This window comes from Musa acuminata, chromosome BXJ2-2, assembly GCF_036884655.1.
Source record: "Musa acuminata AAA Group cultivar baxijiao chromosome BXJ2-2, Cavendish_Baxijiao_AAA, whole genome shotgun sequence".
Classification (NCBI taxonomy): Eukaryota; Viridiplantae; Streptophyta; class Magnoliopsida; order Zingiberales; family Musaceae; genus Musa; species Musa acuminata.
The window spans coordinates 18,737,842-18,858,878 of record NC_088339.1 but is presented as its reverse complement, the minus strand read 5'-3'; the positions used below and the strand labels follow the sequence as shown (position 1 = coordinate 18,858,878).

General features: G+C 38.2%; 11 protein-coding genes across 14 annotated transcripts; 3 read left to right on the top strand and 8 right to left on the bottom strand.

Annotated features, from left to right (window-relative positions):
* Positions 1-8,411: 8,411 nt before the first annotated feature.
* LOC135605209 (uncharacterized) lies at positions 8,412-16,012 on the bottom strand. Its single transcript, XM_065095013.1, has 4 exons — positions 15,533-16,012; positions 10,784-11,215; positions 10,373-10,673; positions 8,412-8,987 (listed from the first exon to the last, which is right to left on the bottom strand). The coding sequence occupies exons 1-4, from the start codon at positions 15,944-15,946 to the stop codon at positions 8,845-8,847; spliced, it is 1,290 nt and encodes a 429-aa protein (XP_064951085.1). The 5' UTR covers positions 15,947-16,012; the 3' UTR covers positions 8,412-8,844.
* A 1,185-nt stretch (positions 16,013-17,197) lies between these two features.
* On the bottom strand, positions 17,198-42,873 carry LOC135605208 (COP9 signalosome complex subunit 3-like). The gene is made up of 11 exons (XM_065095011.1): positions 42,648-42,873; positions 41,751-41,866; positions 41,384-41,630; positions 38,054-38,111; positions 37,888-37,977; positions 23,771-23,833; positions 21,103-21,192; positions 20,620-20,778; positions 20,418-20,539; positions 17,621-17,693; positions 17,198-17,553 (listed from the first exon to the last, which is right to left on the bottom strand). Exons 1-11 carry the CDS (start codon positions 42,845-42,847, stop codon positions 17,524-17,526), a joined length of 1,248 nt encoding a protein of 415 aa, XP_064951083.1. The 5' UTR covers positions 42,848-42,873; the 3' UTR covers positions 17,198-17,523.
* A 12,901-nt stretch (positions 42,874-55,774) lies between these two features.
* LOC135605207 (receptor-like serine/threonine-protein kinase SD1-8) lies at positions 55,775-64,610 on the top strand. 4 transcript variants are annotated; one of them, XM_065095007.1, is made up of 9 exons: positions 55,787-56,105; positions 57,836-59,017; positions 59,508-59,630; positions 60,732-60,824; positions 61,113-61,231; positions 61,307-61,517; positions 63,522-63,762; positions 63,852-64,002; positions 64,093-64,610. In XM_065095007.1, the coding sequence occupies exons 1-9, from the start codon at positions 55,919-55,921 to the stop codon at positions 64,378-64,380; spliced, it is 2,595 nt and encodes an 864-aa protein (XP_064951079.1). In that variant the 5' UTR covers positions 55,787-55,918; the 3' UTR covers positions 64,381-64,610. The 4 variants fall into 4 exon arrangements, with proteins under 4 accessions (XP_064951082.1, XP_064951079.1, XP_064951080.1 ...); XM_065095008.1 differs by lacking the exon at positions 55,787-56,105 and adding an exon at positions 56,817-56,871; XM_065095009.1 differs by lacking the exon at positions 55,787-56,105 and adding an exon at positions 56,878-57,678.
* Positions 64,611-66,800: 2,190 nt separating this feature from the next.
* LOC135605206 (PTI1-like tyrosine-protein kinase 3) lies at positions 66,801-76,149 on the top strand. Its single transcript, XM_065095006.1, has 9 exons — positions 66,801-67,034; positions 67,816-67,949; positions 69,383-69,633; positions 69,772-69,898; positions 70,020-70,293; positions 72,301-72,433; positions 75,456-75,542; positions 75,642-75,836; positions 75,947-76,149. Exons 2-8 carry the CDS (start codon positions 67,847-67,849, stop codon positions 75,795-75,797), a joined length of 1,131 nt encoding a protein of 376 aa, XP_064951078.1. The 5' UTR covers positions 66,801-67,034; positions 67,816-67,846; the 3' UTR covers positions 75,798-75,836; positions 75,947-76,149.
* A 2,838-nt stretch (positions 76,150-78,987) lies between these two features.
* LOC135605205 (fructokinase-1-like) lies at positions 78,988-80,872 on the bottom strand. Its single transcript, XM_065095005.1, has 4 exons — positions 80,319-80,872; positions 79,688-80,020; positions 79,485-79,601; positions 78,988-79,389 (listed from the first exon to the last, which is right to left on the bottom strand). Exons 1-4 carry the CDS (start codon positions 80,724-80,726, stop codon positions 79,261-79,263), a joined length of 987 nt encoding a protein of 328 aa, XP_064951077.1. The 5' UTR covers positions 80,727-80,872; the 3' UTR covers positions 78,988-79,260.
* Positions 80,873-83,129: 2,257 nt separating this feature from the next.
* On the top strand, positions 83,130-91,829 carry LOC135605204 (uncharacterized protein At3g49055-like). The gene is made up of 5 exons (XM_065095004.1): positions 83,130-84,544; positions 84,632-84,708; positions 88,089-88,200; positions 88,362-88,478; positions 91,272-91,829. Exons 1-5 carry the CDS (start codon positions 83,213-83,215, stop codon positions 91,617-91,619), a joined length of 1,986 nt encoding a protein of 661 aa, XP_064951076.1. The 5' UTR covers positions 83,130-83,212; the 3' UTR covers positions 91,620-91,829.
* Positions 91,830-94,764: 2,935 nt separating this feature from the next.
* Positions 94,765-97,011, bottom strand: LOC103974573 (uncharacterized). The gene is made up of 2 exons (XM_009389429.3): positions 96,838-97,011; positions 94,765-95,440 (listed from the first exon to the last, which is right to left on the bottom strand). The coding sequence occupies exons 1-2, from the start codon at positions 96,956-96,958 to the stop codon at positions 94,971-94,973; spliced, it is 591 nt and encodes a 196-aa protein (XP_009387704.2). The 5' UTR covers positions 96,959-97,011; the 3' UTR covers positions 94,765-94,970.
* Positions 97,012-97,602: 591 nt separating this feature from the next.
* LOC135605203 (28 kDa ribonucleoprotein, chloroplastic-like) lies at positions 97,603-100,943 on the bottom strand. Its single transcript, XM_065095003.1, has 4 exons — positions 100,341-100,943; positions 100,060-100,161; positions 98,251-98,529; positions 97,603-97,867 (listed from the first exon to the last, which is right to left on the bottom strand). The coding sequence occupies exons 1-4, from the start codon at positions 100,866-100,868 to the stop codon at positions 97,802-97,804; spliced, it is 975 nt and encodes a 324-aa protein (XP_064951075.1). The 5' UTR covers positions 100,869-100,943; the 3' UTR covers positions 97,603-97,801.
* Positions 100,944-101,918: 975 nt separating this feature from the next.
* LOC135605202 (BTB/POZ and TAZ domain-containing protein 2-like) lies at positions 101,919-104,315 on the bottom strand. The gene is made up of 5 exons (XM_065095002.1): positions 104,031-104,315; positions 103,797-103,930; positions 103,033-103,342; positions 102,631-102,956; positions 101,919-102,546 (listed from the first exon to the last, which is right to left on the bottom strand). Exons 1-5 carry the CDS (start codon positions 104,130-104,132, stop codon positions 102,384-102,386), a joined length of 1,035 nt encoding a protein of 344 aa, XP_064951074.1. The 5' UTR covers positions 104,133-104,315; the 3' UTR covers positions 101,919-102,383.
* Positions 104,316-105,606: 1,291 nt separating this feature from the next.
* On the bottom strand, positions 105,607-106,332 carry LOC135604785 (uncharacterized). The gene has a single exon (XM_065094437.1). It carries the CDS (start codon positions 106,330-106,332, stop codon positions 105,607-105,609), a length of 726 nt encoding a protein of 241 aa, XP_064950509.1.
* Positions 106,333-110,262: 3,930 nt separating this feature from the next.
* On the bottom strand, positions 110,263-113,616 carry LOC103974576 (ultraviolet-B receptor UVR8-like). Its single transcript, XM_065094564.1, has 5 exons — positions 113,232-113,616; positions 112,799-113,151; positions 112,330-112,731; positions 111,281-111,653; positions 110,263-110,505 (listed from the first exon to the last, which is right to left on the bottom strand). Exons 1-5 carry the CDS (start codon positions 113,583-113,585, stop codon positions 110,263-110,265), a joined length of 1,725 nt encoding a protein of 574 aa, XP_064950636.1. The 5' UTR covers positions 113,586-113,616.
* Between the last annotated feature and the right edge of the window lie 7,421 nt (positions 113,617-121,037).

Below are 121,037 nucleotides of genomic sequence, written 5' to 3'. Positions count from 1 at the left end.
TTGACTGTATTACATATGGATTCTACTATTATCAAAACGAGAAGCCAAGCCACCAAAAAGACATATGTTGGCATAAAAGGCTAAGTTTTCATACAGCTAATTCTATATAATAGGTTTTTTTTTTGGTTTACATATCTATCCTCTCAAAGTTTGGAAATAGCATCTTTCTCCTTGCAAATTTTGAAGTTATAGTTATATATATATATATATATATATATATATATATATATATATATATATATATATATATATATATATCCCTCAATTAACAAATATTTACATATATCCCTCAATTAACAAATATTTATAAAACTCAAGTTAATTACAATTAACTATGGTTACATTAGGTGGTTTGCGTTTAGAAATAGGCAAATAGATATAGTAGCCCTTACAATCATTATAAGTTTTATAGGATATTAATGTCATTTAGAACTTCAATTAATCATATAGATGAAGATTAACCACAATGACATCTATGTTTTCTGTTTTGGAAGGATATATGTATGGTAGACTCAAATTTAGAGGGATAAATAAGATAATAACGCCTTTTTTATTGTTGAACCTAAGGGATTGTTTACACAGTGGCTAAATTTATTGACAGAACATTGGATACACAGGTTGTCGACTAAAAATGCTTATATACTCATTGCAAAATAAGCAATCTTGAAGAAAGAATTACTTTGAATTAAATATGAGAATCCAAGTGTGATCAATTGATATACAATGTAATAGTTCTTGAAGCAATATCTGAATACCATATTTATGGAAGCCATGCTAATGAATTTAGCAACTAGTAGAAATGCAAATGTAACGTATTATTCACTAAATAACAACTTTTTAAGACACGGATGTTGTGTTCTCGCAGACAAGTAGGCTTTAAAAGTTGAAAAGTAACATAAATTTGAAAAGAGTTCTCGGTTCAAAAGAAAGGCTATACAAAAAGGGAAGTTCCAAGTTTAGTGTGATATCGAAAGTGTAAGAAAAGGGTAAAGAATCTGCTGGCAACAAAAAAAACATCTAATTCTTCTACCCAAGTGATCGAAAATGCTTCAAATGTTATGGTTTTAGGTATATTGTCTCAGATTGTCCAAATAGGAGGATTGCAATTTTGGTCGAAGATCATAATGATGGAGGAGAAGATGAAGCCGACGACGAACCAAAATATGATGAAGATGAGGAAGATGTTACTTATGCATACTATGGTTTGTCTATTGTATTGCAACATAGCTTACAAGTGTCTTATGTGGCCGATGATGAAATTTGGGTGCGAAAAAATATGTTTCACACTAAATGCACTTCTCTTGGCAAGGTGTGCTTGGTGATCATCAATAGTGGCAGCTTCGAGAACATGGTATCTTTAGAGATGGTGCAGAAGCTAAAGTTGGACACAATCCCTTATCCACATCCATACTAATTACTAATTATGTTGGTTGCAAAAAAGAAATGACATCAAGGTAACTAAAAGATGTTTAGTTTCATTTTCTATTGGCATGTATTATAAAGACGAAGTATGGTGTGATGTTGCTCGAATGGACGCTTATCATTTGCTGTTGGGAAAACCTTGGCATTATGATAGAAGGGTGTTGTATGACAGCTACAAACCTAATAAGGTAGCATACAGAATAAGTCCCAATGAGCATGAAGAACTTCAAAGGCAAGTTGATGAATTGGTGAAAAAGAGATTGATTCGGGAGAGCATGAGTCCTTGTGCAGTCCTAGCCTTGTTGGTGCCTAAGAAGGATGGATCTTGGAGAATATGTGCAGATAGTCACACCATCAACAAAATTACAGTAGACTATTGTTTTCCTATTCCAAGGTTAGATGATTTACTTGATCAATTGTGTGGTGCTTATATTTTCTCTAAAATTGATTTGAGGTGTGACTATTACGAAATAAGAATGAGGCCTAGAGATGAGTGGAAAACAATATTTAAAACTAGAGAATGCTTATATGAATGGTTGGTTATGTCATTTGGGCTATCTAATGCTCCTAGCACTTTCATGACATTTATGAATCACATACTTAAGCCATACATCGGAATATTTGTTGTAGTTTACTTTGACGATATATTGGTGTACATCAAGAGCAAAGAGGAGCATATGAATCATCTGAAAGAGATCTTTCTTATTTTGAGGCAGCAAATGTTATATGCTAATATAAAGAAGTATGATTTCTTTACTTATAATGTTGTGTTTTTGGGGTATATTGTTTCAAAAGATGAAACCATGATGGATCAAAGTAAGGTAGAAGCTATTCTCAATTGGCCAACACATGCTTCATTGCATGATGTGAGGAGTTTCCATGGCTTAACTTCCTTTTACAGAAGATTCATCAAGGGTTTCAGCTCTATTGTTGCTCCAATCAATGAATGCTTGGAATGTGATAAACTCAAATGGACTAATGAGGCTAATGATGCTTTTGATCTTTTAAAAAGAAAGGCGACCGAAGCTCCTATCTTAGTTCTACCAAATTTTGACAATGTGTTCAAGGTTGAATGTGACACCTCTAATGTGGGAATTGGTGCTGTTTTGAGTCAAGACGGAAAGCCCATTACAATTTTTTAGTGAAAAGCTAAATGATACGAGAAAGAAATATTCTACATATGATAAGGAGTTTTATACCATTTATCGAGCTTTATCTCATTGGAGTCAATATCTTCTTGCCAAGTCATTTGTCCTATATTCTGATCATGAGGCATTAAAGTTCATTAATCACCACCACAAGTTAAACAAGAGGTATGCAGCTTGGGTGGAGTTTTTGTAATTTTATAACTTTACAATCAAGCACAAATCTAGTGTTCAAAATGTAGTTGCTGACGCATTGAGCAGAAAACATTATTTATTATCAACAATGGAAGTCAAAGTGGTTGGATTCGAAATATTCAAAGATCTCTTGTTATGAGTATGATGTGGATTTCGGCTCAATATGGTAGAATTGCAAATCATGTTCCTTTCAATAATTTTTTATCTTTGATGGTTTACTTTTTCGAGCTAATGCTTTATATGTTCCATCTTATTCTTTGAGACAAGTAATTATAGTTGAAGCTCATGGTGGTGTTTTGGGTGGACATTTCGGTAGAGACACTAGCTCTTGTTCAATCAAACTTCTATTGGCCTAAGATGTTTAGAGATATAGAGAGATATGTCAAGCAATACCGAGTGTGTCATTTGACAAAAATAAGAAGTCAAAATTCTCGATTATACACTCCATTACCTGTGCCAAATGCTCAATGGGAGGATATGAGTCTTGATTTTATTTTGGGACTGCTAAGAACTCAAAGGAACAAGGATTTTATCATGGTTGTTGTTGATAGATTTTCAAAAATGTCTCACTTTGTTCCCTGCAATAAATCGAATGATGCATCTCATATTGCTGATTTGTATTTTAAGGAGATTGTTAAATTGCGTAATATTCCAAAAACTATGGTGTTTGATCAAGATTTAAAATTTCTTAATCATTTTTTAAGAACTCTTTGGAGAAAGTTGGGTACTTCTTTGAATTTCAGCAACTCGCATCATCCACAAACAGATGGGCAAACTGAGGTAATGAACAAAAGCTTGGGAAATTTACTTAGAAGCTATGTTGGCAAGAATATTAAGCAATGAGATCTTATTCTTCCACAAATTGAGTTTTTCTACAATCGTTCTATGCATCATAGTATGGGTAAGAATCCTTTCGAGGTTATTTATAGTGTTAATCCTATTGGTCATTTGGACTTCGTCCCTTATTCGATAACTAAGCAATTTAATAGAGATACTAACAAAAGAGTAAAGCAGATAAAGAAACTACACGAGAGTGTTAAATCAAATATAAAAAAGCAAAATGAGAGGTACATGGAAGCTGCCAACAAACACAAAAAACATATGGAGTTTAGTATTGGAGATTTGGTTTGGATTCATATAAGGAATGAGAGGTTTCTACCAGGTAAGTTTGGAAAATTGAAACCAAAGACTGATAGTTCATTCAAAGTGCTTAAGAGAATTGGTAAAAATGTTTATAAGATCGAGCTACCTGAAGATTACGGAGTGTCTCCAACATTTAATGTTGCTGATTTAAGTCATTTTCACAATCATGTTGACAAAACAAATAAGGACTTGAGGACAAATCTTTTTCAACCATGAGAGATTGACACGGGAGTGTCTAATTTGCTACAATTTGTTTATATGAACCTTATTGATGATATATTATTTTTTTTCAGCCAATAATATTGTCTTATAATCTTCAACTTAGCCCACTCAAATATGACAGCTTATCAGCATATTCTCTACACAAAGTCAAAGATGTTTAAAGGTGCTTTTCTTCATGACTAAGGAATGCATTAAAGGGGTTGGTGAGAAGCTATAAAACACTTAATTTCAAAATTCCCTAAGAAAGATTGTTTTATACAATAGTACTTATTTTAGTGTTTAGGACTTAGAAAGGACTTTAGAAATTGATGATATTTTGACATAGGCTCTCTTGTAGTACTCCCTTAAACTCTGTATCTTTTGGATGCGTCATTGAGTGGTGAATCTTTTGTTTTTCAGTTCTGTATCATTATTTATAATCCTTAGAGTAGTGAACTTTCTGTATCCCTTTGTTATTTTTACTTATGGTAAGCTATTTTTCGATCTTATTTAAGTTTTAGTGTAAATTTATATATTTTCTATTCAAAACACTCATTCCACCGAATAGAACTGTAATCTGAAATACTCATTCCAACAAATATAGTTAAATTATCGATTTTCTGTTAAAATTAGTATCAGACTTTTAAGTTCATTAGTAGGAATTGTTGGTTTGTCTAATTTACATACGTATGGAGATTTTATAATCTGATTTTGTACCGATCAATAGCTTGACATTTGACTAAAATGAGAGGTGATTGTGAAGTGCACAAAATGAGACGTATACACATATATTGATGGTTCCGAAATGACTTCTTTATAAATATAAAGATAAGACTATATATTAATTCTCCCCAAATCTCACATTGGTAAAATCCCCATTACTAAGTTCATCTTTTTTATTGATGGGTTTTTGCATTGGTTCTTATTGCTGCGATGGTTTTTTTTTTAAGGTTATAGTTAGTATTTTACTATTGACCTAAATATTTTTTATTGGATTAAAATAATTTATATACAACCTGTTTCTTGCAGAGAAACAAGGGATAGATAGGTTGGTTTGTTAGTGCTCATTTGCCTGCATGAGTTGTATATGTATTCTATTGATCTAGTAATTATTTTATATTTTTTAATTGATAATCACACAAAACACTACACCATCCTCTTTATATTTTACCACAATATTTTCATCAATCTTTTTGATTAAAATTTTCTATCTCATAAAATCCTAATTATTCTTATTAGATTAACGTTTTATGAGTTCTTTGCAACTTGAGGTTTGTTAGGATGGTAAGGTTTTATTTTTTTGTGTCATAAGTTGATTATGAATTCAAAGTATATAAAGGATCGGACATCTATGAATTAAAATTTATTTGTTTTATAAATATGACGATGGGAGTTAAGTTTCATCGTCGAGAGGAAAATAATCTAGATCACTGGCTAAGACCCCTAAATGATCGCTTAGTGATAAAAAAAAAGTAAAGCTGTAAAGATAACATGAAGGTTTGCCTAAAAAATAATTGTCCTTAAGAGAGTACGCAATAGTTTACTGATAGAACGCTGTAGCACCAAAGATGAACAAGATTACTTTAAAATCTTGATGATAGAGATAAGAAAAAATATTTTGAGAATATATTGGACGAAAATAAGAAATAATATTAGTATTAAGATTTTGGCGATGGAGATAAAGAAAAATATCCTATATACCTTAAAGTTTTGATTTATATCTTTTATTTGATTATTTTATATAATTAAGAATTTAAATTTTTCACCCAGAAATGATTATTGATTTCTTAGGCTTATATCTTATTGTTTATCTTTATATTACTCTTTTGGTATGAACATCTTATATATATATATATATATATATATATATTCCTGCGCTTACATCATAATCATGTGGTGCACTAAAAATCATGGACTTTTACGTGCAGATTCAAACAAATGAAAATGGCTGTTCCTCTCGCCAGTCTGTGGGATTGCACCGAGGAAAAGTGATCCAAGCACAGAGAGAGAGAGAGAGAGAGAGAGAGAGAGAGAGAGCGATGCAGTCCCCCACCTACCGACGCTCGCAAAAAGGGGGAGGAGCTCACGCGAGCCCACTGCACATGTCAAAAGTAGCTTCTTCGTCTTCGGCTCCTTTTCACAGTGGCTGGACTTACTACGCTGCAGCAGCGTCGACAGGTGGTCGGCTCTTTTTTGCTTTCCAACCGATGCCTGCCATCTTCTCGGCAAACATCGCAGTTGCCTATGCGTTGGGCGTCGCTGAAATGACGACTCCGCTCTCGTTGGTCATTCCACACTCGTCTCTATCATTCTTATTCTTGTGTTCGTGGAAGAAGCTTAATCCTACCCCGATCACCATGCTTCCATCTGTGAACGTTATTACTATGCGAAGCTTGGAATATTCGTAGATATGGGGATGCAGGATTGTGTTTGTGGGGGTGGGGGGGGGAAGAGGACCTTTGTATTAAGAACATAATCTAAAAATATTTAGTTAACCATTTGTCTATATTCAAAAGTCTCGAGATATATAAATTATTTATAATCAAATTTATTTTCTTCTTCTTCGAGCATACATATAGATCTCTTGAATTCATAATTCTCCAACTAATTTTTTCCTTCGAGAAACTATTTTCAGGTATGAATATAAAAATACCTGTGAATCCCAAAACCCAAAAAGATTCTCAGACTTTTGAGGGTAATTATGGTTCGAAGATTGTGAGGGGAGAGGAGACAATTCTGTGTGGAAAACCACTGTGGTCAGCGGGATCAAACTCACCTTCTTTTGGTTGTGTTATTGTTAGTGGAGATGGATCCGAAAGGCGTGTGTTGCAGGAATCAGATGTTCGAATGGAAGAACTCCGTGTTCCCATGGAAGGCGATCCACCTACCGACATCTACACGTAATTGGAATCGATCAGATTGCACCCATCCTTGCTAGTTTCCATGGCCTCTAACAGGAGGGATTCATCGATTGATGCAACACATTCATCGCGGAGTTAAAAGCCCTCCGTTTCCTGCATCTCCTTCCGTGAATCTTGAGCGAACACTTAAGCTTCAGTTTCACAAACAGCAGCAGTCACGATGACACGCTGCGCCAACATGACATGACGCACACCGACATACAGAGTAAAGAGCGAATAAGAAGACGACGACAGCTACAAAACATATGGACTCTCTCGGACCGCGATGCTTGATTCCCCACAAGAGCACCTCAGTGCTGAGGCGATTCCTAAGGCTCCATGGCGCCCGGGAAATGCTGCAGCAGCTCCATGTAGTAGCCTCCTCGACATGCTGCTCGAGCGAAGAGAGAGGGACCCATGGCGGCCAGTTAGGGAGGATAGGAGATATCGGAAGCTCTCTTTATAGCAGCAGGCGATGTTGCTGTGTGGTTTTTTGATAGGGTGTGTCGGAAGCACTCGCATGCACAGTGGGAGATGGAGATTCCGCTCTTCTCTAACTCCGCATGGCATGCAGAGTCGTGGCTTTGCGGTACAACACAGTCATGTGTGCTGAAAAGATAAAAGAAGAGGAAGAAGAAGAAGAAGAAGAAGAGGAGGTGAATGGGATCAAAGAAAAGATATGACACCCCCACCCCTCGGAAAGGTCCTTTTGGGTTGACCATGCCACCATGCTCGCTCATCGGCTTGGCTTCCAAAAAGCTAAAAGCTTCAACAACACATGATGCTTGCGATTCAAGCGACCTTCTAGTATCATTCATTTCGATATATGCATAGAGGTTTGAGTCTTAAAAATATGGAAATAATATCAAGTTTTTCTTTATTAACAAAGATGTTCAGATTTTTCATGTTTCTTTTATAAGGATATAAGAGAAGAAAACTCATCATGTTTGGTACTATAACTAAGCTAGTTGGTCATCAAATCCAATTCAACACCTAAATTAAGATTAATCGGATGATCAGAGTAGAAAACCCAATCAATTATGGACTATTTGAATCTTCAAAAAATAACCTTGAAAATTTATTTATTATCAAAACATTAGGGTTTTTCTAAAATTATTCAAGTATTTCTTATTATAAATATGGAAGAGAAAGGAAATCTATCATGCTCTCTCCCTATCTTTCTCTTATTCTCTATATTATAAAAATTATTTTTATTATTGTTTATGCACATGTGGTGTGTTTTGTTTCCATGACTCATGCAAATCAAGGCCCCAAGATGTTACCAAAATGCATCACAGCACAGATATAATCCATAGGTTGAGAGTAGATATGAGGCATTGACAAGAACAAGCAAGACCAGGATTTGATACTGTTCTGACATCAAATGGCAAGCACCAACAATAGATGAACAGAAAACCAATCCAACGTGTTATTTATTGAGGAAGTTTGCACAGAATGTAAAGTTATTACATGGGGAAAATAAAATAAATACAATGGAAATATAGGCCAAAACCAAAGTGTTTGTTGCATGGTAGCAGAAGTATTATGAGCACTTCAGTGTGCATGTACACAAGGGCAGGAAATCTTACAAAGGGCTTAGCTCTCCAAAAGAAGATATCGATATGCAGAATTAATGCACTCTGGATCTATACACGGTTCCAGATGTTTTGTATCGACGGTATGGCATGTACTTCCTTGAAATGTAGGCTCACAAAATCTAGGAAGTTTATATGAATTAACATGAATCACAAGGTTTATACATGCAAGATCATGACTCAAGCACTAATTCAGGGTATCCATAAATAGGGGGAAAATCTGGAGAAGCTGTCGACGAAAGGTCAACCGGAAGGAAAGACTATAGTTTCACCAAGCACAAAAAGCACAAGAGTCAGCTCAAAGGAGAAGAGTGTATTGAGCAATGCTCGATCAACTGTCCATCCAAAAATTGTAATGCCTCCGGGGTTTGATTGTAGATACATGACTGCACAAACAGTAACAAAGAACATAAGGATGCAACAAAAGAGAGAGGGAAATTCAATTTGTAAAAGTGACATAATCAACAGGCATATGATGACATGTTATGGGGGAAAAAAAATATCTATGCATGGGGGAGACCTTTGAGGTAGCTGAGACACGCACACGAAAACAAATTATATCTCAAAGGTGATAAAAATGGTTCTGCCAATAAAAAAAAAGAGCTCCTTGGTATATTCTTCACTTGCCATATTGAATTGTGGCTGAATATTCAACAATCTCAATTGCATTAGCTAGTTGAAACAATATGATAGACATTATTGATGTGAATCCTTATCAGCATCCAACCATAGATGATCCTGATCGTAAATCGTTTTTTTCAAATAAAATACTTAATCGATAAACCAAAAGACCTGATGAAGTATATGAAAAACTCACTTGCAAAGAGAAGAAAGACAGAAAAGAAAATCTTTTATGTTTGGAAACATCAGGGTATATGTCTGGAAATTCTAACCAGTGAGATTAAGCACATAATCTGAATGCATCTTATTTGAGCAGCTACAGCAAAATTCCAATGGTGTTCCTAAATCAAAACTGAGGAATATGCAGCACTTGTCAAGTTCTAATATATGCATGTCAACATCCACAGACCAAATCTTGATGCCTCACTTCTTATAACTGATGGATAAGCTAATTCCATTTTTGAGAAAAATTCATTGCCTGAGGATTAATCAACTAATGCATCTTCCTCTTGCAATACATCCCCTCTTTTCTAAAAATGGTTTTATTTTCAAGCACCATACAATTATTTCCACTGATTCTGGTGGCTTGTTCCAGAATTATAAGATCTTTAAATAAGTATCGAAGGAAGATATCAACTAGGTTGTATATTGTGGTAAAAATATCCTGTAAAATCCACAGCAATCTTATTTGAGAATGCTACACTTATGCAAATACACAACAAGTTTACTTGAGTTCTTCCAATTTCATCACTGAAAGGATGAAGATATAGTGCTTTATTATTCAAACCAGATGTACATATGATTTAATGTATTTTCATTTACATAATCTCTGCAAGATTGAAATATCTGCAACTGACATGAACAATTTGAACATTGAAACAACTATGTCGTACCCAGGACCAAGTTGTTTTACTGTATACATGTTTGGCTACTTCACTTAAAAGGTTTACAATAATCTGCAACAAACATAAAGAGGCTAAAAGCATGCTTATACTCTTAACTAAACCTTATTATGTTAGATCATTACTGCTTCAACTTTATATGTTAGTTATAGAGCATGAGCTTCCAACCAGGATATGTGAAACAAGACCAACTTAATCCAGAAGAAACCTCATAAAGCACAGGATCGACAAAGGTCAACTTTACTCACCAAGGGCTTGCCGCTTGTGATATGAGGACACAAAGGAAGATAACTGAGCATTATTGTGCAATGCCATATTCTCCAATGACTCCGAATCACTTTCTGAATAATCCATCAACGATGAACTTGCTGGAATAGCTTCCAAATTCCACGAGCTATTTGTAGATTGCATTTGAGGGTCGGCAGGACAGCATGCTACATATGCATGCCATCTACTGGCTAATGATGCAACACCTTGAGCCCTATGAGAAATTTTGGAAGCAGCATTTAAACAAAGAACTACAGCAATAACTTGGACAACCGATGACACCTGCATGCATGACAAATGAGAATTAAACTTTGTATCCTACAGATATTTTACAGAAAACATCTAGAACTTGTATATTTAACAGAAGGGACAGAGGTCACATCAACACTTACAGCTATATCACCAGCATTAGCGAAATTGATCTTTCCATTGTATCCAGTGGTCTGAAAAAGGGTGACAAACTGACTCGCTGTGACAAACAAGAAAAGCAAAAGGAGAAATATGCGAAACCTATGGCTGATTTTGGAAAGATAATAACGCAAGCGTACATGTTCCTCCAAACATATCAAAGCATCCACATCTCTTTCCAAAAGTTTACCATAGTCTTCAAAGTGAATAACTTGCAAATTACACACTAGATTGAACAACATACAAGCTGATAAAAGAATTATTGTCAAGTAAACCCATGACATGGTTGAAGCTAAGAAAACCACTATGGATCTCCATCTTGACTCATGGAAGATGTATATAAAGCGAACAATTTCACGAGCAGTCTTCACAATAAAGCAAGGCAATATCCACCAAAGAAGCAAACGGAAGAACTCCTGTCATTTGATGCGCAATAAATTCTCAGTGTAAGCCTAATAAAGTATTACTGCACAGCTTGAACATAAGATCGAGCCTGAGTTGTAACACGATCAGTTAAATGCTTATTCTAATCAAAGAAACATGAGAGACAATGTGCCATAAAAGATATTAGATACATCTGATAATTAATGATCTCAAAATAAAACAATTAACTAGAATCTGTTGGTAACATCTGAAACGGTGAATGTACTTTTAACATTTACTTCAACTTTCCCTACTAATGGCTTCTAAATTATTTTTAGTTTAAAAAATTATAAGTAAATTATTGTGTCAATAAAAACAGGTACAAAAAGCAACATTAAAATATCAATTAGATCAACACTGTCTCCAGATAATTGAATGGAATATTGGCACTGATGTCACAAACGGTCGTCGCGCACCCGCAACAACTCCGTTCAACGAATCGTTCGTCGCTCTCGTCTACATGTACAGCTGCTTGGCAACATGTTTTGGCTTGATTTTATGTTCTTTTGCTTGTAAAAATGTAAGTTTGAACAAGTTGCAGCACTATAGTGCGACCGCTCATCGAACCGAGCAAAACAGCCCAAAATGGCTCCGTTTTCACGTGCCACGGGCTGTTTTCTGCAGCCCGCTGCTGCAGTCAAAACGTCAGTCATCTCAGCCCCTTGGAACCACCCGGGTGGCACCATAGGGGATGGGGCTTCGGTATAGTGTCGGGCGTTGAACAATCTTTCGCAAGTTCGCACGTTACCTTGACGGGAACTTATTGTCGCGCCCGGCACCCGATGAGCAAATGTTTGTGGACTTGCAGCTGTTCGTTCAACCTTCTAAAGTCCTTGTTTTCCTCCTCTCCCTCTTTTCTCTTGTGCACGCAAGGTACTCGCTGAATTGCTTGTAAAGCTTCCCCTTTTCGCGAGATGTCGGGACTTGTCCGTTGCTTGTTCTTCGAACTAACCAACTTTCTCTTTTACAGGTCCTTCGGGACCTGCGAGAGGTTGCAAGTGGGCTGATCTTTGTGGACGCATATCGCAAGGGCTAAGCATGACTTAGGCAACGCAAGCTAAGTTCGCGTCTTTGCTACAATGGTGCCACGTGACTTAGGCAACGCAAGCTATGTTCGCGTCTTTGCCGCAAGGGTGCCTCACGAGTTAGGCAATTCTAGCTAAGTCCGTGACATTGTGGTATCAGAGCGAGCAAGCACTTCGAGCAAGCAGCGAAGGAACTTCGCAACTTCGCCATGGCAAAGCATCGTGGTAAATCAAGCAAGACGGGGCAAGCTGGACCCTTGCTCCAAGCAGCCGCAAGTGGGCTACAAGTGCACACTCGCTCTCATGCTGTTGGAGCCACTTAGGAGGAGCGCGACAGCGAACATGATGAGCGAGAAGTTGGCTGCTCTCCGCGAACTTAGCTTGTGTTGCCTAAGTCGCGCTTCGCCCTTGCAATTTGCGCCAGGTTGCAAGTGGGTTGATCTTTGCGGACGCAAATCGCAAGGGCGAAGTGCGACTTAGGCAACACAAGCTAAGTTCGCGTCTTTGCCGCAAGGGTGCCTCGCGACTTAGGCAACGCAAGCTAAGTTCACGTCTTTGCCGCAATGGTACCTCACGACTTAGGCAATTCCAGCTAAGTCCGTGACAAAAGGGAATAGGGTTTATGTTCCTCGAGTGGACAATATGAGGCGTGAACTCTTAAGAGAGTGTCACGATTCCGTTTGGATTGGACACCCAAGCATTCACAGAACCTTGGCTCTCGTGGAGGGGGTCTTCTATTGGCCGAAGATGGGGACTGATGTTGAGGAATATGTTCGAACGTGCCACACTTGCTAGCAAAACAAGGTGGAGCAACGAAAGCCGGTGGGACTTTTGGAGTCGTTGCCCATATCAAAAAGGTTGTGGGAGAGCATTTCCTTGGACTTCATATCAAGCTTGCCCGTAGTAGGGAGACTCGGATCGATACTCGTGGTGGTTGATCGATTCTCAAAGTATGCAACTTTTATTGCTGCTCCCCTACACTATTCGGCAGAGGAGGCGGCCAAGCTGATGATGAATGATGTGGTGAAGTATTGGGGAGTCCCGCACAATATCATCAGTGATCGAGACGCTCGGTTCCTGGGACGATTTTGGACCAAGCTATTCAAATTGTTGGGGTCCAAGTTATACTTCTCCACAAGCCTCCACCCCCAAACGGATGGCCAAATCGAAAGAATAAACTCGCTCCTAGAGCAATATCTTTGGCACTACGTGAGTGTCAACCAACGAGATTGGGTGAAGTTATTGGACATTGCCCAATTCTCCTACAACTTGCAGTGGAGCTCTGTGTCCAACAAGAGCCCCTTCTAGATCATTATAGGACAACAACCGTCAACTCCTCACACCATGGCAATCAAGTATACTGGGAGTAGTCCGTCAGCCAACCACTTTGCAAAGGAGTGGCACCGAAATGCAGATATTGCGCGGGCTTACTTGGAGAAGGCGGCAAAAAGGATGAAGAAGTGGGCAGACTTGGGAAGGCGACCGCAAGAGTTCAAGGTCGGTGATTTGGTGTTGGTAAAGCTCTAATCAGCATCACTTCAATTCTTTATGAACAAAGTACATAAAGGATTGGTGCACAAGTATGAAGGGCTCTTCCCAATTATCAGTAGGGTGGGCAACGTCTCCTACAAGTTGTAGCTGTCAGCGTGGTTCAAAATTCACAATTTTCTTTACGCCAGCAACCTAAAAGCCTATCACTCGGATCCGCAAGATGCTTCCCAAAGTGTTCCAACTTGGCTACCACCCACCAGAGTCTCCTACGAGAAGCGAGTTGAAATCATTTTAGCGGATCGCAAGATAAAGCTACCCATTGGAGTTGAGCAGACCGAGTACTTGGTGAAGTGACGAAAGCTTCCCCGAACCGAAGCCAATTGGGAGCCCGAAGATGCTCTACGACATGAAGAAATAATTATCAACAACTACCAACAAGCGTCGACAAGGGCGTCGACAGTTTAAGTGGGGGAGAATGCAACGAACGGTCATCGCACACCCGCAACAACTTTGTTTAACAAACCGTTCATCACTCTCGTCTACATGTATAGCTGCTTGGCAGCATGTTTTGGCTTGGTTTTATGTTCTTTTGTTTGTAAAAATGTAAGTTCAAACAAGTTGCAGCGCTACAGTGCGACCGCTCACCAAACCGAGCAAAATAGCCCAAAATGGCTCAGTTTTCGCATGCCACAGGCTGTTTTCTATATCCCGATGCTGCAGCCAAAACCTCAATCATCTCAACCCCTTGGAACCACCCGGGTGGCACCATAGGGGATGGGGCTTCGGTATAGTGTCGGGCGTTGAACAATCTTTCGCAAGTTCATACGTTACCTTGACGGGAACTTGTTGTCACGCCCGGCACCCGGTGAGCAGTTGTTTGTGGACTTGCAACTGTTCGTTCAACCTTCTAAAGTCCTTGTTTTCCTCCTCTCTCTCTTTTATCTTGTGCACGCAAGGTGCTCGCTAAATTTCTTGTAAAGCTTTCCCTTTTCGTGAGACGTCGGGACTTGTCCGTCGCTCGTTCTTCGAACTAATCAACTTACTCTTTTATAGGTCCTTCAGGACCTGCGAGAGGTTGCAAGTGGGCTGATCTTTGCAGACACATATCGCAAAGGCGAAGCGCAACTTAGGCAATGCAAGATAAGTTCGCGTCTTTGCCGCAAGGGTGCCTCACGACTTAAGTAATTCCAACTAAGTCCGTGACACTGACTACAAGTAATAGGAAAGAGCTCTGTTTCAGAAGACATACATTATCTCACAAATGATTATCTAATTCAGAAATCACTCCATCATTATAAGCACAAAAGGAAGAGATACGTTTACAGCCCACAACTTCTCGAATTACGTCTTGCAAAGGTTGTTCTTTATTTGGAGGTTAAAATAAACATATATCCTATCTGTTGAAGTAAAAATATTTTGTTGTACATAGAAAAACTTCTAAGCCGGTAGAAATATGCAGAAAGAAGCATCAGAATGCTTTTCCATAAATTATAGAAGCTTTTATGATATATCAGGCACATGAAGTTGGCTTTATCTGGAGAATTAATGGATCTTTATTTCTCAACCTAATATACGTTATAAAACTTATTATGAAGGGAGTAACTCCTGCTAATGCCTTCAAATAGAAAATTATAACCGCATGATTTAGTGACAGATTCCGTCCAATCGATGATAAATATAGCCATATAGGACCATGAGCATTGCACAATCGATAAATGTCGTAGCCAAAATAGAAAGAAGAGACGAGATGACTAATTCAAGAGCAAACGGGAGATTTTTGTACTCCCAACAGACCTGGATCTTGCAGACATACTCTTGCTGCAGCCTGTCGACTTGGCCATGGTGCTGATCCACGAACAGGAACCTCCGGACCCCGTACTTGAGGAGGTTCCGCGACACGGCAGCGAGCGACACGGCCGCCAGCGACGCCTCGGACACGAGCACACAGAGCTCGAACTGCTGTACCTCGTACTCGTCGCCGCGGGACTGAGAACACCGGGAGAGGCAGATGGCGGCGGAGGGGACGGCGACCCCGAGGAGAAGGAAGGCGGCGCAGGAGGCGGCGAGGCGGGCTCGGGAGGGGGAGTCGGGGAAGCCGAGCAGGGCGAGGAAGAGCTCGAGGCGGTTGAGGGCGACGTCCAGGTTCTTCTCGCCGTCAGAATCGCCCTCATCGTCCGTCACCAGCGGCGCCTTGGTCTCGGCCTCCATGGATGGCGGGATCGCGAGTGAGGGAGAAGCTAATCAACAGCGAAAACCGCCAACGGAGGTGCGGGGATTGTGGCGTTCTATGGCCATTGTTTCGAGGTCGCCGTGTCGACCCAATTGGTGGGTCCTCCTGTGGGCCCGGTGCCACCGGCCATGTTGGACAGCTGGGGCAAACGTGATGAGGTGTCGCACACAGTTGTCTGTGATCAGACAAAGGTCGTTATAGAGAATATATTTTTATATAATAAAAATAAATAACATATATATATATATATATATATATATAACATTAGCAGCAAAAATAATCCACTTATTGACGTAACGAAATAGTTGGACGCCTTGACATCTTAGCAAGACGTAAAAATCAATTATTTCTATTTTTTTATTAATGTGGATATGTAGGAAGTTTAATTTTCTCAAATAAAATATAAAACTATGATATCTTATTGGCAAACTCCCCAAATAAAACTTTTAATTAAAAAATATTCTCACGGAACTCCTCTTCTTGCGTGGAAAAGATCATTTCACTTTTGTCTCCATCAAACTCGTCATAGTTTGTCTCTATCCTACACCATCACCCTTGCCTTCTTGCACCATCTTGTCATTGCAAACACTCCCTTGTGCATCTCACCCACCTCTCTCACCCATGACACAGATGATCATTAGCCTCCGCTACCCTAACTCCCCTCCCCTTTATCCCATTAGACTTTGCATGTTTTACCTTTGTCATCTTTACTTACAACACAAGCGACCAAAGATAAAAACACAAGTAGAGGAGGTTACAATCAGAAAGATAAAGACAAGTATGACGAGTAAAGGAGAGAAGAAGTAGGATAACAAGAACCAATGATCATCTATGCCATGAGTGAGAATTGTGAAGACAAAATGTATAGATCCAATGAGATCTAACAAGGGTGACAATGCTTAGCAAAGATAATAACCGACAAAGAATATATTATTATTTAAAAAACACTATAAATTTTTTTAAAAATTGAGATGCTAATTGAAACTTTTTTCAAAAATAAGTTTTTTTTCAGAAATTCGCCCATATCTAATTTAGGACATAAGCAAAGCTTCTGTTGACCCTTTTTCAAATCTTGAAGCTCTTTGCATCAGACCGTCCTTCTGTTAATCATTTGTAAACCAATCTCTTGGGAGACGTCCTATAAACTTGGAACGATAAATATTAACATACAAAAGCCTGTGCGCTTTAAGAATCAACAAGCAGCATCTGTTTGGTGATGTATGAAATGAACATATATTTTTGTCTCTTTTTCAGAAAAATGCAAGACAAAGTAACGCAGGTTCTTCCAACTTGTGGAAAAAAAAAAGGAGATTTTTGTGGACTGAGAAGAAACACAAAAAATTGCCCATATTTGATGCAGGATAGACTGATGAGATGGCAATCTCAAAGCATTCTTTTCCCCTGTAGCTAGAATGATTTACTCGCTAATACAGCAAAGGAGACCTTCCTGTTCCAGTGGAGAGCTCGCTAGTTAGCTAGGCTAACTAAGTTTTCCCGAGAATGATGTGCTGCAATCCCCTTTCACAGGAATTTATGAGGAACTGAATAAAACTCATCAGTCTAATCTTGGTCGTTCTTTTCCAATCTGTATATCATTAAAAATCCGATCAGCAACCAGAGAGTTAAAAAGGGAATCGAATTATGAAACTCACCCTTGTCAAATGTGCAAGATCACATGAAATTTGCTCATCTAATGAACTCAGCTTCTTTGACAACTCCATCAATCTGCATTCAGGAAAAGGTGAGCAATGAAACACTAGATTTAACTTGTGTGCTTCAGGTATAAAAAGTTGGTGCTGATTGTGTAACACAGCAACATAATCTGTTTTAGTTTCAGCTCGTGAAATATCAACACCACAGATTATGAAGCACCGAAGGGAATCAATACCATCATGGACCCTCTCTATCTCCTAAATAGCTCTGTGCAAGGTGTTAAAGGCATATATAACTATAAAACATGGCAACCATGTTAAATCTCACTTACATTGTCAACCTGTGAAGCACTGCTACATGTCGTATTCAATAGAAAGATGCACAAGGGTTGATGCCTAACAAGGATAGCTATGGATTTTCACCTTTTCTTCCTACTGACTATAGAAAAACTGGTTCATTAGCCAAGCACTCCACTTGCTAGAGTTTACAAATTTAGTTGAGACACGGGCTATGTCAAGCAAGCACTTACCGTTGTCACAAGAAAAAATTTGGTTTGATAAAATCAAGTCATCACAGTATTCTTCTGCATATGTTCCATTCACAGCATATGAGATACTGAACTACCACAAAATCACACATGAGAGGATTTCTAATACATACCGGCAACTAAAAATCAGAAGACCAGATCAGTTATATATGGCATGTGGAACAGAGGAAGCACAAAAATTACTGTGAGACCATGTTTATTTACACTTTTGGCTATGGAAGATGTATCCACTGCATGCCGCAAAATAGTTGTAATCAGTGGCATGGAATACGAGTGGTACTAACCAGTCCGACCAAGTCCACCAATACCAACATATGGCTTAGTATCGGTACAAATACCATTCATTTTTTATCTTTTTCATTATTTTACTCAATGATACTAAACGATATAGGTCGGAAAATCACTCAGATTACTGAAACAAGTGTCAGACTCTGATTTAAATACTTGATGAGTGGTTTCTTCTCCCGTATTCTAATGTCAGGTGATCATTAATTTGTAGGACATTTCTTTTCCAAAGACCAATTTCAACTGAAATTGAAGAAAATCACAAGAAAAGCTACGAAAGTACAAGCAAGCTGATGCTAATGGCTTAATCCTAAGCCTTCAAATGATTTGACCTAACCTTACCCAAATATAGCTACATTAGGTTTAACAGTGAGATACTGCATGTCAACTCAAATACATTCTGATAGTGTCAATATCAACCACATAAAGTGGTCATCATATAAAAGAATATTTTATTTTCTTACAATATATATTATAAGCTTCAGGATTACCAAAAGCAATTTACAGATTAAACAGATAAATGTGTCATTTGTTGACTTCTCATAGGCAGATGAGAGAAATACCATAATAATTTCTCCTAATATGTTTTCCATTAGCAGGAAAAATGTAGCTTATTTTACCCAAACTCCCACCAAATTGTTGATTGCGAGATGTGTGCTATAGTTCAAATGCTATGAACATGAACTGAAGTCCTAAGTAGACACTGGAAACTAATAACAGCTACCAACATGTTGCATTCCAGATAGATCAACAATCTCACTGATGAGTGAGTGCTTAATCCTCTCAAATGATTAGTCATGAATATCAAAGGCTAACCAGAACTGACAAAAGTAATGATGCAGCCAACTCCAAAAATTTTAAACTTGAGGTGCAATAATGGATAATGAGCTGTTAGGACTCTAGCTAGGAGAGTCCTAATTGAGAGGGACATTCATGTAAAACCTACCTAAGCCGACCCCTATTAAAGAGGTGAAGAGGCCGGCTAGGGTTAGGAGGTTATTTCTTAGAGAAGAATAGGGAGTTGTAAAGGAATAGGAGTCTTGAGTAGGAGTCCTATTAGGAGTTGGTTAGAAGTAGGAGTCTTGAGTGAGAGTCCTATTAGGAATTGTTTAGAAGTAGGAGTCTTAAGTAAGAGTCCTATTAGGAGTTAGGGTTTAGAAGCCCTATAAATAGTCAGGTATTCCACCTCTTTTCATAAGCAATAGATGAATCTTTTCTACGGTCTTTGAGCAGCAACTTGGAGGGAGGAACCCCTATAGAGTTCCAAGGAGGCCGATCCCCTAAAGAGATCAACCCCAAGTTTAGAATCTGCAAGGGTTCTATCATGAGCCTGTCAACAGAGTTGTTTCACCCGCATATCCAATCCATGCAGGCACCAACTGGTGAGCTAAGATGATTTAACCTATTCATGTAGGTCTTAGGAATATGGTTTCTCATGGAAAAAGTAAGCTTGAAGTAAGACCAAACCTGCGATCAAAATAACAGAGAGAAGAGTAGAGGGACTGATGAGCATCACACTATTTGGAACAATCAAAACTTGAGGTACAATAAAGTGGTGAGTTATATTACAATGAGCCTGTAAGTTGATTCATTTGCATATGCAATCCATGCAGGCATTTTGCCCTGTTCATGTAGATCTTGGAAACTAAAAAGATTTCTCTTTGGTTCTCATGGCAAAAGTAAGCTTGAAGTAAGACCAAAATTGAAATCAAAATAATAGAGAGAAGAGTAGAGGGAATGATGAGCATCAGAGTATTTGGACCCAAAGTAAAAAAGGAGCAAAAGAGGAATTAAGGTACATATTGAAAACCATCATCTGTATCTCAGATCAAAGATTTATAATCATCACAGTTTAAGGTCTTGGAACATGTTTGCTACGTACAAAGGCCATGAACAAATAAGTAATGATCGTAAACATGGCAACGGAAAGAGTTCAAACATAAAGTCAAGAGTTCATCAAATACCTTTGGATTAAAGAATCGATAGGCTCTATCATACCACAAATTTTATATTGCTCAGGATCCTCATGGAAACTGACCATTCCATCCTTTTGGTTTATTGAAGCAGATATCTCTGCATCCTGAAACTGAAAAAACACACAACATTGCTGAGCAGTCACCAATATGCTTGTTATTTGTTACAGAATCAATTAATGCCCAAACATACCATCTGAAGTACATGCATCTCAGCATCATTTGGGGTCTTCAGTTGGGAAGCATTTGCTATGTCTTGCAGTGACAAAGTCAAGTAGGTCTGTGTCAGTCTTTGAATATTGCACTTGTAAAGAGAAGATAGAACTTGTTTCACTAATCCAACATTGCTGTCCTGCAAAATAAGATATATACGTCAAATTGAAGCAGAGATCACACTGGGAGAATTCATCTTATTATGAAAGCATTGCCAGTGTAAGTGGCCCATAACAGTGCATGTTGATGCTGGTAACAAAATAAAAAAAACCAATAAATCTTAAATCACATATGTAAAACACAGCAAAAGAAAAACTGAATTATAACAAGAAAGCTTCACGATCAGCATAGTGTATAACTAGATTACTAAATTATATACTGAGACTTGAGATGGTCAAGGTAGAAGGATTGTCTAACTCTATTAGCTAATGGTAGACAACATAGAAATAAATAAGATACTTACAGATTGAAATTTTTCTAGGTTTGTCTGGATGCAAGCCTCTAATTCAGAAAATGTCCCAGTAGCATAGCAATCAGCCAGATCAATATATGGCTGCCAAAAGAAAATCCACAAGTACTTAGGATTTACAAAATGTTGCTAAACTTAGATGCACTATAGCCATAGCAACGAGCTCACAAAATGCATTTCAGCATCATCCACGAGCATCGCCGAACATAATTATAGACAATATCAGAATATTAGTGCATGCATATGGACATAATAATCAAACAAGTATTTTAAAGCAAGGATTGTAATTTTGTACCATACTAAAGATTCGATCTCAGCTCAATACGGTACGATACGAGTATACCAAATAGTACGCTTTAGCATACCGCTCGATATATATATATATATATATATATATATATATATATATATATATATATATATATATATATATATATATATATATATATAAAAGAGAGGCAGCGTTGTCGAGTCATCTCGTTTCTTCTCCCCATCGAGGCTTCTTATCCCTACACGGATGAGAAGTCGCTGACAACGCCAAGGCCTCATCGCCTCAGACGAGGAGGAGGTGACATCTCATCTGCCGCGAGGGCGGGCGGCGACGGATCGGGATTGTTGAGGGAGAGCGGCGCCGGATCTCCAGGTTCTCCCTTTTCTTCGTCCTCTTCTTTATTCTCCCACAGTTAATACCGCCCAGTAGCGGGTCGTGACAGTCAAAATCGACCGTTATCGATCGATTTCAGGCGATAACGAGGCGCGATCTGCTGGTGGACTGGTATGTACCACCTGGTATGGGCGGTATCATTCGAAATTAAAATCCTTGCTTTAAAGTAAAACATATTGGAACCAATAAAATCAGACTCAAGAATGAAAGATCCCTTTAGAGCATGAAGTGTGAAGCACTCAACTCTGAAGAAAACTAAAGTGGCGTTCATTGACCATGCAACATTTCAAGTATTCTTCACAGCCAAGATGCATATAATGTAACTAGTGGGTCTGCAGAAGGTATGGAGAAACTAGTATCCAAGTAGGCAAGAACATAATCATAAATATTATCTGCAAAAAGGAAATCACAATCAAGCAACTTCAGGTTTTGCCAAAGAGCTTGACAGGATTGTAACAGCAGTTATGCTTCATATTTCACCACTAAATTCCAGTTTGAAAATGATCTTTGTGCTAGAAAGTAGTCAATTGGAAACAAAACAAATGGAAACTGGAGACATCCGTAACTTAATAAAGATGATCAGCCAAGAAGGTCCTCGTGAAGCTGCAAAAACAGCAGCAACCAAGCAATTCCATCGAGATATAACCAGCTACACTAACAGCAAAACACCCGAAATGCTGAATAAGAGTTGGCTAACATGTTCTATAGGAATGTACTAAACCAACACTATTTCACAAATGCGAATCAGCTACTATAACAACCGATGCAAATATGCACATATATTACCACATAACATTCAAAGATGAAAAGGAAAGCAGCAGTTAATTGAATTCTAAGTCCACATATCTATTTTTGAATAGATTTGAACTGTCTGTGAGCGATAATTGTTATCAGATCTAATAAACATAGATCTAAACTGATTTCAGTATGGGGCTAAATGCATTTCTGGTATCACCCAAAAGCACAAAGTGTGGACTAAAAACCATCTAAAAATGACTCATTACATCAGCAACTAGATTTGGTGTGAAATAAGGGTTCTCAAACTATTTTGGGCTACTATAAAAGAAGTAATTAGTTCAGAACCATCGGATTAGATAAACTATACAGAATAAGGAAGACTTAAAAGAAAGAGGTTTAAGTTATGGATAAGGAGAACTAATATAGTTTGCTTAGAGGAAACTGAGTGGGTGAGTGAAAAATCTAGGGAGTTGATACTATAAGCAAAGATGAAGCTTGGCAAGCATTAAGTATTATACTATTATTGTAGTAATGATTTTTAAAAATAGGTACAGGTAAATACATGAACGATAGAATTTTATTATTAAAATTTGTGCAAGGAGAAGAAATGTTGACTGTCATAAATTCTTATGCTCCACAAATAGGATTAGATGATTTAATCATAAGGAAATCTGAAAAAGATTAGATGGAACTATTCAAAGAATATCAATGAATGTAAAACTTTTCATTACAGGCAATATAAATGGCACATACAGAAAAAGATATGAACGATAAAACAGTGCATGGGGTAATGATTACTAGGAAAAGAACAAAGTTGGAGATATGTTTTCATATGTTTCCATCTTATGATCATATGTTTGTTTACTTGGTTCAAGATAAGAGATGAGAATTTTACTATATAAGTAGACATAATTGTAAGGCTTTTTTCCTTTTACTAGTTAACATAATGATATCTGATCATTCAAACACTTATATTCTGTGTAAAAAAGCTTCTGAGTTTCTACCACTTAGAACCTTTATTCATACTTTCCAAACTCAATAATCTGTTTTTTCAGTACCCTACTTGATCAGCAAGCTCAGAAAGTTATAGGTTCCAATAGAAACTTACTAGGTAACTTTAAGAATCCAAATTTGTTTACACATTAAAGATGTAAGACAATGAAATCCAAGAAATTGAAGTTGTAAGCAAGCAAAAAAAAAACTGTCGGAGTATAGTGAAACAAAAGGTTTAATTTTCTAGGTACCATAATTTATAAATACCTGAGTATGTCTCTTCAAATTCCTTTGAGCAGTTGAAGATGTATATTTTGGGAATGGTGGAACCTGACAAAGGTAATTTGAATTCAACTCAAGATCAACATGTTGACAGCTTTGATTAGGAACAAACAGATATCAGGCATGACATCTGTACGCATTTCAGCATCTTTTTTAATGTGTCAGAATTGACAGTGCAAAAGCACATTTGTGAGGAAAAATACTTTAATACAATTACAAAATTGAGCAAACAATTACACAAATTATTATCATTTTAAGAGTCTCTTTTTGAATGATACAAAACTTCATATTGTGTATTCTTGAACAACTTCAAAAACAACAAAAATCAGAGCACTTTGCTTTCTAGTGAAGATAATTTATCAACTTATGGTGTCCTTATGATTGCTACAGCCAATGGAAAACAAATTGACTTTATCAAACAAATATTATACACATCATTGATCTTATTCTTTATGTTCATTGAGTTCATGTGTACCAAAGGCAGTTATTTTGTTATATATGTTCTTCCAAGGTTCCTTGCACATATATTGATACAAAGTTGTCTTTAAGAAGCATATGGCCAGTAAACTTACTATTTGTTTATCAGTGATTTAAAAAGGCGCTCGGGCGAGGCGAGGCGAGGCGAGGCCCAAGCGCCTCGCTTCATTTCCAGGCGGCGCGCTTCAAAGAGGCACCGCCTAGGCGCTCGCCCGTGCCCAGGCACCGGGCGCTTCGGGCGAGCGCTTGGGTTAAACCAGGCGACCGAACCAGCGGTTTAGGTCTGATTCGATCTTCAGTGCTTTAGTTGGTTCAATCGAACAAACTAAAGCACCGATATCAGCGCGACTTCCCCAACCCTAACCCTGCTCGCCGTTCACGTTGCTCGCTGTCACTGTCGCCGCTCGCTTTTGCCGCTGCCACTGTTGCCGCTCGCCACTCTCACTGCCACTGCCGCTCATCGCTCCCGCTCCCGCAGCCGCTGCTCGCTGTTGTCGCTGCCTCTGTCGCTGCTCGCTGCTACCGTTGCCGCTGCCACTGTCGTCACTCGTCGTTGCCGCTACCGTTGTCGCTCCCGCTTTTCTCAGCACCCTCGGTCTTCCCTTACACTCTTCTCCTCTCTTTCGCTTCTCCTTTTTCGAAATCGAAAGTATACTATTAACAGTATACTATATACTGTTAACAATATACTGTTATACTGTATACTGTTAATTGTATACAGTATAACACTATTATTTTGATTTTAATACTATTAATTTTTATTTATTTGAAATTATTGTTAACTGTATATAGTATAGCAAGTGTACATTATGATTTTGTATCTTAGATTTTCTTAATTTAATAACATATTTTTATTTAAAATTTTAAATAATTATATTTATTAATTATATTATATATTTTTATATTTTAGCGCCTCACTTCGCTCGGGCGAGCGCCTAGCGCCTCGAGCGTTTTTAGACCGTGGCGCCTTTTGGCGCCTAATTGACACGGACTTAGTTGAATTTGCCTAAGTCGTGCGGCACCCTTGCGTGTCCGTCCGCAAAGGTCAGCCTCCCCGAAGCCTCCCATTGTCCCTTAGGACCAACAAAAGAGAGAACGGGTTAGAGAGAACGCCTCAATCGGGATCCACAAGCAAACATCTCCGAAAAACACTTCATAGACAATGCAAATTACAAACAGACTTTACAAGTTCTGAACAGTAGCACAACAAAGGGTAAAATGGTCCATTACAGACCGAGAATCTCTCACACATGTCCACATGACACAACCTTTATTTACAAGCCTAAAGAGGCCACCAACCCAACTAAAATGGGACTATTAAGCCTTCGGCCGCCCCTCTACATGCTTGTACAAGGCATGAACATGCCAAAAGACACGGACATACATAAGCATTACATCAAACACCCTGTTTCAAAGTTTGTCCGTGACATTCTCCCCCACTTATCCCTTCGACGTCCTCGTCGAAGCCTTTGTCGACACTGCAACTCCTCGCCTTTGTTGAGTCTTCAATCATCTGCTCCAGCTGCAATGCGCCTCCTGGCTCCCAGCTGCTCTCCGCTGCTGTTTTTGAGTAGTCGAACCTTTGATCCGCCATGCTGCTACAACTCACCAATGACTTTGACTCTGTTGTGGGGTTGGCTGAGTTGTGTTGATCCTTGTTGATTCCTACGGATCTGCCAGATGAAGGAAAAGGCCATCCTTACTGCGCCAGTCTCTCAAAGATTCCTCATGCTGCTTGACTGGTTGGATGCTTGTTGGAGCTTTAACGAGCATCGTCTCGCAAACTTCTGAAGTTTTGGGTCCTTCCTCCACAGAATCTGCTCATTGACTCTTCTTTCAGTTAGTTGTCACATCCAAGTGGGTTCGCATCACTTCCGCTTTCGATTGGCATTTCGTTGGGAAATGAAGCGGACAATCTACTCTCAGTAGCACTGATCACCGTTGGTGAGGATTTAACAACTATTGTCTTCCATTATCTTCGAAGGGTCTTTGAACTTGTGCAGAGCTCCTCTGCTGGATAGATAAGAGAATTGGGGTACTCGGTTTCGCCCATCCTCTTAAGAGTTGAGAAGGCAAAGGTTACTTGACTTCGCCCGCCTCCTCGAGGTTGTACTTCATGCATCGAGCTGGTTACTGGCCTTCGCCTGCTCTTTGCTCACACTTCTGAAGCACTTGAAGTGTTTGCACTCCTTGCGTTGAGTTAGCTACTGTGATTCACCTTTTCAATGCCATCGAACTTCTGGAATGCGGGAAGTTTTCACCCCAACTTGGAGTAATTCTCTGATAGATGAGGTCGCCTCTGGGATTGTACCGTCTTCTCCATCAACCCTGCCGCCTACTCCACTGAGTAGCAAAGGTACAGCACCGCGTACTGCTTGCTTCGTTCCTTGGTCGTGCACTCTTGCATGACCCGAAGTCCTTCACTTACGGCTATCTTGATGAGAAACTTGTTGACACCGGTCTTACGAAGTTCCTCGGCCTCTGCCCTTCAGCCTTGTCTCGGTACTTGGAGATTGCCTCTGCATGCTCCACCTCCTCGGCCCCTTTCACGACCAAATACTCTCCCTCCGTGAGAGCAAGGGATCAATAACTTTCACGGAAGTCCCGCCTCTGCGGTACCATGGCGCTGCCATGCCCATGGCCCTACTATCCGTCTCCTCGCATCTGCATCCCTTTTCTTCACGATCAGTAGATATGTCTCCGTGGCACTCCTCTGAGTCCACCTCCATTCTGACTGATGTTTAATTTTGGATAGCTAAGTCCCTCTGGACTCGTCGTCGCTTCCTCGCCCCTTTCGACCTCCTGCTTCAACACCTCTGTGTTCTCCCAGCAGTCTGTTTGGTCGATGGAAAGACAGACTGCAACTCCCATGCATGGCCTCTGCCATCGCATTATAGGGTTTGCACCGATTCTGTTCTCCTTAGCTTCCTTGGTAGCAACGTTCGCTTACTCGACCTTGTCCTCTGACTTGTCGGGCTCCCTTAAGCGAATATGAGCTCTGGAGCAGTCCAACTCTCCAGCTGCTTCGATCATACCTCTGCATGATCAAGTTCCTCCCATGGAACTCACTGGTACTTGCATTCGAACTTTTCCCTTAGTGGAACACAGCCCCCATATGCTGATGACCAAGGTTTTCATCCGATGCAAAATTCGATGCACGCCTGGAAGACCCGCCTCTGCGGTACCATGGCCTTCACTCCTTGAATCCATAGCCCTTCTTGCCGTCGTGTTGTTCATCGAAGTGGAGCTTCCAGTAGCTCCCGATCATACCTCCATATGATCCAGTCCCTCCCGGGACTATGTCGTGTGTGTCGCATTGCCACGAACTGTTCCACCACGATCCGTTGCACCATGTCACCTCCTGGTGACATCTCCATTGCATTCTGATCCTTGTGGAATAAACTCGAATTGTGAACCCTCCATGTGTGGCCTCTGCCAATACATCGCAGGGTCTCCTCCACCTTCGATTTTGTTCGCTCCTTTGGCAATCGACCTTCATCCACCCACTCTTGGGTCACACCTAGATGAAGCACCGCTCTAGGACAGTCCGTCGCCTAGTAGATCCTGAAGTCCACCGACTTCACTGTAATTTGTGCACCATTGTCTGGATCCTGGGCCTCTGCCCCTACCAGCACAATCTCCGCTGCGCACCGCTTCCTTCATAGCAACTCGAATGGCAACACTGTGGCATATTCTTCAAGAGTACCCGCCTCTGCGTCCTCTTGCCCCGTGCCAAGGCCTTCTGAACCCAACTTCGCCTCCGCAAATTGAGTCGCCTTAGTTCCTCCATCAAATGCTTCTCCGAGATAAGGTGCATGTGTCCCGAAGCTCCCTTCGTCTTTGGCACCATGCAAGATGAGTCCGCTCCGTCAGAATGAAGGACCCATGGAACAACATGATCCTACTATTGCCTCTGCAAGAGTTCATGTCCTTGACCTCTGTCTAAGGAAAGCACTGTGCCTCTGCTCCACGTTCCAACTTCTATGCTGGCTCCCTTCATGCGGCTTGGGTACTTCGCCAAGTTACACCCAAGTTGCTCCGCTCCTCGTTTTTGCATTGAGTCGATGGTGGCCCTCGTACCCACCATTCCACGGGTCAGCCCTCCCTTGAGTCCGATCTCCACATCGACTCCAAGTGTGCCTTCATTTAAGTTGCTTTAGGTCGCTCCCCCACTTGATCTCGCAATGCATCCACCAATGCATTCTCTCGAGCGAGATCATGCGACAACTCCTCGCCGCTTGCTCAGTCCATCGAGCTTCGTGGAGTTGTTGTTTGTTGAGGTACTCCTCCTCAACATGTGAGGTCCGTCTCACATGATTCTCCCTCTGGAGAGCCGGGACTTATCCCTCCTAGATAACTATCCCGTTGGAGCAACATCTCTCTTCGTTTCGGAGACCACCATCCCCTTGGACTACTCCGATCTGCTGAATAAACTGTGCACTATTCTGCCTCCTGCAAACGCACTTGCTAGATTGCGACTCCATGTCAATACAGCCCCCGCTGCACCCCTCAAGGCCTAGCAACATGCTGAACTCGTTGCACACTTTAGCCTCCGACGGACGTATCCTTCACATGCCGAAGAGAAAGTTTCAATGCTCCATGGCGCCGAGTTTCGGTCGCCTTGGGATGGCCACGAACATTCCGTCGTCCGCATACAAGCCCATGCATGAGTACCAAATTCTTCGAATTAGCAATTCCCCTCACCTCTGTGAGCTTTGCATAACTCTTTTGGTCGTTGAGCAACTCATTCCACCTTGCATGGTCTCATTCTTGCCAAGCGCCTCGCTTGCCTTGAGCACCATCAAGTATAGTTGTCAACGTTGAGCCGTAGCTCAAACTCATCCATCCCAACCTTTGTGCGCTCCAAATTCTTCCAAGCTTGCCTGTTCTCGTGGTGCCTCTTGCGCGAAGGGTTGGCCAATCCTCTGAATGCCAATCTCAGATGCCCGCTCCTCTGAGCGACTCTTTTCCCTACATCTCCATGCTCGTTTTCCCTCAAACGGTCGCGCGTGTGCTGACTGCCCTCAACGCAGCCCCGCTAGGTCCCCCACGTTTGCATGTCAAGTGTTTCTATGAGTGCTTGTCCCGCTCTGATACCATATGACACGGACTTAGTTGGATTTGCCTAAGTCGTGCGGCACCCTTGCGTGTCCGTCCGCAAAGGTCAGCCTCCCCGAAGCCTCTCATTATCCCTTAGGACCAACAAAAGAGAGAACGGGTTAGAGAGAACGCCTCAATCGGGATCCACAAGCAAACATCTCCGAAAAACACTTCATAGACAATGCAAATTACAAACAGACTTTACAAGTTCTGAACAGTAGCACAACAAAGGGTAAAATGGTCCATTACAGACCGAGAATCTCTCACACGTGTCCACATGACACAACCTTTATTTACAAGCCTAAAGAGGCCACCAACCCAACTAAAATGGGACTATTAAGCCTTCGGCCGCCCCTCTACATGCTTGTACAAGGCATGAACATGCCAAAAGACACGGACATACATAAGCATTACATCAAACACCCTGTTTCAAAGTTTATCCGTGACATAACGCTTTTTAAATCGCTGTTGTTTATACACCCACCTGACTATTTTGTGGGACCATACCCCTAGAATTACTAATCAATAAGCAAACTTTAACTAGGACATTTTTAGCAAGGACTTCAATTTCACCTAACCTGGTCTATACCGATAGGTATTTACCAGTCTGTCACGGACAAACTTCTAAACAAGGTGTTTGATGTAATGCTTATGTATGTCCGTGTCTTTTGGCATGTTCATGCCTTGTACAGAATGTAAAGGGGCGGCCGAAGGCTTAATAGTCCCATTTTAGTTGGGTTGGTGGCCTCTTTAGGCTTGTAAATAAAGATTGTGTCATGTGGACACGCTCGAGAGCTTTTCGGTCTGTAATGGACCATTTTACCCTTTGTTGTGCCACTGTTCAGAGCTTGTAAAGTCTGTTTGTAATTTGCTTTGTCTATGAAGTGTTTTTCGGACATGTTTGCTTGTGGATCCCGTTTGAGGCGTTCTCTTTAACCCGTTCTCTCTTTTGTTGGTCCTAAGGGACAATGGGAGGCTTCGGGGAGGCTGACCTTTGCGGACGGACGCGCAAGGGTGCCGCACGACTTAGGCAAAACCAGCTAAGTCCGTGTCATATGGTATCAGAGCGGGACAAGCACTCATAGAAACACTTGACATGCAAACGTGGGGGACCTAGCGGGACTGCGTTAAGGGCAGTCAGCAACGCGCGACCGTTTGAGGGAAAACGGGCATGGAGATGTAGGGAAAAGAGTCGCTCAGAGGAGCGGGCATCTGAAATTGGCATTCAGAGGATTGGCCAACCCTTCGCGCAAGAGGCACCACGAGAACAGGCAAGCTTGGAAAAATTTGGAGCGCACAAAGGTTGGGATGGCTGAGTTTGAGCTACGGCTCAACGTTGACAACTATACTTGATGGTGCTCTAGGCAAGCGAGGCGCTTGGCAAGAATGAGACCATGCAAGGTGGAATGAGTTGCGCAACGACCAAAAGAGTTATGCGAAGCTCACAGAGGTGAGGGGAATTGCTAACTCGAAGAATTTGGTACTCATGCATGGGCTTGTATGCGGACGACGGAATGTTCGTGGCCATCCCAAGGCGACCGAGACTCGGCACCATGGAGCATTGAAACTTTCTCTTTGGCAAGCGAAGGATACGTCCGTAGGAGGCTGAAGTGTGCAATGAGTTCAGCATGTTGCTAGGCCTTGAGGGGTGCAGTGGGGGCTGCATTGACGTGGAGTCGCAATCTAGCAAGTGCGTTTGCAAGAGGCAGAACAATGCACAGTTTGTTCAGCAGATCGGAGTAGTCCAAGGGGATGGTGGTCTCCGAAACGAAGAGAGATGTTGCTCAAATGGGATAGTTATCCAGGAGGGATAAGTCCCGGCTCTCCAGAGGGAGAATCATGTGCGACGGACTGCACATGTGGAGGAGGAGTACCTCAACAAAACAACAACTCCACGAAGCTCGATGGACTGAGCAAGCGGCGAGGAGTCGTCGCATGATCTCGCTTGAGAGAATGCATTGGTGGATGCATTGCGAGATCAAGTGGGGGAGCGACCCAAAGCAACTTAAATGAAGGCACACTTGGAGTCGATGTGGAGATCGGACTCAAGGGAGGGCTGACCCGTGGAATGGTGGGCACGAGGGCCACCATCGACTCAATGCAAAAACGAGGAGCGGAGCAACTTGGGTGTAACTTGGTGAAGTACCCAAGCCGCATGAAGGGAGCCAGCAGAGAAGTTGGAACATGGAGCAGAAGCACAGTGCTTTCCTTAGACAGAGGTCAAAGACATGAACTCTTGCAGAGGCAAGAGTAGGATCATGTTGTTCCATGGGTCCTTCATTCTGACGGAGCGGACTCATCTTGCATGGTGCCAAAGACGAAGGGAGCTTCTAGGCACATGCACCTTATCTCGGAGGAGCATTTGATGGAGGAACTAAGGCGACTCAATTTGCGGAGGCGAAGTTGGGTTCAGAAGGCCTTAGCACGGGGCAAGAGGACGCAGAGGCGGGTACTCTTGAAGAATATGCCACAGTGTTGCCATTCAAGTTGCCATGAAGGAAGCAGTGCGCAGTGGAGATTGTGCTGGTAGGGGCAGAGGCCCAGGATCCAGGCAATGGCGCACAAATTACAGCGAAGTCGGTGGACTTCGGGAGCTACTAGGCGACGGACTGTCCTAGAGCGGTGCTTCATCTAGGTGTGACCCAAGAGTGGGTGGATGAAGGTCGATTGCCAAAGGAGCGAACAAAATCGAAGGTCGAGGAGACCCTGCGATGTATTGGCAGAGGCCACACATGGAGGGTTCACAATTCGAGTTTATTCCACAAGGATCAGAATGCAATGGAGATGTCACCAGGAGGCGACATGGTGCAGCGGATCGTGGTGGAACAGTTCGTGGCAATGCGACACACACGACACAGTCCCGGGAGGGACTAGATCATATGGAGGTATGATCGGGAGCTACTGGGAGCTCCGCTTTGGTGAACAACACGACGGCAAGAAGGGCTATGGATTCAAGGAGTGAAGGCCATGGTACCGCAGAGGCGGGTCTTCCGGGCGTGCACCGAATTTTGCATCGGATGAAAACCTTGGTCATCAGCATATGGGGGCTGGGTTCCACCAAGGGAAAAGTTCGAATGCAAGTACCAGTGAGTCCCATGAGAGGGACTTGATCATGCAGAGGTATGATCGAAGCAGCTGGAGAGTTGGACTGCTCCAGAGCTCATATTCGCTTAAGGGAGCCCGACAAGTCAGAGGACAAGGTCGAGTAAGCGAACGTTGCTACCAAGGAAGCTAAGGAGAACAGAATCGGTGCAAACCCTACAATGTGATGGCAGAGGCCATGCATGGGAGTTGTAGTCTGTATTTCCATCGACCAAACAGACTGCTTGGAGAACACAGAGGTGTTGAAGCAGGAGGTCGAAAGGGGCGAGGAAGCGACGACAAGTCCAGAGGGACTTAGCTACCCAAAATCAAGCAATCAGTGAGAATGGAGGTGGACTCAGAGGAGTGTCACGAAGGCATATCTACTGATTGTGAAGAAAAGGGATGTAGATGCGAGACGACGGATAGTAGGGCCATGGGCATGGCAGCGCCATGGTACCGCAGAGGCGGGACTTCCGTCAAAGTCATTGATCCCTTGCTCTCACGGAGGGAGAGCGCTTGGTCGTGAAAGGGGCCGAGGAGGTGGAGCATGCAGAGGCAATCTCCAAGTACCGAGACAAGGCTGAAGGGCAGAGGCCAAGAAACTTCGTAAGACCGGTGTCAACAAGTTTCTCATCAAGATAGCCGTAAGTGAAGGACTTCGGGTCATGCAAGAGTGCACGACCAAGGAACGAAGCAGGCAGTACGTGGTGCTGTACCTTTGCTACTCAGTGGAGTAGGCGGCAGGGTTGATGGAGAAGACGGTACAATCCCAGAGGCGACCTCATCTATCAGAGAATTACTCCAAGTTGGGGTGAAAACTTCCTGCATTCCAGAAGTTCAATGGCATTGAGAAGGTGAATCATAGTATCTAACTCAACGCAAGGAGTGCAAACACTTCAAGTGCTTCAGAAGTGTGAGCAAAGAGCAGGCGAAGGCCAGTAACCAGCTCGATGCATGAAGTACAACCTCGAGGAGGCGGGCGAAGTCAAGTAACCTTTGCCTTCTCAACTCTTAAGAGAATGGGCGAAACCGAGTACCCCAGTTCTCTTATCTATCCAGCAGAGGAGCTCTGCACAAGTTCAAAGACCCTTCGAAGATAATGGAAGACAATAGTTGTCAAATCCTCACCAACGGTGATCAGTGCTACTGAGAGTAGATTGTTCGCTTCATTTCCCAACGAAATGCCAATCGAAAGCGGAAGTGATACGAACCTACTTGGATGTGACAACTAACTGAAAGAAGAGTCAATGAGCAGATTTTGTGGAGGAAGGACCCAAAACTTCAGAAGTTTGTGAGGCGATGCTCGTTAAAGCTCCAACAAGCATCCACCCAGTTCAAGCAGCATGTGGAAATTTTGAGAAACTGGCGCAGTAAGAATGGTCTTTTCCTTCATTTGGTGGATCCGCAGGAATCAACGAGGATCAACACAACTCAGCCAACCCCACACCAGAGTCAGAGTCATTGGCGAGTTGAAGCAGCATGGCGGATCAAAGGTTCGACTACTCAAAAACAGCAGCGGAGAGCAGCTGGGAGCCAGGAGGCGCATTGCAGCTGGAGCAGAAGATTGAAGACTTAGCAAAGGCGAAGAGTTGCAGTGTTCACAAAGGCTTCGACGAGGACGTCGAAGGGATAAGTGGGGGAGAATGTCACGGACAAACTTCTAAACAAGGTGTTTGATGTAATGCTTATGTATGTCCGTGTCTTTTGGCATGTTCATGCCTTGTACAGAATGTAAAGGGGCGGCCGAAGGCTTAATAGTCCCATTTTAGTTGGGTTGGTGGCCTCTTTAGGCTTGTAAATAAAGATTGTGTCATGTGGACACGCTCGAGAGCTTTTCGGTCTGTAATGGACCATTTTACCCTTTGTTGTGCCACTGTTCAGAGCTTGTAAAGTCTGTTTGTAATTTGCTTTGTCTATGAAGTGTTTTTCGGACATGTTTGCTTGTGGATCCCGTTTGAGGCGTTCTCTTTAACCCGTTCTCTCTTTTGTTGGTCCTAAGGGACAATGGGAGGCTTCGGGGAGGCTGACCTTTGCGGACGGACGCGCAAGGGTGCCGCACGACTTAGGCAAAACCAGCTAAGTCCGTGTCAAGTCGGGCATCAACTAGGATGTGGTCCACCTTCATTTGAACGGTCCGATCCTTTTCTTTTAAGCAACAGCTGCTCAGTTTTTGTGTTTTATCAAAGCAGCAACGGAGCTTTTAGGGCTCACGAGCAGCCCCCAGCCCTGCTGTTACCACCTACGTCACCCTCTTAGCTCCTCTCTCCATCGCCAGACCACCTCAGCCCACTGTCGTCAGACCAGTATTTTTCTTCCTGTTCCTCCCCTCCCCCTCCTCCATCTCCTCCTCTGCCTAGTATTCTCCTACATCCTTCTTCCCTCCCTTCCACCCCCACCAGTAAAATGGTACCATGGCACATGTGAGTGTACTGTGTCCTTAGTACACCGGCATGGATCAGGCCTGTATTGGTCCAGTCATGGACTGATATGGGTCCAATATCCAAAATTGCATTCTTTAATTTTTACTTTTTAGTATGAAAAGTACAGGATGCCCTTCCAAAAACTCCTAGTAGTTAAGAAACACATCATGTATCATAAAATTTAATATATACTATTGATATACACAGTAATAAAGTGTCATATTCATGGTATGAACTATGAAGGTTTCCATAAAGTCATAACCAAGTATACAGGATCTACAACCTAGTATCTCCAAGATTATATGACAGGAAATTTTACGTATATCGAGGTCCAAAGTCCAAACATTCCACAATTTAATGTACATCAAAAGTAGAAAACCTAACTCTGTAATTAATTCAAAATAATTCACAAATATTTAGGGATTAAACATCACTATGAATACAAAGCTACAAGTAGGTAAGACATTCAGTTGCTACATGTGGGCAAGCACAAAGCCAAGCACAATAAATATAAGAATTGCAAGTTGAATTGCATTGACCAGCTCATTATTTCAAGTTGCATACATTCAAAAATGAAATATATTTCTTTACAAATTTAAGCAGTTATATTTTGACAAATGTCAATAACTAAAACTAAAATGCCATGGGAAACATAAGCGTACAAGGAACCAAGCCAAATAAAATTAAGTGACAAACTAGCAATAAACAATATGTTGCAGTACAAGTGTTAGGAATCTTGGCCTCAGAAAGGGGTGGTTACAGTTTGACACATCAAGAAAAATGATAAATGAATCAACATTTAGACTTGTGAGTTGATCAAAATACTACTTAAGGAAAACAAATGGTTGAAAAACTGGAAAAAAAAAATCACATCAAACAATTAATAGATATCATCACACACTAATTGTTGTTAAGTCAAGCACTAACATTATTGGACACTGTAGCATCATAGAAGCTAGAAATCTTTTGGAGAAACATAAAACAAAATAATGTAAAAGAAAATCATTTTCTAAAGAAACATCTTATAATGAACACAATGAAGGTCTAGAAACCAATGACATCTGTCACAGCTGGAAGCCAGATGAACCATAGTGCGCAAAACAATACTTCCATAACATACTGGTAGAAGCCAGATATGCTGAATGATTTAACAATATAGCAAATAAAATTTTAAAATCCTGCGTAACTTACAATATAGCAAATAAAATTTCAAAATCCAGCATAACTTAACCTTCAACCTGGTAGCTGATTTCTTGGATGGTAACAAAAGAACCTTCAAAGATCAGTTCCTCGTCTTTCATGCTTCAAAATCACATACAAAAGTAACTATATATAGCCACATCTATTGAGTTCTGACTCTAAATTGTCAGAGTAACCTTAAGAGTTAAGACTCGTTTAAATTCAGCAGTGCCTTTTGCCACCATAGGCAAAATGAAGCAAAACATTGATATTTGTAATATGAACAATTAATCAGACTATGAGGAATACAAGAACTCACAGGACTTTAGTAAGCCTCTTCCCTCTCACATCCCTTCTAATTTTTAGGGCCCTAGCACTGTTGCTTGTCAACTATGAAAATTCTAAAGAATTCTGTGTCTCAATATTTCTTCATGGGTTGTCATATCTTGATAAAAAAACCAGTTGAGTATATGTTCTATCAGAAAGTTATGGTCCATATATGTAGCAGATTCATAACAGTTTGCACTGACCTAATGAAAAAATAAAATAGATATATCATAGCCTAATAACAATCTTAAAACAAATAAATATTGAAGAGAATCCAGATCTCCTATTACTTCATGTAACACAAATATTGACTGTTACAACCTAAAACCTTTTTATGAAGAAAATAATAAAAAACTAAAATGATGTAAATTTAGACACAAACGGAAACAAGACCACCAAACCATAATGCTCCAACCATCTGGAATAATATATATCTTTTCCTGTCATTAGGCTTTATACATGGCAATGTCATCGGATAACTCAAGCATTCAAATCTCTATCTGTAGTTTTAAATAAAGCCCTCTTAAGCCTCTTTTACTCTCCTCACACAACCAATTCTATGTGTCTCACATGATGATGTGATTATTTTAATCACTAAAATAACTATCAGAAAGCGGAATGAACTAGGCCTAATTATTTATGAATTAAAACATTTTATTTTTAATATTTTCTATCAACTCCATACATCAACGTCAACATTATACAAACTCTTTATACATGTTGCGTTCTAAACACCCAACACTCAAAAAGCATGGCCGACATAACAACTGTGTATATAAATTTAGAAATAGCTATAGTAGACCTCTTGTATTAAAAAGGTAACAGACTGCAAATTTGATTACAAATCACATGTCCGCATTCTATATTTACAAAATAATCAAATTCTCCAATGGATGAATCAAATCACTGAAAATAAAGTTTTCATCTCATCTGCTAAAACCAGCTAGGACTTCCTCTAAGAGAACAAAAAAATCATAGTTAATTTACGTTGATCAATTTTGCAAACACCCAAAATACCTTAGTATATCTGCTTTAACCATGCATACATCAGTAAAATAATTTTTCTTTTTATAGAAGCAAATTTCTTTTCGTTCCAGTTATACAAGTTTAGCTTTCATTTGTGATAGTATTTGTTTTAGAAATGTTATTCCACGGATGAGAACTCTATATGACATAAAGCAAAGAGAATGATGTAGAAACAGGAAAAAAAACTTTTTATATATCAGTTTCATGTACACAGTTGCAGAACAAAAATCACCATGCTTTAATATTCACTTCAACCACATGTAGTGGTTTCAGTTGCTTCCAGATACTATAACAGTTGAAAGACAAACCAAGTGATGGCCACCATGTACAAAACATATTCAACAGTATCCTAGTATAAACGTAAAAGATCTGCTAAAGATCAAAGCCATCTAGAAATCCCATGTTTAATCTAATATAAAAATATTTCGACAAACTCACTGAAACTTTCTACCACTGGCTCAGGAAAATCATGAAATACTACAAGCACACCTGTCCATTAAGGATAAGTGAAACCAGAATGTACTTTTTATATGCTTCAACAGCTATCACACTCAAAGCATCCATTGGTGCAGTAACAACCTGGTAAAAGAACATCACTCAGCAAAACTTGTGTAAAAGAAAATTTAATATCAAGTTATGTGTACCATCTACATACATTATGAAGACACCCCAAAGCTTTCCGAAAACGCTTTAATCCAATATTTATCATTCCCCTATTACAATATTAATTAAAATAGTCAAAAAATCACTTTTATAAATACTAAGAAATGAGGTTGCCGTTATGACAAATGGACTAGAAATTCTTTATCTATTATTCCAAAAAAAAAAGAATAGATTAATAAGGACATTATCCAGAGTAAACATTGGGTTGTTAACCTAGAGAGAGTCATCAGGGATTTGTGCGATCATTGTTTTTTAATTCAAGAACAATTAGGTGTTGCCTCAATAAAAGTAAAATAGAAAATCATCTAAGAGGACAAGGACAAGTTCAAAGAGAAGCTACAAACATTGTGATTAAGCATTGTTGGTTAATTAGGATCAACTAAAGGTACATGTTACATGATAAACCTTATTTTGGAATATTGTGATCTAGTTACTCACATGATAAACCTCCCTAAGTAGTGTATGTTATTTGCTGGTAAAGTTGTCTTAGTTGATAAGAGTATACGTGGAATTAATTACAAACTTGAGCTATATTACTTACATGATAGACCTCCCTTACATAATTACAACTTGAGCTATGTTACTTACATGATAGCTATGTTATTTATAAAAAAGCTGCAAATATTGTGATCTAGTCACTAACATGAAAGATCTTCCTGGTGTATGTTATTTGTTGATGATATTGTCTTAGTTGATGAGAGTCTAAATAAAATTAATTATAAACTTAAACTATAGAGGCAAGCCTTAGAAACTAAAGGTTTTAGATTAAGTAGAACTAAAACAAAATATATAAAATATAATTTTAGTGATTCTTGAAATAGCCAGGAGAATATAGTTAAATTAGATGGACAAGAAGTCTCTTTAAGTAAAAACATTAGGTGTCTTGAATTAATTATTCAACAAGATGAAGAGATCGACGAAGATATTATTCATAGAGTAAAAACAAGAAAGTTAAAATGGCAAGGGACATCATGAGTCTTATATGATCATTGAATAACTTTGAGATTAAAAAAAAAATAAGATAATTGTGAGACCAATAATGTTTTATGAATATGAGTGTTGGGAAGTTAAGAAACAACATATACAAAAATTTTATGTTGCTGAAATGAGAATGTCGAGATGAATATATGGTGTTACCAGGAAATATAAAAAAATATATATTTTTATTCGTGAACAACTAGGTATCACTTTGATAGAGGATATGATAAGAGAAAATCATTTAACAAGATATAAGCATATGCTTGATGACCTCCGAATACGATAGTCAAAAGAGGTAAAATGATTAATGCCAATATACGAGGAGAGGTAGAAAAAGATATAAAAATACTTTAATAAAAATTATAAATACATATTTAAGTACTCTAAACTTAAATAAACATATGGATTTTTATATATCTTAATGGTAGCAAAAGATCCATGTAGCCAACCCCAAATAATTAGGACTTACAACTTTGTTGTTGTTGTCAAGGTTTTTAATTTCGAATGATACCACTCGTACCGGGCAGTACGTACCAGTTTGCCAGCAAACCGGTATGCGGACCACTCGCTGTCGGACGATACCGTCGATTGGGGCTGTTTCCACCCCGTTACCACCCGAAATCGGTCGATGACGATCGAAGGAAGAAGAGGGAGAAGAAAAGGGAAAACCTGAAGATCCGACGCTACTCTCCCTCGACGATCCCGATCCGTTGCCACCCTCCATTGCAAAACGCCACAGATGATATGTCGTCTCCTCCTCGTCTGCGAGGCGTCATCAGCGACTTTTCCTCACCCGCATGGGGAGAAGAAACCTCAGCGACGTCGCCGAGGCTTCACAGGGAGAAGAGACCGAGCAGAGGAAACCGTTGAGACTTCGTGGGGAGAAGAAACCAAGTAGAAGAAACTGTTTCTTTTCCCCATGCAGGCAAAAGAAATGAGGCAATGTTGCCGAAGCATCAACGGCGACTTCTCGTGGGGAGAAGAAACCGCCGAGGCTTCGTGGAGAGAAGAAACCGAGCAGAAGAAACAAGGCAACGTCGCCTCTCCTTTTATTTTTGAATTTTTTTATTATATATGTGTATATATATATATGTGTGTGTGTGTGTGTGTGTATATATATATATATATATATATATATATATATTTGTGTGTGTGTGTGTGTGTGTGTGTTTGTGTGTGTGTGTATATATATTTGTGTATATATATATATATACCGAGCAATACACTTGGACATACCGCTCGGTATACTCGTACTGTATCGTACTGAGTTGAACTCGATACTCCGGTACGATACGAAATTACGAACCTAGTTGTTGTTGTAGTTGATTAGAATCAATAATGTAATGAAAGGTAGTGTAGCCCTAACAAGAATTAAAATAATAAAAAGAGATATAATTGGCCTTTGAATTACTAAAGTTATTGCATTACACAACCAAATGGCAAAGAACGTCTACGAAGCTGACCCTAAATAGTGGGGACATAATGACTCAATACTATTGTTGTATGACATGTCCATGCACCTAAATTAGAATAATGAGAAGGAAAATTCAGTATGGACTACTGTTAACTTGAAGAAATAATCTGAGGGCAGAAAACATCCAGAATAATCAGAAGCCAAATCTACCACTAATTTTCAAGTGTAGAACAACCTGACACACGTCAACAAATAACCTGTGGTAGTACCTAACAGTCTTTTGTAGGAGTGGAAACAGATCAAATATTGGAAAAACTGTATTTGCATCCACATTTAATAGTGGTTACAGATTGGGATATGGATATTAAAATGCTACTAAGTTCTGTATCCATAATTACACACATATGATACAAAGAAAATACATAGCAAACAGCTTAATTTTGGGGTTAAAATTTGAATAATTCATTAATAAATAATGAGGACATCATCTCAATTTTTTCATCAAATTCCTCAGATTAAAACCCAAAAAATTGGTTTACTGCTTATCATTGTTGTTCTGTATAATTCTGGGGTTTAAATTATAAAGCAAACATGAGAAGAATCAAGTTAATGATAAAAGGAGAATATATTATACAATGAAACCATCCTCGCATGACTTGTATCATTACACCATAGATAGGATGCTAACTAACTGTCAACATCTATTAATTTTAGACTGTGACATGGAGATCTGAAGTCATTTCCTCTAAATTAAACTTTCAGGCCATCATGTTCCTTATGAAATTAGTAAGTCAAACATGGATCCAGACTGCAATATGTAACTAACTGTCAGTAACCAGAACAAGTAGTTAAGCTTTATTCATTTTACTATCAGAACTTACTGAGAAACAAAGACATAGCCTATAAACACAAGTATTATATGGCACTGACCCATAATAGCAATAGAGGAAGTGGTCCCTCGGCTGATCAACCTCAAATATATCATCATCCAAAATACTTAGTCCAGCTTTATAGAACTTTGCTAGCAGACAGAGAAGAAGATAATCTGAATGTAAAGTTGTCAACTGCTCTGAGGAGGTCTGAAGTTTACGAATAGCTGTTCGCAAGGGAGTTATTCCCCGTATGGGAACTTGAAGTTGCATAACCTGATCCTTAAAACTCTTGCAAACAGAAATAACTGCATACAAAAAATAAATAGTGCATTAGACATATCTAACCATCTATAATGAAGAAAGCACCAAAACTAATAATAATATAACAATCAGCTGGCTGGCAATGAGACCATCACAAATCATACATTTTTCAGGTGCCAAACGTATCTGTTCTGCCGAGCATGAGTTAACAAATCCTACTATAAACGGAAGAAAATTTTCATCTTGCTCCCTTGAAATTGGCCTAGATGAGTATGCCTCCCTGTCAAGCCAAACATGACAAACAGTGAATATAAACTTTTTCATCAAGTGAAAGAGGATGTCAGCACTAGGAAAACTCAGGAAAGCTGAAAACGATGGGATACAAATGATTTGATTCAGTTGTCATAAATTGAAGCACCCATCTTATAAACTCTCAAACACAAAACTCAAGGTAGTACATTAGTCAATTTAAAACTAAACCACGACAGCAACTGAAAGAGTTAGCAAACTTAACCAACTAAATTACTATACAGTGTAACCCATCAACACTTGTCTCCCTTTTGAAACATCATCATGATCTAGCATTATCCATCCATCCATCAAAATCACTACAACCTTTTAAATTTTTTCATCTTCCACTTATATTGTTGAGCGCATCACAGCCTTTTCTCGCGGCATTGACATCCTTTGAGGCCCTTCCCACATCTTATACACTATGATAATCAAGATTTTTTTATGATAAAGAAGATCATTCTTTATTTTTTCTTTGAAGTGGGAGGATGCATTAACTCATGTATGAAATATAATGATAGAAGGAGAAATTCCTCGATCCAGTCTGTGTGCCCAATCGACTCATAATCCCATTAATTATCGCAATGGCAAGGCCCTTATAAACAAGTAAGAATTTACAGCAATGCTTCAAGATACACAACAGTGCTTTCCGCTTGACCAAACTGAGCCAAAAAAACATCTTAATCAGACGTGTAGCGCAACAACCAAACCAAACCAAACGGCAAGGCAAGAAACCGATGGAGAGGATTGGTGAGGCTCTCAGTGCTTACAACAGGAAGAGGTAACCGAGAGTGTGGGCGGAGGGGTCAAGTTGATGGAGGAACGGGCCGAGGCGGGCGGCCCGGGAGCGGAGTGCGCCCTCCGATTGCTTGAGGAGGGAATGGAGGTCGGCGACCTCCTCGTGGCTTCCCGACAGCGCCTGGATGTGCGCCACCACCGCCTCAACCGACTCCATCCGTACCTGCCCCATCGACAAAAAAATCCATCGCGAGAGAGAGCGCGCGTTACACTCTTACGGGACCGATTCATGAGACGGTCCGGTTCGAGTTGGGGAGATCACCAAACGTAGCACGTGTTTAGTGACCGGACTAAGCAGAGTCGGTCTCGAAACATAACTGCGAACCTAACTGACCTAACAAACCGGTCAAATTTGGTTTGGTCCCTTTTTTTCTATAAAATAATATATAATTATTATTGGGAAAAGTGAATAGTCGTAATTGAAGTTATATGATTTTTAGATTCGAAGAATTCATGATTAAGAATTCATCACTCGTTAACTTGAATATTAGAGAGATCTTGTTGAACATACCGCTAACATAATTATTGTATGATCTTATTATGTGATTTAACATTCTCGATATTACATCTATTTATGAAAGGATTAGATCTAAATCACTCTTCATGTCGAATAACTTGAATGCTAGAAGAATGTATCAAAAGAATCATATCGGACACTCTCACCTTAACAAAGTATGATCGGACTTAGGAGTCCATTCATAGCCCACACTTAAACTAGGCCAAAGAGTTACTAAGAGAATTAGGAGTCCATTCATAGGACTTTCCTTGGAGATTCATGAGCATCTTTTTGAAATAGATTAATGTCTCGAGTGTTAGGGTTAATAAGGGATCAATACATTATGATCAAAACACATTATGATCAAATCCTTAACAGCAAAAAAGAATAAGTCAGAAGATAAGATTTCCCAAACTATATGAGGAAATCTCTCTATTCTGTTGAGGAAAATCCTTCATTTTGTTGAGGGAAATCATTCCTCCTAAATTAAATTAATGTTCATTATAGTATCAGAGTAGTGAAATAAGTGAAGCTTCGCTCTTGCCGGCCCTTCGGCCAGCAGCGACCAACGCCGCTCAGAAAAGCTTCGCCCTCATCTTCCTCACCACAATAGTCTTCGTTGATCTGCCAACAGTCGGCGGACTTAAGAGGAACGAAAGGAATGCTTGTGCCCTCACAGCAACAGCAATCGCAGCATCGATCTGTTCTTGCTCTACTCACGACTCTCACTCGTAAACCATTCTTTGTATTGATCCAAGATTGGTATCCTTGACAGGAGCACCATCTTGCGAGGGGGCATGATAGAAAATAAGATTTTCTTATATAGTTGGGGAAATCTTATCTTCTATCATGCCCCCGCAAGATGGTGCTCCTGTAAGGATACCAATCTTGGATCAATGCAAAGAATGGTTTACGAGCGAGAGTCGTGAGTAGAGCAAGAGATTAGATAAGCGAACCCCAATTTGAAGTCCCATTCTCCTGGCCTCATAATAGGTCTCCAATGCATCTTTGACCAGCAAGTGCTCCGCCAGAACCTGGACAGCAGCTCCGTACACTTGTAACAAGTTCAGGGCACCTCGAGAGAGCTCAACCAATGTAGGCAGCAACCCGATCAAGATGTAGTCTACATCCCTACAGAAGCCCAAAACGCCCGCAAGCAAGCACGTAACCTCTCGTTGCATTCCCCCCAACGAGAACACTCCCATGAGCATCGTAAAAGCTTCCAATGCGTGTGGGAAGCTGTGTGAGGCCATCGCCTCCGAGAATCTAACTTCCCAGACGAGAGTCCAATTGAGAGTTCGTAGAGCGACAGCAACAACGGGGAAGAGGGCCGGGAGAGGGTCACCAGCATAGGAATCGATGGATTTCACATTGAGGAAGTTTGCCGACAGCATCGCCTTCGACGTCGACGTTGGAGTAGCAGGCTTGCCCATCGACCGACGAGAGGGAAGAGGCGAAGGAAGAGAGAGATAGGGGTAGTGGGAATCTTCGTGTGACAAAGGGAAATCCTTCCTTCTAATCTGTATAAATAGGAGAGGGACATGTTAATGTATTTAAGCATTTTCACTTCTTCAATAAAGCTTCTTCAATAAAACTTCTTCGATAATTGTTCTTATCTTCTATTATTTTCATCAGAAGAAACTAATAAAGGATGAGCGCTCTAATTGTTCATAGAGAGTTCAACCCCTTGAAAACATCCCACAATAATGTGTTCTTGTAAATCAATGAGAACTAACGAACTCTTGCAAGCACCATAATTGTTGAGTACTCTACCTATAAGGAGGGACAAATCTAAGTATTATTGTTGCCATCAAGATCATAAATATGTTACCGATGATTGTTATGACCTGAAAGCAACAAATGAAGGAGCTCTATCGAATGTTAAGTATTTGGATAGATTTCTCAGGCACTATTGAATATCGGGTGGACATAATAGTTGGTGGATCGACCTCAAGTGGAAATAGTAACACCAGCCACAAAACTTATGTAAGGGAGGCTTAAGCTAAATGACATCATCTAAATAGAGATCCAACAATCATTTTTACAAATGAGGAAACCAAACATCTTGACCCCAAGTATGACAACGCATTGGTTATGTCTCTTCGAATTGTCAATGCTCTAATTAAGAAGATCGACAATGACAAAAGCCTCAACATTTTACTCCCAATCAATAATAAGCAATTATAGAAGAAGCATATAAACTGTTAGATGTTGATTTTATCCACAAGGCTCATTAACTTTAATATATCACTAATGTAGTTTTTACTAAAAAATTAAAAAAATAGAGCATGTGTGTGATTACATTAATCATGACAAAGTTTATCCAAAAGATAGCTTTCCACTCCCAAATCAGACTAGTTGGTCAATTCTATATCTGGTCACAAATTATTGACCTACATTAATATATTTTTAGAATATAACCATAGAAAGATAGAATCAAAAGTGAGGGCTATATTGATATAAAATCATATCATTTAAACTCAAGAATGCTGGTGTAATCTATTAAAAAACAGTCAATAAAATACTCAAACATCAAGTAAGGCAGGTGCATGAAGGCATATATGACATGCTCATGAAAAGCCAAACCTCCAATACCTACTTAGTTGATTTAGAGACAACTTTCACTGTCATTAAGAAGCATTCGCTGGATCGATTGTAGTAGCTTTTGTCATTGGCCCAGAAAGATTCTTCATATTCATGGTCCAGAATATACCTCAACTAGAGAAAGTCAAAGATAATTCTAGACGTAAACCCTAGCCTAACAATCGACTAGAGAAAGTCAAGTCAACAAAATCTAGCAATCGACTAACAGAATAGCAACCATGAGTCAATTCCTCCTTAAAATAGGTAAAAAGTGTCTTCCTTTCTTTAAGACCTTGCAGTAGTCGAAAGAGTTTCGATTGACGGAATAATGTTCGGCCACCTCACGTAGTTTTAAGTTCTTAATTATCAATCTAAGTGATCCTATGAAAGGATAAGAAGAAAAGAGAAGGATCTAGTTCTTTTTACAGATTCATAGCGATTTTGAATTAAAGACGATGCCTTTGTAGATCAAGCAGAGATCTCTTTTCAAATGACATCAAAAGATACGTATCGTTAAATCAAATCTAATTATTTAATTTCAATCCTAACATAAAAGATTGTTTCTGTATTTCATATAGTATATTATAGATTTTATGCTAACAAGTTGATTTAGAGAAAACTTTCACTATCATTAAGAAGCATTCGCTGGATCCATTCTATTAGCTTTTGGCATTGGCTCAGAAAGATTCTTCGCATTCATGGTCCATCAATTGACTGAATAATGTTCGGCGACCTCACGTAGTTTTAAGTTCTTAACCTAACGAGGAACTATACCTCTACTTATCAGTACCTCCTCTAGTACTTGGAGGAATTTTTATCATTCAGATTTGGATCTTTCGATTCCCTGAGATAGATGAGATTGTTTCCTATCAATTTTAGTAATAAAATCTCTTTTTTTGAAAAAAAAATCCTTCAATTATGAGTTGTAATCCGAGCTCTATTACTTCAAATCACATTCTCAAAAAGATGTCGCACAACACTACTCCGACTTTAGGAAATTAATGTACGCCTTAATTCTAACCTTTATGAAACTTCGTCTATACTTTCAAGTGTATAATGCCATTGTAAAGTTTGACCATCTCCTATAGCAGGTACCATTTTTTTATCAATCCTAAACTTTCATGAGGTTCTAGTCATTTGCAAACTTTGGTTGTTAAGATGACATGCACCGAAAGCTAAAAAACCTAACGCAAACCCTAGATTCTTCATGTATATATATGGGTTAACCATAGCGAGAAAGGAGGCCAAACCATGGTCCCACAAATTTCCAAAGAAGAAACCTACAAACATACATTACAATTCGGTTTTAAAGATAATGACAATAAAGTTGAATATGAGGTTGTCTTCATTAGGACTATAGCTTAGCAGAAACCTCAAGTTATCAGCCTAGAGGTTTATAGTGAGTCTTAGTTAGTCATGAATCAGATTAATGATGATTACAAGGCCAGAGATTGCATTATGGCAAAAATACCTGATTAAGGCTAAGCAATTGATCTCTGACCTTGCATTCTCTCGTATTAAGCAAGTACTATAGAAAGAAAATAGAAAGGTGGATGCACTTTTAAAATTGACAGAGGGGTTCTCCCCACTTCTTCCTAAGACAATATGGAAACCTTATAGCAAAGAAGTATTAATATCAAGAAAGTCTCATCAACCACATTTGTTACTGTTAGGATCTAAGTCCTTAGAGGGATGAATTAGTACTTTTAAAAAAATTATGTTCTGTCAAAAAATTTCGTTTCGATTAAAAGTGTATCGAAAATATGTTTAATATAAAAAAGGTGTGAAGTGGAGTAAGCAGCCAAGTCAATAGACAATATATAAAAAAAAAAGCACAATAGAGATGATAAGGAAGAGATCACACCGGATTAGTGGTTCGATTATCGTGACCTACGTCCACTCTCGATTCCTCCTCGTTGAGGCTACCGACGTCCACTAATAGTCTTCCTTCAATAAGTGAAGACCAACCACGCTTTTATAACACTTTTTTCTTTTTACAGGCTTAGGAGACAATCCTAATAAGCCTCGTACCTCTCTTGAATTATCACAAAACTAGAAAATGAGGAGGACTCTTAGCACTTTTTCAACACTTTTACATCCCCAGATCTCAAGACTTTTGTTTATACTTTCGTGCTCTTTTATGCAGGAAAGAGTGGGGTATTTATAGGCCTCAATGACTTTAAAAATAGAGCCAAAAAGTATCTCATCCCTGATTTTCGGGGTACTGACAGTACCACCGCCATTATTGGATGGTACCACCGCTTGCAAACTGACATTTAGTGATACCACTACTCAGTCTGATGGTACTATCGCTTGACAGAGCCTCGAAGACTGGACTCTAGCGATACCACCACTTGACAGGGCAGTACCACCACCTAGCAGCATTAACTACCGGCCCAATTTAGCCCAATTTAGCATTAACCACCACTTGACAGGGCAGTGCCACCACTTGATGTGGTTCCAAGTGACTGAATGAGCCATCCAACCGACCCAATTTAGCCCAATTAAAGGCCTAGTTGTCCCCTAATTGAGTTGACATTGTTTCACCCTAATACCGACTCAATTGGACCTAAACTAACTTGATCTAAACAAATTATTACAAAGTATGAATCAAATATTGTTTGGCATATCATTGGTTCTTCCGACGCTTCGTTTGATCCTTCGACACATCGTCTTTTTCTTCGGCATATTGCTCAATCGGTATGTTGACTCCCACAACTTATGATCTCCTTGGCATAATATCCGATCATTCGGCCTGATGCCCGAACTCATAGCACGAAGTCCTTCTGCCGGCACATCAACTGATCCTCCGGCCTAACGTCCAATCTCTTAATATGTTCAACTCCGACCAACATCTGATTCCTCTTGCTTCAATCAATTTGCCTCTCCTTGATTGAAGCTAGTCATGTATCACTCAAAACACAGATCACAAACTCATTAATTGATTTCATCATCAAAATATGAGATTCAACAATCTCCCCCTTTTTTATGATGACAATTAATTGATGACGGAGTTTAAACTAAACTCCCCCTATCAATATGTCATATTGATAGAAACTTTGAATTCATAAAATCATGACTATTTCATCATTGCATGCATCATTATCATAAGTTAAAGTATTATATACATAATACTAAATCATTATGTATATTTTTTTAAATATAAAATCATCATTATATACATGATTCCAAATCATCATGGAATCAAAATATAAAAGTGCATTACATCCTACCATGTATGATCATCATCATACCTTCTCTCCTTTTGTCATCAACTAAAAGGAGAAATGCAACTAGCAAATTTTTTAGATATAATTTTAAATTATTATATTATAAACATAATTTTAAGTTTTTGAAACATCATTGCTTATATCATCATTTAAGCTAGCAAGTTTTTTAGATACGAAAGTTACCAAAATTTTTGCATCTTTTTGAAATGTGCAAACTAGCAAACTTTGCTTCTCTTTTGAGATGCGTAAGCTAGCAAGTTTGCTTTTCTTTGCGATATGCAAGATAGCAAGTTTTACTTCCTTTTGCAATGTGCAAGCAATCAAATTTAGCAACTTTTACATCGTTTTCGAACATGCAAGCTAGCAAATTTTATATCATTTTAGAACATATAACCTAGCAATTTTGCTTTTCTTTGCGATGTGTAATCTAGCAATCTTTCTTCTTGCAATTTACAAGATAGAAAATTTAGTAAGTTTTACGTCATTTTAGAGCATGCAAGCTAGCAAATTTTATCTCTCCCTTTGTCATTGTCAAAAAGAAGGGAATAATATAATTTTATAATTCTTTTCCCTTTACATTAATTTTCACATCTTGGTAAAGATAAATTTAAAATAAATATCATGAGGTATATAATTTATGAATAAATCATGACATGAAAGATATAATATCAAAGATCATTTGAATACCAAAAGACATAATTCATTTTGATAAATCTCTTCTTTCGTAAATAGCAAAAAGAAATATAAGAGAATAGAATGGTAAAATATCTTGATTCATACATAAGAAATCACATGATTCATATAGAAAATCTTCTATTAAATAAAATGCAAGAATCATACAAAAATAAAGAGTAAGAGATCTTGATTCATAAAAAAAATTCAAATTCTAATTCTAATGAGTCAAGAGAAAAATTATCATTCATTTAGATAATACTTCTCTTTAATAAATAATGAAAAGAAATCTTGGGAGATCAAAGATCTTGATTTATAAAAAAAATCTCAAGTATCAAGTTGATGATACGGATAAAACTTATTCAAATTTAATTTGTAAAATCATCAAAATTACTTTCTTAGTTCAAGAGATTCATAAAATAGATTCATCACTAAGAATCACTTGTTGAAAAACCGAAAAACTTTAGAGATATTTTCAAGAAAAATGCATTCTCCCCCCCTTTTTTTCCATTTAAGTGATTTGATTTCATACAAGCATGCCCAAGTTTTTTTACGCCAAATCAAAACATGCATCATTGTTTAAAACCGAAAAAGCTAATTTCATAATAAAGATCATCATGATCAATAAACCATAAATCATTAAAATCATCGTGCATAACTTCAAAATATAAACTCATTAAGCATGATTTCATTAAACATAAAGTATATTTAATTAAAATCATTTTATTTCTACTAGTGAGCTTTATGAAGTGTGTTGGATCTTCGTTCATAAGCTTTGAGCATCCATTATCAAAATTTTATTTTTGCTCCTAGCTTTCGATTTTAGAGATGTCTACAAGAATGGTGGGTTTGTTCTAGGTACCCATTTAGCTTTGGATCTCTTATGGTTTGATCTATCATTCTTAGCTTTTGGTATTAAGTAATTCATAGTTTCTTTAGGAACTCAAACCAACTTATGTGAACTAACTTTTTGAATGGACATTTATATGCAAAATCATGTTTACCACAAAAATTACATTTGTTTTTAAAGGAAACATGTAATGTAGGTCATTTAACGAAGATAGTGGGTTTTTGTTAAGTATTACTCACAAAGTCAATTCCTTCCTTTCTATAAACATGACTCTTATTGACAAGAATTATGTAGAAAGATTTGCTACCAATTTTTATTTTTTTAAATTATTGTAATAGCAAAATTTTCTTTTTGTATGAATCTAACTCTTTACATTTAGTGCAAGAGCATAACATACAATTATCATGCTCATTTTTAAATTTTTTAAATTCATTAGAAAGAGAAGCATGATCCTTTTTTAGTAATTTATAATTTTTATCAACCAATTTAAATTTATTAAATAAATCATGAAAAGCATCAAGCAATTTATTATAAGGTAAAAACATTTCGGTTGAGTCATTTACCTCATCGTCGAGAGCCATCAAAGCGAAGTTCCTCACTTCGTCTTCATCGGTTTGCTCCTCGTCTTCGGATGCACTCAATTTGTCCTAAGTCACCTTGAGTGTTTTCTTCTTCTTTCACAGTTTTTTTGATTTATTTAAGTTGTTGCATCATTTATAAGTTCATTTTTAGAATTAGTCTTTTTCATGAACTTTTTAAATTTTTTTGACTCCGGCGTAACTCCTACTGCATGTCTTACTTTCATCGTAGTTAATCCTGCACACTTATCTCAACATATGGATTAGATAACAAATGACAATTGACGTCATCATCAAAATCCGAGATTCAACAGTTTCAACTTTACGTAGGTGTCTTATCCTCCTGAAATATATGTGAGATATATTAGAGAAGATGATGTAGAGGATATTGATCCTCAGACCTACGAGGAGACTATTATGAGTATAGAATCCGGGAAGTGGCAAGAGGCCATGAATTCTGAGATGGATTCTATGTATTCTAACAAGGTTTGGAACCTAGTTGATGCACTAGAAGATATTATACTCATCGGTTGCAAGTAGATCTTCAAGAAGAAGATCAAAGTATATGGAAAGGTAAAGACCTATAAAGTAAGGCTAGTGGCTAAAAGGTATCGTCAAAATCAAGGTGTTGACTATGATAAAATCTTCTCACTCATTGCCATGCTAAAATCCATCCAAATTTTATTGCTATTGCAGCACACTATGATTATAAGATGTGGTAGATGAACATAAAAATTACTTTCCTCAATGGCAACATCAAGGAGGAGGTGTACATGATACAACCTGAGGGATTCGTGTCCAATGACTGCCTAGATAATTTATGTAGATTGCTTAGGTCTATTTAGGGACTGAAGCAAGCTTCCTGAAGTTGAAACATAAAATTTAATGAGGCAATCAGAACTTATGACTTCGTTAAGAATGAAGATGAGCCTTGTGTGTACAGGAAAGGTAAGTAAGAGCATTATCACCTTCTTAGTGTTATATATAGATAACATCCTGATCATTGGGAATGATGTAGGAATGCTATCCATAGTAAAAACTTGGTTATCTATACACTTCTACATAAAGGACTTAGGGGAAGCATCCTATATCTTGCAGATTCAAATCTATAGAGATAGATCTAAGAGGATGCTTGGCTTGTCCTAACTCAAGTACATAGACCTCATTGTCAAAATGTTTGACATGAAAAATTCTAAGAGATGTCTCATACCGATGAGGCATGGGATATCACTTTCTAAGAGTATGTCCCCAAAGACTCCTAAAGAAAGGGCAAACATAGATAGGATACTATATGCCTCAGTGATAGGGTCTATCATATATGTCATGCTATGTACCAAGTCTGATATAACGCATGCTCAAAGTGTCATGAGCAGGTATCAAGTGGATCCAAGCTTGGAGCACTAGAAAGGAATAAAATGTATCCTTAAATACTTGAGAATGGTTAAGAATTTTTTACTAATATATGGAGGCAATAGACTCAGGGTTGAATGCTACACAAACTCGAGTTTCAAATCCGATATTGATGATAGCAAATTTAATTTAGGGTATGAGTTCACCCTGAATGGAGGAGCAGTATGTTGGAAGAGTTCCAAGTAAGATACTACTGTTGATTCGATCATAATGGTGGAGTATGTTACTGTAGCAGAGGTAGCAAATGAGGGAGTCTGAATGAAGAAGTTCATCATATGTATGGGAGTCATGCTGGGCAGCAAGGAGTTGATTCCCTTATATTACAATAATAATGGGGTGATTGCTCAAATGAGGGAACCCGGGTCTCATCAGAAGTGTTCTGAGGAGGTTCCAGCTTATTAGAGAGATTGTGGCCCGAGAAGATATAGTAGTGGAAAGAGTTCCATCCGAAGATAACATTGCAGATCCACTAATAAAGCTATTATCTCATATTGTCTTTGAGCATCATAGGGATCTTATAAGAATTAGACACATAGGTGATTGGCTTTAGGTCAAGTGGGAGATTGCTAGTCATAGGTGCCCTGCATTCTTTCTGCTTATTATATTATTTAATATTTTATCACTTTATGTTGTCTGTTGCATGAATATATTGTAATGTCTATGGATCTATACAATGGGAATCGAATCATGATGAGATCACGATAATGAGATTGATTCACCTTTAACACAAACCCTAAATAATCTCGGTCATAGGTTACTTGAGAGAGACATCAAAATAACCAGACAGACATGTGTAATGTATGCTAATCATAGGTGTCACGCAAGCCAATCACGTGAGTGATGGCACGTGTGACTTGACACACAATCTTTTTTGCTTATTATATTTTGGCATTTACACTTTATATTGCTTGTTGCATATATATATATATATATATATATATATATATATATATATATATATATATATATATATATATATATAATCCCGGTCATAGGTTACTCGAGAGGGACATCGAGATAACCGTACGGAATGTCCCATGAATTCTTACTCGGACAAATCCCTAGCTAGGATCATTCGGATTGAGAGAAAAATAGTTCTTCGGGAGAATCCGACTAGAGCAAGACTCGATTAGAAATCGTATGGGTCTAACAGCACCATGCCCGGTATACGGTCTCTAGAATATTAGATGGATGAGAGACTATAGGTACACGGTAATTGAGGATAGATAGGTCTAATGGATTATATTCCCCTATATCGTCTGAGGACTACGGCGTAGTGTCCTAGTACGTCAACAATCAATGAGTCGAGTGAATTATTATGGAGATAATAATTCACTAAGACAGAAGGAGTTCTGACAGGTATGACTTACGGTCAACTCGATAATGGGCCTAGAGGGTCACACACATATGGTAGGCGTTGCGATGAGTAGAGGTTCGGATATGAGATATCCGTCGGAGCCCCTATCTTATTGGATATTTAAGAAGCCCCTGAATTATTGGATCCTATGGATAAGATCCAATAAGAGCCAATAAGAGATTATTGGATATAGATCCACTAATCTAAGAGGCTTGGATAGTTAGATGGAGATCTAGTACCCAATAGGGCAGGATCCATTATGGTTATGTTAATAGGGGACCTCTATAAATAGGAGGGAACCAAAGGCTTATAAGTTAGAGGTTTTTGGTTGTCACCTCCTATTCTCTTCTCTTCTTCTCTTCTTCAGATAGCATGCATAGAGATTTGAGTAGGATTCAAAGAACATCGTCGCAGTCCTATTGTGTGGATCATCGTTAGAGAGGAGGACCCTTGACCTCCTTCATCCTCTTCTATATATCTGCAGGGATTCAAGGATATATGATCTCCCTAGGTAACACAACTATCTCACGCGTGGTATTCAGTTTCACGGATTTTACGCACCAATCTTCGCACGACGACGAATACATTTTTAAAATTTTTAAAGATTTTTATTTTCTATTCTTTCGCTATGCATTCGATGTCGCCCTTAGATTTCCCTTATAGATCGTGCACCTCAAATCTTAAAAAAAAAAAAAAATCACAAATTGAACTATATTGAAAGGCCTAAATAAAAGGGTTATCAAAGCTAAAGAAACTTAGTCTAAAAGCTTCTTAGTACTCTTTGGAGTTATCGAATCACACGGAAGACATCTACGAGTGAATCAGCTCTTTATCTTGTTTATGAGACTAAGGTTAAATTTCTAGTCGATACAGTCCTCCCAACCATTCAAACCCACAAATACACTAATGAGGTGTCAAAAAGCTATAGACAAATCAACTTAGTCTTGTAGAAGACTGATGTCAGCAATCCAACTCATTTTTTAAAAACTCACACCAAATTAAATAAGTTTTTACTATATATATATATATATATATATATATATATATATATATATATATATATATATATATATATATATATATATGAGGAAATCCAACCAGGTATTTACTGACTCTTTCCACGGTGACTCGTGTTTCGGTAGCAAGCATCAACTTTGTCTTCTTTCGTAAGAGAAATTATGGACTCGTTGTGATCATCAAATCCGTTATTCGTAACGAATGAGACATCGGCGTTAATGTTACTAAATTTATTACGGTCAAATCTCACTCGAAAAATCAGAGAGAGATATCAAAAATTAAAGGAATTATGCATGAATCTTCATAGTTCCTTAAGAGGTCGGCAAGCTCGGTCTAGGCAATCAGCATCTTGACACTCTTCTGAAGTCAAAAGTTTTCAGGGTCATAGCATCCGAGACCTTGTGATGACCTATCAATTTTTTTATAAGCTATGCTAATCAACACCTTTTAAATCTATCAACAATCTTAAAGGATATTTATTATAATAAGATTCTGAATAATTTTGTATAGAAGACATTATAAGGCAGGTTTCAAGTTACTGGGAGAATGGAGAATCCAATGATCAAAAAAATATTAAGAAATCAGATTTCAAAATAATTTAAGGCTTCAAAAATCATCAGACTCTTTGACCACCGGCAGGGATGCAAACCTTCCCCACTGGTCAATCTTCCCACACTTTACCCTCGACCATGAGAATCATGTTTGCTCAATCTTTCCACACTTAGCCTTGACCGGAGACTGCTGACTAAGAGAGAAATTATTGGATGAACAGAGACCACAAACGTGTTCCGCGGGAATTCTTCATCAGTACCGCACCACGATTAACAGGTCGGTCGTCTTTCTAATGAGATATTGAATTCCCAAAGTGTGACATCGAGCGTCCTCCGATGTTCCCATTGCATGCATCTCCAGAGTGATGGAGATGGATTTTGACAGGTCGATAGTCTTTGCAATGAGATGTTGAATTCTCTTTAAGTGTGACGTTGAACGATCCGTCTCCAGCTCCAATATTACCACCATGAATCCAATCCACCATGCATCTGCTCAATCATGTCCTCCTCTTCCTTTATCTTCCCTTTCTTTCTCGTCTCCCTCCTCCTCCGCTGTTCTCTTTCCTCCACCACCACCGCCGATCCCTTCTGCAACAACGGCTACTGCACGACCAACGACACCCAAGAATCCAGCCGGAAGTACTTGCTCTCTGCCTCCCATGCGTCCGCTGCCAGTAGCTACTTCGGTATGATCATTAAGTTTCGAACACTTTATTATGATCGTTTCATGTCTCAGCCTTTAATGTTCTTATATCTTTTGCATATTACCCCTTAATTATCTTTTGTATTTTGCGCTCTATACTTTAAAAAAAATTATATTGATATTCTTATAATTATAAAAATAAAATATCTAGATCCATTTATTATAACATCATCAAAAACAAAAGATAAAAAAAGAATATCTAGATTCATTTATTATAACGTCAACGACATTGACGATGACAGAGGATAACACTATTAGGGGCCGAAGCTCTTGTCACTCGATCCACCGTCAATGCAATTGTTGAGCAATATCGCCCGACAACTATGTCAATAGCGGGGGGAGCGATAGGAACTCCAACCCCTAATGACATCGATTAACAACTATGTCAATAGTAGGGGAGTGATAGAAGCCCCTAGCGACATAAACATAGATATCGAACGATGCCATTTAGTGATTATGTTAGCAGGGGGATCGACAAGCGCTCCAATTGACGTCATTTTCTATCGTCAACTAGAATTAAAAATTATTTTTTATTATTTATTTTTTATGATATTAGTGTAAATAAATTTTTGATGTTTTATTTTTGAAATTATAGGGATGTCAGAATAATACTTTTAAATTTAGGGATCAAAACATTAAAGATAATTAATTATAAGGGTAATATGGATAATATAACGTGTAATTAGCGATAATTCAGGGGCGGCATATCATGACGATTCGAGAGACTAGAGTTCCTCTCACGGTTGAGCGTAAGTTTCTATCGCCTTTCCTCTTCTTCTCCTTCCCCGCGACTACGGCCGGCTCCATCTTCTACCCCCCCGTCCGTTTCCTTCAGTCCTACCACCGACGGAGTGGTGCAGCTTTCCCGTTGCCCAGCGTTGCAGCCCACTTGTTCGAGTGCGAGTTTCTCTCAACCCAACATTTATTCGAGCGGTCTCTTTGCCACCGATTGCAACAATTAGGGCTGAAGTTTCTTTTGTGTGGCTATACCATCACAAAAAAAATTGGATTTTGAGAACCTGCCCGTCAAAAAAAAGCTGTCCTCACTCCACCGCCCAAATATTTCGTTCCATCGATCCCCGTGCTATCCCAGCGTACACAATTTATCGATTTTTTCTTGTCTTGCTCGTACATCATATATGGGATAGACGTAAGTAATATCATTAGCATATGCATTAAGATTGAAGAGGGATCAAGTTGTACAAAAGAAGGATTCAAATCTTGATCTTGTGCCTTCGGGAAATCAATATAATAATACCATTGGTTAATAATACTTTAGAAAATGATGTCGGACCATTTGGTCCAATTTTAATCTTTGGCTGGACGAGTAAATACTACAGGCTGACCCGAAACCAGTCTACTGTTTACTCTCTCTGTTTTCCTCTCACCATCTTGCTGATTATTGGCCTTGTATGGCCCATCTTGTGATCTCACCACAATGTTGCATGCTCATGGTGATCAATGCTTGCCCTCTTGGATTCTTGTCCAAGGACAATGATCGGAGGTATTCCGACTCTTGGGAGGAACTCTAGTCCCTCGAACAACAACGTCTCATGGTAAGTCAGTACATTGCACTCCTTTCATGATCAAGCTGAGCATGTTCCTGAGATGGCAAATCTTGGTGTCCTAAAATCATTCAAAGTACATGAACATTCTAATGATTGTAGTGCATGTTACCGTATCCTAAAATCACTTTAAATCTGCTCACTGCAGGAGACACGATAGTTCCAGGTGAATATTTTTACGACGGGCAGAACCTGATCTCCGCAAATGGAAAATTCGAGCTTGGTTTCTTCAACCCTGGGGATGCAAGTAACGCTTATGTTGGGATTTGGTACCATAACATCACAGATAAGACAGCATTATGGGTCCTTAACAACCTTGCACCAGTCACCGTTTCTCCTGGATATCTTCACCTCACTGGTGATGGAAATTTAGAGCTATGCAATGCTTCTGACATGGTTATATGGTTTACGGGCACGCCCTATGGAAATAATACCATCGTGAGGCTTGCGGACTCGGGAAACTTTTTCCTGGAAGATCGTGATTCGAACACTACAGAGTTGCAAAGCTTTGACTATTTGACTGATACGTTGATACCAGGCATGAAGCTTGGATTGGATAAGGTAACCAACCATGCAACAAAGCTCATATCATGGCTGAATGCTACAGACCCCTATCCGGGTGCCTACTCCTGCACCATGGAAACTCGAGGCACACTACCGGAGATCATTATAACAAAGGGTCAATCCTTGAGAATTTTCCGGAGTGGCCCATGGAATGGACATGTGTTTAGTGGCATTCCACGGATGGGAAATATTAGCCAGCTGAAGTTTGCATTTTTATCAAACGAGCAAGAGGTCTACTTCTCATTTGATACCATAAACAACTCTGGTCTGTTTCGGGCTGTGATGGATTTCAGAGGAGTGTTTCAGCTGTTAGAATGGTCGGCCACAAGCAGTGGATGGACCTCCCTGTGGGCCGTGCCACAAGATCAGTGTGACTTTTATGCTTTCTGTGGAGCTAATGCTATTTGCACCGAAACCTCATCAGTTCTCTGCCGATGTCTGCAAGGATTTGTTCCAAAGTCTCCTGCGAATTGGTACCAGAATCATTTTTCTGATGGATGCGTGAGACAAGAGGCTTTGAGTTGTTCATCCGATGGGTTCTTACATTTGCGATCAGTGAAGCTACCTGATACTGTGAATGCTACTACAGATGGCAACATGACCCTCAACGAGTGTAGCGATTGGTGCTTGAAGAATTGTTCTTGCATGGCATATGCTGTCACTGCATGGAGTGGTTGTTTGACTTGGCGTGGTGATCTGATGGACCTTAGGAAGTTTAATCAAGGAGGGGATCAGCTTTATGTTCGGCTTTTGGCTTCCAACATAGGTAAGCATTCTTTTCCATCGGGGGAACCTCCGAAGGCCAAAGTATTCTCTGTTCTTCTTTCCTTCTTGTAGCAGATTGAGTGTCGAGTACTTTACTCTTCATGGGTTTCTACCCAAACGATGACCATATCCATAATGGATATAGAAGCTCAAACTCAAGCCATCTCTGTGGATTCATTTCTTAAGTATGCTTATTAGTCTTAGTACTTTGGATCAAGTGGGGTCCTTTTCTTTCTTCCTCTTCCTCCTCCATCTTTGTCTTCCTCTATTGCCTCGTCTTCTTTTTTTCTCTTTCTCCTTGTCCTTCCTCTTCTCCCTTCTTCCTCCTTTGTACTTACTGGTGTATCCTGTGTCGGTACATTAGCGGAAGGATGTACTACAACACCCGGCATGAAATTGGAATCCTCGATATGTAGAACTTATTTAGCAATCCAATTTTGTGCTGCATGAGTTACTTATGTTTTTTCTAATTTTCAAAGTATGCCGAACAGATTCTGCAATGGACAATCATGTTAAGAAGACTGTGTTGGTCATAACCATCCCAACAATGCTGAGCTTTCTTTTGCTGGCAAGTATATGTGTAGTTTTGTGGCGGAGAAGAGTAAGAAAACAAGGTATTTTTGCCGGTTCTTCATGCACTTCTATCTTTCTTCTTTACTAGATTGTGTAGTCTCGTGGTGGAGAAGGGTAAGAAAACAAGGCATGTTTTGCATATTCTTTATGCACTTCTATATTTTTTCTTTCCAAGATTCAACGTCCAACAGCTGTATATCTCTGAAGCAGTATAGATGTACTTTTAAGACTATGAGTAGCAGTATTATGGCCTCATTGTACAAGTTAATATCTTTGGATCTTTCTGAGTGAGCTATGGTAAGCGATTTCTGTTGCCCTCTGACATTTTTCGGATTGGTAGAGTCATTGTTAAAGTGTGCTCGTTTATGATGACTCCAAAAGTAACATAAACGATATGGCCAGAGGGACTTATAGATGGATACAAAATTATTTGTTGATGATAAGGTTTACATGTGCTGTGCCCTGTAGAAAGATGCCAAAAGTGTTAAGACATAGCTACAATGAGAGGCTAACATGAAGCACAATCAGAGATAAATATATGTTTTTGCTTGTAACCGAAGAGCTTGTCCGACAAGTATCATGAAACCTAAATTGTAGATATGGAAGTGAATCATATACCTTTATGTTGCTGTAATTGCTTCAAGTTTTCAATAGCTTTAACAGCATTGGTTATCAAACAACTCTTCTTTCATGGAACCGACAAAGGAAATGAGAAAGGACAGGACAGATGGTTCCATTATTTTCCTAAAATGATCTTTTATCTAGATTGATTTACTTTCATATACAATGTTTGTCTTGGATCAGTTCTTTGTGAGCCACTCGTTGACTTTTAATGTGAGTATTATTTGATACTTCCGTTAGATATTTCATTGATTGTGTTAATGATTTCCCATTTTGTCAATGTTTTCACATATGTTTAGAAAATACGTATATGAGGTTAATTTGATGTTCTTCACGGTTATGTTAGTTCGTGGTCCATCGTCAATTATGAGCATGATATCCATAATGATCCTTTAAGCAGCTTTGTAGCGATTATTACCAATTCCTGTTAGTCACATATCACATCAATTCATTGCTAATTTAGAATTTTAAATCATTTATTTGCCTGCAACAATCTCTGATAATCGATGATAATGCAACAGACACCATTATGATCAAGTCAAAGCAGCCACAGACTACGAAAGGACTTGCTTACTGGACTGGCATTCCTGCAAAACATGCGGATCAGAGAGCTGGTAGGCAGTCATTATTTAATGAGCACACATATTTAACAGAAACAATACTTGATCTGAAAAAGGATTGTAATTTGGATTACACCAGAACACTGTTCCGTTTCTTAATATGAAACTTTTGTGTCAGTAAATTTAGAATTCAGAATGCTATTCTTGCTCAATTTTCTTCTCTTTAACAAGACTAAGATATCAGAAGGTTGAATTTTTTTGAGTAAGCTTGTCAGGAATGAGATGCAAGTATAGCTAAAGAAAACACTTCAGAGTTTATTGATCTTTAAAAAAATTTTCAAGGTCCAATGAATATGATGGGGGTGCTGTCTTCATTTGATTTGTCTACCGTAAAGGCTGCAACTAATAACTTCTCAGTTGGAAACAAACTCGGAGAAGGTGGATTTGGCATTGTTTACAAGGTATCAATCTCAGTCTTACAAAATTCTTCTTGATGCTACATGAACAAAACAAGACTTAAATACAACAATTGACAGGGCGTGTTGCGAGATGGAAAATACATCGCTGTCAAAATGTTGTCAAGGTGCTCGTCACAAGGTCCTGATGAGTTCCGAAATCAGCTTTTACTAATTGCCAACTTGCAGCATAGGAATCTTGTTCGCCTACTTGGTTGTTGCATCGAAGGAGATGAGCGCATTCTGATCTTGGAGTATATGGAAAACAAGAGTTTGGATGCCTTCATATATGGTCAGTCTTACTCCAGTATCTTAGGAATTAGTATGGCCTAGTTTGTCGGATAATAGATGAACTCAATGATTAGTTTGAGAAATTGATTTCAATAATTCACTGCTACATCAAATTAGTTTCATTCAATATTTCACTGCTACATCAAATTAGTTTGAGAAATTGATTTCAATAATTTTCTATAGTATTATAAATGATGCAGAAGTTCCTTTTCCAAAGTTTTTATATTTATGAACCATAGGCACCTAAGGTAGCAAAAGCTGTAGAATTACTAAAACATCCACCATAGTAGATGACAATTTTTTATTAGCTGCTACAGAATTCCACAATGTAATGAACCTAAGGTATCCAATTTCACAACTCTTGTAAACATTTATCAAACTGACATCATGTCTTTAAATGTGTATAAAATGTATAAACATTTGTAATATAATTGCGAAAAAGAATGAGCTCTGTGCATGAGGCTGGGCCTAGGGGTGTCAATCAAACATCATCTCTACAAAAGTTTCTGCAATTTAATTGATTATTCAGTCTGGAATATACACATGTCCTTAATTTGACTAATTTAGATGAAAAGTTCCTGTAAGATTTGTAATAATATTATTTGGATTTTACACTTGTTTATATTTGCTTCTAGTTTTACAACAAAAAAATTTATAAAGCATGCATGTTGATGTAGGAAAACTCAAAGGTTGCTGAAGCTTAAGGAGATTGAGAATAGGATTGGTAAAAGTAAAGAATAAAAAGAGGATAAAACAAAGAGGAGGATACGAACAAACATGCTGAATTCATAGAAGAAACAATTCACAATAATGAAAACACAAGTAGCAAAAGTTCAGACACATATTGGTCATGATGACAGAGAAAGACATTGATGCCACCCTTCTTGAATATCTTTATTCCATCATGTGGTTGAACCACATGTTTCCAAAGCTTGGCCAACTCTCCAGTGGTTCTGATTTCTCAATGCTTATGTGGTTTTGGTGTGTAAGGGCAAGGGAAAGTATCCGATAGTAGGGTCTTAGGGCTTTAGTGCATATGTAATGGTAGGATATAAGAGGTAGGATAATTGGGAAAGTGAGGAGAAGATAGAGCTTAAATAGATGTTTCAGATTGCCTCTGAATCCCTCAAACTCATCTCAAGAAGAAGATTGTGGCATCATATCACTCACAGTGTTGTGGGAAAAAACGATTTCATTCATTCACTAGTCTTCCTAGCTGTAATTGCTTTCCCCTTTTCTTATACCCATTGGTACAAGTAGAAAAAGAAATTTACAAGATTATAATTAAAGAAAATTACAATCAACAATTACATCCCCTGAATCCCAATGTCACTGAGATAAGTTTTCATATATGTAGATTTTGTAATTAGCTTTGAACTTTGTTATAGGGATGAGATCCTTAATCAAGCTTTGTAAATTTGAATTTGTAATTATTAGATTTTGGCTTCCTTTTCTTTCTCCTCGAAGGCTTGAACAATGAAAATAAAGTAGATTATCATGTGGCAACTTATGATACTTACAAAAGCTCAATTTAGAGTACTAGGATTATTCTAAAAACAAGGTGGACTAGAATGATTACATGTTTAATTGAACTCCAATCCAAGTTAATTTGGCATTTCTTCTTTTCACACATAATATAGATTTGGAATGTGGCTCGATTTCCATCAAATGTGATATCATTTTTACTAATTTTGAATATATGGGAACTACTAGGAAAAGTGTGAGATTATGTGGATATAGGGCCTAGCACTACAGCTGTAGTTAAAATTGAACCGAAAAGGGACCCATTGAAGTTTTGGACATTTATAGGCTTTTAAAACTGTGATTAAAAACATGAAGTCAACAATATCATGATTGCAGTTTTATCTTATAATTCTGGCAGTCACTATTATTTTCTTGAAAGGTGGAATGTATTTATCAATTCTCTTATGTACACGGTCAACAAATTCCAATTGAGTTTCCTATTACTCTGATTATTTAACATAATTTTGAAGGATTGATGCAGATAAAACAAAGAGTGCACTGCTGGAGTGGAAAAAGCGTCTTCACATTATTATTGGGATTGCTCGAGGACTTCTATACCTGCATCATGACTCTTACTTGAGGGTTGTTCATCGAGATCTTAAACCAAGCAACATCCTTCTTGACAAGGACATGAATCCAAAAATATCCGACTTCGGGATAGCAAGAATTTTTGAAGGAGATGACATTGAAGAGAATAATACTACAAGACCAGTCGGAACACTGTAAGTTTCACACACCGATTGAAATGAACCAACAAATGCCAATGTATTGCCATCATGCAGTATGCTAATTTCTTAGATATCACATGCAGTGGATACATGGCGCCCGAGTACATAACGGAAGGAGTCTTTTCTTTCAAATCTGATGTTTTCAGCTTTGGTGTAATAGTGTTAGAAATCCTAAGTGGTAAGCGAAATAGAGTGCTTAATGTGGCAGATTCACGGCTAAACCTTTTAGGACATGTAAGTCTTGTAACGAGTGCCTTGGAACTCCCTAGTTTCGTGTTGTTGCTTCTGGTACGATAACTGATCTCAACATGCATGACCGTGCAGGCGTTCAAGTTATGGAAGGAAGACAGGACTCTAGAGATACTCGATGAAGCGCTCGATTCATGGACGCCTACATTGGAGATTTTGGAATGCATCCGAGTAGGTCTTTTGTGCGTGCAAGAAAACAGCGAAGACAGACCGACAATGGCAGAGGTTGTGATGATGCTAACTAATGAAGATCCGCAACTAACTTCACCAAAAGAGCCGATCACTTTAGTGGCAAGTTCTGAAGAAGAACGATCGTCCATTATTCAAATGAGTGTCATGGATGAAATTTGTTCTGATATGTAATCTTCTTTCTTCTCTTATGGAATCTGTCTTCATTGATCCATGCATGTTTGTTTTGCTGTGCACGGTGAATGAAATTCTTTTTAGTATAGTAGTCAAATTGCTTGTAGGGCTCTATAGGTTCAAGGATTTAAATATTGGTTCGATATTTAATTGGTATGGTAGTGATATATCAGATTATGTATGTATGACAAGAATTATTAATAGATTTGATGAGAGCCTTTATTCGATCACCCTTCATATAATAAGTCATCTCAAACTGTAGGTACAGTATGAGTGATGAAATTTTTTCATCAGACTTCATGAAGATCTTGTTTGAGAAAACTTATCGCATTTTCATATGTAGATGATGAAATCATATCATTGGAAGAAAAATAATTGGGATCTTACATTATTCACATGTTATGTGGGAGTGGATTTATTTTCTTATCATGCATTATAATATTTCAGCCCTTTTATATAAGTTTAAGAGAAAAAAATTCGAAAATTACAATTGTATTATAAAAAGTGTATAATGAGTTGAAGGATATTATATTTTTGACTTAATTCAAAAAATAATATTAATATTCTTGATTAATACTCTTTTATTTTTTTAGACACGAGTTTTTAAAATTGAAGTCAATATTTTCAATCTTCAATTCTTTGTCTTGAGTAGATATTATCACATAAGTTAGGATACATCGAGACTAACCTAAACTAATCAAAATTATTCAATAGATAAATTAAATTTCTCGTGGATATTATGAGTATATATAATATCAAAATTATTTATAGGCAGCTATGTGGATCTTTTGTCAGACAGTCAAAAAATTATATCATTAATTAAATTAAAATTATTTAAATGTATACTTATAATATTTATTAAATTAGTTTTAGGTTTATTTCAATCTCTTCTAACGCGGTCATAGGTTTATACACACATTTATATAAGGTTTCCAAAATAATTTGGATAGAAAAACCTGCTTAATTATTATAATCTAGGTGAAATATTTTGGGGTGGGTTAGAAGGATGAACTATCAGAGCAAAACAAAATTAGGAAATATATTTTGGCAATCAAGTATTATCATTATCATTGTTATCATGGAGATGTTCTGACTAGACAACCTAAATTAAGTACAAAAAATTTCTAGTTTCTTTAACTTTTATAATGTGTTTATGTGTATCTTTGCCCCCTAATAGAAATATTGTTTGCAGGCCTTTTTTTTTTTTTTTTTTTTTTTCTATAGGAGGGAATTATAGTGTTAAATTAAACCCTTATAAATTAATCTTAATTTACCCTCATAAGTCAATTTTAATTTTATTAACTAAATGGAGTGTTATAGTTTCAATTTCTCCCATCTTATATTATTTATAATCCAATATAATTGTTTTAAAATTTATTTTACATAAAAAGTATTATAAAAAATAAATATTATGATTAAGTATATATCTTTTTATAGATATAAAAAAGATCCATGTAATTAATCTCAAATAATTAGAAATTAAGTTTTTGTTATTATTCTTGTTATAATATAAAAAATATGATAAAAAGGTACAAAGAAAAATACAAATATCGAAGGGATCTAAAAAAATTTTAATTAATTTTTAAACTCCTTAAAAGAAATCCAAGAAATTATTCTCTCATTTTCATTTGAAGGTTTATAATAAGATTAGACCAGCTATAATATCTTACCATTAAACAATATTATGCTAGTGAGATATCAACGGACTGTGAATAATGGATAATTAAAATTTATCATTATTATTTTTCAAATCGTTCATATGTATTCATAGGATCCAATAGTGAATTGTATTAACGAAAGAAAATAAACAATGGTAATGGAAATGTAAGACAACAAAAATAATGAGAAAGGATTGATAGGAAGCACATATATTAAACCAAAAAGAAAAAACAACTAATAAATGACCCAAGAAACGAACAATCTAATATAAAATACATAAAATAAAAAGAGAATCCATCTCCTGTACTGCATCTGAGATTGCAACCCCCAATTTTCAATCTGGGCCGTCGGTTCCCGTGGGGTCCACTTTTCGGTCGAAACGGCGCTCCTCGGAATCGAGAAGGAAACGCTCTCGCATTACTTTCTGAACGGATTTCTCCAATTTCGCATCTCAGCCGTCGGTTCTCGTGGGGCCCGTCCTCCGCTGTAATAGCGCAACCGTCCGTTTTAAGCGTGTCGTATTTTTTTTGGATTACCGAGAGCACTCCAGTTTCAAATCTGGGCCGTCACGTCATTGTGGGCTCCAGCTCCATCGTAAACGACCTGACCGTCCGATTTAATGAGAAGAGAGAGACCGTCTCCGATGGTAAGTCTTCAAATGGAGCCCACCAGCTTCACATCTCGACCGTCAGTTCTACGAGCCCCATCTCCATCGAAACGGCGCAACCGTCCGCTCTAAATATGGACCGATCCTCACCGGGCTGGGGTAAAAGCAGAAAGGGAGGAGAAAGGAGAAAGGAGAGGGGGGAAAAGAGAGGTTAAGAAGAGGGAGCTCCCCAGGCTTCCGACGCGGTATCATTCGGCGCTTCCGCTCCTCCCTTCCTCTCTCCTCCCCTCTTTTCTCCTCCTCGTCCCCGTCTCCTTCCCCCACCCCCGAGAAACCCTATCCCTTGGGACGGAGACGGACTTCCTTTCCCGAGCTTTCTCGATTCCAGGTAAGATCCACTCTCTCTCTCTCCACCCATCAGTTCAATGCGTCAGGTCGCGACGATCCCGGCATGGGCCGGTCCCCCGTATTTGACCGGATTTTGTACTAAATTCTTTTTACGTTTCGTTGTCGAACACGTGACCGGCCGGGTCGATTTTGTGCTGACGTTTCGTTTCGGTCCTCCTCCTTGTCAAGGTCCCGAATTTTTCCGAAAGTTGATACCTTTTGCGGTTTACACTCGTTTGCGGTATGGTTTCTGAAAGTTAGTGGGGATCGTCATTCTTCTTTCGATTTCATATTGATTTGAGTCTCTCTCCTTGTTTTCCATCCGGTGTTGCGTCAGTTGTTGTGACTCTGTTGTTGGATGGATGCATATGTCACGATTGGTAGAGTGAAAAATGAGGCAATTTTGTTTTTCTTATGCAATATCCTCTCCTTGCTATTCACGTCACGATTTTCAGAGTTAATTTTTCTTATGCAACATCCTGTCTTTTCTTTTCAAAAAGAATTCGGTCGCTTTTTGGCGTGTGGGTATATATACACGCATGTAATTTGTTGTATTCTTGTTTGTGATATGACATGTTAATGCATCAGTTTCACTGATATTATTTGAATGCTGGATTACCTCATGCTATTTATTGGTTCTTTTGTAGCATAAGTGCTGGTTGCATTTCTTATTGTCAGCATATGCATGATCAGATGAAATTCTTATTGTCATCATATGCATGATCACTTATATAATACGCATTACCACTATCATTACTTGATTGTCTGTTATTTACATCAAGGTACATACACTACATAGAAGAGGCAGAGAAGATGGGTAAAATGCGGCGCTGGCTGTGCTGTTATCATCAGGTGGATGAGCCTTATCACGTCAGTGAGAATGAATACCGGAAGAGCCCAACAAATAATACAGATGGTATGTTGTTTGCACCACCATTTAAAGACCATTATTGTTTTTCATAGTATCGTATGCCTCATTATAATTGGACATTCCTATGTGTAGATTGTCTCGATTTGTTTAAGTAGCAAGTTGGAGGTTTCTGTTCCTTTTGGGATCCTTTTTTGGCTTGAATCTTCATTCCTCTGTATGTGATATATGTATTAGGATGACGTAGTAAATCATTCAGTTTTTACTGTAAAAGAAGCCATTTAATTTTAGAGGATGAAACAGAGAAATTACTCATGCTGTTCACATCAGTTTTAGTCAGTAAGCAATAGAAAATTTGCTTCTGCAACATAAAACAATAAATTTTTGTACATTAGAATAAGGAGATGGCTTTCATCTTCTCTTTTCCGAAGAAGAGAATTTATATGCAAGTCTCTTTCTTTCTGACCTACTCCCTATCCTAGAAACTGCAGCGAGTAGTTACTTTTTCTTGTCTAACTTGAACTCTCAAGTCTAATAAGGAAATAGGAACACATGTCTCCCATCTTTTGGTATGTGACAAATCCATTTACTTAACCTTTTATAATATGAGGTTTTAAATCTTATGGAACTCTTGCTATAGGAAAGAAAGTTCTATCTATTATGTGCATAAATAGATAGTCTAAGACATACAATATCACCAAAAGAGCAGCCTACTGACACTCCAAAACCCAGATAACTTAGACTTATTCTCTCTAGTGAGCTAGTCCTGAGCTCAATTGACTAGCTCGTATTCAATTCATGATATTGTTTAGACTCAATTTTGTATTTGCATAGCTGTGAGGCTTCTTGTTTTTTAATTAGTTGAAGATTTATCTTTGAATCATTATATAAGTTGCTACAAGTTAGGTGTACCATCTTGTTTCTGCTGCAGATGGATTTCTTCCCAAGGTGAATTACATAGTGATAACATCTGATTTTTCAGCCAAATAGGTGACGGCTTAAGTGAATCCTGATTGGTTCTGGCCAACATTCAAGACCGTGCTTGCAAAAGAATTTTGGGTTTAATAAGAATATTGTGATTGACATTATGCCTGTAGGGCCTTTGTTGATAATGAGTTACTGATGTTCCTTCTGGATTCATGCTATGGTATATATTTTAGAACTGCTGATCTTGTATTTGTAATCACTTCTTGGGGCATCTGGGACACAAATTTTGATTTTAATGATCACCCTTTTTTTAAAAAAAATAGTTTAGATAACCAATTTTATAGCCTTCCATCTACGGTGTTCTTTGTTTATCTCTCATTTATTTTTTGACTTATCTTTTTCTTTTTGGTTTTGATTGTAAATTAAGTCAAATGCAGGATTGCAGTACACTCTGTGAATCTGGTGCTGTCATAAACTTGGACCAGAGCTTTGATACTGTTTACCATGCTGCTTCTACTTTTTTATTATCTGAGGTTCCCTTTTAATCATTCCAGGACCACACAGAGGTTCAAAGTATTCCACTGCTCCCAAAAGTGAACCCCCAAAAACACCCCCTCCTATTGAGGTGCCTGCATTATCATTAGAGGAACTGAAAGAGAAGACTGATAATTTTGGTTCAAAGTCTCTAATTGGTGAAGGATCATATGGGAGGGTGTATTTTGCAGTTCTAGACAATGGGAAGCAGGTTGCTGTAAAGAAACTTGATGCTTCATCAGAAGAAAACTCTGAGGAATTTCTGACTCAGGTTTTTATTCATTCACCTAGTGGATCTCTTTCTGACTCACACCTTTAGAAAAGCTGGACTTGTAAGGTTGATTTTAGGCATCTGTTTAGTAACAATGATCAGTCAGATAAATAACTGCATATCTGTTTTCTTATTTAGGTTGCCACTGTATCAAGATTAAAGCATGCAAACTTTGTTGAAATGCTGGGGTATTGTGTGGAAGGAAATATGCGTATGATGGCCTATGAATTTGCAACCATGGGCTCTTTGCATGATGTTTTGCATGGTATGCAATTTGTCGGTTGCTTTGTCAACATTTCTTAATTCATTTTTGTTGGCTTCTTTACATTATCTGGCTAGTTCTTGTATATGACAGTCCCAGAATCCAATTTATTATATAACTGCAGGCAGAAAAGGAGTCCAAGGTGCACAACCTGGTCCAGTATTGGACTGGACGCAGCGAGTGAGAATTGCTGTTGATGCTGCAAAGGGGCTAGAATTTCTTCATGAGAAGGTTCAGCCTTCTGTAATACATCGTGATATCAGATCAAGTAATGTCCTTCTGTTCGAGGACTTTACAGCAAAAATTGCAGATTTTAACCTTTCAAATCAAGCTCCTGATATGGCTGCTCGTCTTCATTCCACAAGAGTCTTGGGAACTTTTGGTTATCATGCACCAGAGTAATTACACCATCTCAATATTATGCAGTTATTTATGGCTCATAACCGCAGTTCAAAAACTGGATTGCTCATTTTGATTGTCATTCTGCTTGTGGTTCTATAATAGTACTTGTGTCCAACTTATTAGGTATTTACTTTCTATCTAGTGAGGCTGTGGTGTTGCTTGTTAGCTGTTGTCTTCATATTAAGCATCTGAAGCTTGAGATGGGTTATGTTGGTAACGTATGGAAGGTTATGTTGGTAACTTCCTGTATATGTTGGTAACTTATGGAAGGTTAGCAGGTAGCAAAGTTCTGAACATGATGACAAGATTGAGGTGGGTTAAGGTGGAAAAGTTTCCTGTCATATTTGATTATTAAGTGTAGGGTTTGGAATTTGGAGGCTAGCTGTGCTTTTAGGGATGTAGATATGAACTACAGGATATGAAGTTTTGAACAAGAAGTATATTCTGTATGATGTGCGTAAAAGACATTGAGTTTTTGGTTAAAATTTTCCACATTAGTAAGGATAAGTTATCATGTTATCATGTTTTATATAAGGAGTCAAAGTCTGTTCAAGTTGCTCTCACATTTAGACAATAAGTATACATGCTCAAAATAAATGGTCTGCTGAAAAATAGTGGTGTTCCTGTACAAAATAATCTTTAACTTAAATACTTTAGAGTAAGATGAAAAATTGTGGATTCCTTTGCTCTATTTTCTACTGAGTGGATCTTTTCTCCAATTTTTTTCTTTTTGGAGTGTAAAGGAAGAACAGTAGTGTGTGTAGTGGCTAGTCACTTCCAAGTATTTTTCTTTTAAAGGTATCGTGTACTAGACTTTGTGTAATTATACTAGTTCTTGGTGAAAATCTGGATTTACTAGAAGTTTATATGCTACCTTATATGTTCTTGCTAACATATGAATATCACTTGTAGCCTACATGTTCATTTTACTAGAGTTTGTGTTATTATACTAGTCCTTGGTGAAAATCTGGATTTGCTAGAAGTTTATATGCTACCTTATTTGTTAATGCTAAAATATGAATATTGCTTGTAGCTTACATGCTCGTTTTATTTTCAATGCTTTGATGGATAAGTGGTCAAAACTTGCTACTTAAATTAATTGATTGGACAAAAGTAAGCTTAGAGGGCTATCATTTATCCACATGACACCATTGCAAGAAAAAATAAAAGAATTCAAAGATATTACTGAGTTCAAGAGGAAAATTTGATTGATTGCTTAAATCTGTTATGGATATTGGATATCTACTTGATCATCTTTGCTCAAGTTATTTTGGATGGTTACTGAATTGATAATATCAAGGGAGGATAGTTACAATATTATTTCTTAGATATGTAATCAGGTCTGGTATCTGAATAGGCTCTTGGAAAGATGTTTGAAAAGACAACCTTGATTTCTTATTTCCTATGTAATTGAAAGATGATTTACAGATAACGGATTATGCATCAGCATGATTACACAACATGATGCAGTATGATTAGACACTTTGGCTAGCATAGTGATTTCTCATGGGCTGCCATATCCTCATACTTTACCTTCTTTGCCCTCATTATGGAAAGGATGGGTTAGGAATTAAGTTTGGACTTTGGACATCAAAAGAAAGCCAGATTTGAAAGCATATACTATAGAAGTCCATTACTTGTCTTAGCTCTATGTAATTATCTGGCCGTAATACATTCTGGATGGAGTATCTAAAAATGTAGAAGGAAGATCCTCAAAAAGTTGAACTTTGTGGAAGTATTAAGCTAGCTTGTTATTTGTACTTCATTCATACTTTGCAATTGCCATATTACGTCCTGAACTATTTCTGCAAAAAATGATCCTTCAAGCTTTTTCAGATATTTCTCGGCAAATGCAATGAGTTTTACCTTTATTAGACATATCTAGAATGCAAAACATAGCCAATAATGTAACATGATATGGAAATTCAATTGCTTGATCAATATTGCAGTAAACTGCCTCATCTCTCATCTTCCATTAGAATGATCTGTATAATTTTACACAGGTATGCTATGACAGGCCAGCTGACACAGAAGAGTGATGTATATAGCTTTGGGGTTGTCCTTTTGGAGCTGCTGACAGGCAGGAAACCTGTGGATCATACGATGCCTAGAGGGCAGCAGAGTCTGGTTACCTGGGTAAGACTATGTATATGTATATAGTCTTATGTGATCTGTACAATTTTACTTAGTAGGTTATTGTTGATTGCGAGCATATATTTCGTTTATGGGTAGTCTTGTGCTGACGAGTAAGAAAGGGATCTTATTGTTTGGAGCCACTAGGTTATTATTGATTGAGTGCATACGTATATGATTATGTGATAGTCTTATGCTCAAGAGTACTTATTTTTTGGATTCACTATGTGAACCATCCACAACCCAACGGATTGTTAGCATTAAGGAGCAGGGGAGGTTATGTATAGAACTACTCTAAGCATTAAGGAGCAAGGGAGCTTAGTTTTAGTAAGCTATTCTCCTGGACTGGAAAGCTTACTTAGTTTATTTCCTATTCATTCTATCAGTGTTTTTGCATGATTGTCCTTGAATTATCTAGTGATATTGTCCTCAACATCAAGGTTGTAAATCTTGGTCTCCAAGTATGGTGCCAATGTACCGGACACTATACTGACCTGTACCTTCCTGCACCAGTTGAATAAGACGAAATTGATACCAAGTGGGTCCTTTGTGAGACTGGTGTATACCAGTTGATATGCACCATACCGACTGGCATTTTGAGACCTTGCTTAACATAGCTCAATAGTGTGAAGGATCCACGTAATCAATCTCCAACAATTAAGAACTATAACTAATAGTTGCGGGTGCATATACAAGAGAGACTACAAGTTAGACATGCTTGCATAGATATTGACAAATAGAAAAAGAAAATCATTGAACAGTTATACTTTTCAAAAAAGATTCCCTGTTTATCCATAATGACTAGTCAAATAAGACTCCTAACTTAAAGATACCTCAGAAAAAAATTGAATTGAGAATAGTTAGAATAGTTGTTTATTGTGAGCGCATATGAAGTTTCCTAATTTAGATATAACTTGTGAAAAATAATCTGTATTTATTTTCATTAAATCGAGTCAACATAAAGAGTAACTGACTCAAACCTGGATCTAACATGCCCAAGTCTAAACAAAAGTTCATCAGCTGATTCCATTTCCCTTAATTTTGTTCAAATGATCATTCAGTCGATGATCAACTTTCATTTTTTATTCATTAATAGAGGCATATGATTGATGATGTAAACCATCCTTATGATTTTATGTAATTGTAAGCTTGATTTTCTTCTTAGTGTTAAAACAAGGACACTATCTAGAGTAAAGCTAAGCAAACAATTTCAAAAGTTGATCGTACTCAGGAAGCAAACTGTTTTTTAAAAATGAAAATGTTACTTTGAAACCTTAAGAGTCTTTGAAAATTCATGTTTCTGAGTATTATATAAAAATGAAATAGAGAGCATTCATTCTTGTAGCACATGTATTTGCACAATGATGTACATGATCTATGGATATAAATTATCAAGTTGTTGTGAATCATACATGCTTAATTATGTATGTGTATGTATATTCCAATGCCATATAAGTAGTGTGAATAAATACATTATCCCCCATATAGGGATCTGTTGATGTCATGTCTTAATAACTGCACCTGGTGTCCAAAATGAACCAAGAACCAGTGATTTATACAAGATAAAAATCTTGGTATATCAAAGAAAAACTTGGATCATTTGTTGAAATATATTTGGAAAGAAATGATCATTTGTTCAAATATATGGCATGGGGCTTGTCCAAATGTCCATTTATTGAAATATATTTGGAAAGAAATGCATGAGTTTATATCCTACCTGATATCTAGTAGGTCACCATTAAGTTGTTAATCTTATCCATTTCGCACTGATTACATAATCGTTTTCCAGAAACTTGGTTATAGTTCATCCAAAAGTGATTTTCATGTGACAGTAAGCTTGCATATTTGATAAAAAGACTATTGAAAGCACTTTCCAATTGGTTATTGTTGAAATATGTGGCTTGGGGCTTGTCAAAATGATCATTTGTTGAAATATATTTAGAAACAAATGCATAAGTTTATTTCCTACCTGCTATCTGATAGGTCGCCATTAAGTTGTTAATCTTATCCATTTCGCATTTGTTTTCCAGAAACTTGATTATAGTTCTTGCTAAAGTGATTTTCATGTGACAATAGGCAGTTGGCTGCTTCGTATATTTGATAAAAGACTATTGCGAACACTTTCCCATTGCTTATTGTTGAAATATATGGCGTGGGCTTGTCAAAATGATCATTTGTTGAAATATATTTTGGAAAGAACTGCATGAGTTTATTTCCTACCTGCTATCTACTAGGTCACCATTAAGTTGTCAATCTTATCCATTTCACACTGATTATATCATAATATTTTTCAGAAACTTGGATATAGTTCACCCAAAAGTGATTTTCATGTGACAATAAGCAGTTGACTGCTTTGTATATTTGATAAAAGACTATTGCAGGCACTTCAGTGATACATTAATTGCAAACACTTTCCTGTTGCTCCTTCAGTGATACCTGCTATCTAGTAGGTCACCATTAGTGTAGATATCTTTCTGATGCTCCTTCAGTGATACATTAATTGCAAACACTTTCCTGTTGCTTAAACCATTCCTTCAAGAATGCTAGCTGTATATAGGACATGATAGTGTATATCTATCTGATGCTCCTTCAATTATTAACTTGTATAACTTAACAGTCAAGTTTGATCCTTATTGTGGGAATTTGGACATAATTGGCTGGCATCAGCGGAAACCGAGTATTTTTATTGGTTTTTTTCTTTGACAAGTTATTCATATGGATGGCATGTTCTGTATACATATTGCTTCTTCCCTGCTTCTTGGCAAGCAGGCCAATTCTCGTTTGTTGTTCTATGCTTTCTCTGCCACACAACCAGTGTTGCATTAGTGTTGGATGACCATATTGCTCAAGCTGTTTTGTTGTCTCATTGTTTTCTTGCACTAGTGAGTGTTGCTTTTGTTTGGAAGTGGTTGGACATTGAGGTTGTTTTATGCATGTGCTGGTACTGTCAAATGAAAGTCAAGCATCACTCTTTGATATCTAGATATGTCTCTAATGGTGTACTGTTTATTTTTCCGTATCATAGGCGACTCCAAGATTGAGCGAGGACAAAGTCAAACAATGCATAGATCCAAGATTGAAGGGAGATTATCCGCCAAAAGGGGTTGCAAAGGTCTGTATCACTCTTGTGAATAATGTGTCATTTGGCACAGAGGACTTTTGCACTAAAAGGTTCCATAATGATAAATTTAGATTTAATTTGTTCCTGCAGTTGGCAGCAGTGGCAGCTCTATGTGTGCAGTATGAAGCAGAGTTTAGGCCCAATATGAGTATTGTGGTGAAAGCTCTCTCTCCTCTTCTCATGAATAAGCAAGCTCCTGCTCCCCCACCTGTCGCTGCTCCTTCCCAATCTCCTCCTGATCCTTGAAGGATGGAATGATTACTGCAATTCGGCTTGTCTTTACTGGTATGTTTATCTACTGCAAGGGTACTAGTTTTGATATAATCCTTTCCTAGTCAGGAGACCTTAGCTTTGAGCAATGGAGGGTCTGCTTTACAGTCTGTTGCATTATGCAGGTCAATGTTCATCGACGCGGATTTGTGCTGTATATTTGTTCCATATTTCAGTTGTTGCATGATTTGCCAGATGGGCCACAAGACAATATGAGATGTCTAAGTATCATGAAAGCATGCTCATCATTTGCCCTGTATGTTTCAAGAGAAATATTTGTTTGATCCTAAGCCTCTAATATTCATAAATGTGCCTTCGGATATCAAAATGTAGTGCCCTAATGGTGATTGATGATTATGGTCTGTTGGTTTATGTACCCACATCCTACCAACAAACATCCACCGTTGCCATAATGGTCTCCATCATGCAGATTCCATATGAGACGAGGTTCTTCAGGAGAGTCCATCTGCACGCTACTTTAGTATCATGCCATAATGGTCTCCATCATTCAGTGTGCCCTTTGTCTAATAATTCTACTGTTTGAGCATTCTCATGGCATTCCTACCAATGTTCATTTGAAATGTTTACGACAGGCAACCATTTTGGGTTTTGAGGTTTTTGCAAGGGAAGATTCATTGTTCATCTTGCATCATTACACAATCTCATTCAAGTGTTCAGGTCATGCCTATATTTAATGAAATTGTTCCATAGGTTTGTTCAAAACCTGAAATTTTAGACTCATCAATCCCTGCATCCTCCTTTGTGTTATTAGAGATCTCTTGATACAGCTGAAACCTTCAGAAGATATAAACAAAGATTCTATGGCCTTAAGAACTTGATCAAGAGAAATATACTTTGTTGAAAGCACATTGTATTAGTGATGATGTTAGAGATCTCTTCTTGTTATTATATATAACATATTGTATTGAGATTTTAAATTTTGTAGAATAGAAAGGATAGCTTTCATCACACACACACATTAAAGACTAGGACTTGGGCCCTTTCAATATGTGACTCTTTACATATATATATATAAAGAGTCACATATTGAAAGGTCCCAAGTCCTAGTCTTTAATGGATATGACTATTCAAATATGACATCTCCTTCTCATTGATAAATAAGATTTAAGTAATTTATTAAATTTCACATGGGAATTAAAGGTTATGTGGTTAACACTACATTTAACATTTTCTTTTTTGAGGAAAGAAAAAGAATAAGCTTACATGTCCGATATAAAAAAAATATATTTTGGATTGGATTTGATCATCATTGAACGAGGAATGTCAATTAAATATACATGAAAAATAATTGTGGTTGAACTATAATTTTCCAAAAGTCCCTCGTGATAAAGATGAGAATATATAAAAGGATTATAGAAAATAATTTATTATTTCAAACAACTGTCTCTTGTAGCTCCAAATTTGTTTTGTATATGTATGTGATATTGGAAATTAAAACAATGACAACAATTGAAGTTATAATTAAAGATTCACAAAGACAATCTTTTCCTCCCAACATAAAATAATAATGATGGAATGATTATATTTTTCACTGTTGCCTCCTGTCAAATTGAAGCTTAATGCATGTTTTTTTCCCTTTTATTTGATAGTAGAATACATAGAAGATGGCAACAATCACTTTGGTAATACCAACCATGGAATCATGTTAGGCTGCTGATTTTGGTAGTTTAAGGAAGCCATTTCTTCTAAATAGCCAATTGAAGTTCCACTGAGAACAAGGAAAGTTTTCAGTTACATGAACTCAGTTTGGTGATTTCGCAAAAGGATTCACACTCCATTCTATTGAAGAGCTCATCTGATGAACAGCAAACATAAGAAGATGTCAAACTCTTATCTTTTTTTATTACCCTCACATACAATTTGTTCCATTTGTCTCTTCAGCTTGTTTGTGTATTGGAAGAGAGTATTACTGCTCCCTAAAAAACCACATTCCTCCCTCCCTCCCTCTATCTTCTCTAAAAGTTTCCTAGTTACAGTACAGTGCTGCAGACAAATTTTTAGATAGCCGCCTTCAGTCTTCCCTACCATGTCGGTTCTATAAGTTTTCTTCTGAGTTTAACTTTCTTTTGGTTTTTATTTCTGGACCGCAATTCTTAATTCAATATTATGTTAGCCACCAATATATGGAATTAATTTTGCATGATTCATGTTAACAAGTCAAAAATATCAAAATCTCAAAGGTAGCCAAATGATTTACTGTGAAAGTAATACAGAGAAAGAGACAAACTTTTTCATTTCTGCCTTCACATATATATATATATGCTCTTCTCAAACAGTGTATCAGAAAGTGAGAACTTGAATTCACTGTTGCCTTAGGAATCTAAAACTCGTATATGTCTTAACCTCCTTAAAAGCTCTGAAGATTAAAGGGCAAGTCTTGTAGAGGCATCCTAACTAGGCTGGAGCTAAAATGCATATGTTCTTGAAGGATTACATCCCAATAGCAAGACAATATGTTGAATGCATTATATATAAACGAACAATATATATGTAAACCAGAAGAACATGACGACTCGAACAAAAATAAGTGAGCTAGCACCGCATCTAAAGAACCTGTTAACTATTATAGATTAACGAACGATATATATGTAAACCAGAAGAACACGATGACTCGAACAAAAATGAGTGAGCTAGCACCGCATCTAAAGAACCTGTTAACTATTATAGATTAACGAACAATATATATGTAAACCAGAAGAACACGATGACTCGAACAAAAATGAGTGAGCTAGCACCGCATCTAAAGAACCTATTAACTATTATAGATTAACGAACAATATATATGTAAACCAGAAGAACACGATGACTCGAACAAAAATGAGTGAGCTAGCACCGTATCTAAAGAACATGTTAACTATGATCAAATTTCTTATTCAAAAAATCACGAAAAACATGATTTCTGTGAAGCAAACTTCTTTCAGAAAAATCAGCTCTTCATCTCCCATGAGTATTATGTATCTCAATTTCTCTGTCTCATTTATCTAATCAATGAAGTTTAACAGACTTCATTGTGTAAAATACATTGCACAGTACATTTCGTCTAATGATCCATAATATTTTCGATACGAGTAAAAGACGATAGTGCTTGGAATTGAAGCAATCCTTACTTGCTTGATCTGAGAAACCGGAGATTGAGGTCAAAATCTATAAGAAATCATTGGTTCAGTAGCATAAAAGCACAAAGCCTTTCTCACAAAGCATCAAACAAGATGTCTTTCAGTGTAGAGAACATAAACTACTGTTGGAGTTGGCAACTACAAGATCAGACCTTCATAGAGAGAAGAACTAGATTGGAATCATAAAAAGATGATCCAGAGTGCAACAGGAATTACTCTCCTAAACAGCCTCGTCGACTTGAAACAAAAAGTTGCAGCAAGCTTGTAAAACAGAGGAAGTGACAGAAATCTAAGAACATATACTATGCCTTCTCCAAGAACTCCATGACTTCTGATGGACTCGGCAACGAAGGGATTGCCCCTTTCTTGGTGGCTGTGATCGCACCGCATGCGTTAGCAAACCGCAGAACCTGCCTCAGTTTCTTCTCATCCTGCAATCCATCAAACAATTAATTACATGAGTGTATATCCATGTCTGCAATTGCAAACCAATTCAGAAGCAACAGGACTCCACATGTTTGCTCACCTGCAGGGCCGACTGGTCTTCGATGATTCCTTGCAGCAATGCGCCCACGAATGCATCCCCTGCCCCTGTCGTATCCACCTGCTTGACGGTGAAGGACCCGACGATCCCCCGGAAATCCTTATAGGAAAGCCAAGAGAAGTCAACACAAGATGAGCTCATTGGCATCAACAATGTGGAAGGAGGCGGTGAAGAGATGGCTATACCTTGGTGAAGTACTTGCATCCCTTGTCGCCAAGTGTCACAAGCAGGAGCTTGAGGCTTGGGCGCCACAGCCGCAAGGCCACTTCGTCTTCCACCGAGTCATGGCCGGTCAAGAACTCGAGCTCGGCGCCGCTGACCTTGACGATGTCGGCCTTGTCCCAGATGCTGAGGATCTGCTTGCGGGCCTCTTCGGGCGACGGCCATAGCGGCAGCCGGAGATTGGGGTCGTACGACAGCAGCGCCCCGGACTCTTTGGCCAACTCCATGGCCTTCAGATGCGCCGATCTGCACGGTTCCGCGATCAAGCTTATCGAGCCGTAGTGAAAGATTGCGCCCTGATGATACATGATCCAATAATCACAGTTTACTTGAATGATTGACGAAAAGGAACAGAAAAGACAGGAACAATCAGACATCATTCGAATGATTGACGGAACAAGAAAGGTTTAGGGTCGGCATTTGGATCCATAAGCTCGAATCTAGTCATAAAAGAGACATCTTTTTCTCGTTCATTAGAAGACGAATCAAGCGTTCAGATCTTGAAGTTGCATCAAAATGATTGCGAGATTCAACAGAGCAGAACAAGATTGGAACTTTCTTCGCCTATGAAGGAGGGGGGAAAGCGGTGCGCACGTTTCTGATGAGATCGACGTTGAGCTCGGCGGCGGTGAGCAGCATGTCGGCGCTGGGGTTGCGGTAGAACATGAACTCTCTCTCGCCGTCGGCCCGCAGCGTGACGAAGGCCAGGGCGGTGCGGGCGCCGGCGTCGAAGACGACGCCCGCGTCGGAGACGCCCTTCTCTCGGAGGATGGCTGCCAGCATGTGCCCGAACTCGTCGTCCCCGAGCTTGCTGACGAAGGCGGCCCGTCCCCCGAGCCGCGCCACGGCGATGGCCACGTTGGCCGGCGCGCCTCCGGGAGCCTTCAGGAACGCGCTCGCCTCCGCCAGCGACACCCCTGCCTCCGACGGCACGAAGTCAATGAGCATCTCGCCGAAGCTGACCACGAGCCCGCTGCCGGTGCCGCCGTTTCCTATGGCCATCCCTGCGATGGTAGAAGTAGCAACAGTAGCCAACAAAGACCACAGCAAAATAGCCTCTCCTACGCTGTGGAACACAATACACAGAATAGAAGCGAAGAGAAGAAATGAGAGGCGGATACATACAGAAAGAGAGAGAGAGAGAGAGAAACTTTGACCTGGCATTGTGGTAAACGTACACATAATCTACCATGCAAACGAATGATATAAATGATGGATTCTACATAGATTATATGTGCTTTTATCAAACAAAGATGAACATGATTACTATTCCTCGGATTAACTTCTATCTACCAAATGGAGTCAAATCTTCTTTGACTGCATCCTTTTCGTTTCTTCTCTTTTGAAAGAGACATACAGGTTATAGTTGCACTTAAAAGAGAAATTATTGTTGTTGTAGGAACAGCTGCCAATTCTGAAAAGGTGATGAATGGATGGTGTATAGCAAGGAATCAAAGTTGTCATTGACTGACTGCAACCTGGAAGTAGGATCCATAGAACGCAGACATGGCTGCTCATGGAGAGGTGGGATGCCACCACATTTGTGGCAATTACCAGGAAAGCTGGTCCGGTGATTCACATGGTCACAGGAATTGCTGGGATTTTGGCTTGAAGACAGCCTAAATTTTCTGCTGGAGATCCCACAATACTGTTTCGGAGCTTGACGACATGTCAACTGTGTGCATCAATGGGGTAGGAAGGCTGGAAGCAGCGACAGGGAAAGGAGATGCAAAGTGGTAGCAGAGTTTTGATGCCACTTTGTCTCTCTGTCAAATGCATTTGTCATGGAAAGAGGAAAGCAGCTATGCTGCCTACATCATTAGCCGCAAAGACTCTGTTTACTCTTAGCCTACAGCATGAGAAAGATACAGTGGCTGATCCTCTCCAAAGTTAGCCTACAGCAGCTGCATTGCAAAGTGCATAAACCGAGTGACAAAATCCTTGCAATTGCAGACACTGCAAAACCAAACAAGACCTTTGCATCTACGCCTGCTATCGAGGCAAAACCTATGCAGGCATTAGGCAGAACTTAAGATGCCTGGGATCAACACATGTTCTAGAGATCTCAAGCCAATGCCAAACTCAAACCAGTGATATTACTCTGATCCATCTTTGACTTGGAACAAAGTCATGCCTCCACTAATTTGGTCAGAACTTAGACTTGCTCTTCATGGTCAAGAAATCAAGCATCTCTGCCAAAACATCTCAGTAATAGTTAGCACATTATATAAGCAGTTTGCAATCAGAAATATAGATCGACTACATAGTGATGAATTATAAGTTTATAGTAGTGACGACAAAGTGATCCTTGGCTGGTGGGAGATGGGAAGCTGGTTATAGAACATTGGATAATGTTTGTACATAGTGATGAATTATAAGTTGCAAAGCAAGTAAGATGAAGACAAAACATCTTAAGGAGTGTGAGTTTAATGATTGTTAAGATGTTTATTATTGACAATGCCAATAGAAAACATCTTTCTTTTAGTAATTGATATTAACTAGCAATTCCAGATACAGGAAGTACAGCAAGCACTATGGTAAGGTAATGTTGCTTGCTCACCAGGGAGGTTCATCAAGGCACCTACACTTATCTACACTCATCATGCATTTAAGACCAATTATCTATCTACTGGGCTACAATACACTCCTTCCCATCATTTAGCTATGCATAAGCTAATATAATTAAAAGTTCATAATCTCATATGCTGATAATACATCGATTAGAGTTTGGATCGTATTGATCTGTACTAATGTATCGAGTATTGATATATCCATACATATTAAGATTTAAAAATATATTATAATTCTATCGTAAACTACGTGTATCAAATCATACAGAGTGATATAGATTCATTCTTGTTGAAGCAAAAAAAACTTATGGTAAGTAAAAATGTTACTATATTAATAAATACGTTATGAGATACAAAAGAAAAAGATAGAAGCGAGATTCTGATTACCCGATTTATTAGTGTAAGTTTTTTAGATTGATTTTACCTTTTTCGAGATGAAAAATTCACACCTAAGAAGACATAGATAATGTGACTCTAACGATCGATAATTAATGATATACTTCATCAAAATTAAATATGATTATTAGTGCTCCTAATAAGGGATTTATCCGTATATGATAAGATCGCATCCGTATAAATCTTCAAATTAATACTTTTAGTCTTCTATTAGATATTAGTTTTATGAAACCCCCAATTAACAAAAAACTAAATATGATTTTATCACTATCCAATCCGTCATTGATTGCCGGTCTGGACCGCACCGGATTTGTCCGGTTTTTTTTACCTTATAAGGAAATTGAACCGTCAATATCTTGTCCGGACCGGGTCCAATCTGTTCGTCCTCACGGGACCGCGTTTCGTCTTTCGCAGGTCCCTCGGCCCAAATAAATCTAATCAAGATGGGAAAACGGAGGTGAAGAGGCAAAGACCGGTCGGTGGACGACCCCTCGCTCTCTCTCTCGCCCTCTCCCTTTGGCGATGGCCGACGAAGATCCGAACGACGCCGTCCTCAGCGACGTCGAAGGCGACGATGACCCCATCCCCATCGTCCTCCCTTCCCCCTCCCCCTCCGCCTCTACCGTCCCTTCCCCCTCAGCCGCCACCATCGCCGCGGCGGAGCAGCGCGTCCGCGACCTCCTCGCCGAGCTCGAGAAGGAGCGCGGCGCCAGGAAGTCCGCTGAGGGCACCTTTAACCGCCTTAAGTCCTTGGCCCATGACGCCATCAGGCAGCGCGACGAGGCCCTTCGCGACAAGGAGGAGGCCGTCAGGCGGCGCGATGAGGCGATCCGCGATAAGGAGGAGGCCGCCCGATCCGCCGAACGGACCGTCGCCGAGCTGTCGGACGCCCTCCGCCTCAAGGACGAGGCCTCGAAGCAGAAGGACTCGCTGCGGTCGGAGATGGAGACCGCCGCCCAGATGCTGCTCTCCGGCATCGGTAAGATCTCGGGCAAGGTCAGCGGGTTTAAGAACTTCTCTGCCTCCGGTGGCCTCCCGACCTCCCAGAAGTACACCGGGCTGCCGGCCGTGGCTTACGGAGTCATCAAGCGGGCGAATGAGATCGCCGAGGAGCTCATGAAGCAGATTGATGCTTCCTCGAAGGCCAGGGACCAGGCGAGGGAACAGGTGGAGCAACGGAACTACGAGATTGCGATCGAGGTGTCGCAGCTGGAGGCTGCCATCGTGGGTCTTAGAGAAGAAGCCTCCAAGAAGACCTCAGAGATCGAATCCCTTGAAAAGATAGTTGCTGAGAGGGGATCAAGGATCTCAGAGATGGAGGATGAGATATCCAAATTGAGACAGCACGGTGACGATCGTGATGCCAAAATCAAGGGTTTGGAAACGAAATTGGAATCTCAGAGGCCATTGATCTTCGACCAGTTAAATTACACTTCGAAGGCCTACGGACAGATCCGAGAGATTCTCAAGTGTGTTGATAAGGATAACAACGATGTGTCTGAGTCTTCTGACTCTTTATTTATGTGGGAAGAGATGGATGTTGATGATAATTTGCGATCTTTGTTGGATGGAACTAAGTCTGTTTACGAACTGGCTAGTGTTGCAGCGGAGAAAGTAAGGGATTGGTTGGAGGACAGTAACAACAAAGTCAATGACTTGAATGAGAAGGTCATGGAGCTGCTAGCAGAGAAGCAGCACATTGGGACTTTGCTCAGAAGTGCATTGTCATCAAAGACAGATGAGGTGCTCCATGTGGCGGAGGAGGGTTTAAGAGAAGTAGGGATAGAATTGAGATTGGACCGTCATGATGAACATGATTCAAATAATAGTGGAGAAAATGAAGTGTATATCTTGGTAATCAAGTTACTGGAATTTTGTATTTGATATTTTCCTAACACTTCAAATATAATGTAAGATCTTTCTATATATGTTATCTTACAGGCGGATGCTTTGGGAACTACTGTCAAGGAGTCCCAGATCAAGATCATTGAGCTGCAGCATTTGGTGGAAGCGCTCAGGTGTCTATCTTGTTTCTTTTATTAAGCCTATAAGTCAAAATCTTTCAAGGAACAAGGAAATTAGAAACCATGAATATATATACTTGCCTGTTGAGGATTGAATACCTCCCATGTCAATAGCTTCCATGTGGACAGTATATCTCCTTAGGTTGACTGTCTATTTCAGATCTGCTAACTTGAATTTGCTTGCTTGTCTTGCTTGGTTGCTAATTTAAGTACTGATATCAAACAGATAGCTCGATATCGCCACAATACCATTCATTTGATTTTTTATTATTTTATTCAATAATATTGGATGACACACCTAGTATACCACTATCATAGCTGTTCGATAGGTTGTCAAACCAGTTGGACCACTAATTTAGCCTTGATCCTGTACAAGGTCTGATCAACTACAAGACAGACTTTATGATATCTGGTTTAGAGATGGCAATCTTAAAAAGAGTTGTTGAGTCCATAGGCTTACATTTTATCTTAGTTTTGCAGCTTCTTTAGTCTTTAAACATGTTGTTAATGCAGTTGAATGGGCATTCTTGACAAAACAAGCTTGAACAGCATAATAGCTCTTGTTTAGATTTTATTAGTTTTGACAAATTATATGAGATCTTAATTTTACTAGGTTTCTATATTTGAATAGGAGTTAAAGGTCAAGTAACTCGAGGCCAACCTCATATAAGGATGCCATATTCAAGGAGAAAGATTAAGATGAGTTTTTATACAAAAATCTTGTCTGTCCTAAAAGTATCTTCCAAAACTCCTTGTGCTTTAGTGTTTTGATGGGAAATCTCTGCATGAAGCATCTTCATTGGCTGTTTAATCCACTCATTGGCAGCACATAGAGATTTATTTCCTTAGTTACGATATTTTTGCTAGAATCAACTTGAAGGATGGGCATGCTGATAACCCCATATCTGACCAACACATCCATTTTTAGATGTTTTTAATCAACCATATTTAACATTAACATATATGTTCATTATTGGGTTTGAACTGCTGAAGCTGTGGTTGCTTTCTACTAGTAGATATCTGAACTTTACCCACACTTGAACGGTTGCTGAGATGTAAATATGCGTTTATAGTCATGTGGAGAAGCTGGAGATGCATACAGCTGTGCCAAGAATATTCAGCTGTTGTGATCTTTCAAGTGGTTTTAAGCAATGTTTTTAATTTCAAATAATACGTCCATACCGGGCGGTACGTATCGGTCCGATAGTAGATCGGTACACGGACCGCCCACTATCGGGAGGTACCGTCGATTGGGGACCGAGGGAGAAGAAAGAAGAGGAAGAAGGGGAAGAAAGATCATAGAGAAGAAGAGAAGAACCTGGAGATCAACGCCGCTCTCCCTCCTCGTCTGTTGGTGACTTCTCATCCGCACAGGAGAAGAATCTTTTAGGATCAGTATAGGTTCTTTCTTGCAGTTTCTTTTACTTTGGTTGTTGGTCATTTCCAATCCTGATTTTCTTTTTAAAGAGGTCATACATTAGTTGTTCCAAATAGAAATAATGTATGATACATGTCCATAAAATTTAAAGCTGCTTGTAAGAGTTTAAGAATGTTCTTGGAAGTTGACATTTTGTATCATAATAATACTGCTGAACTTGTTTTTGGAAGTGTTTACTATCCAAGAACAATGTTCCAAATATAAATAATGTATGATACATGGCCATAAAATTTAAAGCTGCTTGTAAAAGTTTACGAATGTTCTTGGAAGTTAACATTTTTGTGATTAACATGTTTATGGGGGTGATTATCTATTAGTTTAACATGGACTGATTTTGGTTTTCACATGATTGCCGCAAAATTAAGCAGTTTTAGTTGGGTTAATGCCCTATTATTTCTGTTTCAAACGTATGAAAAGGTTCAAGAAAATGAAAATTGAAGAATGCCACAGAATGTGAAAATGGGGTAATATTTTTAAGCATTCTGGGTCGTTTGAAAAAATAATACTCTAATTTCATTGCATCAACCTCCTTTTAGGTATTTCTTTTTGGGGTTTGGTCCATGTGGTTCTAGGCATGGGTCATGACAAATATAGTATCAGAGAAATAACTACCTATGATAGGTGGGTCACTTTAGGACCTATTGTGCATTCCTAGAATCTTTTGTTCCAACACCCAATAGTGATGTACATCATGTATGGTGGCTATATCATGGTGGTTATGTGCCTCTTGACATCTCCTGTAATCCTAGTAGTCCATGGGACTATCAAGTCTAATTAGACACTAGGGATCTTAAGTGTGGAAGTATCACTATCCAATTAGTCCCACAATGGGGGTGTGGACTATGTTTTGACTACTGTACACTATCAACCCAAAAGAAGCACTCCTGTTTTGACTATGTTTTAAAGTGCTCCTTTTGGAGGCTTGGTTTACATGGTTTCAGGTTCGAGGTATGACAAATACACTGCAATTTGATAGCCTTGTTCACTACTTCTGAATCTAAATAAAGTAAAAACAATTTAAGTAGTGAAGTGATAAAAAACCATAATTTCTTCAGATCAAGATTATTAAAAATCTTGTTAAACAAATTTATTGCCTCCGTGAGCTCAGTTCAAATGAAAGGCCTATAAAGAACTGATATGTAAATGCTAAATTCCAGCCGAAATGAAAGGCCCATAAAGAACTGATACGTAATTGCTAAACTCCTTTTGGAGGCTTGGTTTACATGGTTTCAGGTTCGAGGTATGACAAATACACTGCAATTTGATAGCCTTGTTCACTACTTCTGAATCTAAATAAAGTAAAAACAATTTAAGTAGTGAAGTGATAAAAAACCATAATTTCTTCAGATCAAGATTATTAAAAATCTTGTTAAACAAATTTATTGCCTCCGTGAGCTCAGTTCAAATGAAAGGCCTATAAAGAACTGATATGTAAATGCTAAATTCCAGCCGAAATGAAAGGCCCATAAAGAACTGATACGTAATTGCTAAACTCCAGCCCTAACTAGGCTTTTATAAATTCTGGTTTAAGAAAAACAATCTCAAAACTTCAAACCATAAGACGGATGCCTTAAATTTAATGAGTTTCTATGTTTAATAGATGTGAAAGACATTTGTGCAAGGAATATATTTTTTTTTTCAAAAAGACACTGTAAATAACTGATACATAATTGCTAAATTCCAGCCGTTACTAGGCTTTTACAAATTCTGGTTTGAGAAAAACAATCTCGAAACTTCATGCTATCAGATGTGAAAGACATTCATGTCAAGAATACTTTTTTTTTTTTTCAAAAAGACACCAGACATTGTGAAGTACTTGAAGATAAAAATAACCTGCTTGTAATTGTCCATACCTTTTGTGGTAAGACGGAAATTGTCTATGATTTGACTCCATCTAAATTTCTACATATTTGTGCATGTGTTTTTCTGGAGAAAGGGCAGAATGCAGTCTACTGAAATCCCGTTTGGATGCTCAAGCAAAAGAGATTTCCCAGCTGAAACATCATATAAAGCAGCTTGAGGAGAAGGAGCGGTCGGCGAATGAAAATGTGAAGTCTTTTATTCCTCTTATTACTTTAGTACTGTTGAACTCATTTGTTATTACTGATTACTTTATGATGCTCTTGATTCTTGTGATGTCTATCAAAATATTTAGTTTGACTACGTTCTTTTTCACACAAAACACTAAATGATAATACATTGCTAAAAGGTTGAGGGCCTCATGATGGACATTGCTGCAGCAGAAGAGGAAATTACAAGATGGAAATTGGCTGCAGAACAAGAAGCTGCAGCAGGCAGGGCTGTTGAACAGGAGTTTCAGTTACAGGTACATTAACAAAATATTTTATAGATATCTTTCTGTGTACTGTAGTTTTCTTTATATAACTTTTGTATTAAAATAGTAGAATATTTTGATACAATAACTAATATAGGATGTTACCTTGTAATTTACTTATGTTATCAACAATAATATAATGGTAAAGTAGGCAAATTTGAAATATGCTCAACTTACAAAGCAAAATGATATGACCTCTCCTATGCATAGTGGTGATTGACAATTGTAAAATATACATAAATCACAAGAATCACCCATGCATATCTTTTCCAAAATTTATATATACAAAATATACCCAACAGGTCGTTATCTATATCTGTGTTAGCATGGGGCCACATCTGCTCATCTTCTAACCCATCACATGGATGGATTACTAGTGTCGTAACTGCAAAATAGGTTCTACGATGAGTGTTGTTGTACTTGAGAAAACTTGACTTAATGTTTAATATTAGCATATCTTAATATTTTATAATTTTTTTCTCCACATTCTTCCTAATTATTTAGCATCTATCATTCTGAAACTATAACGGATATAAGCTCCCACGCCAGCCTGCCTGCATCCATGGACATGGCCTTTAACACAGAAATGTATGGGCCTTCACACATATGAGATAGTGATAGAGGTAGCAGGACTGATAATTATAGTTTATGAAACCCAGTTATGTCAAATCAGTAGGGTTCTAATTTTTATAAGGATGTCAGCAGCGGCAACCACAGTCAAATCAATCATGCTAATAAATGTTTCACTGAACAATTACCATCCTCAGTTTGTACAAACTTACATACGATAACCAAGTATAACTGGTGGAACCAGAAACATGGTGGCAGAGCCAGTAACAAGCTTATATGCTTTCAGGAGGCTGGCCTCTTATTCCCATTTTGGGTTATTTTAGTGCCACAATGGGCCATGATGTTTAACAGGGAGTTTGAAGGATATCCATATTAGAGAATTTTATTTTCAGGCATTGTGTTGTCATCCAACCAGAAGCCATGATGCAGAACTGAGTCTATATACAATGCTAAGACAGAGAGCTAGACGTAAATATTATAAGAACTCTTCTATGTTAAGAAGATCATAAAAATAGACCAACCGTGATATAATACAATTATTAGTCATGTGCCACATAATTTAGCAGAAAACTGACTTGTGGCTCCAACAAATCACCTCCTTTTCCCAGATATCATGTTTAAGATTTTTAATAACATGTCACATATGAGCCAGATGATAATTAGTTGATAATGTGATGATCTAAGTGACTGCATATGCTTCACAAATTCATAACATCAAAAAGGAAAAAGAAATGAGTTTTCATCATAAACCAATTAGAATCTGCAGTTTGATTGATTGTTGACTGCACATTGAATGGATCCCACTCCTTTTTTTATAAATTGATCAAAATGGGTTGTTAATGTGCACTTGTGATGAGTATAGATCTATTTGCAACCCTAGAAATTGGTGTTGTTTCTTTTTCTGAAACATGCCTTGATTTTAGCTATTATTTCTGACTCTGGATTTTAGCTTTTATTTTTGTTATCACAATAACAAAATAATTAAAATAAGTATTCAACTCCCTGTGCTTTCTTCCTTTTCAACATATCAACTGTTAATATGATAAGGTCAACAGTGACCGTTCCAATGGTGGTAGGCTTGATTCCAACTGTTGACCTGTACAACCGTGACAGGAAGTAAACCCTTTGACATTATATTCTAAGTTTTTTAGCATTTTCCTTTTTACTGTCTTAAAACCATGGTTTTAAAGATCAACTATTGCTCAAGTGACTGGTTTTTGTGAACTCACCAATTCAGAGTTTAGAATCAATTGCTCCCCAATTAATTTGGGTTGCAGACGGTTTTCTGTTCAGAGGATTAGTGTTTCATCTGTCTGTGTTACAATTTCTTTCCTTCTCTAGTTTGGTGATTTATCCCACAGGATTTGGGACAGGGGAAACCTGGACCTAGTGCTGCTCCATGTGCCTGACCTACATCTTCAAATGCCTGTTGGAGGCAATGAATTAGCAGAAGAGGATATTAGCATCGTTGTCTTAGGTCTATAGCTTTCTAGATTCTCCTCGTTTTTCTCCCCTAAAATTTTCATGTTGCTTTCTCTTTCAACTGTTTTGAGAATTTTACATTCCTGATATTCTTATGCTAATGCACCGATCTCCTTATCAAGATACCCCAAATCTGCCAATTTATAACCTGATGTTTGTCTTCTTGAATGGATGATACTAATCTTGACTTCTTAAAGCCTTCATAACATCTCTTTAGGAATATATTTCGCTCTCTTGGTCCATTATTCCATGCTGATAAGGACCTTATGATCATTCCTTTGGTTTTCTATGACATTCTGTAAAGACAATATGATGGCTGATCATAAGTATGAGCATCTTATGATGGAAACTTCTATGGACACTTGCTCCCCTGCCATGATTAGATGAGAATGGATAAGAGGCTTGTGGGATTGCCATGATAGGGTAAAAATGAAAATTACTTTAGCAAATTTTCTCACTCCTAGAACACCCATTTTACAAGGCTATATCCTTTGATAAGACACTAATGATCGACTTGAAATACACATCTCCATCATACTTCTATTTGTCATGGACCTGTGGTCCTGAACTTATGATGACAGTGTCAACTAATACATAACATGCTATCAATGAAAAATTAATTTCTGAAACTTTATAAACTGATGTGCATGTAGTTGTCGATCAGTCATCACCTTAAAAATTATACTGGCATTGACTTCTCATTTGCTTTAAATGTTCTAATTCCATATGCAGTTGTCAGCTCTTAGAAAGGAACTAGATGATGCACAACAAGCAGCTATAGAGTCAGAGAACAAGCTCAAGTTCAAAGAAGAGACTGCAGCAGCAGCAATGGCGGCAAGAGATGCTGCTGAGAAATCATTAAGGCTGGCCGACATAAGGTCCACGAGGCTGAGGGAGAGACTGGAGGAGTTAACCCGACAGCTCGAAGAATCTGACAACCAAGATGATCTCAGGAATAGGAACGGCTACCGTTATGTGTGCTGGCCATGGCAATGGCTGGGGCTGAATCTTGTAAGATACCACCAAACTGATGTACAGCAAGATAACAATGAGATGGAACTGTCAGAACCCCTCGTGTAGGATACGTTGCTGTTTCCATGAGCAGAAAGAAAGAACTCAATACTTGTAACAAGAGGGAGTGTGACACTCTGCATCGGTTGCTCATTCTAGTCCGTAGAACCAGGAATTCCTGTCGTGTCAGGTGCAGAAATCTTATAGAACTGTGTTTGTTCAGTGATTGAGAGTAAAATTTCTACCAAGGGCTATATATATGATTCATTTTGATCTCTAGGGCATCAATTCTGTGTACCCGTCGTGACTAAGTATCTACTACATTATTCTTATTATGGTGACTTAATAATAGGCATTATTTTGGTGAATCAAAAATGGATATCTTGCTAATTTCATGTAGTATTCATTTTGATTGATAATGAGGTTTAATTTTAGGTGAGGCGAGGTCCGAGTGCACTTCAATAAAATCTTGGCTAAGCGCTTTCTTGAACCTAAGCGTTGGGTGCCTTAGTTGAGTATCCGGATCAAATGAAGCAATCGAACCAGAATTACAAGTCTGGTTCGATTGAATAGTAGCTAGTTTGTTTGATTTGATTGAACTAACTAGCCTTTATCTTTAGTTGTACCTACAAAACCTAATCCTTGCACCCCTCATGTGACCCCCAGCCATCAATCCTAGCGTAACTTCTGCTTCTACCATCGATGCTTCCTCTGCCATTGCTTTTGTCGTTGAAGCACAAGACTAAGGCTTCCTTTGTCGCGGGTCTAACAGCTTAGTTTTTGTGCGTAGTTCCTTCCATCGTTGCGTTGCTACTTCTGTGTGTTCCATTGTCAAGGGAGAGGACTATAGCTTCCTCCACCACCGATGGACACCTTTGAAGCTTCTTCTGCCCACAATGTCATTGTCCACAACTTTCGTCGATGTTGTCATTCGTAGCTTCCCTCGCCACCATCATCATCATCCAAAAATTATTCTATCACCGTTGCCCTCTCCTTCCCCACTTTCCACTGTCGGTTACAATTTTCTCCCCCTTTGACTACTGTTAATAGTTCTTTTCTTCCCTTCTAACTACTGTTAACAGTAAATAATATACTATTAACAATATATTTTTAACTATTGTACAAAGTAATTTCTATTTAGATTGATAATATATTATCTAGATTTTAACACTATTAATATCTATTTGTTTAAAATTATTATTATGGTTTTAGGATTGATGACAAGTGTACAAAGTAATTCAGAAGATTCTTTAAAAAAATTAAAAAAAATATCCTACTTGAAGATATAATTATCTAAAGGATTATAAAAAGATCCTAACATAGTTATTTGCATTTTTTGTGATAAAACCATTAGATGTGGTATTTTTCGTGTAAAACATCTAGTAGGAAATTTCAAGAATACATTACTGCAAGAAGTATCTCCTTAATATAAAAGAAGAGCTATTAGCTTATATGACTGAAAAAAATAGAAAAAAAAAATAAATATTATGAGATTTATATATGTATCAAGGATCATAGAGTAAATAGAAGTAAAATTAAGATAAACAAATATAAGTGATGCTTATGATAAGAAATTAAGGGAAAGATCAATTCAATACATTACGTGCTTCTTCTATAAAGCTAGCTTCCTCTTAGTACTTATCGTTGAAATAATTTTAAGAAGATAATTAAAGCTATTGGAAGTTATAATGAGGGATTAAAACCTCTAAGTTATTATGAGATGTGAGTTCCATTGAAGAACTATGTAACCTTAAGTCTTATCAATTTTGTTATCCTTTATCTTATGTAAATTATTTGAAGCAAAAAAATAATACTTATATTTGACTCCATATGATACATTATATTAATTTAATATTAGAGAATATTGAAAAAAATTTTGAAATCAATAAGACTTAAAAAAAGACAATCTTTGTTAGATTTTTCTATAATCATACAAGAGCTTTGAATATTATAAGAGAATTTACAGGTAATAAAGAATTGGTGAAATATAATATTACTCGATTTGTTACTTTCTTCTTGATATTATAAAGCATATATCGTCAAAAATATAATCTGAGAAATATATTTACTTCGGAGAAATAAGTGATAAACAAATAAACAAAAAAAAGCAAAAAGCAAAAGGGTCAAGGATATCATCTTAATATCGTTTTTTTTGAAATCTTATAGTTTATATATTAAAGATAATGAGTCCTTTTGTTCAAGTCCTTTGGTTCGTAGATAATAAAAATAATTAGATATATTTATAAAGTTATGGATAGAGCAAAAGAGATGATTCAAATATCGGTTGATGGAAATAAAGAAAAGTATTAAAAAATATATACAATCATCGACGAAAGATATAAATATCATTCATCATCCATTACACGTAGAATTGGAACACCCAAAGTTTAATATAGAAGTTGTAAATGGGTTATATCAGTGCATTGTAAGATTGATTTTAATGAGCTGTAAGATAAGATCATACGTAAATTATTTTTATATAAGAATGTCGATGGTCTTTTTAGAATTCTAGTAATAGTTTGATCTAAAACAACTAAGTGTTGGAAAATTACAAATATGTATAAGATAAATGATGAAGAAAAAAATAAATACAAAAGCCTTAAGTTCATCTCTTATCATTACCAAAGAGAAGGATGAAGATTAACAAAAGGAAAATAAAAATGATTATATATTTGAAAATAACGATGTTAATTATAATGATGATTGAATTTGATACATATTGTTTTGAGTCTTTTAACAATTTTATTATTAGAAGATGGATAATATGACTTAGCACTCTAGATTTTTTAATTTAATATCATATTTTAATTTATATAATCATATTTATCAATTATATTTATATTATTTATATTTTAATATTTCATAACGTCTCACCTCACCTCACTCGGGTGAACACCTAACACTCACCTTGAGTATTTTAAGATCTTAGCACCTAATATTTTTTAAATCACTAATTGATAATATATCACATAATTAGAATGTTAGATTAATAGAGACATTTAAATTATGTTTATTATTGGTAACTTGATAAAATACTTAATGAATCAACAATAAACATTTTGCTTATCTCAATTATATTCATTTTGGTGTCCAGAGTACTACAATAAACAAACCTTTAATAAACCAAGTATTTTCCCTTGTGACAATAGGCTTCCAATAGGGGCATTTGGATCATTCAAAAGAAAATCTATCAGCAAAATTCTGTGATCAAATCTGGCCTTCATCATTTATCATTTTGTAAAATATATTATAGATGATCATGGCATCATAAAGTTTGAATGATTTGTCATCAGATATAGGTAAGACACCAAGGATGCAACAGTCCTTTTTCCTCTTCATTCTAAATACAGAACAGTGAATCCTGGTCACAGACATTATTTAATCACATGCTGGCATCTCTGAATTCTCATAAGTAGAACTTTATGGAGAAGTTGAGTTTTGATCTGTGTTCAGAGGAGAAAGCTGAGCAACTGGAACTTCATTTCGGGCAGTGAACTCGAACCATTGGCTCTCACGGTTGCAGGTTCCAATGCTCAAGCACAAGCATGGGTTTGTGATGAGAGTGTTTTCAGGATCAACATCCAAGCACAAGGCAGTGCCATCAGGTAGCTCATTGGAGATCTGTGCCTTGGATTTCGATGTTATGTCCCATGAAGAATCCGATTCGGAGCAAACGATTCCGAGCTTTGCTGGTTTGCCTGAGTCCACAGCTTGCAAACAGAAGTATGTACCCTTCACAACCAGAAACTTTTGAGGTGTGTAGTTCCAATCATCAGACTGGTTGCAGGGCCCTAGTCTCAAAGGGTCTGTTACAGACTTCCGAAGGACACAGGATCCGGTTGGTGGATGGAAAATAACATTGGAGGGCCGTCTCGATGCATAAACTTGACCTGCTAAGTTAAGAAAAACATTAAACATCCACCAATTTTCATTTAACTTGTGTATATAACACAATGTAGAAGTCATATGAGTTGTTTTCTGTAGGATTTCTTCAATTATTCCACTGAACTAGAAGTTCAAACAAAACCAGATCATATATTTAACATAGCGAGGGTTGTCTCAATTTGTTAACTTGACCTGCTAAGTTAAAACAAACATGAAACATCCATCAATTGTCATTTATCTTAAGTACAAAGAATATGATGAACTTGGTAGAACAATTTAGAAGTCATAAAGGTTGCTTACTATTAGGATTTCTTTAATTATTCTACTTGCCTAGAAGCTCACATAAAACATGGTGAGGGGTGTCTTGATTCATGGCCTGCCAAGTTAAAATAAACATGAAACATCCATCAGTTGTCATTTAACTTGAGTACAAAGAATATGATGAACCCGGGTAGCAGTCATAAGAGTTGCTTTCTCTAGGATTTCTTTGATTATTCTACTTTCCTAGAAGTTCAAACAAAATTAATCCATAAAGACGCCTTAACTTGACCTGCCAAGTTAAATAAACACAAAACATCTATCAATTGTTCTTTGACGTTTAAGCAAGTACAAAGAACATGATCAACCCAGGTAGAAAACCCTAGAACTGATAAAGGCTGCTTTCTGTAGGATGTCTTCAATTATTCTACTTAACATAGTGCCAAAACCTTCCATAAAACAGGCAGATGCAGCACGGTATCAAAAAGACAAAGTTACAATTGTAATATAATGCTCTACCAATTAGAGCAAAAATAAAAACTGAGTTCAGGAACTCTGCAATTTTTGCTAAAAGTGGGATCCAACTCTGCAATACACGAACTAATGAAGATATCTGTCTTAATCATTTATTAGATAGTACCATACTAGATGAACTTGATTTGGTGAAAGGTTAGCAACTTGGAGTTGGATCGAACTACGAATTATGCATACAATTCGAATCTAAACTTCGACAATTGTTGCACTACCATATCAATTCAATCAAGTGAATCTGAAGGGGGGTAAAACTCATAGAAGCTGGAAAAGAACATGAATATATGCAATAAGATTAACAGAGAATATGTTAGCGGTGTTGATGTACAACGCTGCCATTGCATCTTCTCCACCTACAATAAGTAGCTTATCAGTACCCATACAACACAGCAGGAAAATGAGAAACTCGTGATCTCCGACAGATCAAAACTAGAGCATCCAATGAAGAAAAACTAAATCAACACAACTCGATATTTGCCCACCGACTCAGGCCATAAACAACTAAATCTAGAGAAAAAGAAAAGGAACTAAAAGAGAAGCGCAAACACGACATCCACCACATGGCACTGATGAGCGAGGGCAAGTGAACGGGGGGGAAGTGTGGGAGGCCGACCTGTTGGGGAGGCGCCGGAGGCGAGAGGATCGAAAGGAAGGGCGGAGATGAGAGGAGGGCTACTGTGGAGCAAGAGATCGGAGCAGAGGAGCACCAGGGGCGGCACCAGACCCAGCTTCATCTCCGCTGCTCGGTCGATTCCGATCCCTCTAGTAGAAGGGTTTTTTCGTGGGCGGTTGTAAAAGGGACGACGGTCTCCCTTTAGGCACGTGCGGTGGAGGACGCGTGGGTTGACAAAACCGACCTGGCACGTGCTATGACGTGGCACCTCAGAAGCCAACGCAAAGTCGATAAATTCGTTCATCGATCGAAGTTTAAATCGCAACAATAAATAAAAAAATCTTACAATGAATCGATCGTCAACCATCTCTAGAAAATTATCTTATAATCTTACAAAATATCATACTATGATAAATCTTACACCAGTAGACATTTTAATAAAAAATAAACAACACATATTTCAGATAGTGTTGATAAAATTGTTCATTTACGATTTAAATGATGAAAAAGTTGGAACTCGCAAAAAAAATATTATAGCCCAATAAAAATATTGAATCTGAATCATGAAAATAGATTTACAATCTTGTAAAAATAAAATGAAGCACTGTTCTATTTCTTGTAGATGAATAGAAAAAAATACATTGAAACATACTTTCACACTTAATCCCAAATAATTTCTTACATATTATGAGAAATAGGAAAAAAATACACATACTATACCTGTATGTATTAAACTGCTCAAAATTACTTTAACTCAATCCAGCATAGAGTAACAACACATCGATAAGTGATATAATTGGCATTTAGAAATCCCCAAGTTAAAATAGCAGGGTAAAAGCAAAAGAAACAAACTCAGCACAAGCTACAAAAGGTAACCAAAAAAAAAGGAGAAAAAAAAAAGAAACAGCAGTATTTGATCTTGTCAACAATGTCTTATGACGAAGCAACTCTCAGCTTTTCCGTGTCAGAAGGCGGCACGCCGTGGCCTCTCCTCGGCAATGTTAACTCTTAACGCACGACCATCCAGACTCTGTAAACATCAAGAAAGCAAAAAATTATTGGATGCTCAAATTATGTAGCAGTATCAAATATCTAGTTTCTAATTCATCTAATTTTTTTGTTCCTACCATTAATTTAAGAGTTTAATCACAATCAGTTGCGAAAACCAAGTGGCAATTGATTCATCAAACTTATACCGGTTTCTACTTGATGCAATTGCACACAACAATGTTTCGATTAAAGTACCGTGTTATAATGTGTCATCCCATGTTATCAGGAAAAACAGAAATTAACAATCAACTCTACGTCCGAGATTTCATAATCAGACCATGCATTAGCCATTTTGCACACTTGGGGTCTACCTGGGAAGATTTAATATCAGCAAGTATAACTGGCTAAACTAAGTGAACTCACCTGTCCGTCAAGAGCAGCAATCGCATCATCCGTTTCGGCCTGTGATGCCATTTTCACAAAGCCAAAACCACGGGAGCGTCCAGTCTCTCTATCGTATATCACCCTTGCTTCTAACACTTTACCATGTTCACTAAATACTTGCTCCAGGCGGCCATCATCCACTTGCCAAGGCAAATTGCCAACGTAGACTCTCAAAGAAGGCCCGAATTCCCGTGTTCTTTCCACACGAGAACCTCTGGGTGCAGCCTTGTTTACAGTCAAGAGCCTGCCACTAACATCCTGTTTCCAAAGTAGAAAACAAACTATCAAAAATCTTACCATAACAAGAAAATAAACGATGCTACCCACACAGAAACAAGAATCACTTCATGCTAGCCGAAGCTTGAAAGAAAATTAGGAAGATCATTGGATATTAGTCAAAATCAAAATTCACCATACTGGAGCAAAGGGTAGGCAGGAACTTTTACTTCACAAGAAACACATATATTCCATACTCTTTAAATAAAATACAGAAATATATATACATATAGATATACACATATATAATTCTGAACCAATTTGTATGCAGTCGTGCCCAAACATTGAAAAGGCATGAGCAGCAGCAGCAGCATAAGCATGTTACAAGTTTAATAAATGAAAACATAAATAAGAAAACTAATGGAGTATTCAATACTAAAAAAGTCATATTCACTAGGTAGCTTAGATTGCAGGCCTAATATAACAATTTGAGAGTTGGAAAAGAATCAGAAATTAATTTGTTTTTAATGAGACTGATCCAAGTCAGCCAAAAAGTTATTGAACTGATACATCTTTTCTCCCTAACCTTGCTACGCTGTGGAGTTAAAGCTCAAATAAGTTTGGTTATTCCTCCTTATTGTGCCAAAGGATTAACAGTTTATAACAGTCCAGATAATCTGTGTTGACCTGAGTCAACACCATCCAACCAAATGCTGGTTGGCATTGTCTTAACCTCATCTGAATGTAGTCTCATCTTCCTGAGCATTTATTAACTAAATATATTTGGAACTCATCTTCCTGAGAGTTGGCAGAATGTCCCAGTGGGATTTTAATAGGATAACAAAGAAACAACATACCCCTTAACAAACAATATAAAAATAATCAATCACATTACTGCCAAGCTAAGACACATAGACAAACTGGAACACATGCCATACAAACAGGAAAAAAACACTTAAGACATGGATTACTTATACAGTTATAATCACTAAAAAGAAAACTGTAACAATGTTAAGTGGTTAATATCCACTATATTCTGCCATCGTTATTCACCTTAAGCATAAGCAAATTAAACCTCAATAAATTATTAGAGGTCAGCACAGAATTTCTTTCTGCACATTTCCAGTATTACATAATCCAAGTACTGGAAAAAGAAGTTGCCACGTGATTTCCTCCTTTTCCTTGAAAAGGTAAACGACGATGTTTTGGTTAGTCCTTAGGCAAAACTAAGATCAAGGAAAAAAGATACTAAACCAACTTTAGTGTAGACTTGACAAAATTCAACAAGTGAAACTATTGCACTAAATCGGACATCTTGCAGAGAAATAGACACCAAGGAAATATTTATTTCGATAGGGCTTCATACCTATCATAAGCGATCAAGCAAAATGAACATGATCAAATGGACATAATGAGGATAGATTAACACAAAAGCACCTAACAATATAGAATCAGAGCTATCTCAGTGATCCTAAAAGGACATCATTTTGAGTATGCATATAAAGACGATTTCTGCATACAGTAAGCAAGGAAGAACAAGCACCAGCTCGGTAATCACAAAAGAGAACATACATAACGATGGAACATCTCCACAGCTTTTTCTGCTTCTTCGACAGTGCTCATGGTCACGAATCCAAATCCACGACTCTGATCAGTCTCCCGATTGTAAATCACCTGCACATCCACAAGCATAATCCCATAATCGCAGAGAGCTTATTGCCATTATCGTAATCCAACACCAACATCAAAGCAAAGGAGTTAAAGAAACGAAAAAAAATCAGAAAAAAGAAAGAAAAAAAAAAACATTTGATTATAAGACCTAATTGAAGACCTCAAAAAGATAATTTATTTACCTCGGCGACCTCGACAACTCCAGCCTTATCGAAGAGCTGGGCCAGCTTCTCGCTGTCCATGTCGTAAGGGAGGTTCCCGACGAAGAGCTTGGCCTCCTCGGGCGGCTCGGAATAAGGCTCCTCCTCCTCCTCCCCCCCGACAAACCCGCCGTCCGCCTCGGCGGCTATCTCACCCTCCGCAGCCTGCTCCTCGTCTCCTTCCCACTCCTCGAGTCCTGACCCGGCTCCTTCCTCGGGCGCGGGCGCTTCCAAGTCAAAACCTCCGTCTTCGACCTCGTTCCCCTCCTCCTCTTCCTCCTCCTGGCGAGCCCAGTCCGAGGTCTGTGCCACAAACGGGAGCAAAGGAAGCTTCCTTCTGAACGAGAGCAACAAATGGGAGCGAGAAAGACGGGGGAAGCGGGGGAGCTTGGAGGTGCGAAGGGATGGGAGGAGAGGGAGAGCGGGCTTCGAAGAGAAGAGGGGGGTCGGGAGAGAGGGGAGAAGGCTCTCCGCCGTCGAAATGGGCTTGAAGGCCATGCCTGCCGCCATGGATCGGAGTGGGGCAGAAGAGATAGGGGAGGAGAGGAGAAGGAGAGAAGGGGGCGTGTGGGATTTTGGATATGAGGCGTAGATGGGGTGAACCGTAATACTTTGGTATTTTGCACAAACACTCTCACAATTAATGATATTGTAAACGGACTTCTTGTCAGAGACAGAAATACAAAAGTTAAATATAATTTAGTATAAAAATTAAACAAATTCAAATTTAAAATTAAAAGATTCTATATAAATCTAATAACTAATTTAATATGCAAGTGAAAATTTGTATTATATATCCCTCCAAAGTTACTTTGTTTTCTTCTATTTTCATATATATATATAAGACAGTAAACTATAGTTAGGCCCATTATTGACAACAGGGGGCTATTGAATTAAACTAAGCCCATTTCCAAAAGCCCAACCGATGGGCCCAATTTCAGTTTAGCCATTTAATTGACCTAAGTACTTAAATTGATCAAGGAATTGACAAATTGGCCAATTAATTGCCAAAGTTCGTCGATCTGATAATTATACAACGAATTTGAGCATGAACCTACCAATCACTCTATGAGACTACTAGAGCTCTTATAACAATTGTAAGATACATCAGATTAGATTAGATTTACTGCTTGTTTGGTTTGGTTAGGGAGTTGCTTGCATTAACCTGACATTGTTAACCTGGGTGAATGATAGTTGGTCGGATATGAACTACTCGGCTGCAAGAACAACTAGTAAATGCTTGATGACATCGATTCAGCATGCATTATTCCAAGTCGTAGTAGCTGAGAAAGCTGCTTATAATTGGAAGCTACTGTTCATCACCGTGCCATGAAACACGCCCGCTTGATTCAAGGAAGCCTATTCAGGAATGCCTCCCAAGCAAAAGCATTTGATTGATTGTTCAAGAAATTGACTTCAAACCGTTCGGATACAAGAAGCGAAAGTAATGCCATGACATGACACCCATTTATTTCCATGTTCTTAGGGAGTCTTGTTCTTACATGGAAGCAGAATCTGACACTGCTCAACAACTATGTCCTGATTCCAGGTAGCGCTTTCCGCTTAAGAGTAGCTTGCAAGCAGTAGCATTCTACTGTATATGACAGACATGAACTCGAAGATTTTGGAATAGAATAATGATATGGCAAAGCAGGAGGATGGTCGGGCTTCCATTTATCACGACACTCGGCTTTTGAACACTACTCTTTCTTTCAGTTGAGAATTCCACTATTTGTTTGCTGAAATATGATCTAAGATAACCAAGGAATGATCAGTTGGCTATGCGGAGGCCATTGTGCCATGCACTGTTATCTGAGTGAGATGAGAAATCATATTGGCTGAGAGTAATCTTAAAATCTATGGAAGTTTCTCTCTCTCTCATCATATACAAAGCTTGAACATATTTATGGTACTTTGGTAGAGTTAATCTACCACAGCAGTTATGGACCAAACTACTGAAGGAATTGATGTAAATGAGAATGATGCATCCCAGTTAATTTGGTCTAAATCTGACTTGGTAATCTCTCAGTCGATGAGCTCTGCTTCAGCCAAGCTTACTGGAACTGCATTCCTCCTTGCCAGGTAGCACATTACTCTAGCAGAGGCCACCTTCTTAGCCAAGAGCCTCCATTTAACGTCTTCCTCCTCTTCTTTGAAGTTCATCTGCTCCATCTTCCGCTTGAATTGGCTACAACGCAACAGATAAGCAAAGAAAGGTTAGGTGTTGGCCAAATCATGCAGATGAAAGTTGCATGGGATGCTGCATGCTTACGAGCAGAGGGGGACGCTACAGGGGTCGGGATGCAGGCAGATGGAGGCGTGGAGGCGGAGGAGCTGCCACAGGCGCTTGCAGCGGGTGCAGCCGAGCTGCTGCTGCTGCTTGCGGCTGCAGGCGGGGAGGTGGCGGATGAGCTGCTGGAGGCCGCGGCACGTGGTGGGGTTCGGGCAATGGGTGCGGTCGCGCGGTGGCGCCTCGCGGCCGGAGGGCCTGACGTCGGTGCAGCCGTCGGTGCAGATGTGCTGCAAGCACTCCATGGCCTCGCTAAGCTCTGCATATAGCCCCTGTTCCTCCCTCTTCCTCCGCCGCCGCTTCTGCCTCTGTAGATTCATAGACGCCCATAAAACTAAGCTGCTTCGAGGAGGAACAACATCGAATCATTGGAGTAACGTATACCAAACGAGCATCTTGTTGGGATTGGAGGATGTCGAGCTCGAGCCAGGGATCGTTGTCCTGGAGGAAGCGCCACGCCTCGGTGCGCTCGACGGCAGCGAAGTCCCCGGTAATGACCCTCATGCAGCGGAGGTGCAGCCATGGCGCGTCGCACCGCCGGGCCAGAACCAACAAATCCACCACGCTCTCCGCCGCCAGCCCCGACGCCAGCGCCATCTCGCACGCCCGCTTCAGCCAACCCACCTGGTAGACGTGCGACAGCACCAGCAAGTGCACACCGTGCTCTCCCATCTCCGCCGCCGGCGGCACACACCTGCAGCCATTCAATCATCGTGGGCTCTTGAAATCTAGAAGATTTGGAGCACCTAATCTAAGTTTTGGTCGGGTTGAATCCGTCTAAACATTCCAATCCGTTTCCTGTTGGCTCTCTCTCTCATGGCATGGAGCTGCATGGCTAGCTGTAGTGGCACGGTCCATGTCCTTGTAGTGGGGTTCTTCAAATATATCAGGTAGAGAGTCATGATTAAAGTTGATGTTGAGATCGAAATGCACGAGAAATGCGTGGTCTCGATCAAAAAGGACTAACGTCGCAATCAAAGCTGAGCGTTTTTTTAGGCATCCATCTTGACTTCTTCCTCCTGTGATGGTGGTGCTGACCTTTGTACCATCTTCCATCATCACGCTGAAACACCCACCACCACCGTCTCCTCCACAAGTACATAAGAAGGCAAACTACTCCCGAGCTGAGGAATCCAGAGGATGCTAACCTGGAAGAGTAGAGCAAGCGAACGAAGACATCTACTGCGCCACAAGGAACTCCGAGAATGGAAATCACTCTCTCTTCGCCCCCGCGTTGGCGTGGCTGATCCAACATACTCTCCAACACCGGCGACGCCGACGCCTTCGGCACAAGGAACAGAACAGAACAGAACATGCTTCGATCGTGAGAGATCCAAGCAACGGGAACGAGGAAAGAACCGAAGATGACGTTCGTAGCTCACCAGAACTTTGGAATGAGCAGGAATCCTGCGCTCTCCGGCAGTCAGTATCTGGACATCAGGCCATTCCCAGAACCCGGCCGGAGCGTTCGTCGAATAGCTCATCTCTCCTCTGCTTCTGCCTCTGCCTCTGCCTCTGCCTCCTCTCAAGGCTGGTGGGCAACAATCAGGCGACCGGAAACAGCAGTGAGGAGCTGAATCAACTCATGGAGGAGGAAGAGATGGGAGGGGGTGTTTGAAGCCAAGGGGAAGTGGCGTAAGCTTGGAGCAAGACAACAATGGTTGCGTCCATGGCGAGCTGAGTCGGAGAATTTAATGGGAGGGTTTCCACGGGGCGGGTTCGTGTGCAGGACAGCTAACACTCCGTTGAAGGCCCGATGCTCCCCGAGATTCGTGCAACCATCTGGAAAAAGCCGAGTCCATCCCGTTCCGAAACGTCATCATCCGCGTACATCACGCTTTGAGAGTCGTGCTATGATCGGCGCCCATAAGATCCGACCCAGGGTTTCGTCCGTGTACCAGAGTCGTTACCACGCACTCTATTGGATCGATGCAATGGTGGCTTGGTGGGGTCCATCCAACCCCCAACGTGAAAACTTGGCTAGGACTTCGCGGGACCAGAATCCATAGTGGTGTTATTGGATCGGATCTATTTATGACCGATTTGGTGAATTCGGTATTGACCCAACAGTGATCTAATGGACCCGAATTACAGGATTGGCATGGATCTTGCTCCTAAATCCGCTTTAAATAAGTATCCAACATGTCATGATCTCGTAATTGTGGCGTGCAATTCTTCTCTCGTCTGTCAATTGAGGAATGCCTACCGCTGAAGCATCAAATTGGGTGGCCAGAACAGATCGAGTCGATAAATCTTGCCTAAGTAAGCAAGTTGGTGAACATGGACATGTATTGGCTTATGATTGACAACATGTGTTCCATGAAGTTGGTATATCTATTGATCGACTTATATTTTGATAGGTTTCATACTAACTCTCTCTTTTTTTTATAATATAAATATGACTTTTCTTTGAGCTTATTGTAATAATATAGTTAATTGGATGAAAAGTTTTATATTTAATGTATTAGTGTACTAAGTTAGTATTGATTTCAAGAGCTAATTATATATTATCTTTTACACTTTGGATTCTATTAGTATCACAATTTTTATACTTAAAAAATTTACATTGAGTTTCCTATAATTTTATAAGTGAAATAAATAATCAACTGTATTGACGAAAAAGATAATATATAACATCACGATAAGTGATGGGTAAAAAAATAATTTTAACGTCCTTTTCATTTTCAATACATGGGATATTAAAATTATATTTTCAACACCATTCCATTTAATTTATTGGGGCTCTCCTTCCTACCTCTTTATTTTTTTCTCTATTTATTTATTAAAAAAAAGAATTAGATAAATATGATACAAGTTTAGTGATCTACGTAATAGCAAAAATTGAAAGAGGAATATAATTAAGAGATGAATTGAAATAAAACAATCAATTTGGCATTTGGAAAGAAGAAAAAAAAAAGAAAAAGGATTTATATTATATTATATATATATATATATTATTTATTTGTGGCTGTTCTTCTTGCGGAGGACGACCTCGGTGTCGAGGCCGAAGCCGTCGATCTTGCGGACGCGGACGAGGTCGGAGCGCTTGAAGAGGCCGAGGAGGCCGTTGACGCCCCCGAGGAGATCGTTGGCGGAGTATTTGTCGCCGCGCCGGTGCACCGCGACGTGGAGCACCGCTACCCCGCCAGGCCGTAGAGTCCGCTCCACCTCCGTCGCGAACCGCTCCGGGTACAGCGCGTGGTCGAACACGTTGGAGAACTCGAAGTCGAAGGAGTCGTCCGTGAATGGCTGCGCGTGGAAGTCGCCGGCGACCACCAGGGGAGGCGCCGGCGCCAGGTCCATCCCCACGGCACCGACCACGCCGATACCCCGCAGGGCCGCCACCTCCTGCCCCATCCTTGCCCCGACGCAGAGCGCCGCGGATGCGTTGGAGACGAGGCCCTCCGCGGCCAGGTCGGCGAAGAAGCGGGCGAAGACGCGCACCTTGCGGTCCCAGTCCCGGGTCGCCCACAGGCGCCGGAGCCGCGGGTCGAGGGTCTTGTTCAGCTGCCGCTTGATGTAGTCGTCGTAGGAGCGGAAGCCCGGGCGCATGCGGATGGCGGCGGTGGAGGTGGCGACGGTGGTGGTCCTGGGCGAGCTGGGTGTGGAGGAGAAGAAGAGGTGCAGGAGGAGGAGGAGGGAGAGGAGGAGGAGGACGACGAAGGGCTTGTGGGGAATGAACATGGAGAAGGTACGGAATTGTCTCGTCGGGGGTATTATGGGCAACAGCGTTTCGAGAAGAATGGAGAAAGTGAGACAACGCCGTCCTCTCCACGAGTTTTATATTTAATTGATCGGTAAAAGTACCTATATACCCCTACACAATCAGTAAATATATGGATACACGCTCTAATAATTAATCTCTCTCAGTGAAATCTGAATTGACATTGACATTGAGGCTTATGTTGATGATAGTATTAAGGATATTTTTAGTATATAATATTTTTATATATTTATAACTTAAGTTAGCTATTGATACCGTATTTAGTCTGTGGTTAATATATATATATATATGTGTGTGTGTGAAAATGTTTAATATTTGAGGAGACATATAGGCTTTTGTAAGGATAGATAGAAATTAAAATTTATTTGAACCTGACAATGACTCACAAAATATAAATGTTTATTTAATTATAACTTTAAAATATGCCTAATTTGAGATCATGATGAAATTATCTACAATTAAGCTGAACTTCGATTGATTAATGGCACCAATTAGAACTAATTGACTCAAATAAAGCCTTAATTAGTGCTATTTTAAAGATTTGTTATATTAATGATCATCTTAGACTAAATTGAGCTTATGGCCTCCCAATTGGAACTTAATAGACATGTATTCTAATTTCTTTGCATTTTATTTCAAATAATTACTTGTTTTTCGGATTTCTATATATTTCCGGCACTGTTGCGCAATTGAGTTCAAATTTCAGAAGGAAAGTTAGCTATAACCAATTGATAGATTCAACTCCTTAATAACCTCAACAAACCCTAATTTATATAGTTTATTTATCTCAGCCATTAGGCTCACCTCTCTCTCTCTCTCTCTCTCTCTCTCTCTCTCTCTCTCTCTCTCTCTATATATATATATATATATATATATATATATATATAAGTCAATTCAAATATTTATACATTTCCGCTACACAGGATGAAACTTGAGGATGTTAAAATCTTCCTCATTTAAGGACTTAATTGTAATACATGAATGTTTGTAGTTCTTCTCCCATGATGACAGTGAAAATGAAATCCTTAATTAGACCATGAATTTTATTACGTTGCATCTGATTCATATCATGACACTCCATTTCTACCTGTTTAAATACATGACAACTCCCTAATCTTGTTCTTGCGATCCTCACAACATAGTAAAGCTATGAACAATCCCACCGCTAACTCAATCCAACCCAAACCCAACCAAAAAAGACTTATTTGTGAGCGCCTCCTTTCAAATTAATTACTTTTTTAATTAATATAACAAAAAATGATTGGAGGGACCCACTTTCTGCACCAATCAGGCCACAAAAGCCTGGTCAAGAGTCGACGAATTAGCCGCCGTGGGACCCGCTCTACTTCTCCCTCCGCTTTGCACTCGGAGAGAAGAACACGACAAACGAACGTAACCGAAATAACTGTCCAAGACCTCCTCCTCCTCCTCCACCATCCTTCCCTTCCCTATATATTCGTCATCCCTTCCCCTCCCTTCCCTTCATCCTCCATTCCTTGCTTCCAACTACAGCAAATAATCTCATCATGGCGAGGCTGCAACTCCTCCTCGTGGCCGCCCTCGTCGTCTTGGCCGTTGCAGCCACCTCCGCCACCACCGACTTGGCCCCGTCCACTGCCCCGTCCGGCTCCACGCCCAGCGTCCTCACCCCGATAGCCACCTCGCCTGTCCCCGAAGACGCTGCTGCTCCCACCGAAATCGACGATGGCGATGCCGGCGGCGTCGGGTCGCCTCTCGGCACCCACGCAACAGAGCCGGGCAACGCCGGCGCTTCCCTTGGTGGCGCCACCTCCGTCGCGGCTGTCGTGGCCATGTCTGCGGCCGGCTACTTCATGCTCTAAGTTAGTTGCCTTTTGAGGCCTCTGCCATGATGTTGGCTCATTCTCACTAAGACTAGTTCTGCAGTAAATCTATCTATATGTGACTGAGTTGAATGGAGGCAAATGAGAACCCCTTTTGGAATGTCATGTGTTCTTGTCATTGCATATCTTGAGATGCAGTATAGGAACAGCACAGAGGCATCAGATGCATTTTAATGCTTCTCACAAACATTTAATCAGTGGAGAGTAACACCAACAACAAATACAAAAGGAGGTGAGAAACTGATCATTTTTTGAAGGGATTAATCAGAACAAGAACTCTTCATGAAGAACACAATTAATTGAAGATCCTAACAACTAACAAGGATTAATAGTGCTATGTTCATTCAAATGTCAAATGACTCACCTGCTGCCATTCTTGAGCTGAAGATATAACTAGTTGCAGCAAAATTTTGTGCAGAGTTCAAGAGGAAAGATTTTAGCTCCATTTGCCAAGAAATAATTGTGCTGCTATTTAGCTCTGCTGAAAGCAATATCTGTGTGATACTAGTGTTGTATCAAGACATGTTTCATGATGAGTTAAAAGGTGAAAGGTCATCAAACAAACTATTTATGCTAATTGATAGCTATATCTAGGGCAATATGTGCGTGAGACTAATATTGTGTCAAAATATTTTTCATGAATTAAAATGAAGCTGAGGACTCTCTCACGGTTCCATAATTAGCTATTGATCATATACCAAACTGAGCACACATTCATCTTATCCTTGGATAATTTTATGATTTATGATTGAAATTATGAGTTAAAACAGGGTTGGAAATTCAAACATTATCTAGGTTCAAACTCAAAGATGATCACAATGTTAATCAAACATTCTGTAGTATTATGATCTGATTATTATCTTGGTCTAATCTACAAGTAACATGCTCTCTTTTACGTTGTCGGTAACATCTGGGGGGCCAAACCACAACCACCTTGTTAATTGTTATTGATAATTGCTATCGATTTGCATGTTAATTATTCAAGTGCTTGATTTCAACAAGTCGATAACCACAGAGCTTCTTGTAAATTTCTGTGGAAGCTGGAAAATATATCTTACTCTCATCTAAATTGAAATATCATGCATATCCCCCTTTTTCAATGCTCCAAATGCAGAAGAACAGTAAGAGACTATGATCAAAATGTTTAGTTTCCTAAACAGCTTAAATAATTCATGCGTTTATTGTATGTAATCCTGCAAAATTTTGAATTTATTCATTCATATTCAAGGTAAATATGCTATTCATTGAATAAAAGCATGATCATAGTTTTTAAAATATTTCAGGCATAAATATAACTTTCCAATATTATTAATCAGTAAACAATTTCATTTCACTGTAAATAAGACTGCCCTTATTGTCATTGCCATTCAATATATCCATTCAAAACAGTTCAGACTGTGTTTACTTATCAGAAGCCAAATATCTTTTTCTTGATGATGTGAATGACCTAAAAAATTGGAGGTCATCTAGTCTAATTTAGGGATCTAAAAGTCCAAAGAATCTATTTAGTAAATCTTTTCATACCAATTGTACTATTCAGTAGCTAATCACATTTAGTTGTGTGTGTCTTTTGCTGTATGAAATCAAGATTTGTTGATCCAACCATACTGAAGACAGATACCCATCAGACCGTAACAAAAAGGTCACATGTGTTGACCTTTTCCCAGTGCTTAGCTTAAGTCAGATGAACTCCTGTAGAATATAGTGTGCGCTAATTTTTTCTATTATTAGAAATTTTGTATTCTAATACAATCCATCCTTTGTTCATGCTGGTGCTATTCTTCAAGCTAAAACTGCTGTTAATTCATAAGCAGCTATAAGTCTTGACTTTGAGCTTCTCTACCTTTGGATAACATGCTAAAATAAGAGACTTCATAAAGAAAAATTCAAACTCAAGCCATGTTCAGATAGTATCAAATCATGTACAAAAAAGAAGACCTATTGCCAACAATTGTATCATCATAGCTGAGTTCAGTAGGAAACCTAGCAAACAATTAAATGAACAAAATGCAAAAGGATCATGAAAGTTTAACTGAGATCAATATCAACCCTTTGAGGGCTACTCGTCCCATCCTGGCCCTGTAGGAGTTTGATGCCAAGCTGACCATAAATGGCCATGCCAAAGGCATAAAGCTTCCCTGATTCTGTCATGGCAAATGTATGCCCTGCTGCCTCATGCTCCTTGGTGGCACTGAGCCGAATGATCTTTTCACCAGCGCAAGTGAGTGAAGTGACCAACTTTGGCGTTAGCTGATCTAGGCGATGACCATACTGTAAAACAACGAATCAGAATGATGCAGGAAGTTACTCAGCCGCACAATATCTAAAACTAATGCATATATGGCTATAATTAGATATCATTGATTGATATAAAAGAATTTTGACACTTGTTTTCTAAATTCAATCTGTAAATATTACTGCACTAAAATCTGAGAAATTGCAAGAGGTGGGTGATACATCAAGGAAAGACAAACCCGATACACATGATAAAAGAAAAGCTATATAAAAAAACAGGTCTAGGGAAACAGTTCTGAACCTACTCCTGGAAATTTGCAGCAAGAGGGATGCAAAAGGACTTGCAACAGAATCATAACAATGAGTTTGAATGATCTAGCGTGAAGTAGCAATTCATATTTTAACAGGAGCAATGTCAGAGTAAACGAGTCCAAAAATGGTTACAAGCTTCTGTTTTTTAGTTGGATCTGCTCTTTGGTAATTACTGAACATAAATGTGCAACTTTATTCTTGCACAGGCACTGAATCATATCAACCTTTGGTATCAACTGAAGCATCAGCAACAGCTACCATGAGACACATTGATTTATCTCTGTTCTTAATATAATTCCACAATTTAGGCAATACATTTAACAAAGTTTCAAATGTAAAGTTATATCGAAAGCAATACATTCAGCTCATCTTTGGAAGGATCTATAATCGATCTTTAGCAGATAGTTGCATGATGATTTTGTTTCAGTAGAAGATAACACACATGCTCACTATAAACAGAAGAAAACAATTAAAGAAGCATGAAGGAGCATCAACTGACCTGAGGAGGATAACCTAAATTTGAGTCAGATCCTCTGCCAAATGAATAGATATCACCATTCTCAGTGATCACGAAAGTGGTGCACAAGCCTGCTGCAACATGTACAGCTTTGACATGGCTCAGGCCTTTCACCACCTTGGGAAGATTCTGGTAATCCTCATCTCCATGACCCAAGCAGCCATTGTATCCCCATCCCCATGTGCATACGCGTCCATCCTTGCCCAAAGCGATAGCGTGCCAGCTACCTGCTGAAAGCGCAATAGGCTGCAGGTTGAGTATCGCAAAATGAGCAATCAGCCTTGGGTGGTGCTCATCGTCCGTCGAACCATGTGATAGTTTTCCTCCCAAACCACAGCCTAAAGAGTACACACACCTGTAGAACAACAACAAATAAGAAGAGTTCTTCACAATTTAGTTTCTCTGTAATCATTGCTTTTTTTTTGGTCTCACAGAAGGTACTTAGTTTAGAGAAGATAACAATTCAGCAATGAATGTGAAGTCTTTTTGTGTGCAGGGCTTATCAACTCCAAATGCATTGATCACACAACTAAGAGAATTGCATAAAAAAAGCAGTATAAGAACATGGCATTGTTGTGTGCCCATACATGCATGAGAATATAATTGGCTCTCAGCAGAACACCAGTTCCGAATACTACTGTATCAGTCCACCCAAGAACCAGTCTGATACATGAATAACAGAAGGCAATGCTTGTTTGGATGTGTTGGTTGCTATTTCTTCTTGCTTGCATAGTTTAACTTATGAGCTTGCTGTTTGAAACATGATTTTGGTTCAAGATTTTTGTATATGCTTCGTTTTACATTTCACAACAAAAACAGGATGCTCACATATGATGGAAAAACAGCAATGATATCTATCGAGATGCAAGCATATTAGATAGACTTAAAACAATCATCTTGCAGGAATTTGCATGCTATTAAGAAAAAAAAATCTTGAGAGGCATTTTATTTGACTAATCCTACAATTTTCCCAATTGATGATAAAGTTCATAATGACAATTAGATTAACTTGATTTGGATAGAGAACTAACATGCCATTAGGCTGGAAAGCAAGAGCAAGGAGGTAGCAGTTGCCGGCAGCTATCTGCACCACTGGTTTGTCCTCGAGAACACCCGAAAGAAGACGGGGAGTGCGATCCGTGGCATCAGTGTCATGACCTAATCTTCCATCGACGCCCCAAGACAGGGTGTACACTCTTCCCTCTCTGGAGAGGATGGCAGTCAAGAAGTGTCCTATTGTTGCTTGGACAACAAATATGTCCTTCAAAGACTCCAACAGCACAGGCGTCTTGATACTATCAAAGGTTGAATTTGATAAGATCGGGATCCCAAAATAGTTCTTCCCACATTGATAGACTCTGCCTGCATCAGTCACCAGCAATGTCCTTTCTGCTCCTGCTGCTGCTTGAACAATGCGAACTCCTTGCAGTGATCTGTGAGGCACAAACTCTTTCACCAAGAGCGTACAAGGCAGATAGGACAATCGTAGTCTGGCGTAACCTGATGAGCCGCGGCATCTCTTCGTTCGACAAGGTGCCATGTCCAAGCTGCCCTGAGTGGTTGTGACCGAAGGTGTGGACCTCGCCATTGGAGGTGACGGCGATGCTAAAGCCAGGACCAGCCACCACCTGAAACTTCTCCCGTCGATCACATGCCCTTTCGCCGGCCAGCAGATACTTGAGGAGCAGCTTGTAGGAGCCGCCGCACCGCTGCTTGAGGGCCTCCTCCTCCGCCGCGGCCATGGAGGCCAATGCGACCCTCCTTCGGCACATGTCAAAGGCGGCAAGCTCGGTGAGGGGCAGCCGCTCGTCGGGGGGGAGCCCGCCGTGCTGCCTGAAGAAGGAACACGTTGCCTGCAAAGGAAGCCACCGCAAAGAGGGATCAAAAAGCTGTTGTGGGCGGTTGCGAAGACGGTGAGGTGAAGAACACTTGCCTCGAGCCTGGCCAGATCATCAGGCTCCAAGCCGTAGGAGCTGAGGACATGGAGCGCCACCGATGAGTTCATGAACAAGAGGCAGATCCCGGAATTGCTATGGTTGAAGCATCGGCGTTGCACCGTCTCGTGGAGGCCGGGGAAGACGATCGAGAGAGGATGCTCTCGGAGATCAAACCGAACGGGAGAGCTCGTCTCGGTGGCAGTAGCAGTAGAGGCGTCCATGCCACTGCCGTCACCAACACGCAATTTGGCTGAAGAGATCAAACCGCAAGTTATTCTCAGAACAGCAACGAGTATCGACGACACCGAATCCCACAAAAATACTTGAAACAGCTTCATCTTTCTTTCCATCAATCGACTTACGGTTTACTCACCTAATCTTCCCAACAGGAACCACAAGTGCATGGATCACCTGCGCGCTGAAACGACAGGATCATAAGCCTCTTGTAAGTTTCAGTAGATCCATGCATGAAGAAATGAACCATCAAAATAGATATTACTACGCAGATCTATGCAAACTAAAGCAACGTGAATCAACAATATCGATCACCAGGGAGGAGGACACGGAGAGAGAACAGGAGGCGCAGGGGATGAGGGAGACGAAGGGTTGCAGCCCAACACCGAAACACTTAATAGTAGGAAGAGTTCCATTTTAGTTGGGAAATCTTTGTTAAGATATATGATTGTTATCATATCCTCTGATTTCTCGGTTCCTTTTATATATTTCCGGACTCTCATTTCTTTGGTCATCAAACTACTACTAATATACGTCGAACAACTCTCGGTGGTTTGAGCTGTGATTTCCAATTGCGTTGGGTGAGTCCAATCATATCTTATGTGTTGGATTTGGTTAGTGTTAATCTTAAGCGTGTCTTGTATTTATTTATATCGTGATTTGACTTAATATATCTATCTTATTCGCTTTATTGCTTATCTCTCTGTTAGAGCTTTCCGCCATGGCTTCCACGTCCAACGAGCTATCAGAGACGACCACGCCATGATCGATCACATCGTCGCCCTCTACGAAGAAAGCCAAGAACCAGGTCACGTTCGAGAACCCCAGTGGCGCGCCGCGTGGAGGAAGCCGACGCCGGAGAACGACGACGACGACGACGTGGCTTTGCTGAGACCCATGCATGCCTACTGGGCCATGCAGCACCACCAAGGCCAAGGCAAAGATTGGATGAGGAGCCATTAGGGGTTCCTTCATTCTTGAGGCAGTAGGAAGTTGGATTACGGGCTTTTAAAGAAGAAGATTAAAGATCATATATTAATCGAGAGTATGGAATACAATTCAAAGGAAGCTTTTTTAGTCTCGACTTGGGAACATACTCATCAGTGGGTAATCAGAAGACACTGTGGCAGTGCTCCTATCAAAGTAATGATAAATACTTCATGGTTTTCATAAGTCAATGTTGTGAAGAAAAAAACTATTCATCTCCCTTTGTTTTTAATTTTGATATTTATTTAGGTAAATAAAATTTATGATAATTACTTCTTGGGTGATTTTCTCTCTCTCTCTCTCTCTCTCTCTCTCTCTCTCTTCTTTTTCATAAGGTGTATTGTTTTTGTTTTTCCCACATAATCTTATAAATATGCCCTTGTCCTTCCTCGCTCATTGTCTCTACCACTATTTGCTCCCATTGTGAGGCCCCGTTGCTTTCGTGCGGTGTCACTTACCCTTCCTTGCTTGTCTCCATCTCCTGCTCCCACCGCAAGGTTTTGTTATCTATGCTCCCAACGTCGCCCACTCTTCCCCACTCGCTCCCAACCACGGTCCAAGCACCTCCCTTTGCTATATACTCCCAACATTATCTTCGACTCAGGTGAAGGACAACGTCCATAATAAGAATCATAGACAAATGCTCGGAGCAAGTGGTATTGGGAGAAACGATGATAAGGTCTCACGGTGCAAGCAATAATCGAGTGGGCAACACTATACAAAGGTAATATGATCTCGCGGTAGAAACAAAGATGATGGATGGGGAAACGCTACGACGTTTATAGGATTATAAAAAATAAGTGATAATATATGATAAAAACAAAAATCGATGCACTTATGAGAAAAAAAATGAAAAACAGGACATGGCCTTTATTTCTTTACTTAAGATAAATAGATAATTAAAAGGAAAAGGAAATTGATATATTTATCATTAGTACATTATTATTGCTATTATATACATGAAATCACAATGTTTCTCAAACTTTATGTTCTAACCGTAATACATTTTCACATCAGATTCAAAATAAGATAATCTTATTGCAAATATTAACAATGAGATTTAAAAAATTCCTTACCAAATGATCCATCAACCATAACATTTTTATTTTTTATTTTTTAAATCTTTAAAGAACTATATTACATGATTATGAAAAATCGATTCCTAAACCCAAAACACATAACGAAATTTATTTTGGATACTAAATCTGAGTAGAATCAGAATAGATAATATTTTCTAAATTTTTTTAATTACTATAAAAAAAATATTTTTTTAACTATTGATGATTAGAGAGGAATTGACTATAAAAAGCGAAGGCAGGCAAAACATGATTTTGGAAATGGAAAACTTTCTCTTTGGACTTATTTATTCTGATATCAATCGTTGCTAGGAAAAAGGTTTTTAGACTTAGCCTTACTTCGTCTTGAGCAACACCAAGTCTCTTAGGTTGGATTTGAATCGAGTCGAGACGGTTGATCCACTCAAAACAATACCAACCGTCCAATCTATTACAAAAAGTTATCATCAACATTTTTTTTTCTCAAAAAAAAAACTCTTTAAATGGCTGAATATCACAAGTGAAACAGACATTAATATGGTTCCAATTAGGTGGTTGACACGAAAATAAGTCAGCGTTAAATATTGTGAGGTGATTAAAAAAATGAAAGAAAATGGCTACAAAAATAATGACGAAAAATAGAAAGAAATGGTACTGTTTAAAATAAATAGAGGACCGTACGTGTAAGCAGCGTGTGAATCTTAAAGCACAAGAAGAAGGGTTGAGATGTTGCTGATGGAACCAATAAAATCTTGTAGGTCTCACTAAAGCAATTATCCTTTAAATGTCTTCAACAACAATTAAAGCTTTAATTACTTTCTAATACAACCTAGCTACTTAATAACTATTTAATATTAGCAAGATTATATCACCTCAATGATTATAGAAAATTATAATATGCTATGTGAAAATTTTAATATTAGAAAATGAGATTAAATAGATCAAATATATGGTGTATCTTTTGATGGTACTCAAAAAGTCATTACCTGATTTATAAGCGTAAAGTGGATTTAGAAGAATTAGACTTACATCACCTTTTTTTTTTCTATCCTTCACAAGACCATTATTAATTATTAGTGATGGATTAGGGAGCAAGAAAAGATCTATAATTTCTCAATAATTGATTGTTTTGTCATTCTATCCTTATATAGTTGAGAGCAAATGATCCAAGATAAATAAATATGAGAGTCACTCTGGGTCATCTCCTAACCATATATATTATTATTATATTTCTTTTTATTGACCAATAATTATAATCAGAATCTAATTATATCTATAATATATCTTAGTTAGATAGGAGCACATAATATTATATTCTTCCACTTGACTCATTAATTAATAAGATATAAAAAATTAAAATAAAAATAAATAAAATAAAAATTAATTTAAAAATATTTATACTTAATTAAATTTTAAAAAATATTTTACACATACACATGAATTTTATAAAATAGATCAATAAGTCTAATAAACATAATATCATATTAACTCTAGGTATCAATGCAAGTCATAGTAGTTTTATATCATCAATATTATTTTTTTATATATACCATAATACTATTAACCATTCCTAATGTAATTCAAAATGACCTCTAAATAGGATAATAAAAATAAATAACTTTAATTATATAAACAAAAATATCAATTAGTCCACTCAAACAATCTTTTATGGGTTACTTATAAACTCAATCATAAGAATATGTTTTCTTAATTGATATTAAATTTTTTTTAAATTTTTTCTTTGACCATCAAGTACTTTATATTATAATGCATATAATTACTAGAGTACTTGCTCTTATTAGAAGAAAAATCTATTATAATATGTTACAAAGTATCTTGTTATTAATAATGTAATAATACATTACTTTATATATTTTCTATAAATTGCCCCTCCAACTAATATAAATATAAAACATAAAATGGACTTTCGATTATATAGGCAATTTACAGAATCAACATCTAAAAATAACATTATTTCGAGTTGATCTAAATTCATATATGTGAGCCTATAATCCTTGTCCCTTTCAAATATCTTATTCCATTCTTTATAGTATTTTAATATTTTATTCCTAGGTAACTCTAATATATGCTTAGTATTTTGACTATAAAATTAATATATGATTTGGTATAGACTTGAGCCCTTTCAACTATGCATACATAATTAATATTTTTCTTATTTTGATTCTTTTTTAAATTATTTTAAAATACTTATTTTAACTAATTTTTTTTTATTTTTATCATTTGTTGAACAAAGTTGTATGTTAAATTTTTAAAACTCAGTTAATATATCTTTTTTAAGATAGTCGTAATAATCATTGAGATTTATCCTTGAATATCTCAATGATAATAATATATGTTGCCTCATTCGTATCAATCATTTTAAAATTTTTGGTGAGAAATTTATTAATTCAGTATAATCATTGTTGGCAAGTAAAATATTATCTACGTATAAGACCAATATAGCAAGCTTGCTCTTATTGATCTTCAAAGATAAATATTGATCAATAATATTTTCTTAATCTGAAGGGAGTAATGGTATTAAGAAATATTATATATCATTATTTAGAGGCTTGTTTAAAATCATAAATGGATTTCCTAAATTTACATATTAAATTTTATATTTCTTTCATTTTCTCTACGAATCGTTTAGGCTAATCTATATGAAACTAGATCCCCATTTAGAAAAGTTATTTTTACACCTAGATGATATAACTCAAAATCATAATGAGCCACTAATGTCATGAAGATTCTTAATAAGTTCATTTAAAAAAACTAAAGAAAATATCTCATTATAATAAATGTATTCTTCATGAATAAAATATTTGACCACAAGTCTAGTTGTTTTATTATTCGATATTACCTTTGAGTCATGTCTATATAACAAACATTTTATAAGTATTGGATAATTCGACGAGTTCTTAAACACTAATATGGTCCATTGATTTTAACTATTATTTTATTATATCATATATTTTTCAAAATCATTACTTTCTATGAAAACAAGAAGGATTTTTTTGATTCATATGTGATAATATGATTCATATAGATATATCACATAATAATAAAATAATGGTAGGTCTCTTTCTTTAAGATATTCTTAAAACTATCGATTATGATTATTATACAAGATCATTAGTGACGACATCAACGTATATGAAAGTTCATCAATATTATTTTATTATTCATCCTCATCAATTTTTTAGTGATTTGAGGAATAATGGTCTCTCGAATATAAAGTAATAAAGAAATATCAACATATATTTTCTTAATATCAAGATTAAATTTTAAGATTTTCACCCTAATTGATTCGTTAATTTTTAGAAATCTTATATTATCATATTCAACTATCTTTATACTATGAGTAGAGTTTCTCTTCACATCGATTCAAGGAAAAAAATAACTAATCATGCTCCTAATCATATCCATAAAAATATGATTTCACCTTTCATCAATCTTGTTCTACTATGGCACATCTACTAAAATATACTAAATATAAATATTTTACTTTTTTATAAATTTAGCAAAGAACTAAAATTATGATCAAGTGCATCATATTTATCATAAAATTTATCACTCCTGTCATATTTAAGAATTTTAACCATTTTATCTAATTATCTCTGGACTTCATTTATGTGAATATAAAGGTATTAACACTTTAAGACTTTACATGAATTAGATATATATGTAATCATATCTTAGTAGGTTATATATAAGGTGATAAAATATCTCTCTTCACAACATAGAGTGACGTATAAATATAAGCATATATAATCTCAAGGAGTTCATGAAATTTTATTTCATTTTAATATTTGATTGCAAGATCATTACAAATAATCATATAGAATTTAAAAGTTTACTATAATTGAATCATGTCGAGTTTGCGACTACCAAAGGAGAAATAATATCCTAAAAATTTTAGATAAAGAAACTAACTTTCTAGAATTATAGGAATATAATATATATCATTAAGATCTATCAAATAAATCGGCGTAGGCGATAAATATTAACTACTATCCCCTTCACTTTAAGATGATTCCTTATAACAAAAAATATTTTATACTCTTGGTTCATGCATTAAAATAAATCTCTATTATTAATAAAAGAGATTTAAATATCAAAATATATCCATTAAATATTAGAAAATAACTTATATATTGTTTGATTTAAAATATATAAAAGTGAGACTTATATTTTTCTCTTTGGAATCAAAACCATATAGTCCTTCTTTATAGACTTTTCTTGCTACAGAAATAATACTTTACTATGAAAGACTTTTTTTTTTATGAGTTTATGAAGATTTTTCATTTATGAGTTTATATAGCATTTATAAACTTAAGTGATTTATGCTCTATTTTTTTATTGTTATCAACTCTTTAAGTGTTATCTAAAATATTATGAGTCTTTCATATTTTAATTTTAATTCTTTTCTAACCATATATATTAGTTAACTCATTTAAGTTTCACTTATCCTTGATTTTATTATAGTAAAATTTAAATGAACCAAGTTGAGAAGAAATTAAATTAAAAATAAATTATATGAGAAAGAACTTAATTATAATTATGCTCAGTATTCTTAAACTTACTATTAAACTTACCATTTTGTCATTGATTGAGAATATTGTCTTGAATTCCTTAAATACTATCATATTAAATTTTAATTAGTACTTTCATTAAGATATTAGCTAATGACTTGTCAGTAACTTTAAATTTCTCTTTTAAATATTAGTGTGTGCTAATTATAGATTGTAATAAAATATAAATATTATTAATAATTATCATAAAACTGAGTCTTTCAAATCTTTATCAATCATTTATCTTAATTATTTATTTAATAAAATTTTCAATAGTTATGTTAGTTATTTTTTTGACTAGCCCGAGTAAGGTCTAACACACTCAAATATAAATTATATATACTCAGGCTATTTATAATAATTTAATCTAAAAAATATATATGAACATTTATAAGAATACAACGAAGGAAGTACCATTGTAATAAAAATATATAATAGTAATGCTTTGAGTTTTTCAATAAATAGTGAGCTATTAATATCATCTCTATTTTATTTTTAAGTAAAATATTAATATATCTAGTATTCATATAAAATTATTTATGGATGACTGATATTATCCTTGTAAAATAGTGATACTATTTTTGGGCGTACAACCTTAAGCTACAATGATATCCAAAACAGTATCATCTTATCCCATCACATAATTATTCGAAATATATTTTCTTTTAGGATTATCTAAATCTTATAATTATATATGTCATTGTGAATATTATTTTTTTAATATTATTTATGATTAATTCTTTAATATAATTTTATGTTATTAATTTAGGATACTTTGATAATTATAAGACTAATATAATAATATAAAATATAGTTTAAAATATTTTATAAATAAATAAAATATTTATTATAATTTACATCCCATAAGTCTACCATCCAAAATAACTTTGGTAGCAACTAGTCAAATAAAACTTAGGGATATAAGTTACAAATAATATTCATCAAATTTCTTCAA

What these genes read in the sequence shown, in the direction of transcription:
- LOC135605209 (XM_065095013.1), bottom strand. Translation starts at nt 15,946, where the DNA reads ATGGAGGCCGAGACCAAGGCGCCGCTGGTGACGGACGATGAGGGCGAT. An exon ending in AGTATGTCTGCAAGATCCAG is followed by an intron (nt 11,216 to 15,532) that starts GTCTGTTGGGAG and finishes ATCAAATGACAG; the next exon opens with GAGTTCTTCCGTTTGCTTCT. An exon ending in CTAATGCTGGTGATATAGCT is followed by an intron (nt 10,674 to 10,783) that starts GTAAGTGTTGAT and finishes TCATGCATGCAG; the next exon opens with GTGTCATCGGTTGTCCAAGT.
- LOC135605208 (XM_065095011.1), bottom strand. Translation starts at nt 42,847, where the DNA reads ATGGGGCAGGTACGGATGGAGTCGGTTGAGGCGGTGGTGGCGCACATC. An exon ending in ATTTGAAGAGACATACTCAG is followed by an intron (nt 21,193 to 23,770) that starts GTATTTATAAAT and finishes TTCTTTTGGCAG; the next exon opens with CCATATATTGATCTGGCTGA. An exon ending in ACCTAGAAAAATTTCAATCT is followed by an intron (nt 20,779 to 21,102) that starts GTAAGTATCTTA and finishes CTTATTTTGCAG; the next exon opens with GACAGCAATGTTGGATTAGT.
- LOC135605207 (XM_065095007.1), top strand. Translation starts at nt 55,919, where the DNA reads ATGTCCTCCTCTTCCTTTATCTTCCCTTTCTTTCTCGTCTCCCTCCTC. An exon ending in CGCTGCCAGTAGCTACTTCG is followed by an intron (nt 56,106 to 57,835) that starts GTATGATCATTA and finishes TGCTCACTGCAG; the next exon opens with GAGACACGATAGTTCCAGGT. An exon ending in GATTTGGCATTGTTTACAAG is followed by an intron (nt 61,232 to 61,306) that starts GTATCAATCTCA and finishes AACAATTGACAG; the next exon opens with GGCGTGTTGCGAGATGGAAA.
- LOC135605206 (XM_065095006.1), top strand. Translation starts at nt 67,847, where the DNA reads ATGGGTAAAATGCGGCGCTGGCTGTGCTGTTATCATCAGGTGGATGAG. An exon ending in TTTGGTTATCATGCACCAGA is followed by an intron (nt 70,294 to 72,300) that starts GTAATTACACCA and finishes AATTTTACACAG; the next exon opens with GTATGCTATGACAGGCCAGC. An exon ending in AGCAGAGTCTGGTTACCTGG is followed by an intron (nt 72,434 to 75,455) that starts GTAAGACTATGT and finishes TCCGTATCATAG; the next exon opens with GCGACTCCAAGATTGAGCGA.
- LOC135605205 (XM_065095005.1), bottom strand. Translation starts at nt 80,726, where the DNA reads ATGGCCATAGGAAACGGCGGCACCGGCAGCGGGCTCGTGGTCAGCTTC. An exon ending in ACGTCGATCTCATCAGAAAC is followed by an intron (nt 80,021 to 80,318) that starts GTGCGCACCGCT and finishes ATGTATCATCAG; the next exon opens with GGCGCAATCTTTCACTACGG. An exon ending in GATGCAAGTACTTCACCAAG is followed by an intron (nt 79,602 to 79,687) that starts GTATAGCCATCT and finishes CTTTCCTATAAG; the next exon opens with GATTTCCGGGGGATCGTCGG.
- LOC135605204 (XM_065095004.1), top strand. Translation starts at nt 83,213, where the DNA reads ATGGCCGACGAAGATCCGAACGACGCCGTCCTCAGCGACGTCGAAGGC. An exon ending in CATTTGGTGGAAGCGCTCAG is followed by an intron (nt 84,709 to 88,088) that starts GTGTCTATCTTG and finishes TTCTGGAGAAAG; the next exon opens with GGCAGAATGCAGTCTACTGA. An exon ending in AGCGGTCGGCGAATGAAAAT is followed by an intron (nt 88,201 to 88,361) that starts GTGAAGTCTTTT and finishes CATTGCTAAAAG; the next exon opens with GTTGAGGGCCTCATGATGGA.
- LOC103974573 (XM_009389429.3), bottom strand. Translation starts at nt 96,958, where the DNA reads ATGAAGCTGGGTCTGGTGCCGCCCCTGGTGCTCCTCTGCTCCGATCTC. An exon ending in CTCCGGCGCCTCCCCAACAG is followed by an intron (nt 95,441 to 96,837) that starts GTCGGCCTCCCA and finishes TTAACTTAGCAG; the next exon opens with GTCAAGTTTATGCATCGAGA.
- LOC135605203 (XM_065095003.1), bottom strand. Translation starts at nt 100,868, where the DNA reads ATGGCGGCAGGCATGGCCTTCAAGCCCATTTCGACGGCGGAGAGCCTT. An exon ending in GAGTTGTCGAGGTCGCCGAG is followed by an intron (nt 100,162 to 100,340) that starts GTAAATAAATTA and finishes GTGGATGTGCAG; the next exon opens with GTGATTTACAATCGGGAGAC. An exon ending in TGGAGATGTTCCATCGTTAT is followed by an intron (nt 98,530 to 100,059) that starts GTATGTTCTCTT and finishes CTTTGGAAACAG; the next exon opens with GATGTTAGTGGCAGGCTCTT.
- LOC135605202 (XM_065095002.1), bottom strand. Translation starts at nt 104,132, where the DNA reads ATGAGCTATTCGACGAACGCTCCGGCCGGGTTCTGGGAATGGCCTGAT. An exon ending in CTGCTCATTCCAAAGTTCTG is followed by an intron (nt 103,931 to 104,030) that starts GTGAGCTACGAA and finishes CTTGTGCCGAAG; the next exon opens with GCGTCGGCGTCGCCGGTGTT. An exon ending in TGTAGCGTCCCCCTCTGCTC is followed by an intron (nt 102,547 to 102,630) that starts GTAAGCATGCAG and finishes GTTGCGTTGTAG; the next exon opens with CCAATTCAAGCGGAAGATGG.
- LOC135604785 (XM_065094437.1), bottom strand. Translation starts at nt 106,332, where the DNA reads ATGTTCATTCCCCACAAGCCCTTCGTCGTCCTCCTCCTCCTCTCCCTC.
- LOC103974576 (XM_065094564.1), bottom strand. Translation starts at nt 113,585, where the DNA reads ATGGAAAGAAAGATGAAGCTGTTTCAAGTATTTTTGTGGGATTCGGTG. An exon ending in GAGATGCCGCGGCTCATCAG is followed by an intron (nt 112,732 to 112,798) that starts GTTACGCCAGAC and finishes TGTGCCTCACAG; the next exon opens with ATCACTGCAAGGAGTTCGCA. An exon ending in GCTTTCCAGCCTAATGGCAT is followed by an intron (nt 111,654 to 112,329) that starts GTTAGTTCTCTA and finishes GTTGTTCTACAG; the next exon opens with GTGTGTGTACTCTTTAGGCT.